Source organism: Homo sapiens, chromosome X (assembly GCF_000001405.40).
Source record: "Homo sapiens chromosome X, GRCh38.p14 Primary Assembly".
NCBI lineage: Eukaryota > Metazoa > Chordata > Mammalia > Primates > Hominidae > Homo > Homo sapiens.
The window spans coordinates 30,652,185-30,796,363 of record NC_000023.11 but is presented as its reverse complement, the minus strand read 5'-3'; the positions used below and the strand labels follow the sequence as shown (position 1 = coordinate 30,796,363).

General features: G+C 40.8%; 1 protein-coding gene and 1 long non-coding RNA gene across 16 annotated transcripts, besides 3 other annotated features; one reads left to right on the top strand and one right to left on the bottom strand.

The window, feature by feature from the left end:
- Positions 627-1,186: an enhancer, noted in NCBI's record as "H3K27ac-H3K4me1 hESC enhancer chrX:30813295-30813854 (GRCh37/hg19 assembly coordinates)". NCBI's record gives its function as "activates a minimal SCP1, AML or CMV promoter by ChIP-STARR-seq in naive H9 embryonic stem cells {active_cell/tissue: H9 hESC(naive)}" and the evidence as "EXISTENCE:reporter gene assay evidence [ECO:0000049][PMID:30033119]".
- Positions 42,327-43,050: an enhancer, noted in NCBI's record as "NANOG-H3K27ac hESC enhancer chrX:30771431-30772154 (GRCh37/hg19 assembly coordinates)". NCBI's record gives its function as "activates a minimal SCP1, AML or CMV promoter by ChIP-STARR-seq in primed H9 embryonic stem cells {active_cell/tissue: H9 hESC(primed)}" and the evidence as "EXISTENCE:reporter gene assay evidence [ECO:0000049][PMID:30033119]".
- Positions 64,902-142,941, bottom strand: GK (glycerol kinase). 15 transcript variants are annotated; one of them, NR_174369.1, is made up of 22 exons: positions 142,749-142,941; positions 130,780-130,853; positions 128,246-128,352; positions 121,898-122,062; positions 118,912-118,989; positions 105,165-105,241; positions 101,827-101,964; positions 100,213-100,322; positions 99,681-99,747; positions 98,615-98,632; positions 95,915-95,950; positions 95,459-95,526; positions 88,766-88,808; positions 88,230-88,310; positions 77,748-77,826; positions 76,849-76,945; positions 76,269-76,353; positions 75,623-75,743; positions 75,369-75,512; positions 72,183-72,263; positions 68,812-68,898; positions 64,902-67,632 (listed from the first exon to the last, which is right to left on the bottom strand). NR_174369.1 is itself a non-coding variant. In XM_011545491.3 (22 exons), the coding sequence occupies exons 1-22, from the start codon at positions 142,824-142,826 to the stop codon at positions 67,622-67,624; spliced, it is 1,764 nt and encodes a 587-aa protein (XP_011543793.1). In that variant the 5' UTR covers positions 142,827-142,941; the 3' UTR covers positions 64,902-67,621. The 15 variants fall into 15 exon arrangements, 8 of the variants coding, with proteins under 8 accessions (XP_011543793.1, XP_011543794.1, NP_001424519.1 ...); XM_011545491.3 differs by lacking the exon at positions 121,898-122,062 and adding an exon at positions 108,748-108,831; XM_011545492.2 differs by lacking the exons at positions 68,812-68,898; positions 121,898-122,062 and adding an exon at positions 108,748-108,831.
- Positions 78,265-96,300, top strand: GK-AS1 (GK antisense RNA 1). The gene has a single exon (NR_046603.1). It is a non-coding gene; the product is annotated as a GK antisense RNA 1 (long non-coding RNA).
- Positions 142,852-143,271: a silencer, noted in NCBI's record as "silent region_20725". NCBI's record gives its function as "represses an Ori minimal core promoter by ATAC-STARR-seq in GM12878 lymphoblastoid cells {active_cell/tissue: GM12878}" and the evidence as "EXISTENCE:reporter gene assay evidence [ECO:0000049][PMID:35858748]".

The window sequence follows — 144,179 nt, the reverse complement described above, 5'->3', positions numbered from 1 at the left end:
AAGGCAAGGCCAAGGCAAGGCAAGGCACAAGGCAACGCAAGCAAAAGGCAAGTGAAGGGAAGGCAAGGCACAAGTCAAGTCAAGGCACCAGGCAAAGCAAAGCACAAAGCAAGGCAAGTGAAGGCAAAAGGCAAGGCAAGGGACAAGGGACAAGGCAAGTCCAGGCAAGCTGCAAGGAAATGGCAAGGCAAAGCAAAAATCAAGGCAAGGCAAGGCAAGACCCAAGTCAAGGCAAGCCAAAGCAAGGCACGAGGCAAGGCAAGGCAAGGCAAGGCACAAGGCAAGGCAAGGCAAGGCAAGGCACAATGCAAGGCAAGGCAAGGCAAAAGGCAAAGCAAGGCAAGGCATGGCAAGACAAGGAATAAGGCAAGGCAAGGCATAAGGCAAGGCAAGTTACAAGGCAAGCCAAGGGAAGGCACAAGGCAAGGCAAGGGAAGGGAAGGCACAAGGTAAGGCACAAGGCAAGGCAATGCAAGATACAAGGCAAGGCAAGACAAGGCAAGACAAGATAAGGCACAAGGTAAGGGAGACCAAGGCACAAGCAAGGCACAAGGCAAGGCAAGACAAGCCACAAGCCAAGGGAAGGCAAGTAACAAGGCAAGGCAAATCAACGCACAAGTCAAGGCAAGGCAAGGCACAAGGCAAGGCAAAGCAAGGCAAGGCAAGGCACAAGGCATGGCAAGGAAAAGCAAGGAAAAGCAAAAAAAGGCAGAAGGCAAGGCAAGGCAAGGCAAGGCAGAAAGCAAGGCAAGACACGGCACAAGGCAAGGCATGGCACAAGGCAAGGCAAGGCACAAGGCAAGGCAAGGCACAAAGCAAAGCAAGGCAAGGCAAGGCACAAAGCAAGGCAAGGCAAGGCACAAGGCAAAGCAAGGCAAGGCACAAGGCAAAGCAAGGCAATGCAAAGTGCAGGGTAAAGCAAGGCAAGGCAAGCCAAGGCACAAGGCAACGCAAGGCACAAGGCAAGTAAAGGCATCAGGCAAGACAAGGCACAAAGCAAGGCACCAGGCAAGGCAAGGCAAGGCACAAGGCAAGCAAGGCAAGGCGCAAGGCAAGGCAAGGCAAGGCAAGGCTCAAGGCAAGGCAAGTCAAAGCAAAAGGGAAGGCAAGGCAAGGCACAAGGCAAGCCAAAGCCAGGCAAGGCAAGGACAAGGCAAGGCAAACAAAAGGCAAGCCAAGGGAACTCAAGACACAAGGCAAGTCAAGGCACCAAGCAAGGCAAGGCAACGCAAGGCACAAAGCAAGGCAAGTGAAGGCAAAAGGCAAGGCACGGAGCAAGGGAATGGCAAGGCAAAGCAAAGAGCAAGGCAAGGCAAGGCACAAGGCAAGGCACGTCAAAACAAAGCAAAGAGCAAGACACAGAAAGGCAGAGCCCAAGGCAAGGCAAGCCAAATGAGGCACAAGGTAAGGCAAGGTAAGGCACAGAAGAAGTCAAGACAAGGCACAAGGCAAGGCAAGGCAAGTCAAGGCACAAGGCAATTCAAGGCACAAGCAAGGCAAGGCAAAGCACAAAACAAGGCAAGGCACAAGGCAAGGAAACACAAGGAAAGACAAGGAATGGCAAGGCAAGGCATGGCAAGGCAAGGCAAGTTACAAGGCAAGGCAAGGCAAAAGGCAAGGCAATGCAAGGCGTAAGGCAAGGCAATGCAAGGCACAAGGCAAGGCAAACCAAGGCAAAGCAAAGGCAAGGCAAGGCAAGGCACAAGGCAAGGCAAAGCCAGGCAAAGCAAGGCCAAATCAAGGCAAGGCACAAGGCAAGGCAAGGCAAGGCACAGGCAAGGCAAGGCGCAAACAAGGCAAGGTAAGGCACAAGCCAAGGGAAGGCAAGTAACAAGGCAAGGCAAAAAAATCAACACACAGGGCAAGGCAAGGTAAGTCACAAGGCAAGGCAATGCAAGGCATAAGCCAAGGATAAGCAATACAAGGCAAGGCAATGCAAGGCATAAGCCAAGGATAAGCAATACAAGGCAAGGCACAAGACAAGACAAGGCAAGGCAGAAAGCATGGCAAGGCAAAGTAAGGCAAGGTATAAGGCAAGGCAAGGCAAGTTACAAGGCAAGGCAAAGCAAGGCAAGGCACAAGGGATGGCAAGGCAAGGCACAACACAAGGCAAATCAAGGCACAAGGCAAAGCAAGGGAAAGCACAAGGCAAGGTACAAGGCAAGGCACGACAAGTCAAGGCACAAATCAAGGCAAAGCCAGACAAGGCAAGGCCAAAGCAAGGCAAGGCACAAGGCAAAACAAGGCACAAGGCAAGGCACAAGGCAAAACAAGGCACAAGGCAAGGCACAAGGCAAAACAAGGCACAAGGCAAGGCACAGCTAGGCAAGACAAGGCCAAGGCAAGACAACGCAAGGTAAAACACAAGGCAAGGCAAGGCACAAGCAAGGCAAGACAAGGTGCAAGGCACAAGGCAGAAGGCAAGGCAAAAGGCAAGGCACAAGGCAAGGCAAAGCCAAGCAAGGCAAGGCCAAGGCCAGGCACAAGGCAAGGCAAGGCAAGCAAAAGGCAAGCAAAGGGAAGGCAAGGCACAAGGCAAGTCAAGAGACCAGGCAAGGCAAGGCAATGCAATGCACAAAGCAAAACAAGTGAAGGCAAAAGGCAAGGCAAGGCAAGGCAAGGTGCAAGGCAAGTCAAGGCAAAGCACAAGGGAATGGCAAGGCAAAGCAAAAAGCAAGCCTAGGCTAGGCTAGGCAGAAAGTAAGGCACAGCAAGGCAAGGTCCAAGTCAAGGCAAGCCAAAGCAAGGCACGAGGTGAGGCAAGGCAAGGTAAAGCATGGAACAAGGCAAGAAAAAACACAAGGCAAGGCAAGGCAAGGCAAGGCAAGGCACAAGGCAAGGCAAATCAAGACACAAGGCAAGGTAAGGCAAGGCACAAGGCAAGGCACAAGCCAAGGGAAGACAAGTAACAAGGCAAGGCAAATTGACACACAAGTCAAGGAAAGGCAAGCAAAATGCAAGGCAATGCTAGGCACAAGGCAAGGCAAAGCAATGCAAGGCAAGGCACAAGGCAAAGCAAGGCAAGGCAGAGCAAGGCAAGGCACCAGGCAAGGAGAGGCACAAAGCAAGGCAAGTGAAGGCAAAAGGCAAGGCATAAGGCAAGTCAAGGCAAGGCACAAAGGAATGGCAAGGCAAAGCAAAAAGCAAGGCAAGGCAAGTCAAGTCAAGGCAAGGCAGAAAGCAAGGCACAACAAGGCAAGGCCCTAGTCATGGCAAGCCAAAGCAAGGCAGGAGGCAAGGCAAGGTAACGCACAGAACAATGCAAGGCACAAGGCAAGAGAGGACGCAAGGCAAGGCAAGGCACAAGGCAAGGCCCTAGTCATGGCAAGCCAAAGCAAGGCAGGAGGCAAGGCAAGGTAAGGCACAGAAAAACGCAAGGCACAAGGAAAGGGAGGGCACAAGGCAAGGCACAAGGCAAGGCAAGGCATAAGCAAGGCATGGCATAAGCAAGACAAGGCAAGGCACAAGGCAAGGCAAGTACAAGGCAAAGCAAGGCAAGGCACAAGCCAAGGCAAGGCAAATCAAGGCACAAGGCAAGGCAAGGCAAGGGAAGGCACAAGGCAAGGCAAGGCAAGCAAAAGGCAAGCGATGGGAAGGCAAGGCACAAGGCAAGTCAAGGCACCAGGCAAGGCAAGGCACAAAGCTAGGCAAGTCAAGGCAATAGGCAAGGCAAGGCCCTAGTCAAGGCAAGGCAAAGCAAGGCAAGCGGCAAGGCAAGGTAAGGCACAGAACAACACAAGGCACAAGGCACAAGGCAAGGCAAGTCAAGGCACAAGGCAAGGCAAGTCAAGGCACAAGGCAAGGCAAGTCAAGGCACAAGGCAAGGCAAGGCAAGGCAAGGCGCAAGGGAAGGCAAGCCAAGGCACAAGGCAAGGCATGGAAAGTCAAGCCATGGCAAGGCAAGGCACAACGCAAGGCAATTTATAAGGCAAGGCACGGCACAAGCCAAGACAAGACAGGGCACAAGCCAAGGCAAATCGAGGCACAAGGCAAGGCAAGGGAAGGCACAAGGCAAGGCAATGCAAGGCAAGGCAAACCAAGGCACAAGCAAGTCACAAGGGAGGCAAAGCAAGGCAAGGCACAAGGCAAGGCAAGGCACAAGCCAAGGGAAGGCAAGGCAAATCAACGCACAAGTCAACGCAAGGCAAGGAGAAAGGCAATGCAAGGCACAAGGCAAGGCACAAGACAAGGCAAGGCACACGCAAGGCAACACAAGGCACAAGCAAGGCAACACAAGGCACAAGGCAAGGCGAAAGGTAAGGCAATGCAAAGCGCAAGGCAAGGTAAGGCAAGGCAAGCCAAGGCGCAAGGCAAGGTGCAAGGTAAGGCAAGGCAAGCCAAGGCACAAGGCAAGGTGCAAGGCAAGGCAAGGCAAAGCAAGACCAGGCAAGGCCAAGGAAAGGCAAGGCACAAGGCAAGGCAAGCAAAAGGCAAGCAAAGGGAAGGCAAGGCACAAGGCAAGTCAAGGCACCGGGCAATGCAAGACAAAGCAAGGAACAAAGCAAGGCAAGTAAAGGCAAAAGGCAAGGCAAGGCACAGGAGAATGGCAAGGCAAAGCAAAATGCAAGGCAAGGCAAGTCAAGGCAAGTCAGAAAGCAAGGCACAGCCAGGCAAGTCCCAAGACAAGGCAAGCCAAAGCAAGGCACAAGGCAAGGTAAGATAAGGCACAGAACAAGGCAAGGAACAAAGCAAGGCAAGGGACAAGGCAAGGCAAGGCACAAGGCAAGACAAGGCATGGCAAGGCAAGGCAATTTACAAGGCAAGGCTGTTTACAAGGCTAGGCAAGGCAGGGCAAGGCACAAGCCAAGCCAAGGCAAGGCACAAAGCAAGGCAAGGGAAGGCATAGGGCAAGCCACAAGGCCAGGCAGTGCAAGGCGCAAGGCAAGGGAAGACAAGGCAAGGCACAAGGCAAGGCAAACCAAGGCACAAGGCAAGGCACAAGGCACAAAGCAAGGCAAGGCACAAGGCAAGAAACAAGCCAAAGGAAGGCAAGTAATAAGACAAAGCAAATCAATGCACAAGTCAAGGCAAGGCAAGGCACAATGCAAGTCAATGCAAGGCACAAGGCAAGGGAAAGCAATGCAAGGCAAGCCACAAGGCAAGGCAAGGCACAAGGCGAGGTAAGGCAAGGCACAAGGCAAGGGAAAGCAATGCAAGGCAAGGCACAAGCAAGGCAAGGCACAAGGCAAGGCAAGGCACAAGGCAAGGCAAGGCACAAGGCAAGGTAAGGCAAGGCACAAGGCAAGGCAAGGGACAAAGCAAGACAAGGCAATGCAAACACAAGGCAAGCCAAGGCACAAGGCAAGGCAAGACAAGGCACAAATCAAGGCAAGGCAAGGAACAAGGCAAGGAAAATCAAGGCACAAGGAAAGGCACAAGGCAAGGCAAGGCAAGGCACAAGGCAAGGCAAGGCAAGGCACAGGGCAAGGCAAGGCACAAAGCAAGGCAAGGCACAAGGCAAAGCGAAGGGAAGGCAAGGCACAAGGCAAGTGAAGGGAAGGCAAGGCACAAGGCAAGCAAAGGGAAGGCAAGGCACAAGGCAAGTCAAGGCACCAGGCAAAGCAAGGCAAGGCAAGGCACAAAGCAAGGGAAGTGAAGGCAAAAGGCAAGGCAAGGCAAGGTGCAAGGCAAGTCAAGGCAAGGCACAAGGGAATAGTGAGGCAAAGCAAAAAGTAAAGCAAGGCAAGGCAAGGCAAGGCACAAGGCAAGGCAAGTCAAAGCAAAGCAGAAAGCAAGGCACAACAAGGCAAGGCCCTAGTCAAGGCAAACCAAACAAGGCACAACGCAAGGCAAAGCAAGGCACAAGGCAAGGCAAGGCACAAGCAAGGCAAGGCAAGGCACAAGGCAAGGAAAGACAAGGCATGGCAAGGCAACGCACAAGGGAAGGCAAGTTACAAGGCAAGGCAATTTACAAGGAAAGGCAATTTATAAGGCAAGGCAATTTACAAGGCAAGGGAAGGCAATTTAGGAGGCGAGGAGAGGCAAGGCAAGGCAAGGCAATTTGCAAGGCAAGGCACTAGCCAAGGCAAGGCAAGGCAAATCAAGGCACAAGGCAACACAATGCAAGGCACAAGGCAAGGCAAATCAAGGCACAAGCAAGGCACAAGCCAAGGGAAGGCAAGTAACAAGGCAAGGCAAATCAATGCACAAGTCAAGTCAAGGCAAGCCAATGCAATGCAAGGCAAGGCACAAGACAAGGCAAGGCAAAGAAATGCAAGGCAGAAGGCAAGGCAAGGCACAAGGCAAGGCAAGGCAGAAGGCAAGGCATGGCACAAAGGCAAGGCAAGGCACAAGGCAAGGCACAAGGTAAGGCAAAGCAATGTAAAATGCAAGGCAAGGAAAGCCAAGGCACAAGGCAAGGCAAGGGAAAGCAAGACAAGGCATCGCAAAGCAAGGTATAAGGCAAGTTGCAAGTGAAGGCAAGGCACAAAGCAAGGCAAGGCAAGTCACAAGTCAAGGCAAGGCATCGCAAGGCAAGGTATAAGGCAAGTTACAAGCGAAGGCAAGGCACACGGCAAGGCAAGGCGAGTCACAAGTCAAGGCAAGGCAAGGGAAAGCGAGGCAAAGGAAGGCCAAGGCATGGCACAAGGCAAGGCAAGGCAAGCAAAAGGCAAGCAAAGAGAAAGCAAGGCACAAGGCAAGTCAAGGGACCAGCAAGGCAAGGCAAGGCACAAAGCATGGCAAATGAAGGCAAAAGGCAAGGCAAGGTGCAAAGCAAGTCAAGGCAAGGCACAAGGGAATGGCAAGGCAAAGCAAAAAGCAAGGCAAGGCAAGGCAGAAAGTGAGGCACAGCAAGGCAAGGCCCAAGTCAAGGCAAGCCAAAGCAAGGCATAAGGCAAGGCAAGGTAAGGCACAGAACAAGGCAAGGAACAAGGCAAGGCAAGGCATAAGGCAAGTTAAGGCACAAGCAAGCCAAGGCAACGTAAGGCACAAGGCAAGGTAAGGAAAGGTAAGAAAAGGCAAGGCAAGACATGGTATGGCAAGGCAAGGCATAAGGCAAGGCAAGTTACAAGGCAAGACACAAGCCAAGACAAAGCAAGGCACAAGACAAGGCAAGGGAAGGCACAAGCAAGGCACAATGCAAGGCAAAGCAATGCAAGGCACAAGGCAAGGCACAACCCAAGGGATGTCAAGTAACAAGGCAAGGCAAATCAACACACAAGTCAAGGCAAGGGAAGGCACAAGGCAAGGCAACGCAAGTCACAAGGCAAAGCAAGGCACAAAGCATGACAAGGCAAAGCAAGGCAAGGCACAAGGCATGGCAAGGCAAGGCAAGGCAAGGCAAGGCACAAGGCACAAAGCAAGGCAAGGCACAAGACAAGGCTAGGCACAGAGCAAGGCAAGGCAAGGCACAAGGCAAGACAATGTAAAGCACAAGTCAAGGCGAGACAAGGCAAGGCAAAGCAAGGCAAGGCAAAGCACAAAGCAAGGCAAAACACAAGGCAAGGCGCAAGGCAAGGCAAGGCACGAGGCATGGCAAGGCACGAGGCATGGCAAGGCACGAGGCATGGGCAAAGCAAGGCAAGGCACAAGGCAAGGCAAGGCATAAGGCAAGGCACCAAGCAACACAAGCCAAGGCACAAGGCAAAACAAGGCAAGGCAAGGCAAGGCACAAGGCGTGGCAAGGCAAAGTAAGGCAAGGCCAGGCACAAGGCAAAAATAAGGCAAGGCGCAAGACAAGGCACAAAGTAAGGCAAGGCGCAAGGCACAAGGCAAGGCAGCACAAGGCAAGGCACAAGTCAAGGCAAGGCAAGGCAAAAGGCAAGGCAAGGCACAATGCAAGGCATGGCAAGGCAAGGGAAGGAAAGGCTTGTCAAGGCTAGGTGAGGCACAAGGCAAGGCCCAGCAAGGCATAAGGCAAGGCATGGTGTAGTAAAAATATGATACTGTAATCTCATGGGACCACCATTGTATATGCATTCCATCATTGATCAAAATGTCATTATGCAATACATGAGTAATTAAAATAATGCCACAATTAAATATGCTGTGGTATCTTGAACTGGATCCTAGAACAGAAAAAGAACTTTAGTGGAAAAACTGGTGTAATCCAAACAAAGTCTCTAATCTCATAAATATACCAATAGTCATGGCTTAGTTTTGAGAAATTGTCATGGTATATATAAAGATATTACTATTAAGGGAAGTTGAGTGAAAGATATATGGGAACTCTCTGTAAACTTTTGTGTAAATCTAGAATTTTTCCAAAATAAAAAGTTAAAAAAACGGTAAGCCCCACTAGCCTTTGCTGGAGAAGTTCATTGATGTTTACCATTTACATGACTTTATTAGGCAGAATTGGACTCACTAACCAGTTCACATCTAAAAACATTACTCTATGACATTTATATTAATACATTTTGAATAACTGTGCTCACAGGAGTTAAGGAGAGGTGAGGGTGGGAGGAAAATTGGTATGGTTATAAAAGGGCAACATGAAGGATCCTTGACGTGATGGAAATGTTCTAAAGCTTGACTGTAGCAATATGATACAATTATCATATTGATATGGACAGGAGACAGGGAAACACTAGATAGAAGAGGGTGGTTCCCTAGCAAAGGCCCCACCCTCAAGCCTGGATATCCGAGGCCCTAAGTGAGAACAGGCATTCCTGTTTTTGTCCCAAAATGTTGCCTTTTTGCCTGTCATGCCTCCTATGCTGTACCCATATAAACCCCAAACCCCAGGCTCCAGAAGAGACCAGGAGATGAGACAAGCAGATGAACGGTGGAATGACATGGCAGAGAAAGAAGAAGAGGAGGAACATTTGAACACTGAGAGGAGTTTGGCTGGGGGTGGTCAGAGACGATTTCGGCCACTGGATGGCCCAACTGCAGGGGAAGATCATCTTCTCACTCCATCCCCCCATTTCAGCTCCCATCCATCCCACTGAGAGCCACCTCCACCACTCAATAAAACCTCACATTCATCCTTCAATACTGTGTGTGACCCGATTCTTCTGGGATGCTGGGCAAGAGCTCGGGGTACAGGAAGCTGTCACACTGGCCCTCTGCCCTTGAGAAAAGGCAGACGGTCCATCGAGCTGGTTAACACTTAAAAGCTGTCTGCAGATGGCAAGGCTAAGAGAGCATTGTAACACTGGGCTTGCAGGCACCTACCCCTAGACACAACCACGGGGCTGGAGCCCAAAGCGCTCACCCTGTCCTCTGCACCTGCCCGTCTGCATGCTCTCCTCTCCTGCAAGGGGTTTGAGGAGCAGCGACAGCTACCAAACAGGCGAGCCACACCCCTGTTGCATGTCCTGCAAGGGGGATCAGGGAACTCTCCTGTTTCATCATTGTACTATAATTTTGCAAGATGGTTTCATTGGGAAGAAACAAGGTAAAGGCTATACAGGATCTATCATTCCTTACAACTATAATTGTCTCAAAAAATTTAGTTAAAAAGAGTAAAGATAAAAAGCTTAAAAAACGGGAAAAATAGTTGCTGGGCTCAAAGGAAATATTGATAACGCAAGAGATGTAAGATTTGATATCTCTGAATCATTAATATTGATTGTATTGGCCAAACTGAACTTGTGAAGAGAAGAAATTCTCAAGTATTTTTCAGAATAATCAGGAAGACTTTCAGTTTATAGTTTATACTAGGTCATGGAACCAAAAGATTCATCATCCAAATGCTACACAAAAACATAGTAGGAAAATTGTCCTACCTCCCCTGTTCCTCCTCTGTCTAGGTCTCCCCACTGACACCCTCATGATCAGCTTTGGAAGGAACACTAGATTTCAAAGGCACTGAAATAAAGTAATGTGAATCATCTGTGAATCAGATCTACAGTCTTTGATGAATAGATTGATGCATGCCTGTTCTTGGGATTACTACTGTTTTATGTAAGTGATTCACTCTTACAATGGCACCACTTTTCTCACTCCCAGGATCCCATGCTTTCCATTATCTTCTGTAACTGTTTCTCCACCAGCTCCTTTTTCCTCAAGTATGCTCAAAATTTTCCTGTCCTTAAATCCCTCGATCTCTTCACAAATAGCTTATTTTTTCCAAAGGAAAAAAAACTGTAACTTCATATTGGAGAAACCCAGCAAACATCAACTTTAACAAGTAATCAAAGTTAACATCACCAGTAATGTGACCAACTAACAGCCCCTGGCTCCTGATAGGACGCCCTGAGTCGGAAACAACATCACTTGCAATATTCTTATCAAAAATGCACAACTGAATTGAATCATATTAGAAAAACCCAAAATCAATGGACTTTCTATAAACAATGGCCAAAAATGTTAGTGTTATGAAAGACAAAGAAACGCAGAACTCTTCTGTCTTAGAGACATGGCAACTAAACGTAATGTGTGAAATTCTGAATTTGCTTCTACACCAGGAAGATTTCCTAAAAAAAAATTATGAAAATAAAATCTGAATATGGACGGACCATGAGTTAGATAATAGTATATCAAATAATTTTTGTGATCTTGAAAATTGTACTGTCTTGGCTGGGCATGGTGGCTCACACCTGTAGTCCCACACTTTGGGAGGCTGAGGTGGGCAGACCGCTTGAGCCCGGGCAACATGGCGAAACTCCATCTCTACAAAAAATGCAAAAAATGAGTCGGGCATGGTGGCATGCACCTATAGTCCCAGCTACTCGGAAGGCTGAGGTGGGAGAATCACTTGATCCCAGGAGGTGGAGGCTGCAGTGAGCTGTGATCACACCACCTGTACTTTAGTCCCATGACAGAGAGAGACCCTGTCTCAAAAAAAGAAAAGAAAATTCTACTGTCTTACATAAGAGAATGTCTGATTCTTAGCAAATATATACTTTAAGCATTTAAGGGTAAAGTCTTTAATGCTAGGTCATGGATGTCTTTAATGAACTTTCAAATTTTTAGAAAAACATGTACACATACGTGTGTGTGTGTGTGTGTGTGTGTGTATAAAACAAATGAAGCAAAAATGATCTTGGAAGTTTGAAATTGTATCTATACAAAAATTCTTCCCCCAAAAAAATCCTCCGGCATTTGCATTCAAAGTTGTAGAATGAGCATACATATTTATCTTCTCCCCATCAAGATCTCATTAAAATAATAAAAAAATTAAAAAGGTGCAAACCCATAACTTTGAATAGAACAGAATGGGGGCCAGTGAGGGACAAGAGATCATGTCAAATTAGGCAGCAAGAGTGGACTGATGAATGCAGATAGGAGGATTCTGGAACCTAGAACATGCATGAAAGAACTTACAGCTGAGGAGGCAGCCAATGTTACTGCAAGGTCCTGAAGAGGTCTTAGGTTCAGAGTCTGTAGGTCCTATGGAGAACAAGAGAGAGAAGTGAGATGGAAAACCACCAAATCCCTGCATTCTGTTTCAAACTCCAGCTCAAAAAACTGCTTGTGAAACCATGTGTTTAATCATTCAGCAAAACAAAAACAACAAATCAGGCTATTTCTCTAAAGAAATGGAACAAACTGAGAATATTGGCAGCTTTCTGCCAACTCACTCTGCCGGATGGTAAGCCCTGTGCCCCAGTCAGCCTTTTAAAATAACCAATAATCAAGATCACCAGACATTGAGTAAAGCCTGCAACTTAAAAGCAATTAAGAGAAACACTCAATTAACTCAAGAGAAAATAAAAATAACTCAGGGATCAGAGGTGAACTTAAGAAATCTAGGCCAGGTGTTGTGGCTCACACTTGTAATCCCAGCACTTTGGGAAGCCGAGAAGGGAGGTTTGCTTGAGCCCAGGGGTTTGAAACCAGCCTGGGCAACATGGTGAGACCCCATTTCTAAAAAAATTTAAAAATTAGCTGGGAGGGGTAGAGTGCCTGTGGTTCCAGCTACTTGGGAGGCTGAGGTGGGAGGATCACTTGAGCTCAGGAGGTCGAGGCTGCAGTGAGTCATGATCACTCCATTGCACTCTAGCCTGGGCAATAGATTGAGACCCTGTCTCAAAAGAATAAAAAACGAAAAAAAATCTAATTATTTCTTTTAAAAAATGAGGAGAAATTGCATTTAGTAAGCTAGAACATGACACCATAACAAAAATAATTGGATTATAGAAAAAAGCTCTTAGAATTTAAAAATATAACTACTAAAACAGTAAACATCTATAGAAACTTGGAAGTTGAGGAAATCTCCCAAACGTATAGCAAAACACAAGGACACGAAAAATAGGAGAAAAATGAAGAGCTATAGAGGTTCAACCCAAGAAGTTAAATCTCCAAACACTGAATTCTGGAAAGAAAATAGAGAAAAACAGAAACTTACTAAAGAGGCGACACAAGAAAATTCCTAGAGATTAAGGAACATACTAGGGTATACTATGTGATATTAAAGATAAATAGCAAAGAATACACATACCTCACAGTGAACTTAAGAAAGAAAGGACCCTAAAAGCTTCCAGTAAGAATAGACATGTTATCTAAAAAGGAATAGGCTAGGTGCAGTGGCTCATGCCTATAATCCCAGCACTTTGGGAGGCCAAGGAGGGCAGATCACTTGAGGTCAGGAGTTCTAGACCAGCCTGGCCAACATGGTGAAACCCCATGTCTACTAAAAATATAAAATTAGCCAGGCATGGTGGCGCATGCCTGTAATCCCAGCTACCTGGGAGGCTGAGGCAGGAGAATCGCTTGAACCTGGGAGGCGGAGGTTGCAGTGAGCCAGGATCGCCACCACTGCGCTCAGGACTGGGTGACAAGAGTGAAACTCCATCTCAAGAAAATAAATAGGAATAACAACCTGCCAGGTATTGGAATTCTCAACATTAATAGTGTATTTTCATCCTATGTATTAAGTAAAAGTGATTTTCAAACTGAAATTGTAACCACCCAATGTGTTCACCTTGCCCACTGCCTAGACATAGCCAATTTATTAAGACCAGTGAATTGCAATGGCGAAAGAGTTATTCATGCAGAGCCAGATGTGCAGGAGATGGGAGTTTTATTATTACTCAAATCAGTCTCCTGGAGCATTCGCGGACCAGTTTTTAAGGATAATTTGGCGGGTATGTGCTCAGGAAGTCGGGAGTGTTGATTGGTCGGGTTGGAGATGAAATAATAGAGGACTGAAGTGAGTTCTTCTTGCTGACTTCTGTTCCTGGATGGGATTGCAGGACTGGTTGAGCCAGATTATCAGTCTGGGTGCTGCATCAGAATACAAGGTCTGCAAAATATCTCAAGCACTGATCTTAGATTTTGCAACAGTAATGTTATTCCCAGGAGCAATTTGGGGAGGTTCAGACTCTTTGCAGCCCAGGAAAGAAGGGTTTTTTTCAGGATAGGGCTATTATCAATTTGGTTTCAGAGTTTAAAATATAAGCTAAATTTCTTCCCAGGTTAGAAACAAGATGGGGTCGGTTAGGTCTGATCTCTTTCACTGCCATAATTTCCTCAGTTAAGATTTTTGTGGGCCGGGCGCGGTGGCTCACACCTGTAATCCCAGCACTTTGGGAGGCCAAGGCAGGCAGATCACGAAGTCAGGAGATCGAGACCATGAGGAAACCCTGTCTCTACTAAAAATACAAAAAATTAGCTGGGCACAGTGGCGGGCGCCTGTAGTCCCAGCTACTTGGGAAGCTGAGGCAGGAGAATGGCGTGAACCCGGAAGGTGGAGCTTACAGTGAGCCGGATCACGCCACTGCACTCCAGCCTGGGTGACAGAGTGAGACTCCATCTCAAAAAAAACAAAACAAAACAAAACAAAACAAAAAAAACAGATTTTTGCAAAGGCGGTTTCAAAATTATGTAGGACATTTAAGGACATCTCAGTCAAGTATGAGGACAGAATAAAAGAGTTTTTAGACAAAGCAAGTACTCAGCAGTTTACCTTTTCTATATTCTTTTGGATAAATTTCTGGAAGATAGGCTATGGCAAAATGAGGGGGTAACCAAGGGTAAGGAGGACGAGGAAGAGGAGAAATGGTCACTTTAGGAAATAGATGGTACATTTTAGGAGAGCAATGAAAAGCAGTCTCTGAATGACAGCTGTACAGAGGCAATCAGTTCAGATTGCAACAGGTGGACAGAAAGCTCCAGAAGGGAAGTGTTCTATCTTCTTTGATACTCCAGGAAATAACACATTAATACTCAATTTGGTACTAAGCCAAGTCATAGCAATAGGAATACTACTGACGTTTAGCTTTTAGAATCAACCTGAAGACAAAGCCAGAATGACTAAATTGTGGTTAGAGTATAAATGCTATAAATCTAGTCAATGTGAAAGTACACATGACAGAAGCAGGGAGTTGGGAATGGTGACCACAGAAATAGAGAATACTTGTGTTGATGTCCCAACCTCATAACATTGAGACAAAGGACCCCAGCCATATTTGAGATAAGAAATTGAACTTTAAGTACATTATTCAAAGTTTCAAAGGCAACCAAAAATAGAACAGGGTAATGATGATATTGGGAGGAAAAGAGGAGATAGGCATAGGTGTGAATGAGTCAAATCCTCTATGAAAGCAGAAAGCCAGTCATTGATGGACATCACTGATGGACATTTGGGTTGATTCATGGCCACATGGTGGGGAACAACACACACTGGGGCCTGCAGGGGATGGGGAGTTGGGGAAGGAAGAGCATCAGAAAGAATAGCTATTGGGTACTGGGCTTAATACCTAGGTGATGGGTTGATCTGTGCAGCAAACAACCATGGCACATGTTTACCTATGTAACAAACCTGTACATCATGCACATGTACCCCAGAACTTGATGGGGAAAAAAAAGAAAGCAGAAAGCCACTAGGTATTGTAGGGCAAAGGAAAACTTCCCCTTCGCCCTCTGAAAGTTTGTTGAAAAATCAACTGACAAAAGGCAGATTAATAGGAGAAAAGGTATACAAAATTTTATTTTAATGTGTATATTATAGAAGAATCCCAGGAGAATAATTACCCAATAACCTAATGAGGTCCAGAAGCTTATATATCCTTTCTCATGGGGGAGAGGCATCATGGGGAAGGCAGACAATTCTTTTGAGGGGCAGCAAATGATTGTACAGAGAATGAATGGACCTAGCAGATAAAAATTAACTTGTAAATGATTCTCTTTAGAAACTGAATGAGCCCAAGAGACAGGCATTATCTTGTGAAAAAGTTCTCCCAGGTGCAGTTGTCTTTTTTCCTGAGATAATGAGATGTCAGGGAGAAGATGGAAGGTAATTGTTTCTTTTAAGAAGAAACTTTGTTGGTCATTTAAATTTCCAGATGGTGTACCCCTGCCCTCGAGGGGGAGGACCAATAGTGGTATCCAGATTCTGAGGCAGCTTCTAAGGCCTCTGAACATGTCAACGTGCCAGTCCTTGGAGTATCACTTTCTGAGCCCCAGCTGTATTATCTAAAGTTGATAAAGCAAGAATTTGTATGAGCATATTTAGAGATACAACATTTGGCAGGGAAACAATGATCAATGTTGTTAAAGAAAAAACTATTCATGACAATTGTGAAAGACAGTAAGGCAGTCTTTATTCAGGACCACAGTGATAGAGGAGAGAGATCTGGCTCAACTCCAAATACAAGGAAAAATTGGAATGTATAGCCAAGGAGCAGGGTGGGGTGAGTTGATGGAAATTTACTAAGAGAAAACATCAAGGATAAGGAGCACTCTGGCTAAACCTACTTGATAGGATTATTGCTGAAGCCAGGCCAAGGTGATAAGGTATCCAGGGTGGGGAATGAGAAATTTGGTCAGATATCAATGGTGGGGGATTTTCACTAAACTGACCCAATAAGATTCTTGCTAAAACTGGAATAAGCAGAAATGAATATAGAAGCCCAAAAATCGGGCCTGGCTGAGATGAGTTTAGAGGAACCTGACTACACTTAGGTTAAGGGAGAGAGTCTTTGTCAGTATTTACCTCTATGTAGAAGATGGTTACTTTTTAATAGCAGTCCTTCTGTGTCATCTAAACCATGTGCACAAATGAGTTTAATTTGTTAAAAATGTACTTTGAAAGTCCCCAAACACTAATTCTACTTTGTTATCTCCCAAATCTATTTCGCAGACACATTTATTATTTTATCCTAGCTTTATACTCTCTCTACTGCTGCTGATTCCTCTGCTATAGATTGGACTCTGCCAAATTGCCTGCTGAAAGTGGTTTTTAACTTGAGAATGTCATGGTTTCAGGCTTTATCTCACTTGACTTTGTGATATTAACTGCTTCTTGTTGTTCTCTCTCACCTTGGGCTTTAAGATCTCAGGACCTTTTAGGTTTCCTCTACCCTTGATGACTTTCCAGCCTCCTCCTTGGATACCTCCTCCCCTGCTCACCATATTCATGTTGTTGACATGGCATTTCATTCTTGAAACCTTTTTTTTCACCTCGTGTCCTTTCCTTAGTCACCCAACCACTGCCCTCAGATACTGATGCAGGAGTTTTCTCGGCCCTTTCCCTGGACTCGGGGGTGCCCCCTCTACTTGGCCCACTGCGCTCGACCGCTTGTGGGAGGGAGCATATGAGCGAGTGTGGGATCCAGCCAGCTGCCCCGGGTGCCAACACAGGAACAAGTTCCATGTGGGGCCTGTGGCCAGACCAGGCACAAGCGAGCCAGTATGGGATGCAGCCGGCTACTCTGGGCGCCGACACAGAAGCAAGCTCAATGCAGGGTCCTCAGCCACATAAGGCGTATTGCCTGGAGGGGAACATGGCGGTGCCCAGTTGAGGGTGCCCGTGACCCTGAGGCCCCAGATGAGCTGTTACAGTGCTCCTGTAATTCCACCATCCACCGATGGTGGTGTGTTAGCAGCTCAGTTAGCCCCTTGCCTCATCACATGGGGCTGCTTCCCTCTGCCAGCGAGGGCAAAGGGCCAGTGTGACAGCCTTTCTGCATACCCACACTTGGTGGGTCCCAAGCTCTTGTCTGATGTCCAAGTAGAACGAGGTCACATGGACAGTTGAAGGATGGTGAAGGTGGAGAATTTTACTGAGCGATGAAAACGACTCTCAGCAGAGAGGGGAGCTGGAGAGGGAATGGGAAGAGCAGGTCATCTTCTCCAAAGTCAGGCTGTCTCCTCCTCTACCAACTGAGTCTGGGGTCTTTATAGGCACAGGATGGGGAGTGTGTGCCAACTGGTTTGTGACTATGCAAAAAAGGTTAAAGCAAAGACACTACTCAAACATGGGCACAACAGTGTAGAAAACCAATTAGGAAAGGGTAGGTAGATGTAAAATAGGTGAAGGGTGTGGATCAATCAGAAGAAAGCATGACAAACAGGAAGACAAGTTTGCAATCCAGTCCGAAGATTTAACTTGTAGCTTGGCTTTCAGGCTTTAAACTGTCTTCGGCTTAGAGGTGGGGTTTCACCAGGTACCTACCCCTATCTGCTTAGGCATTTGGCTGCCTCCTGTTGCTATCAATATCACTAGAATGATAATGACTCCTATCTTCATTTATGTCTATTCTTGAACTTCCAAATTTTAGGTACATTTTGAACTTCCTACTTAGACTGCTCCACCTAAAAATTCGACAGATAATTCAAACACAGCACATTAAAAGACAAAAAATACCGGAACTTATGGGATATAGCTAAAGCATGGCTTAGAGGGAAATTTATAGCTATAAATGCCTATAACATAAAAATATCTCAAATCAACCTAATCTTCCATCTTAAGACACTACAAAAATAGTGAACTAAATGCAAAGCAAACAGAAGAAATAAGACTAGAGCACAATTAAAATAGAGAATAGAAAAATAGAAAAAGTCAATGAAAGATTGGTTGAGAAGATCAGCAAAATTGAAAACCTTTAGCTAGACTGAACAGAAAATAAAAGAAGAAACAAATTACTCAACTCAGGAATGAAAGGACATCACTACTGATATTACAGAAATAACAGTGACTTTAAGAAAATATTAGGAACAACTATATGCCAACACATTAGATAACTTAGATAAAACGGAAAAATTTCTAGAGAAACACAAACTCCTGAAACTGACTCAAAGAAATAGAAAATCTTAATAAACCTGAGACAGGTGATTAAATTAATAATTTAGAAACTTCCTACAAAGAGTAAATTCTCCCTTCCTCCACTTTATTGTTCTATTCAGGCCCTTGATGGGCTGGATGATGTCCACCCACATGGGTGAGGATGGATCTTCTTTATCCAATCTACCAATTCAAATGCTTATCTCTTCCAGAGACTCCCTCACAGACACATCAAAAAATTATGTTTCACTAACTATCCAGGCATCCCTTACCCAATCAAGCTGACACACACAATTAACCATCATAATATCCTTTACAGATATTTATGCAAAAGCCATCAACAAAACACTAGCAAATTAAATCCAGACATATGTAAGAGTGATTATATACCATGACCAAGTAGGTTTTGTTCTAAGAATACAACACTGACTTAACATCTAGGGAAAAAAAAGCAATGTAATTGTATTAGTCCATTCTTGCACTGCTATAAATAAATACCTGAGACTGGGTAATTTATCAAGAAGAAAGGTTTAATTGGCTCATGGTTCCACAGGCTGTTCAGAAAGCATAATGCCAGCATCTGCTGCTGGGGAGGCCACAGGGAGTTTTTATTCATCTTACATGGCAGGAGCAAGACCAAGAGAGAGATGGGGGAAGTGGTATACACTTTTAAACAACCAGATGTCATGATAAATCACTCACTCACTCACTCTCACAAGAATACCACTGAGGGGATGGTGCTAAACCATTCATGGGAAACCACACCCATGATCCAATCACCAGGCCCCACCTCCAACAATGAGGCTGCAACTGAACATGAGATTTGCAAGAGGACACAAATCCAAACCATATCAGTAATATACCATATTAATAAAGAACAAAAATCACATGATCTCAATAATAATAAGTAACAGGTAACATCATACTTAATTGGTGAAAGACTGGATACATCACGAACAAGATAAGGATGTTCACTCTCACCATTTCCATTCAATGTTGTACTGAGGTTCTAGCCCATGGTAGTTAGGCTAGAAAAAGAAATAAAACACATCCAAATTGGAAAGGAGGAAGTAAAACTATATTTGCAGATGACATAATCTTGTATATAGAAAATCCTAAGAAATCCACTAAAAATTATTAGAATAAATAAGTTCAGCAAAGTTGCAGGATACAAGATCAATACACAAAATCAACTGCATTTCTATACACTAGCAATGAACAGTCTGAAAATTAAAATAAGAAAATTCCATTTATAACAGCACCAAAGGGATTAAAACTCTTAGGAATAAAATTAACAAAAGCAACATAAGATTTGTACACTGAAAACTAAAAAATGTGGTTGAAAGAAATTGGAGAAGATCTAAATATGTAGAAAGTCATCCATGGGGATAGATCAGAAGATTTAACATTGTTAAAATGATAATATTCCCCAAACTGATGTACAGATTTGATGCAGTACTTATCAGAATGCTAGTTGATTTCTTTGAATAAATTGACAAGCTGATTCTCCATTTCATAAGGAAACACAAGGAGCCAGATGCCAACACAGTCTTCAAAAATAAAGTTAGAGGAGTCACACTTTCCAATTTCAAAACTTACTTCAAAGCTACAGTAGTCAAAACAGCATGATACTGGCATGAGGATGGACATGTATATCAATGGAAAAGAATTGAGACTCCAGAAATTAATTCTTATGTTTATGGTTAATTGATTTTCAACAAGGTTGTCAAGATAATTCAATGGGGGGACGAATGGTGTTTCAATAAATGGTGGTGGGACCACTGAATATTCACATGAAAAAGAAGTAGGACCAAATTGTAGGAGTTCCAACTATAAAATTCTTAGAAGAAAACACGTAAGTCTTCATGACTTTAGATTAGACCACAGTTTCTAGACATGGCATTAAAAACATAAGTAATAAAATATAGGTAAATTGGATTACATAAAAATTTAAAACTTTTGTTCAAATGATACCATTAAGAAAGTGAAGGCCAGGCGCAGTGGCTCACGCCTGTATTCCCAGCACTCTGGAGCCGAAGCGGACTAATCATCTGAGGTCAGGAGTTCGAGACAAGCCTGGCCAACATGGTGAAACCCCATCTCTACTAAAAATACAAAAATTAGCTGGGCGTGGTGGCACAATCCCAGCTACTCGGGAGGCTGAGGCAGGAGAATCGCTTGAACCTGGGAGGCAGAGGCGGCAGTGAGCCAAGATCACGCCACTGCACTCTGGCCTAGGCAACAAGAGTGAAACTCCGTCTCAAAAAAAAAAAGAGGCCAGGCACGGTGACTCATGCCTGTAATCCCAGCAATTTGGGAGGCCGAGGCAGGAGGATCACGAGGTCAAGAAATTGAGACCATCCTGGCCAACATGGTGAAACCCCATCTCTACTAAAAATACAAAAATTAGCCAGGTGTGGTGATGCGTGCCTGTAATCCCAGCTACTCGGGAGGCTGAGGCAGGAGAATTGCTTGAACCTGGGAGGCAGAGGTTGCAATGAGCCGAGATCACGCCACTGCACTCCAGCCTGGTGACAGAGCGAGACTCCGTCTCAAAAATAAAACAAAACAAAACAAAAAAAAGAAAGTGAAAAGACAGCCCACAGAATGGGAGAAAATATTTACAAGGCATATATCAGATATCAGATAAGCTACTGGTATCCAGAATATAAAAAGTACCTTCACAACTCAATAAAAAGGCAAATAATCCAATTTAAAAATAGGGAAAGGAGATGAATAGACATTTCTATAAAGAAGATACACACATGGCTAACAAACACATTAAAAGAGGCTCAACATTATTACACATTAGGGAAATCCCAATCAAAACCACAATGAAATACCATTTCACACCCACTAGAATGGCTAAATCGGAAAGATAATACGTGTTGGTGAGAATGTGAAAAAATTAGAAATCTCTCTTTTTTGGGGGGGGGGGGGGTGGGGACAGGGTCTCATTCTGTTGCCTGGGTTGGAGTGCAGTGGCTCTATCTCAGCTCACTGCAACCTCTGCCTCCTGGGCTCAAGCAATCCTCCTACCTCAGCCTCCCAAGTAGCTGGGGCCTCAGGTGCGCACCACCACGCTCAGCTAATTTTTGTATTTTTTGTAGACACGGGGTTTCACCATGTTGCCCAGGCTCATCTTGAACTCCTGGGCTCCAGAGATCCACCTGCCTCAGCCTCCCAAAGTGGTGGGATTACGGCTGTGATCCACTGTGCCCAGTAATCTTACACGTTTTTGATGGGAATATAAAATGGTCAGGTACTTTAGAAAACAGTTTGGCTTTTCCTCAAAATGTAAATTGTAAACTTTCTCATACTATAAACAGAGTTACAGTAAGTCCCAGAAATTCCACTCCACCCAAGAAAAATGAAAACATATGTTCACAGAAAAGCTCATATATGAATGTTCATAGCAGCATTATTCATAATAGCCAAAAAGTAGAAGCCACCCAATGTTAGTCAACTGATAAATGGCTAAACAAATGTGACATAGCTCTACAATGGAATATTATTCAGTCATAAAAAGGAATAAAGTTCTAGCTGGGCATGGTGGCTCACGCCTGTAATCCCCGCACTTTGGGAGGCTGAGGCGGGCGGATCACCTGAGGTTGGGAGTTTGAGACCAGCCTGACCAACATGGAGAAACCCTGCCTCTACTAAAAATACAAAATTAGCCAGGCATGGTGGTGCATGTCTGTAATCCCAGCTACTCGGGAGGCTGAGGCAGGAGAATTGCTTCAATCCAGGAGGCAGAGGTTGTGGTGAGCTGAGATTGCGCCACTGCACTCCAGCTTGGGCAACAAGAGCAAAACTCTGTCTCAAAAAAAAAAAAAAAAAAAGGAATAAAGTTCTGATATGTACCATAACACAGATGAACCTTTAAAACACTATGCTAACTGAAAGAGACCAGACACAAAGGCCACATATTGCATGATTCCATTTATATGAAAATTTTATAACAGGTAAATTTATAGAAACAGAAAAAAGATTAGTGGTTGACTGTGGTTGGAGCGGGTATGAAAAGTGACTACTGATGAGTAAGGGGTTTCTTTTTGGGGTGAAGAAAATGTTCTAAACTTAGATAGTGGTAGCAATTGTACAACTGTGAATATGCTAAAACCACTGAAATGTATACTTTAGGTAAATTTATGGTATGTGAATTCTACCTCAAGAAACAAATTCAAGAAAAACGTATGCCTTCCCCACCCTCCTGAATCTTTACTTTTTCTGCAAATACTATGGTGACTTATCCTCCTGAATCCCACGGCTTCATTTAATGGGTCTACCATGTACCCACTCTCCCTTACTAAAAGTCAATGCCATATGGAGTAAAAGAATCAGCCAGTCGAGACTCATCCAAATTCATATTCAAAAAATCATGAAATATAATGAATGGCTTTAGTTTTAAGGTATTAAGTATGGGATAACTTGCTATGAAGCAACAGATAACTAGAAGAGTAGACTCATAGTATCTGTGAATCACCAGCAAAGCTTATGGTAGGTCAGTGTTTGTGCAATAAGAATAAATAAATGGGCCGGGCGTGGTGGCTCATGCCTGTAATCCCAGTACTTTGGGAGGCCGATGTGGGCGGATCACCTGAGGTAAGGAGTTCGAGACCAGCCTGGCCAGCATGGCAAAACCCCATCTCTACAAAAAATAGAAAAATTAGCCAGGCATGATGGTGCGTACCTATAATCCCAGCTATTCAGGAGGCTGAGGCACGAGAATCACTTGAACCCGGGAGGCAGAGATTGCAGTGAGCCGAGATTGCGCCACTGCACTCTAGTCTGGGCAACAGAGTAAGACTCCATATCAAAAAGAAAAAAAAGAAAAGAAAAGAAGAAAAAACAAATAAATGACCACAGAATGTAGGAAGAGATTTCAAATTGCATCCTAGGGTGAGTCTGCTTCCGACAAATTTTTCAAACTGTAATGGTAGCCTCAAACTTTTCAAGCTTTTGTTCTGATCTACAATGGGGTAAAGAGGAGGGGGCTATAGGTAAAACAGGGTGTAATTGGATGAGCCATAGTGACAGTTAAATACAAAGCTTTTGTTTAGAAACTGTACCTCAATAAAATCAAACAGGGCATTAGATTGAATGTCTTAGATAGAAGAAAAGAACTACTCTCTGAATTAAAATAAACAAAGCTTATGGTAGGTCAGTGTTTGTACGATAAGAATAAATAAATGATCACAGAATGAAGAGGTTTCAAATTGCATCCTAGGGTAAGTCTATGAACTACACAAATCCATCCATGTGAACTACATACATTTCTCAAAATATACTTCTTACTCTTGGATGGAAACAAGCCAGGAAAGATACAAATTTCATCCCATCTTATGTATCATGGGGCAAGTTCCTTAGGATGTCTGTGCATTATTATCCCCATCTGTAAAGAGGAGACAATAAATATACCTATATCATAGGGTTATATGAGGGTTAAATACTTTCATTAGAACACAGCCTGGCGTGCTGCACCCATTAACTCATCATTTACATTAGGTATATCTCCTAATGCTATCCCTCCCCCCTCCCCCCACCCCACAACAGGCCCTGGTGTGTGATGTTCCCCTTCCTGTGTCCATGTGTTCTCACTGTTCAGTTCCCACCTGCACGTTGTGCACATGTACCCTAAAACTTAAAGTATTAAAAAAAAAAAGAACACAGCCTGGCATGCAATAAATATTCAAAAGCCAGTAGCTATTACTGCCATTATTACTGGTGCAAAAATTGTTTTGTTTTCTTGTTTTTGCTTTTTTCAATATGGTGTATTTCTCATTTTAAATCTGCTAACTTCTGGCTGATGGTCAGATTACGCTCAGCATTTTTAGTGCTTAAAGGAGCTGATGGAGCTGAAAACCAAGGCTCGAGAAGTACGTGAAGAATGCAGAAGCCTCAGGAGCCGATGCGATCAACTGGAAGAAAGGGTATCAGCAATGGAAGATGAAATGAATGAAATGAAGCGAGAAGGGAAGTTTAGAGAAAAAAGAATAAAAAGAAATGAGCAAAGCCTCCAAGAAATATGGGACTATGTGAAAAGACCAAAGCTACGTCTCATTGGTGTACCTGAAAGTGATGGGGAGAATGGAACCAAGTTGGAAAACACTCTGCAGGATATTATCCAGGAGAACTTCCCCAATCTAGCAAGGCAGGCCAACGTTCAGATTCAGGAAATACAGAGAACGCCACAAAGATACTCCTCAAAAAGAGCAACTCCAAGACACATAATTGTCAGATTCACCAAAGTTGAAATGAAGGAAAAAATGTTAAGGGCAGCCAGAGAGAAAGGTCGGGTTACCCTCAAAGGGAAGCCCATCAGACTAACAGCGGATCTCTCGGCAGAAACCCTACAAGCCAGAAGAGAGTGGGGGCCAATATTCAACATTCTTAAAGAAAAGAATTTGCAACCCAGAATTTCATATCCAGCCAAACTAAGCTTCATAAGCAAAGGGGAAATAAAATACTTTACAGACAAGCAAATGCTGAGAGATTTTGTCACCACCAGGCCTGCCCTAAAAGAGCTCCTGAAGGAAGCGCTAAATATGGAAAGGAACAACCGGTACCAGCCACTGCAAAATCATGCCAAAATGTAAAGACCATCGAGACTAGGAAGAAACTGCATCAACTAACGAGCAAAATAACCAGCTAACATCATAATGACAGGATCAAATTCACACATAACAATTTTAACTTTAAACGTAAATGGACTAAATGCTCCAATTAAAAGACACAGACTGGCAAATTGGATAAAGAGTCAAGACCCATCAGTGTGCTGTATTCAGGAAACCCATCTCACGTGCACAGACACACATAGGCTCAAAATAAAAGGATGGAGGAAGATCTACCAAGCAAATGGAAAACAAAAGAAGGCAGGGGTTGCAATCCTAGTCTCTGATAAAACAGACTTTAAACCAAGAAAGATCAAAAGAGACAAAGAAGGCCATTACATAATGGTAAAGGGATCAATTCAACAAGAAGAGCTAACTATCCTAAATATATATGCACCCAATACAGGAGCACCCAGATTCATAAAGCAAGTCCTGAGTGACCTACAAAGAGACTTAGACTCCCACACATTAATAATGGGAGACTTTAACACCCCACTGTCAACATTAGACAGATCAACGAGACAGAAAGTCAACAAGGATACCCAGGAATTGAACTCAGCTCTGCACCAAGCGGACCTAATAGACATCTACAGAACTCTCCACCCCAAATCAACAGAATATACATTCTTTTCAGCACCACACCACACCTATTCCAAAACTGCCACATACTTGGAAGTAAAGCTCTCCTCAGCAAATGTAAAAGAACAGAAATTATAACAAACTATCTCTCAGACCACAGTGCAATCAAACTAGAACTCAGGATTAAGAATCTCACTCAAAACTGCTCAACTACATGGAAACTGAACAACCTGCTCCTGAATGACTACTGGGTACATAACGAAATGAAGGCAGAAATAAAGATGTTCTTTGAAACCAATGAGAACAAAGACACAACATACCAGAATCTCTGGGACACATTCAAAGCAGTGTGTGGAGGGAAATTTATAGCACTAAATGCCCACAAGAGAAAGCAGGAAAGATCCAAAATTGACACCCTAACATCACAATTAAAAGAACTAGAAAAGCAAGAGCAAACACATTCAAAAGCTAGCAGAAGGCAAGAAATAACTAAAATCAGAGCAGAACTGAAGGAAATAGAGACACAAAAAACCCTTCAAAAAATTAATGAATCCAGGAGCTGGTTTTTTGAAAGGATCAACAAAATTGATAGACCGCTAGCAAGACTAATAAAGAAAAAAAGAGAGAGGAATCAAATAGACACAACAAAAAATGATAAAGGGGATATCACCACCGATCCCACAGAAATACAAACTACCATCAGAGAATACTACAAACACCTCTATGCAAATAAACTAGAAAATCTAGAAGAAATGGATAAATTCCTCGACACATACACTCTCCCAAGACTAAACCAGGAAGAAGTTGAATCTCTGAATAGACCAATAACAGGATCCGAAATTGTGGCAATAATCAATAGCTTACCAACCAAAAAGAGTCCAGGACCAGATGGATTCACAGCCGAATTCTACCAGAGGTACAAGCAGGAACTGGTACCATTCCTTCTGAAACTATTCCAATCAATAGAAAAAGAGGGAATCCTCCCTAACTCATTTTATGAGGCCAGCATCATCCTAATACCAAAGCCTGGCAGAGACACAACAAAAAAAGAGAATTTTAGACCAATATCCCTGATGAACATCTATGCAAAAATCCTCAATAAAATACTGGCAAACCGAATCCAGCAGCACATCAAAAAGCTTATCCACCATGATCAAGTGGGCTTCATCCCTGGGATGCAAGGCTGGTTCAACATATGCAAATCAATAAACGTAATCCAGCATATAAACAGAACCAACAACAAAAACCACATGATTATCTCAATAGATGCAGAAAAGGCCTTTGACAAAATTCAACAACCCTTCATGCTAAAAACTCTCAATAAATTAGATACTGATGGGATGTATCTCAAAATAATAAGAGCTATCTATGACAAACACACAGCCAATATCATACTGCATGGGCAAAAACTGGAAGCATTCCCTTTAAAAACTGGCACAAGACAGGGATGCCCTCTCTCACCACTCCTATTCAACATAGTGTTGGAAGTTCTGGCCAGGGCAATCAGGCAGGAGAAGGAAATAAAGGGTATTCAATTAGGAAAAGAGGAAGTCAAATTGTCCCTGTTTGCAGATGACATGATTGTATATCTAGAAAACCCCATTGTCTCAGCCCCAAATCTCCTTAAGCTGATAGGCAAATTCAGCAAAGTCTCAGGATACAAAATCAATGTGCAAAAATCACAAGCATTCTTACACACCAATAACAGACAAACAGAGAGCCAAATCATGAGTGAACTCCCATTCTCAATTGCTTCAAAGAGAATAAAATATCTAGGAATCCAACTTACAAGGGATGTGAAGGACCTCTTCAAGGAGAACTACAAACCACTGCTCAACGAAATAAAAGAGGACATAAACAAATGGAAGAACATTCCATGCTCATGGGTAGGAAGAATCAATATTGTGAAAATGGCCATACTGCCCAAGGAAATTTATAGATTCAATGCCATCCCCATAAAGCTACCAATGACTTTCTTCACAGAATTGGAAAAAAGCCACTTTAAAGTTCATATGGAACCAAAAAAGAGCCCACATTGCCAAGTCAATCCTAAGCCAAAAGAACAAAGCTGGCGGCATCACACTACCTGACTTCAAACTATACTACAAGGCTACAGTAACCAAAACAGCATGGTACTGGTACCAAAACAGAGATATAGACCAATGGAACAGAACAGAGCCCTCAGAAATAATGCCACATATCTACAACTATCTGATCTTTGACAAACCTGACAAAAACAAGAAATGGGGAAAGGATTCCCTATTTAATAAATGGTGCTGGGAAAACTGGCTAGCCATATGTAGAAAGCTGAAACTGGATCCCTTCCTTATACCTTATACAAAAATTAACTCAAGATGGATTAAAGACTTAAATGTTAGACCTAAAACCATAAAAACCCTAGAAGAAAACCTAGGCAATACCATTCAGGACATAGGCATGGGCAAGAACTTCATGATGAAAACAACAAAAGCAATGGCAACAAAAGCCAAAATTGACAGATGGGATCTAATGAAACTAAAGAGCTTCTGCACAGCAAAAGAAACTACCATCAGAGTGAACAGGCAACCTACAGAATGGGAGAAGATTTTTGCAATCTACTCATCTGACAAAGGGCTAATATCCAGAATCTACAAAGAACTCAAACAAATTTACAAGAAAAAAACAAACAACCCCATCAATGAGTGGGCGAAGGAGATGTCAAATGTCAAAAGAAGACATTTATGCAGCCAAAAGGCACATGAAAAAATGCTCATCATCACTGGCCATCACAGAAATGCAAATCAAAACCACAACGAGATACCATCTCACACCAGTTAGAATGGCAATCATTCAAAAGTCAGGAAACAACAGGTGCTGGAGAGGATGTGGAGAAATAGGAACACTTTTACACTGTTGGTGGGTCTGTAAACTAGTTCAACCATTGTGGAAGTCAGTGTGGTGATTCCTCAGGGATCTAGAACTAGAAATACCATTTGACTCAGCCATTCCATTACTGGGTATATACCCAAAGGATTATAAATCATGCTGCTATAAAGACACATGCACACGTATGTTTATTGCAGCACTATTCACAATAGCAAAGACTTGGAATCAACCCAAATGTCCAACAATGATAGACTGGATTAAGAAAATTTGGCACATATACACCTTGGAATACTATGCAGCCATAAAAAAGGATGAGTTCATGTCCTTTGTAGGGACATGGATGAAGCTGGAAACCATCATTCTCAGCAAACTATCACAAGGACAAAAAACCAAACACCGCATGTTCTCACTCATAGGTGGGAATTGAACAATGAGAACACATGAACACAGGAAGGGGAACATCACACACCGGGGCCTGTTGTGGGACTCGGGGCGGGGAGGGATAGCATTAGGAGATATACCTAATGTTAAATGACGAGTTAATGGGTGCAGCACACGAACATGGCACATGTATACATATGTAACAAACCTGCACGTTGTGCACATGTACCCTAAAACTTAAAGTATAATAAAAAAAGAATGTAGATCAGAAAATATTACTCATAGCTCATATAATTATCTAAGGCAGAGATTAATAAACTATAGCCTGTGGGATAAATCCAGCCCATGGCCTGTTCTTGTAAATAAAGTTTTATTGGAACACAGCCATGCCCATTTGTTTACATATTGTCTATAGCTTCTTTCTTGCTACAATGGTAGAGTTGAATAGTTGCAACATAGCTGAGTAGTTGTGATGGAAGGCATATAGCCTGCAAAGTCTAAAATACATACTCTCTGGTCCTTTACAAAAACAGTTTGTCAGCCCCTTAACTAAGGGGGTGGGAAAGAAGAAAGCTTATATAACATAAAGATGGGTTACTAAATTTGACTCACTGGTTTTTTGCTTCCTGCAAGTTCAGCAGACAGTAAGTTGACATCAGTAATATAAGACCTTGATTACTTGTGCCACTGTTGCCTTGAAAACATTAAAAGAATGTTTTCACTGGCTGGGTGTGGTGGCTCATGCCTGTAATCCCGGCACTTTGGGAGGCCAAGGCAAGTGGATCACTTGAGCTCAGGAGTTTGAGACCAGCCTGGCCAACATGGTGAAACCTGGTCTCTACCAAAAATACAAAAATTAGCCGGGTGTGGTGGCGGCACGCCTGTAACCCCAGCTACTCAGTGGCTGAGGCAGGAGAATCACTTGAACCCAGGAGGTAGAGGCTGCAGTGAGCCAAGATCGTGCCACTGCACTCTAGCTGGGCAAGAGAGAGAGAGATCCTGTCTCAAAATGTTTTAACTAACAGTGAGGTATTTTGAGGTTCAGAGAGAATTAACTCACCCTATTCAAGAAGATAAAAATTTGGCCTGGTTGGCTTAGATGAAATTTTTGGATAACTTCTCTAGAATACAAATTGATATGCACAGTTTTACTGAAAAAAAAAAAAAAAAACTTAATTTGTTTCATAAGAATATATCAGCGTATATATATGAGGCAAGGCAAATACAGCTGACCCAAATCTGCTTCCTTGCCTCTCCTGAGACCCTTGGTTAGTCCCTGTTACCCTGGTGACTGAACATCCATACCTGAGTGTTTTTGAGTACTTTCCAGTGCCTCACATGCAGCAGGCTTCACGCTCAACTTAACTCTTCCTCCAGACTTGTCCCAGGTTTGTTCGTTTGTTTGTGATGCCACTAGCCACCCTCCCCACCCAACTAGAGGTCATACACACTTGGGTTCAAGTTGTGACTTTGCCGCCCCTTTAAGTTTGGCGTATTTTTCAAACTGTCTCAAGCTTCAGTTTTCTCTTTTGCGCAATGTGGAGAACAACAATTATCTCATTAAGGATTGGTGTAAAAATTAAAGGAGACACTGAGTATAAAGTGCTCGGCAGACAGTAGGTATAAAAAATTTCTTCTGGGCCGGGCGTGGTGGCTCATATCTATAATCCCAGCACTTTGGGAGGCTGAGGTGCGTGGATTGTTTGAGTCCAGGAGTTCGAGACCAGGTTGGGCAACATGGCAAGACCCTGGCTCTACTAAAAATACAAAAAAAAAAAAAAAAGTAGCCGGGTGTGGTGGTGCACACCTGTGGTCCCAGCTACTCATGAGGCTGAGGTGGGAGGATCGCTTGAGCCCAGCAGGTGGAGGTTGCAGTGGGTCAAGATCACCCCACTGCACTCTAGCCTAGGTGACAGAGTGAGACCTTGTCTCAAAAAAGAAAAAAAAAAAACTTTCTTCTGGCCAGGCCCAGTGGTTCACACCTGTAGTTCCAGCACTTTGGGAGGCCGCAGCTGGAGGAAAGCTTGAGGTCAGGAGCTGGAGACCAGCCTGGGCAACATAAAGACCCCATCTCTACGAAAAGTTTAAAAATAATAATAATTAGCAGGGCATAGTGGTATATACCTGTAATCCCAGCTACTAAAGGAGAAAGGCTCACTTGAATCCTGGAAGTTGAGGCTACAGTGAGCCACTATCATATCACTATACTCTAGCCTGGGCAACAGAGTGAGACCCTGTCTCGAAAATAAAGATTTCTTCTAAACTTTTTTTTTTTTTTTTTGAGATATGAGACAGGGTCTTGCTCTGTCCTCCCAGGCTCAAGTGATCCTCCCACCTCAGCCTCCCAAGTAGCCAAGATACTACAGGCATGCATCACCATGCCCAGTTAACTTTTTAAAATGTTTGTAAAGACAGGATTTCCCTATGCTGCCCAGGCTGGTTCCTGAACCCAAGCAATCTCCCCGCTTCAGCCTCTCAAAGTGCTGGGATTACAGGCATGAGCCACTGCGTTCAACCTATACACTTTTCGAAATGTTAATCACTCATGTTCTTTTCTTGGATTTTGCACTCCACATCTACTTAGTCAATAACTGCCATGATTTAACTTCTGCAGCAGGCTTTGATTCCAGCGCATCCCTTCCATCAACATGGCCATTCCCTTGTTTCTTCCCTGAATGGCTGCAATTATTCCCCATCTCTTCTTCCTTCCTCTAACTGCTTGCTTTCTGAGCCATCTTACTACAGTTTTGCTCAGAAACCTGCATCTGCTGTGTTTTGTTAAATCTATTAAAATCCCACTCAGTTTGTTGTGTTTGTTGATCAAGGCTTTTCAATCTTGGGCTGCAGGGCCCTGCTACCTCTCTTAAGCCCATCTTCTACTTCCCTCTGGGCCTTTATACTTGCTGTTTTCTCTGCCTGGACCTAAGGTGTTTCCAAAGGTAATTTTGACTCTACATAATTTCGCCTCATAAGTTGACTTCCCTTTTTGCCAATTATATCTAGTGGAATATAAGTTACACATGTGTATGACATGGCCCCTTTATGTCCAGTTATTTGGGTCATTATCCCTTTCATCTGTTCGAAAGCTGGCAGGAATGGGTAGTCAGTGGCATACAACAGGAAAGATCAGAGTTTCCAACAGAGAAAGATCAAATTCAGGTTTGGTCACTGTGTAACATAACTTTTCTGCATAATAGACTCTAAAACTTAGTGGCTTAAAACAATAAGCATTTATCATTTCTCACAATTCTGTGGGTCTGCTGGGCAGTTCTGGTCCCAGCTAGCTCATTTGACTCCTGAAATCATTTGGAGCCTCTGTTGAGACTGGATATTTAGTATGGCCTTAGGTGTGTGGCAGTGGTGAGGCTAGTATGTCTCATGTGCCTCAGCTGTGAGGGCTTATTTCTGTTCCACATGGTGTCTTATCTTCCAATAGGCTAGCCCTGGCTTCTTCACATGGTCGACTCAGGGTTACAAAGAACAGTAAGAAGCCCAGACGTGGTGCCTAATGCCTGTAATCCCAACACTTTGGGAGGCCAAGGCGGGCAGATCACTTAAGGTCAGGAGTTTGAGACCAGCCTGGTCAACATGGAGAAACCCCGTCTCTAGTAAAAATACAAAAATTAGCCGGGCGTGGTGGCAGGCACCTGTAATCCCACCTACTCAGGAGGCTGAGGCAGGAGAATCGCTTGAATCCAGGAGGCGGAGGTTGCACTGAGCTGAGATCGTGCCACTGTACTCCAGCCTGGGCGACAGAGCGAGACTCCATCTCAAAAACAAACAAAAAACAAACAACAGCAAGAGGACAAGCTCCAATGTTCGAGACCTTTTCAAGCCTCTGCTCATGTCCTATTTGCTAATTTCTCATTGGACACAGCAAACCACATAAGATTTGCTTTTTAAAGGGTCATTACTAACCAATCTAGCCCAGCCACTCACTATGTAACATTGAGCAAGTCATTTGCCTCTCTGATACTTTATCTGTAAAATACAGAAACCATTTATATCACAAAGTTCCTTATAAAGATGAGTAATTTTAAAGTCTTTACATGTGTTTATGATAATTCCTTATCTCTTGCAATGCTTAGCATTGTGCCTTACACTTCAAACCTTTATTATGTGTGGTTTTTGTTTGTTTTGTCTTTGAGACAGGGTCTCTTTCTGTTGCCCAGGCTGGAGTGCAGTGGCTCAATCACAGCTCACTACAGCCTTGACCTCCTTGGGTTCAGGTGATTCTTCCACCTCAGCCTCCCAAGTAGCTGGGGCTACAGGCACATGCCACCATGCCCGGCTAATTTTGTATGTTTTGTAGACACAGGGTTTTGCCATGTTGCCCAAGCTGGTCTCGAACTCCTGGGCTTAGTGATCCACCCGCCTCGGCCTCCCAAAGTGCTAGGATTACAGGTGTGAATCACTACACCTGGCTGTTTTTTTTTTAAAACTAGGAGCTATGGAGGATACAAGGATAAATGATGGCAGTAAATATCTTCTGCTTTTATAGATTAAATGATTGCCTTGAGAAATGGAATAACTTTAAATGACCTTTGCCATAAATGCTTTCTATTTTAGTGTCTTTTTTCCTTCTGATTTTGCAATTTATGTTCACAGTAGAAAAATAAGTTCAAAGAGGAAAGGAAAATTAACTAAAGTTTCATTGCTAAGAGATAACTACTGTTAACATTGCAGCAAATTCCTCTTCAATCTTTTTTTTTCTATGGATTTCAATCTTGTTAATAGCTTCCAAGCAAAGTTAAGACTTCTGAAAAGGAGAAATAGATTTAACTATTCCCCACTTTGAAAACTTACTAAAAACATATGCTAGAATAAAAACCAACTGACAGGCCATTTGACAACAGAGTACCAGGAATGGTGATGGAGGGAGTCGCTAGGAGATACAGCACTTACTTGCTTGTTTGGCAGCAAATAAGAAGTCACAGCCATAAAACTCACAATTACCGACAAGTAATAAATAGTTCCCATTTACTTTTTTTAAGAATCCATATAATAAACATTTCCTTTACTTGACTCATTACATTACTTGCCTTTTGACAAGAGTACTTCCTCTATGCAAGAATGAGCAGCAGATGCCCCAGGGCCTCCACCTTTTTGAAGAGGTTTTGGGTTTTGAACAGACTATATTTTATTCTTCCAGCAGATTCTAATTTTTCATGTGCTCCTTATTCAGCTCGTGGCTGCCCTGATCAATTTCCAAATGACTTTCTAGTAGGAATTTTAGCAAGTATATTGGTTTTTCCATGGGGTCTTTCTCACCAAAATTGTTACAGATATACATGAGACACATAAATGTAGTTTGTCTCCATTTACCAGATTTCTACTTCATTACTGAGACTATACACATGGTAAAAAAAAATTAATAATAATATGGACAAATAGAAAGAACATTACCCTAGTTACAGATCTGCTATTAATCTAACGGGATGACTTCAGAGGCATCGAGTTTCTAACTCATTGGAAGAGGAGGAGGAAAAAAAGGATGAGAGACGGAAGTAGTAAGTGAATTCTAACTTCCCTATGTGATAGTTTAGGCCATCTTTCTATAATGTCAATGTCTATGTAAATCTTCTTGGAATGAATTTTGGAAGGTAACCCAGTGAGCTAAGACTACTGTTTCAGTATCAGTCACGACGGAATGGGTTCTTGGCTGCTTATTTCTATTAAATCAAACGTAATTGCATGGTTCAGATTGTCTATATCCTCAATGATTTTATTTTTTAGGTTTGGGGTACATGTGCAGATTTGTTATTTAGATAGACTCGTGTCACAGGGGTTTGGTGTACTGCCTATTTCATCACCCAGGTATTAAGTCTAGTACCTATTAGTTATTTTTTCTGCTGCTCTCCCTCCTCCCAGCCTCCACCCTCAGGCCCTCAGTGTCAGTTTTTCCCCTCTATGTGTCCATGTGTTCTCATAATTTAGCCCCATTTAAAGGTGAGAACATGTGGTATTTGGTTTTCTGTTCCTGCGTTAGTTTGCTAAAGATAACAGCCTCCAGCTCCATCTATGTTCCTGCAAAGGACATGATCTCATTCCTTTCTATGGCTGCATAGTATTCCATGGTGTTTATGTACCACATTTTCTTTATCCAGTCTACCATTCACAGGCATTTAGATTCCATGTCTTTGCTATTGTGAATAGTGCTGCAGTGAACATATGTGTGCATGTGTCTTTATGACAGATTTCTATTCTGTGTAATGGGATTGCAGGGTCAAATGATAGTTCTGTTTTTTAGGGCTTTGAGGAATCACCACACTGCTTTCCACAATGGTTGAACTAATTTACACTCCCACTGATACGGTTTGGATTTGTATCCCTGCCCAAATCTCATGTTGAGTTGTAATCGCCACGTGTTGGAGGAGTGGCATGCTGGGAGGTGATTAGATCATGGGGTGGACGTCCCCCTTACTGTTCATGTGATCGAGTTCTTACAAGATCTGGTTGTTTAAAAGTATGTCACACTTCCCATTCACTCACTCTCTCCTTCTCCACCATGTGAAGATGTGCCTGCTTCCCCTTCGCTTTCTGCCATGATTGTAAATTTCCGTAGGCCTCCCCAGCCATGCTTTCTGTACAGCCCGTGGAACTGTGAGTCAATTAAACCTCTCTTCTTCATAAATTACCTAGTCTCAGGTAGGTCCTTATTGCAATGCAAGAACAGGCTAATACACTCACCAGCAGCATATAAACAATCCTTTTTCTCTGCAACCTCACAAGTATCTGTTATTTTTTTACTTTTCCCCCACCCCCTGAGAAGGAGTCTTGCTCAGTCCCCCAGGCTGGAGTGCAGTGGCACAATCTCAGCTCACTGCAACCTCCACCTCCCGGGTTCAAGTGATTCTCCTGCCTCAGCCTCTGGAGTAGCTGGGATTACAGGCACACACCACCATGCCCAGCTAATTTTTGTATTTTTAGTAGAGACGGGGTTTCACCATGTTGGCCAGGCTGGTCTCGAACTCCTGACCTCATGATCCACCTGCCTTGGCCTCCTAAAGTGCTGGGATTATAGGCGTGAGCCACCGCACCCAGCCTTGACTTTTTAATAATAGCCACTCTGATAGGCATGAGATGGTATCTCATTGTAGTTTTAATTTGCATTTCTCTAATGATCAGTGATATTGAGCTTTCTTTCATATGCTTGTTGGCCACATGTATGTCTTCTTCTGAAAAGTGTCTGTTCATGTCCTTTGCCCACTTTATAATGGGGTTTTTCTCTTGTAAATTTGTTTAAGTTCCTTATAAATGCTGGATGTTAGACCTTTGTCAGATGCATAGTTCGCAAATATTTTCTCTCATTCTATAGGCTGTTTGTTTACTCTGCTGTGTCTTTTGCTGTGCAGAAGCTCTTTGCTTTAATTAGATACCATTTGTGAGTTTTTGCTTTTGTTGCAATTGCTCTTGACGTCTTCATCATGAAATCTTTGCCAGTTCCTGTGTCCAGATGGTAGTTCCTAGGTTGTCTTCCAGGGTTTTTATAGTTTGGGTTTTAAGTCTTTAATCCATCTTGAGTTGGTTTTTGTATATGGTATAAGGAGGGGGTCCAGTTTCAATCTTTCGCAGTTATCCCAGCACCATTTATTAAACAGGGAGTCCTTTCCCCATTGCTTGTTTTTGTCAGCTTTGTCAGTGATCAGATGGTTGTAGATGTATGGCCTTATCTGACTTCTCTATTCTGTTCCATTGCTCAATGTGTCTGTTTTTGTACCAGTACCATTCAGTTTTGGTTACTATAGCCCTGTAATATAGTCTGAAGTTGGGTAGTGTGATGCCTCCAGCTTTGTTCTTTTTGCGTAGGGTTGCCTTGGCTATTTGGGTTCTTTTTTGGTTCCATATAAATTTTAAAATAGGGTTTTTATCTAGTTCTGTGAAGAATGCCATTGGTAGTTTGAAAATAGCAATGAATCTATAAATTGCTTTGGGCAGTATAGCCATATTAATGATATTGATTCTTCTTATCTATGGGCATGGAATGATTTTCCATTTGTTTGTGTCATCTTTGATTTCATTGAACAGTGTTTTATAGTTCTCCTTATAGAGATCTTTCACCTCCCCGGTTAGCTGTATTCCTAGGTATTCTATTTGTGGCAGTTGTGAACAGGATTGCATACTTGATTTGGCTTTCAGCTTGACTGCTGTTGGTGTACAGGAATGCTAGTGATTTTTGTACATTGACTTTGTATCCCGAGACTTTGCTGAAGTTGCTTATCAGCTTAAAGAGCTTTCAGGCTGAGACTATGGGGTTTTCTAGATATAGAATCACGTCTGCAAACAGAGATACTTGACTTTCTCTTTACCGATTTGGATGCCATTTTTTTTTTTTTTTTTTTTTGAGACTGAGTCTCACTCTGTTGCCCAGGCTGGAGTACAGTGGCACAATCTCAGCTCACTGCAACATCCACCTCCCAGGTTCAAGCAATTCTCCTGCCTCAGCCTCCCAAGTAGCTGGGACTACAGGCGCATGCCACCACACCCGGCTAATTTTTTGTATTTTTAGTAGAGATGGAGTTTCACCATGTTAGCCAGGTTGGTCTCGAGCTCCTGACCTCGTGATCCACCCGCCTCGACCTCCCAAAGTGCTGGGATTACAAGCGTGAGCCGCCACGCCGGCCACCCTTTACCTTTTTCTCTTGTCTCAGTCATTGGCCAGGACTGCCAATACTATGTTGAACGGGAATGGTGCGAGAGGGCATCCTTTTCTTATGCCAGTTTTCAAGGGGAATGTTTCAAACTTTTGCCCATTCAGTGTCATAGCTGGGCTCTTATTATTTTGAGGTGTGTTCCTTCAATACCTAGTTTACTGAGAGTTTTTAACATGAAAGGGTGTTGAATTTTAACAAAAGCCTTTTCTGCATCTATTAAGATAATCATGTGATTTTTGTGTTTAGTTTTATGTGAAGAATCACATCTATTGACTTGTGTATGTTGAACCAACCTTGCGTCCCAGAGATAAAGCCCACTTGATCGTGAATAAGCTTTTTGATGTACTCCTGGATTCAGTTTGCTAATATTTTGTTGAAGACTTTTCCATTGATGTTCATAAAGGATACTGGCCTGAGGTTTTCTTTTTTTCTTGTGTCACTTCCAGATCTTAGTATCATGATGATGCTGGCCTCACAGAATTAGTTAGGGAGGAGTCCCTCCTCCTCAATTTTTAGGAGTAATTTCAGTAGGAATGGTACCAGCTCTTCTTTGTACATCTGGTAGAATCCAGCTGTGAATCTATCTGGTCCTAGGCCTTTTTTGGTTGGTAAGTTATTACTGATTCAATTTAGGAGCTTATTATTGGTCTGTTCAGGGATTCCATTTCTTCCTGGTTCAGTCTTGGGGGGATGTATATGTCCAGGAATTTATCCATTTCTTCCAGGTTTCCTAGTTTGTATGCATAAAGGTGTTCATAATATTCTCTGATGGTTATTTGTGTTTCTGTGGAGTCAGTGGTAATTACCTCCTCCCCCCACCGCTTATTTTTGAGACAGAGTATTGCTCTGTCACCCAGGCTAGAGTGCAGTGGCATGATCTTGGCTCACTGCAGCCTCTGCCTCCCAGGTTCAAGTGATTCTCGTGCCTCAGCCACCCAAGTAGCTGGGACTACTGGAATGCGCCGCCATGCCCCGGCTACTTTTTGTATTTTTAATAGAGACGGGGTTTCACAATGTTGCCCAGGCTGGTCTCAAACTCCTGGCCTCAAGTGATCCATCTGCCTTGGCCTCTCAAAATGCTGGGATTACAGGCATGAGCAGCCATACCTAGCCCTTGGTTAGTATTTTTCTTCAAGAATGTTGAATATAGGCCAGGCCCACACCTGTGATCCCAATACTTTGGGAGGCCGAGATAGGCAGATCACTGAAGTCCAGGAGTTCGAGACCAGCCTGGACAACATGGCGAGACCCGTCTCTACTAAAAATACAAAAATTAGCTGGGCATGGTAGCATACACCTGTAGTCCCACCTACTCAGGAGGCTGAGGTGGGAAGATCACCTGAGCCCAGGAGTTTGAGACTGCAGTGAGTTGAGATTGTGCCACTGAACTGCAGCCTGGGCAACAGAAGTGAGACACTGTCTCAAAAAAAAAGTTTTGAATATTGGCCCCCAATCTCTCTGGCTTGTAGGGTTTCTGAGAGGTCTGCTGTTAGTCTGATGGGTGACTTGGCTTTTCTTTCTAGCTGCCTTGAACATTTTTTCTTTTATTATGACCTTGGAGAATCTGATAATTATGTGTCTTGGGGATGATCTTGTGAAGTATCTTACTGGAGCTCTCTGTATTTCCTGAATTTGAATGCTGGTCTCTCTAGCTGGACTGGGAAGTCATCATGGATGATATCCTGAAATATGTTTTCCAAGGTGCTTACACTCTCCCCCTCTCTTTCAGAGACACAAACGCGTGGTACATTTGGTCTCTTTTTATAATCCCATATTTTCAGAGGTTTTGTTTGTTCCTTGTCATTCTCTTCTCTATTCTTGACTGTCTTATTTCAGAAAGCCAGTCTTTAAGCTCTGAGATTCTTTCCTTCACTTGGTCTATTCTGCTGTTAATACTTGCAATTGTGTTGGCCGGGCGTGGTGGCTCATGCTTGTAATCCCAGCACTTTGGGACGGCCAGACAGGTGGATTACTTGAGGCCAGGAGTTCAAGAACAACCTGGTCAACATGGTGAAACCCCATCTCTAACACAAAAGTTAGCTGGGCGTGGTGGTGCATACCTGTAATCACAGCTACTCAGGAGGCTGAGGCACAAGAATCGCTTGAGCCTGGGAGGCAGAGGTTGCAATTAGCCAAGATCACCCCGCTGCACTCCAGCCTGGATGACAGAGCAAGACCGTCTCAAGAAGAAGAAAAAAAAAATACTTGCAATTGCATTATAAAATTTTTGTGTTTTTCAGCTCTATTAGGTTATGTACTTTTATGTTCTGGCCATGTTCTCTGTCAGCTCCTGTACTGTTTTACTGTGATTCTTGGACTGGGTTCCCATGTACTCCTGCATCTCAATGATCTTTGTTCTTATCCATATTTTGAATTCTATTTCTGTCATTTCAGCCATCTCAGTCTGGTTAAGAACCCTTGCTGGAGAGGTGGTATAGCTCTTGATAACCCTGACGGTTTGATTGTGGTATAAGGTGAATTCAGTCAACTGGCTTCATTTCTAGAAGATTTTAGGGGCCATAGGTTCAGCTCCCAACTCCTAGACTGCATGCTCTAACTCTGGGGTACTGGTTTTGGGCCCCAACTTTGTTCTCTGGCACCTCGAAGTTAGGAACCCACTGTTCTGGGTTGTGGGGCTGAGGTACTCCCAGACCACTGTCACAACACTCTGATGGATGGTGCCAACCAAAGCGTTTCATAGGGTGGTGGCAGTGGGATCCATTCCCGTTCATACATGCCAGCAGCAGCGGAGCTGTGTGCACACTTGTTAGCTGCAGCAGGGTGCTAGCAGGTGCCAGACTACCAGCCTCTGTGTGGGCATTTGCAGCTGCAGTGGAACTAACATGGCTCCAGCGGGTGGAAGAACCCCCGCTGGCAACCATGTGCACAGGTTGAGATAGTGGTGGTGTTAGCATGGTGTTGGGGTACTGGCACGTGCAGGACTATGTGCTTTCTCTGTGCATGTTCACACAGGCAGAGGTAGCCGCTCAAGGTTGGGGAGGGTCCACTGTTCTCTGTGCCTAGTTTCAAGCGGGTGGCAGTGTCAGTGCAGGGGTTGGGTGCTGGCGGGGGACGGCACTGGTGGGCTCTGTGCCCATCAAGGCTCCCACTGCAATGGTGATACAGTAGGAGGAAAGGATTGGAGTGCACTCACTCCATCAGCAGTGGCAGGGCAGGGTGCATGTGCACACACATGCTGGTGGGGCAGGGAAGGCAAGATCTGCCCCTGCACACAGGAACTGCACTGGCAAAGCAATGTGGGGTTGGCTGGGCTGGTGCATGGCCCTGACGCCCTCCCTACTGGTCAAGCATAGTCTGCCAGTGCAGGAGCTATGATGTGGGCCCCCAGTGCACATGAGGCCTGCACCAAGTGGTACTCAGGTAGGACCAGCCCCATCTGATAAGCAAGACCATCCTACAGAGTTGAGATCTGACAGTTCTCCTAGGGCTAAAGTCTCCTACAGAATCAAGTTGAGCCTAGGAGGATGGACTTCACTGGCCATGCTCCACTACAGATGCTCCCCTGCCAAACCCTCTGGGCTCCACACCAGCTGAAGTGCTGCCCCTACTACTTCTCTAAGCAGATTTCCCGGCCAACTCAAGTTTCCGTGGTGGTCGAGTGGCCTCCTCCTGCCGGGATTCCAGAGGCCCAGGGCGAGATCAGGTTTCTCCTTGCCTGTTCAACTCACCCATTTCTCCAGAGTCGTTGGGGGCCAGGTATGAATCCCAGTGTGCAGTAGCTCCAGCTTCCTCCCACTTCAGCCCAGCTTCTGTATCTTCCCTCCTTCCAGTCTCAGTGCTTTCTCTCTGAAGATCAGCTAGGAGTATACCAGTTGTCCTGGTCCCTTGGTGGCAGCTGTTCTACCTGGCTGTGTTTAGCCAGCCATCTTCTTATTTTCTTGATACAGTAAACTGTGCAAGTAGGTTAGTACCTCCCACTGTAATTATGGGTTTGTCTATCCTCATATTTCTGTCAATTTTTGCTCTATATATTGGGGGTCTGTTATTAAGTACATAAGAGTTTGTTATAACTTCTTAGAAAACTGGAACTTACAATGGCCATTTAAAAAGGAGTCTTTGGTAAGGCTTTGCATTGTATTCTGCTGTGTTTAGATAGCTTGGCTCACAACTGGATTATAGGCTTTAATCGGAGAATATTTGCTATCTATCTTAACAAAATGATCTTTAGGAGGCTGCTCCTACCTCACTTCATCCATGTGCTTCTGGAACTGCTAACTGTAGTCTCTTCATCCCATTGTCACACTAAGTCTGAGGGGTGGGCACATGGCTCCGGTTGGGCCAAAGTTCTTCCCCAGACCTTTCTGGATTGCAGTTGGAAAGGAAGTCTTCCTTCTTCATTGGCCAGAACACAGTAGAGATGGGCACCCAGAGTTTTCAGGTCAGATACCATTTTCTGGGGAGGATTCTCTCCGATTCCGTCTGCTGTGAGAAAGATCACTGATGCCTCTGTGGCCATGAATCTAGCTCTAAAGCTGATAGGTTACATGAGAAACTTCTGCTCCACATTTCTCCCCCTTTAAGGTGGTTTGATCTATCCTTTGCAATACCCTAAATAACATGTTTTTAAGAGGATTTAGCTCTCCCTCTCCCTCTCTTTCCACAGTCTCCCTCTGATGCCGAGCCAAAGCTGGACTGTACTGCTGCCATCTCGGCTCACTGCAACCTCCCTGCCTGATTCTCCTGCCTCAGTCTGCCGAGTGCCTGCGATTGCAGGCGCGCGCCGCCACGCCTGTTTTTCGTATTTTTTTAGTGGAAACAGGGTTTCGCTGTGTTGGCTGGGCTGGTCTCCAGCTCCTAACCGCGAGTGATCCGCCAGCCTCGGCCTCCCGAGGTGCCGGGATTGCAGACGGAGTCTCGTTCACTCAGTGCTCAATGGTGCCCAGGCTGGGGTGCAGTGGTGTGATCTCGGCTCGCTACAACCTCCACCTCCCAGCCGCCTGCCTTGGCCTCCCAAAGTGCCGAGATTGCAGCCTCTGCCCAGCCACCACCCCGTCTGGGAAGTGAGGAGCGTCTCTGCCTGGCCGCCCATCGTCTCGGATGTGAGGAGCCCCTCTGCCTGGCTGCCCAGTCTGGAAAGTGAGGAGCGTCTCTGCCCGGCCGCCATCCTGTCTAGGAAGTGAGGAGCATCTCTGCCTGGCCGCCCATCGTCTGGGATGTGAGGAGCCCCTCTGCCCGGCTGCCCAGTCTGGAAAGTGAGGAGCGTCTCTGCCCGGCCGCCATCCCATCTAGGAAGTGAGGAGCGTCTCTGCCCGGCTGCGACCCCGTCTGGGAGGTGAGGAGCGTCTCTGCCCGGCCGCCCCGTCTGAGAAGTGAGGAGCCCCTCCACCCAGCAGCTGCCCCGTCCGGGAGGGAGGTGGGGGGGGGTCAGCCCCCTGCCCAGCCAGCCGCCCCGTCCGGGAGGTGAGGGGCGCCTCTGCCCGGCCGCCCCTACTGGGAAGTGAGGAGCCCCTCTGCCCGGCCACCACCCCGTCTGGGAGGTGTACTCAACAGCTCATTGAGAACGGGCCATGATGACAATGGCAGTTTTGTGGAATAGAAAGGGGGGAAAGGTGGGGAAAAGATTGAGAAATCGGATGGTTGCCATGTCTGTGTAGAAAGAGGTAGACATGGGAGACTTTTCATTTTGTTCTGTACTAAGAAAAATTCTTCTGCCTTGGGATCCTGTTGATCTATGACCTTACCCCCAACCCTGTGCTCTCTGAAACATGTGCTGTGTCCACTCAGGGTTAAATGGATTAAGGGCGGTGCAAGATGTGCTTTGTTAAACAGATGCTTGAAGGCAGCAGGCTCGTTAAGAGTCATCACCACTCCCTAATCTCAAGTACCCAGGGACACAAACACTGCGGAAGGCCGCAGGGTCCTCTGCCTAGGAAAACCAGAGACCTTTGTTCACTTGTTTATCTGCTGACCTTCCCTCCACTATTGTCCTATGACCCTGCCAAATCCCCCTCTGCAAGAAATACCCAAGAATGATCAATAAAAAATAAATAAAAATTAAAAAAAAAAAGAGGATTTAAATGTTCTCACCAGAAAACAGGATAAATATTTGTGAAGTACTTTAAATAGTGCTCTGGAATTTTGACCACAGAAGGTAGTATATTAGCCAATAGCTATCCTCATCATTATAATTTTCTAAAATGTTATTTGGAAAGAAAGTAGTGCTTTCCTGTTTGTAAGCATAAATATGCTTACAAGAATATTTTAAATATATGAATATACATAATTAGTACTTTTACAATATGCTGGGCAATGACTTAAACATATTTAGCCAAGAAGACAATTTTTGAACTAGGAGGGGAGGGACAGGTTACCAGAGGCTGGGGGCTGGCGGAATGGGGAGATGAGGTCAAAGGGTAAAAAGCCTCAATCAGGTAGGAGAAATAAGTTTGATTTTTTTTGAGAGCTACTGCACAGTGTGGTGATTATAGCTAACAACTGAGTACTGAACATTTCACTGACACTAAGAGTAAATCTCAAATGTTCTCATCACAAAAAACGTCAAAAATTTGAGGTGATGGGTAGGTTAGCTTGACTTAATTATTCCACATTGTATTTTTTTTTAAATCATACCATCAGTTTGTACTCTATAAATATATACAACTATAATTTGCCAATATATAAAAGAAGGAATGTACCTCAACATAACAAAGACCATATATGAGAAGTCCATAGCTAGCATACTGAATGTGGAAAAGTTGAAAGCTTTTTCTGTAAAATAAATAAATAAATCAGGAACAAGACAATGATGCCCATTCTTGTCACTTCTGTTCTACTTTTCTTGACTGGAAGTCCTAGTCAAGAAATAAAAGGCATTCAAATTGGAAAGGAAGTTAAATTGTCCCTGTTTGAAGACAACATCATTTTATATATAGAAAACCCCAAAGACTCTAAAGAATGGTTAGAACCAATAAATGAGTTTGGTAAAGTTGCAGAGTACTTATTTTTAAAAACTCAATAACAGGCTGGGCATGGTGGCTCATGCCTGTAATCCCAGCACTTTGGGGGGCAGAGGCGGGCAGATCATGAGGTCAAGAGTTCGAGACCAGCCTGACCAACATGGTGAAACCCCGTCTCTACTAAAAATACAAAAATTAGCCAGGTGTGGTGGCGTGTGCCTGTAATCCCAGCTACTCAGGAAGCTGAGGCAAGAGAATCACTTGAACCTGGGAGGGGAGGCTGCAGTGAGCTGAGATTGTGCCACTGCACTCCAGCCTGGGCGACAGAGCAAGACGTCGTCTCAAAAAAAAAAAAAAGAAAAAGAAAAAAAAGAAAAAGAAAAACTCAACAACAAAGAAAAATCAGCAGTGATTCTCTATACACTAACAATGAACTATCTGTAAAAGAAATCAAGAAGACAATCCCACTTACAATAGCATTAAAAAATAGTTGGGAATATATTAAACCAAAGGTCAAAGGTCTGTACAGAGAGAACTATAAAACATTGAAAGAGGCCAGGCATGGTGGCTCATGCCTGTAATCCCACCACTTTTGGAGGCTGACGTGGGAGGATCACTTGAAGCCAGAAGTTTGAGACCAGCCTGGGAAACATAGTAAGACCTGTTTCTAAAAAAAAAAAATTAAATAAAAACCACTAGCCAGGTGTGATGGTGCGTGCCTGTAGTCACACCTGCTTAAATGCTTAAACCCAGGAGTTGGTGGCTTCAGTGAGTCATGATTGTGTCACTACCTTCCAGCCTGGGAAACAGAGCAAGACTCTGCCTCAAAAAGAAAAAAAATTGAAGACACAAATAAATAGAATATTTTTCAGATTGGAAAAATAGTTAAGATGTCTGTACTACCCAAAACAATCTATAGATTCAATGCAATTTGCGTTGAATTAGATAGAAGGAGTTGAGCTTTTAATTTGTATTCCTATCAAAATTCCAATGTCTTTTTCACAAAAATAGAAATTATAAAATTCATAGGGAACCATGAAGACCCCAAACAGCCAAAGCAACCCTGAGCAAAAAGAACAATGCTGGAGGTATCACACTACCTGATTTCAAAATCTACTACACAAAGCTATTGTAACCAAAACATTATAGCACTGGCATAAACAGACACATAGATCAATGGAACAGAATAGAAACACCCAGCAGTAAACCCAGAATATATGGTCAACTAACTTTTGATAAGGGCACAAAGATGACACCATGGGGAAACAATAGTCTTTTCATTAAGTAACACAAGGAAAACTGGATATCCACGTGTAAAAGAATGAAACTGGACCCTTATGCCATACACGCATGAAAAAACCCACCCAACCCAAAATGTATTAAAAACCCAAACATAAAACCTGAAACCATAAAACTCAACACACAGGAAAAGAGTTTGACATGGGTCATAGCAATGATTTTTTTGGTTATGACATCAAAAGCACAGGCAACAAAAAAACTAAAGAAGTGGGATCACATCAAACAAAAAAGGCTTCTGAACAGCAAAGGAAACAGTTAACAAAATGAGAAGGCAATTTATAGGTTGGGAGAAAATATTTGCAAGCTACATATAATAAGGGGTTATCAACCAAAATATATAAAGAGCTCACCTAACTCAATAGCAAAAAAAAAAAAAAAAAAAAGATAAACTGGTTTAAAAATGGGCAAAGGACCTCAGTAAACATTTGTCCAAGAGGACATAAAAATAGCCAGTATGCTAATTATCAGGGAAATGTAAACCAAAATTATGAGATCATCTCACATCTGTTAGGATGGATTTTATCAAAAAAAAAACACAAGAAATTACAAATGTTAACAAGGGTACAGAGAAAAGGGAACACTAATACACTGTTGATGGGAAGGTAGATTAGTGCAGCCACTGTGGAAAACAATAGGGAGGTTTCTAAATAAATTAAAAGTAGAACTGGCCAAGGCACGGTGGCTCACACTTGTAATGACAGCACTTTCGAAGGCTGAGGTGAGAGGATCTCTTGTGGCCAGGAATTCGAGACCAGCCTGGGCAACACAGGGAGACTCCATCTCTCTCTCTCTTTTTTTTTTTTTTTTTTTTTTTGAGACAGAGTTTTCACTCTTGTCACCCAGGCTTAAGTACAATCTCTGCTCACTGCAACCTCTGCCTCCCGGGTTCAATCGATTCTCCTGTCTCAGCCTCCTGAGTACTTGGGATTACAGGGGCCTGCCACCACGCCCAGCGAATTTTTTTTTTTTTTTTTTTTTTTGTATTTTTAGTAGAGACAGGGTTTCAACATGTTGGCCAGGCTGGTCTTTAACTCCTTACCTCAAGTGATCTTCCCACCTTGACCTCCCAAAGTGCTGGGATTACAGGCGTGAGCCACTGCACCCGGCGGGAGACTCCATCTCTAAAAAAAGTTAAAAAGTTAGCCAGGCATGGTGGGGCGCACCTGCGGTCCCAGCTACTCTTGTGAGGCTGAGGACCACTTGAGCCCAGAAGGTCAAGGCCACAGTGAGCCGTGATTGTGCCACTGCCCTACAATGTGGGCGACAGAGCAAGACCCTGTCTCAAAACAAACAAACAAAAAAAGAAGTAACATATAACCCAGGAATCCCACTTCTGCACTCCTGGGTATATATCAAAAGGAATTGAAACCAATATGGCGAAGGGACAGCTGCAATCTCATGTTCATTGCAGCACTATTCACAACAGCCAAATATGAAAACAAATGTCTGTTGATAGATGAATGGATAATGAAATTGTGATATAAAGGAGTATTTTGGTACAATATGGTTCAGCCTTTAAAAAGAAGGAAATCCTACCATTTGTGACAACATGGATGAACCTGGAGAACATTATGATAAATGAAATAAACCAGACATAGAAAAAAAAATATATATATATACTGCATGATCTTATTTATGTGTGGAATTAAAAAAAAAAAATTCAATACATAGAAACAGAGGGTAGGCCGGGCGCGGGGTGGCTCACGCCTGTAATCCCAGCACTTTGGGAGGCCAAGGCGGGAGAATCACTTGAGGCCAGGATTCAAGACCAGCCTGGCCAACATGGTGAAACCCCGTCTCTACTAAAACTACAAAAAATTGGCCGGGCGTGGTGACCGGCGCCTGTAATCCCAGCTACTCTGGAGGCTGAGGCAGGGGAATCGCTTGAGGCAGGGGAATCGCTTGAACCAGGGAGGCAGAGGTTGTGGTGAGCCGAGATCGCGCCACTGCGCTCCAGCAAGGCTCTGTCTCAAAAAAAAAAAAAAAGAAAGAAAGAAAGAAACGGAGGGTAAAATGGCGGCAGCGGGGAGCATGGGGAAAAAAAGTGGGAGGAAGCACTTCAAAGGGTAAAAAAAAAAAAAAAAAAAAAAACAGTGGATTTGAACTCCTGTTTTGGTCAACATTTGACTTTTTAATTGCTTACCAGATATGAGCCTTTAAAATATCTTCATCTTTTATTTTGTGCTGACATCCATATACTTAGTTCTGGTTGTTCCTGAGGCCCAAGTACATCCAATCTTTCTTCTACTTAGCTCAGTCTCAGAACACACAGGGTCGTGCAACAAATTTTCTTTGTTTTAAGCTTTTAAAAAAAAAAAGCAGCTAAGTAGGTAGCTTTTACTGCGTCACTCCCTCCTTTACGACAGTGGCGTAAAACCAGCATTTATTATCTCCTGATAATGTGGGTCAGCTAGAGGACTCTGCGCTGGGCTGCCTTAGTTGATCTCACCTGCGCTAACTCATGCATTTGTGGTCAGCTGGCAGCTGGGTTGTCCAGAGGATGACCTCACTTATGGGCCGACAGGTGGTTGTCTATTGGCTGGGGTGCTGTGGAGGTGGGGGAGCCACGTTATTTCTTGTTTTCAGTAGGCCAGTTCGCCTTCTCCCCGCGGCAATTGCAGGATTCTGTTTGCTGCTAGAGAGGGCAAGCCTCAATGTGCAAGCACTTTTCAAGCTTCTGATTGCATCACATTTTTTAGTGTCCCATTGGCCAAAGCCAGCCACATGGTCAATCCAGGTGCAAAGGTTGGAGAAATAGACTACACCTTGGGAAGGGAGGAAAAGAATTTTGATAGTTTGCAATCTACTATAGCTAGTTCAATTTGGATTTCTGTCACTTGATCAACTACTGATAGAAGCTATTTAAAAATGGTTGAAGTGGGCCAGGCGCGGTGGCACAGGCCTGTAATCCCAGCACTTTGGAAGGCCGAGGTGGGCGGATCACCAGGTCAGGAGTTCGAGACCAACCTGGCCAATATGGTGAAACCCCGTCTCTACCAAAAATACAAAAATTAGCCGCGCGTGGTGGCCAGTGCCTGTAGTCCCAGCTACACGGGAGGCTGAGGCAGGAGAATTGCTTGAACCTGGGAGGCAGAGGTTGCAGTGAGCCGAGATCACACTACTGCACTCCAGCCTTGGTGAAAGAGCGAAACTCCGTCTCAAAAAAAAAAAAAAAAAAAAAAAAAAAAAAAAAAAACCAACCTGTTAAGGTGTTAGTGTGGAGTGATGTTTACAATCATATATCATTGCCACAGCAATCACTTACAACTAATCAGGCAAATTTTACGAGACATCTATTTCAAGTCTTTAAACCAACAGTAACTTCAAAGCAATCCCCTACTGGCATCCTACTGGCATTTCAGCTGGGTAATCCCATTTTTAAGGACTTTGGATAGGATATTTAATTAATGATCTCGGAGACACACATTGTATATATTTCTTCTTTGTCCTGAAACTACATCCTTTGCAAATCCAGTTGGTAATACTCCAAAGTGCTTTTCTGCTAGTAGGCTGAGGGACAGTTCTATAAATTCTCAGCTGTGGAAAAGACAATAACAGTTCCCTGTTGCAATAGCAAGCGGTTCTGATTACTTTGTCACACTTCATGTGAGTTTTACCAGAAATGCTGTAGGCTTAAACTGAAAACTCCTCCCAAAGTGGTACAAGTGGCTCCACATATATTTAATCTCCCAGCTCAATAAAACATTCCTATTTCCTGAAGCATTGATGCAGCCATCTGGAGCCCAAAATGACCAGACAAATGGGCAACATTGGTTACTATTGCTTCTCCTCAAGGAACATTAACTAAAATGTCCTTTTAAAGTAAAACATCTGGACCTATTTATCACTATTTAACAATGTGAAGGGGGTTGCTTCCTAAACAGAGTATTGCACTAAGATGCTAAGTATGCATCAAAAAAAACAAAATTCAAGGAGAGAATGACTACAAACATTTATCTTTCCCTAAGACTTAGAACTCTGTCAATGTCGTGTATGGCAAAAAGAAAAGAAAAATCCCCAAAAGTCTTTGAGTTTTCAAAATAAGGTTAAAACTTGCCACTAGATTAGATTCTACAGAAACATATGTAATTTAATGGACACTGAGCCATTCTCTGCCCCAAACACATGCACGCGTGGACGTGCGCACGCGCACACACACACACACACATACACACCCCTTACCAAATTCCTGAATGAATCTTGACTTTTCTTCTGAGAGAGACCTCCTTGGCTAGTCCCTGGTTCCTAAGAGATGATGGTTCTTGAAGGCTTTTAAGTAATGGAATGACATATCAGATTCATGTGTAGAAAACTCTGCTACAGTGGCAACATTGGGGCAGTTAGTTTTTGCTGAGTAGCAAAATGAACCCCAAACATAAAGCCTTAAAAAAAACAATCATTTTGTTGCTCATGATTCTGTGGGCAAAGCAAATCACATGGTCAAGCCCTGATTCAGTGCACTTGTGCACGTGGAAACCAATCAAAGGCATGGATACAGAGAGGTCTGACAAAATTGGGGCCCATCATTGCAGCAATCTATAGCAGAGGGTTTCATTGTATCACCTGTGGGTTACTTCAAACTTTGTGGGCAGATTTTCTGCAGCTTGGGTGACTTTTTAAACATCTGTGTACATTTGAGAGCTGATGAGGCTTTAAACAAGGTTAATAAGGGGGGCAATTAGGGGGACAGGCTAATATGTATGTTCTATTTTGATTTTTATTTATGTTTAGGAAAAGTTGACTATAGTTTGTGCTCATTTCTCTACTGGGAAGATGTTAGTGTCGTACAAACCTAGAAAATTCATCCTGTAGACTGTATAGAAATGTTAGGTAATTATGATCCCAAGGTATTGTCCTATAGAAACTCACCACTGTTTCCAGCTCTACATCCAGAGAGGTACCCATTTAAATTTACTTTTTGTTTGCAGATTAGTTTCGTATCTACACAAAGGAGGCCACTTAATTCAGGATTATTTCAAGTATAAAGGAAACAAATTCTTGTTCTCTTGCTGTCCATATTCCTATTTATCCCTTCAAAATTTCCTAGTTAGTTGTTCATTCTGAAAATACTTATTTGGCTTACTATGTGCAAGAAGCAATGCTACATGTCATGTAAGATATGGTTTCTTATTTTCCAGCCCCTCCTCATTCCAGGCTTATTCATTCATTCCGTATTCATTCAGCAAATATCTATTGAGTATGTTTTGTATGCCAAGTACTACAATTGCAACTCGCATATCAAACCATCCATTCCATCAACAAATACATACTGAGTGTCAGTTATGTGTCAGGCACTAGGCTTGACAGGTACAATGCCTGATATTAGAACTCTACGGGTGAGCAAAATTCAGCATTCTTTGCTTTCTAGAGTTTATACTGTAGTTGGGAATACAGACATCAATCTTATGATTATACAAACGTAAGTATATCCAATCAAAAAAAATGAGATAAAAGTACAAATAAAGGAGAAGAATATAACCTGGACCTGGGGGCCAGAAAAGGCTTCCCTGAGTAAGTGATGCCTGAGATGAGATGAGAAGGTGGGAAGGAGAGTGGGGAGCAAGAGGTGCAGAATCCAAGGCAAAAGCAACAGCACACAAAAAGGCTCTGTGGCAGGAGGAGCCACCACCCTTCAGCAGAACTGAAGGAAGGGCTGGAGGCTGGAGATGGGGAGCAGCATATCCTGGGAAGGGCTGTAGGTCCCAGGAAATAGAGCGGTTTTTATCCTAAGATAAATGAGAGTGAATGAAGGATCTTAAGTTGGGGGAGACGGCATGGTCAGATTTGCTTTTAAAATGATTGTTCTGACTGTTGCATGGAGAACAGATCTTCAAAGTGGGGCCAGGGTGGCTGCAGGGAGATGGGTTAAGAGGAATCCCTGGTTACTACTCCAGCTGAGAGCCTGGACTAGGATGGTGCCAGTGGACATGGAGAGAAGGAGTTCAGATGTATAGGAGATAAGAACAACAGACTTTGGTGATGGGTAGATGCAGGCTGAGGAAGGTGTCAAAGTTGACTCACATATCTCCCCAGATTTCAATCACATTTTGCAATCACCAGATTTCAATCACAGATTTCAATCCCCAGATTTCAATATTATCTTTATTAAGGTTTCTACCAACTTCTTAAAGGTAAAAACAAGCTGCACTTTCTTTTGGATAAGAATTGCAAAGGCATTCACATGAGGTCACTCACACAGTGTATCAGGTAGCTTTTACTGTATAATCACCCCCCAAGATGTAATGGTTTAAAACAACAATAATCTATTTGCTCACAATTCTGAGGCTTGCCAGTTTGGGCTGTGCTCAGATGGGTAGTCTGCTCCACACGATCTGCTCATCTTCCAGTAGGCTAGCCTGCTGATATGGTTTGGCTGTGTCCCCACCCAAATCTCACCTAGAATTGTAATAATTCCCACATGTCAAGGGTGGGGCCAGGTGAAGATAATTGAATCATGAGGCCAGTTTCCCCCATGCTGTTCTCATGGTAGTGAGTAAGTCTCATGAGATCTGATAGTTTTACAAAGGGCAGTTTCCTTACACATGCTCTCTTCTGCCTGCTGCCATGTAAGACATGCCTTTGCTTCTCCTTTGCCTTCCACCATGATTGTGAGGCCCCCCCACCCAGCCATGTGGAAATGTGAATCCATTAAACCTCTTACCTTTATAAATTACCCTGTTTTGGATATGTCTCTATTAGCAGCATGAGAACAGACTAATACACCTGCTCTCTTTTACATGATGGTATCAGAGCTCCAAAGACTAGTTAGCCCCAGAGTGCTGTCAGTTTCCCTGCTTTCATTTGCATCTCATTTACTGTTGTTCCATTGGGCAAAAGTCACATAGTGAAGCCCACAATCATTGTACAAGTGGACTACTTAAGGACACGGATATAGAAAGCTGTGACCAAATTTGAGATAATTACTGAAACAATCTGCCACATATGTTTTTATTGTTTTAACAGTGAATGACTTCAAAACTTGTAGGAGGATTTTCTACAATCCCAGTGATTTATTGACATTTATGTAGTCAATACATTAGCATATGCCCAACAATGATTTGACCTAGTGTTCTTGACCTGGTGTCTAGCTATGTTAACATTATTTGTGTTCTCAGTAGTCAAGACCAAAGCATAGAATTGACTGATGCTCAGTCATTCCATGGCTTTGATGCATTGATTCCCTAGCAGGTTCTCCAGCCACTGCAGTATCACTTCTTGTGGCTTTTGTGATTCTAATGAGAAAAAACTTTGAATTGTATTTTGGTCTGTCCAATGTCTTCTACTTGATTCAAAGTATTTCATGGACCACTATACATTTGCTTATGTAAGCTTTTCATTTTTAAAAAATGTCCTTTCTTTAGAACATTTAGAACAGATATAATTATTGTATCAGTCAGCTATTGGTAAGTAATGACAAAATGCAACGTTTCTATGGTATACAGCAATAAACATTGATTTTGCTTACGTGTCTGTGGGTCAGCTGGGGGGTCTGATGGTTTAAGCTGGATTTTCATTAGCTCCATGTGTCTCTCATCATCCTTGATTCAGAGGGTTAGGCAAGGCACTTCTCGTGATGATGCAGGGGCACCAGAAGACACACTCAACTGCACAGGCATTTTTGAAGCCTCTGCTTGTGGCACATCTGTTAACATTCCACTGGCCCAACATGTAGCCAAGTTTGAAGTTAAGATGTGGTGAAATAGAGTCCTTCCACAGAAGTAGAGGAGAGGGATGGAGTATTTTTGCACAATAATTTATCATATTGACTTTGACAGTGAGCTAATAAGGGTTTTTTCAATAATGACTTGTCTTTTCAATCTACTGGCCACACTGAGTTCCTGGGTTGGTTGGTTTGCTTGTTTTCTTTTTCTTTTTTCGATATGGGGTCTCACTCTGTTGCCCAGGCTGGAGTGCAATGGCATGATCACATCTCACTGAAGCCTCAACCTTCTGGGCTCAAGTGATCCTCCAGCCTCAGCCTCCCAAGTAGCTGGGACCACAGGTGTACACCACCATGCCCAGCTAATTTTTTAATTTTTTGTAGAGATGAGGTCTCACTATATTACGTAGGCTGGTTTTGAACTCCTGGGCTCAAGCAATCCTCTTGCCTTGGCTTCCCAAAGTGCTAGCATCCACCATGCCTGGCCATTTGTTTTTTAATTTGCTTCTTTCTCCCTCTCTCCTCTTTCTCCTATCTTCCCCTGTTCCCCCTCCTCTCCCTCCCCCACCTCACATTTAAAATGTGGTTTTAAAAAGTTTTAAGGCGCAGAAGATGATTTATTTGACCTTTTATTTCCAATTTTTTCCCTAAATGATGGTTAAATTTATCTGAGATGCCTTCTCCTTTATTTTATTTATAAAACATATACAAACCTTTTAATTTATCTATTATTTCTACATGTGTATATTGCCAGGACAGGTGGCTAAAAAGTTTGTTCATTAAACTGAGTTATCAAATGTATCACTCACTGTGCCCCCTTTACCCCAAGTATATAAAGAGATTATTTTCTTGTCTGGTTTTTAATTATTATTCACAGAGGAAGGATCACCTTCCATCCTTATCTTTAAATAAAAGTTGTAGACGTTTATCAAACATCCAGCACTTTCAAAGACTGCTCAGTGAAACTTGGGCCTGGCCACTTCTGCCCAGTGTGGGACCTCTTTAACTGGCAATCTCCACTCCAGAACTCCCAGTTGGGCTGGCAGAGATTTTTTTCCCCTTCTTTTCTTTCTTTGCTCAATGCTGGGTAATTTGTCCCGATCTGCTTTCCAGTTTGCTAATTAATGGCCGGGAGCGGTGGCTCATGCCTGTAATCCCAGCACTTTGGGAGGCCGAGGCTGGTGGATCACTTGAAGTCGGAAGTCAGGAGTTCACGACCGGCCTGGCCAACATGGTGAAACCCCATCTCTACTAAAAATACAAAAATTTGTTGGGCTTGGTGGTGTGCGCCCACAGGCCCACCTACTCGGGAGGCTGAGGCATGAGAATCACTTGAACCCAGGAGTTGGAGGCTGCAGTGAGCGGAGATTGCACCACTGCACTCCAGCCTGGGCGACAGAGTGAGACTCCACCTTAAAAAAACAAAACAAAAACTGTTTACTAATTAAACTGGGAGATTAATAAGATGTGTCCAATCTGTTCAATATATTGTGAAAGGAAAATAAATTTCAGTACCCCCAAATCGCTAAACCAAGGGAAAACTCAAGCTGGGAACTGCGTCAGGCAAACCTGCCTCCCATTTTATTTCTAAATAACATAGCTACAAAGATGAAAAAAAAAAAAAAAAAAGCTACAGACCTCCCTCACAATTCACCCACAAGGAAATTCCTTGTAGACAAAGGACAGATGGGATCCCTCTGAGGCTCCTGAGATCCCCTTCCTCTGCCCTATTATTTCACTAAGCCAGACTAAGGCATTAGTGACCGTTCCTCTACCCTCCCCTCACATGTAAATTGTCCATTCAATGAAAGGCTAATCAGAAACTCAAAAGAATGCAACTGTTTGTCTCTTAGCTACTTATGACCAGGAAGCCCTCCCCCTGGCCTGAGTTGTCCCGCCTTTCCAGACCAAATCAATGTACATCTTACATATATTGATTGATGTCTCATGTCTCTGTAAAATGTATAAAACCAAGCTGTGCTCCAACCACTTTGGGCACATGTTGTCACGGCCTCCCGAGGCTGTATCACGGGCACTTCCTTAACTTTGACAAAATAAACTTTCTAAATTGGTTGTGACCTGTCTCAGATATTTAGGGTTCACAATATCCACTGCGTTCTTAAGTTTGGTTATTGAGTTTTCCATCTCTAGAAGTTCGGTTCATTTCTTTTTCAAACCTGCCATGTCAATTTTCTAGCTTTCTGTCTTGTGAATGTTTTCAAGTTTGCCATTTATTTCTGGAAACTTGTCCGATAATATCTGAAATTGTTAAAATCTCCTTCTGCTGTTGTATCAGCTGGTTCACATTCATGATGCCTTGCTTTCTAGTACTGAAGCAGCATCATTGTCTAGGGTAAATACCCGGGGTTCGTCATCTTGCGCCAAGAAGATTAAGGACACAGACACATGTGGGTAGGTTAAGGAGCAGAAAGTCTAATAGGCAGAAGAAAGGAGAGAGGAGAGCAGCTCTCTCTTGCGAGAGAGAGGCGTCTGAAAGTGAAAAGCCGGCCTGCAGTGGACTGCAGCAGATTTTATAGGCAGGCTTGAGTAGGCAGTGTCTGATTTACATAGGGCCCACAGATTGGTTGGACCAGGTGTGACATTTACATTGTGCGTGGGGAAAGCCAGTCGCCCCACCTCATCTTATTATGCAAATGGGCTTGCCACTTGGCCGGCACCATCTTGTCTGCTCCTTACATGGCTGGCAAAAAGAAGGGAAGGTGGAGCTGCCATCTTGATCATGCCTTTTCCTATTGTCACAACTACCGGCATTCACCCGTGCAAAATTCAGGCTTGCTTGTCTCTATCTGCAGCTCGATTTTACAGGCTGCTCTTTGTTAGAAAATAAAATGATTTGGGGGCTGCTTTTCATTAAAAGGAATACCTTACTGAGGACTCCCATTACCATACCCTCACTATCCACCTAAGTACTTTCTTCTTAACTCCTATATCAGTACTGTCTCTGACCCCATGCCTTTCATTGCCTTTGGACAATTATTTTTGGTGGCCTCCAAAGGCCTAGGTTAAAGAGACTTTGTGATTTGATTCAGTCAGCCACTTGGGAGCACTTCCAATCCAGATTGCAACAACCAAGTTCAGGGCTTGATGGACCCTGTTCATTGGGGCTATGGGTCCCTGGGGTACAAACTTGCATAAGGGCAGGTATGTGGCAACAACTTCTGAGGGATACGTTTCCCTTTATTTTTTTCTTCTCTAGCTCTGCTCATAGCCAAGGCAACCATCTCTGTAGTCCCCAGGGACAGGGGAGTTAGGGAATAGATCCAGTCCTTATACTGGAGTTGTAGTCTTTTTGGATCCTTCTGTAATGCTGGAGAAACTTCTATAAGAGTCCCTATATTTTGAATGCATCTTGGTCCTGGACTTCTGGATCTGGATCTCAAGTGTGAAGCCTGTTCATCTTTGGTGCTCAGAAGCTTATCTCTCTGATTACAGGCTATCACCCCAAAATTAAAACTTGCCCTAGGAGTTCACTACTATCTTTTCAGCTCTTCAATACAATTCTATTTTTTTGAGATGGAGTCTCGCTTTGTCACCCAGGCTGGAGTGCAGTGGTGCAATCTTGGCTCACTGCAACCTCCGCCCCCTGGGTTCAAGCAATTATCTTGCCTCAGCCTCCCAAGTAGCTGGGATTACAGGCATGTGCCACCAAGCCTGGCTAATTTTTGTATTTTTAGTCGAGATGGGGTTTTGCCATGTTGGCCAGACTGGTCTCGAACTCCTGACCTCCAGTGATCCGCCTGCCTCGGCCTCCCAAAGTGTTGAGATGACAGGCGTTAGCCACCACACCAGGCCACTTCAATACTTTCAAGATATTATTTTGACATTTTCAATGGAAGGTTGATCTGAATAACCTACTGTGAGAGATAAATATAGCCACAAACTATCTGCAGCTCTTCCTATCAAGAGGTCTCAGCCAGGCGCAGTGGCTCACGCCTGTAATCCTAGCACTTTGGGAGGCCGAGGTGGGTGGATCACCTGAGGTCAGGAGTTCGAGACTAGCCTGGCCAACATGGTGAAATCCCATCTCTACTAAAAATACAAAAATTAGCCGGGCGTAGTGGCTACATGCCTGTAATCCCAGCTACCTGGGAAGCTGAGGCAGGATAATTGCTGAAACCTGGGAGGCAGAGGCTGCAGTGAGCCGAGATCATGCCACTGCACTCCAGCCTGGGTGACAGAGCAAGACTCCATCTCAAAAAAAAAAAAAAAAAAAAAAAAAAAAGTTGGGGGGGTCTGTTTTCCCTTCCCTTGAATCTAGGCAGTCTTATGATTTGCTTTGACCAATATAGAAAGCCGTGGAAGTAGGCTTGCTGTGGTGGCTCATGCCTGTAGTCCCAGCACTTTGGGAGGCTGAGGCAGGCAGATTGCTTGAGTCCAGGAGTTCAGGACCAACCTGAGCAACATGGCAAAACCCCATCTCTACAAAAAATACAAAAGTTAGCCGAACATGGAGGCACATGCCTGTGACCCCAGCTACTCGGGAGGCTGAGATGGGAGGATTGCCTGAGCCCAGGAGGTAGAGGCTGCAATGTGCCACTGCTGTGATCATGCCACTGCATCTATCCTGGGTGACAGAGTGAGACCCTGTCTCAAAAAAAAAAAAAGCAGCGGAAGTGACATTGCGGGACTTTCCAAGCCAAGGCCTCACGAGGCCTTACAACTTCCACTCTTGCCCTCTTGGAATCCAGCCACCATGGGAAGATGTCTGAGCTATCCTGCTGGATAATCAATGTGGAAAACTGAGGGGTTCTGGCTGATAGCCCCAGCTGACTCCCAGATGTATGAGTGAGGTCAACCAAGGCCATCCAGCCTCCAACCAATGTGCCATTTGACTTGGATTACTTGTCCAGGAATAATCTAAGCAAGACCAACAGAACTGCCCTCAGTAGAACAGATCAAATCGATGCTCTACAGAATAGTGACCAATAAAATGGTTGTTGTTTCAAGCCACTAAGTTGTGAGGTGGTCTCTTACATAGCAATAGATAACTGATACACCCAGCTCACTATTTATTAAAAACCACAAATACCGGCTGGGTGTGGTGGCTCACGCCTGTAATCCCAGCAGTTTGGGAGGCTGAGGCGGGCAGATCACGAGGTCAGGAAATTGATACCATCCTGGCTAACACGGTGAAACCCTGTCTCTACTAAAAATACAAAAAAAGTAGCCAGGCATGGTGGCGGGTGCCTGTAGTCCCAGCTACTCGGGAGGCTGAGGCAGGAGAATGGCATGAACCCGGGAGGCGGAGCTTGCAGTGAGCCGAGATTGCACCACTGCACTCCAGCCTGGGCAGCAGAGCGAGACTCCGTCTCAAAAAAAAAAAAAAAAAAAACCCCACAAATACCTTAAACTGAAATTTTAATGCCTAAAACATTACTATAATTCTTGTTATTTGTTATTTTGAGGAGAAGATATTTATGAAAAATGTGTTAACAATGTAAATATATTTTGCTGTAGTCATCAAATATTTGATGGCAGAATTGTATTTTTTTTCCTTTTGACTTCAGAAAAATCTTTAAGCATACACAGTTAAAATGGCCAAGTCCACTTGGGTATACCAAAGTCAACTGATTACTGAAGCAGGGTAAAAAAACTGAATTTTCCTTTCTCCAATCCCTTCACCCAAGGGGCTACAATTAGCTCTGCTAAAGCAACATTTAGAAACAAAATTCATTATTTCTTAACCTAGAAACCTGAGAGGAGAAGAAGGAATAGCATAACCCTAAGGCCATTCACTTTATTTCAAGTTAACATCCTACTGAAACATTTTGGATAAAACCCTTTTTGATGATTTTCTATAAGAGAGTTAGCTCCAAAAATAGTTTTGTGAGCAAGACAATTTATTTGCCTACTTTCCTTGCCTGTACTTTCATTGTTGTGTAATTATAGCATCTATAAATCTACAACTAAATTTTTCACTAATAGTACAATGCAAAGCAAAATGCCTTTACTTCTTTTAGATTTGGATTACTCAGTTCCAAAATAGTTTGTTTTTTTAGAGTAACATATTAAATTTTTTAAAATTTCTTATTTTAAATAAAACAATTCCATTTGAAATAAACCTTATCCAAAAGATGCCCACGGGATTATGGTGTTAAAATTGTTGGTTTAGGCCGGGGATGGTGGATCACGCCTGTAATCCCAACACTTTGGTAGGCCAAGGTGGGTGGGTCTCTTGAGCCCAGGAGTTTGAGACCAGCTTGGGAAACATGGCAAAACCCTGTCTCTACAAAAAATACAAAAATTAGCTGGGTGCAGGTGCAAGTATGAGTCCCAGGTACTCGTACTCGGGAGCTAGGAGGATCACCTGAGCCCAGGAAGGTAGAGGCTGCAGTGAGCCATGATCACGCCACTGCTCTCCAGCCTGGGTGACAGAATAAGACCCTGTCAAAAAAAAAAAAAAAAATTACTGGCTTATAGATTATATGATTAAATAAATTTAATCCTGTATGTAGCTTATTATTGTTGATAGGAATCTATTGTGGGTTTTTTTAGAAGTATATACTTTGTGTCTTAAAACTGTATGTGGAATGTCGGCTAGGACCACCGGCATGTACCACCATGCCTGGCCAATTTTTCTTTTTAAAATTATTTTTGTGTAGAGATGAGGTCTCACTGTGTTGTCCAGGCTGGTCTCAAACTCCTGGCCTCAAGTGATCCTCCCACCTTGGCCTCCAAAGTGCTGAGTTTACAAGTGTGAGCCACTGTGCCTGGCAGTTTTATTATACTTGGATGCTATGGCACTTACAACGTATGATCAAAATGCTGATGGATTGTAGTAATAAAGAATACTTTCTTAATAACTTTGTAAATCTCAACATGTAAAAAGCTAATGACAATGATAATAGAGTTAAAGATTTGCCTGGTATTGACATGATAATGATGCTATCAACATAAGGGACAATTTAACACGATTTTGTCTTGATTTGGTCATGTTTATAGATTGTTATATAAAAAGATTTTTTTTCTGTATACCTTTCTAGAATCATTCGGTGAAAGGCAAAAGCAAAAAAATAAGAGTAAAAAAAATTTGGTTCATATTGAGAAAATAATGGAGGAAGAATTTTGCCTTGGAATTGGTTGATTCTAGTATGTCATTCCAAGACTCAAGTATAAACAGAAGTTTTTTTTTTAAAAAAACGCTTTTTTAATAGAATAGGCTATAACTAAGAATATATTTATGATTGAATAAATTTAGCAGAGTATATGTGTAATTAGCAGAGATATTTGAAGTATTAAGTGTTAAATTATAGAGAAATGTCTATAAACCTGACTTTTATGATGAGCTAAAAGTCTAAGGAAAATCAAAGATGCAAGAGCGTAAACAGATTGTTGGATTCAGTTAAGCCTCTGGTTTTTACGATCTTATCATGAAAGCATTCTGTACATCTCCCACAGTCACTACAATGCTTTCACTTTACTATGATTACCAAAAACCAGTACAGTAGCAACTTCTGCTGATAGGAAGAAATGTCTAAGACAGAGAAGCCCGACTGTGGAAAGTAGCGTCACCTAGCGGCCGAATTTGTTTCTTACAGGAGACCAGCTTTTCAAAAGATAACTGGGTCACTAGAGCCTATTCTATTTACATGGCCTTTAGCAAGCTGATAAAAGAGTTTAGGCTGAGTGTGGTGGCTCACACCTGTAGTCCCAGCATTTTGGGAGGCCGAGGTGGGAGGATCTCTTGAGCCCAGGAGTACAAGGCCAGCCTTGGCAATATCGTGAGCCCTCCCCGATCTCCACAAAATTTTTTTTAAAAATTAGCTGGGTGTGGTGGCACGTGCCTGTGGTCCCAGCTACTGAGGAGGCTAATCCTGGAGGATGGCTTGAGTCTGGGAGGTCGAGACTGCAGTGAACCGTGATTGTGCCACTACACTCTAGGCTGGGCAACAGAGCAACACCCCATCTCAAGAAAATAAATAAAACTTAAAATAGTTTAGACTACAAGTGATGGAGTTGGAAAACAAGGGAATTTTTTTTTTCCCTAAGCTTCTGATTCTCTGGTTGAAAAATAGGGGAATCTTGTATGGTACAATTCCTTAATAAATGTTGATTGGATATCTGAGACATTTCAGCAGAAATGGTTCAGCATCTCTCCACATTAAAATCACTTAAAATTGGCATTATGGTGTCTAAAATACAACCTAATAATAATAATAATAAAAAAACACAACCATTGAAGTCCTGTCCACTATGATCTAAATGTAAGACACCTATGTTAACACTTGTAGCTTCACCAGTTCTTCGAGCTGGGCACAGAAATCCTTGGCTTGAGCTACATAGGTGCTTGGCTCAAGCCAAGAATCTGGGGCTGGATAATGGTGTGAATATTTTCTTTCCTTAGTTTTGAAGGGCAATCTTCTTTTGGGAAGGCTCAGGTGGCTAGCAGGGAGTGCAATTCAATTAGCCAAACACAGTTGTTGGAGCTAATTAGGAGTCAATAATAAACAGCTGCAGGCTTCAGCATATACAAAGCCCTGTGTACGACAGGCACGGCCCTGCCCACGCCTGCCATCCATGGGTGTCTCTCTCTGAGAGGGAGAGAAGGGGAACATGGTGTCTCTGATGAACACCTGTATATATGGGAGACCTGACAAAAAATCTCCTTCCAATAATTTTTATTATTCCAGTCTTAATCCATAGAAGATAATAGCTCTGGTTTTGTTTATTCTAAATGAGCCTGCTTAATAGAAAACATTAAGAATCTCTCTTATACTCATTTCTGATTATCCTGAACAAAAATATGTACTCTGGCCGGACACAGTAGCTCATACCTGTAATCCCAGCATTTTGGGAGGCTGGGGCGGATGGATCACGAAGTCAGGAGGTCGAGACAAGCCTGGCCAAGATAGTGAAACCCCGTCTCTACTAAAACTACAAAAATACCAGGCATGGCTGCGTGCACCTGTAGTCCCAGCTACTCCGGAGGCTGAGGCAGGAGAATCGTTTGAACCCGGGAGGTGGAGTGCAGTGAGCTGAGATCGCGACACTGCACTCCAGCCTGGGCGACAGAGTGAGACTACGTCTCAAAAGGAAAAAAAATGTACTGTCTCTCTGTGTGTGTGTGTCTGTGTTGGGGGTGAGTGTATATCCTTGCAGGATACACATCTATTTAACATATAGAGTTAGAGAATTAACTGAACCTGTGGGATGGAGACATAGAAAACATTGAAAAGTCACGGAAGAATCCTAATAACTTAGTTTTATTCATTAGTTATGTCTCTTCCTTTAAAATCGATTAGATAATGCAACTAACTAGCAGTAACGTCTCCCTGAGTGTGGGCAAGGAGAATTAAAGTATCAAACCATAATGGGGGAAAAACCCAGCATAGGTGAAATTAGAGAATTGTTCCATTTTAGAGTCAAGTTTTCCTTCAATAGCAGGTTTTAATCACCTCATCACCCTACCGTTTTAACCACGTTTTTGTGGTATTTTAAACACATATTATAAAGGAAACAAATGTCATTCCATTTTATTATTTAGTACTTTCTTTGGACTGTAATGAATTAGAACCCGGAATACAATAAAACAGGTCTTCTGCGTAACTTAAAATCTAATTTGATGATCACAATTATTTTCCCTTGGACATTACAGTTAAATGTAGAGTCAAGACTTTTCTGTCTAGAAACTTTCTAGCCTTAACACATAATTACAAATATGGTGGTCTTACAGCTATGCAGTTATCTATTAAAATTCATGGAAGGTACTATATAGAAAACACATGGGCATTTCTTTTTTGAGTCTTCTAAATTCTGTTCATAACAAGTGAATGGCTAAGGAAGGATGTAATTTCTTTTTTGTTTGTGTGTTTTGTTGTTGTTGTTGTTGTTAGAGATGGAGTCTCACCCTGTCACCCAGGCTGGAGTGCAGTGGCGCCATCTTGGCTCACCACAACCTCCACCTCCCGGGTTCAAGCGATTCTCCTGCCTCAGCCTCCCAAGTAGCTGGGATTACAGGCGTGTGCCACCATGCCCAGCCAATTTTTGTATTTTTAGTAGAGATGGGGTTTCACCATGTTGGCCAGGCTGGTTTCAAACTCCTGATCTCAAGTGATCCGCCCACCTTAGCCTCCCAAAGTGCTGGGGTTACAGGCGTGAGCCACTGCGCCTGGCCAGGATGTAATTTCTAATACACACATTATTTCTTCTGTATATTGATGCTTTGTAGGAGGTGCTTGAAATAATTCTGCCAGAAGATCAATAAAATTTCAACCCTTTTAATTGGGAAGGCTGTCAGTACTAACAAAACTACACTGATAGACAGACAGTGACTAACGAATTCAGATACACACAATCAGGAGCAACACACCTTATATTTTTATTATGAAATATATGGAGCATACAGAAATGTAGAGGATAGAATAAAGACATGTGTACCCACCGCTAAGCAGTGCCAAATCTTAAGGTATTGCTACATTTGTTTTAACTCTTAATTTTTTTAGAAACACAACTTTCCAGGTTTCAGCAAAGTCCCTTTCCCTGACCCCATCCTCCTCTTTCAGAGGTAACCACCACTAAACTTGGTATTTATCATCTCTATGCCTATTTTATACTTTCAGTTCACTTGTGTCTACATACATGACAGCCCTGACTAGTTTGCATGTTGAAATTTTTATATAGTTTATGAACACTCAAGTTCTATGAAATATTCCCTTAAAGTCTGGGGAAAAATCAAAATAACCACAGGGATCATTTTAGGACTATGGGTGACTTTCTTCTTTCTAATCTCTTTCTTTTTCCCATTTTTATAAGAGGAGTAATATTCTCATTTCCAAGCAGTTTTATCAAAGAAATGAAGTGGACAGACTGGGCACGGCAGCTCACGCCTGTCATCTCAGCACTTTGGAAGGACAAGGGGGGGGGACGGGAGGCGGATCACAAGGTCAGGAGTTCAAGACCCACCTGGCCAACATGGTGAGACCCCCGTCTCTACTAAAAATACAAAAATTAGCTGGGTGTGGTGGCGTACACCTGTAGTCTCAGCTACTCGGGAGGCTGAGGCAGGAGAATTGCTTGAACCTGGGAGGTGGAGGTTGCAGTGAGCCCAGATCACGCTACTGCACTCCAGCCTGGGCAAGAATGGGACTCCATTTCAAAAAAAAAAAAAAAAAAAAATATATATATATATATATATATATATATACACACACACACATATACACACATACACACACACATATACATACACACACACACACACATATGTATAGTGAAATTTTTTCCCACCCCTTTCTCCCAAATGCCTAATTATCAACCCTTTCTGTCCCAGTGGATAAGCACTATTAACAGCTTTTCTGTCCTTCCAGCATAGGCAAACATTCTAGTTTCTGTCTCTCTCTCTAATAGAAGGGTAGCACACTTACATGCTACTCCGCACCTTGCTTTTTCACTTATCCCAAATACCATATCTTTCTAGACAGTGTCCTCATTCTTTTCTAAAGCTACACATTTTCATTGTATGGCTGTACCAGAATTTATTTAACAAGTTTCTCTTTGTTGGATATTGTGGTGATTACTTAAATGATTTCATATTTATGAAATCCACTTGTAAACTAGTCATACAATAATAAGAAACCTATGAGATAGATATTATCAAGTTCAATAATAAGGAATAAAAGAAACTAAATTTTAATACTAAACAGGAAAATTGAAAGAGGCTGAAGCTGCTTTTTAAAATAAAATATTGTCATCCTCTCAACTGTTATGCTGTCAGGTAGAACTAGTTATTTGAAATAGAATGAAAACTGGCAATTAAAGGTATTGGCCTAGTTGAGAAACTTGTTTTTAACCTAACTTCTCCTTCTCAGAATATTTATCTTTATGGTCCTCAAATTTAATTTAATGGGTCATTTTCATTAAATTTGATGACAGGGAAATCTCAGGAAATACCTGTGAGAGTTTTTTTTGTCTACGATATTTGGCACAGGTTATATTTAATTATAAGGCCAGAATTAAGATATGTACCTATAAAGTATACACAAAGTAGAAATCAGATTGATTTACAAATTCACTCAGTTTTCTACTAATTTGTTTATTGTGTGAACTTATTATTAAAGTTGTTAGGTTGCAAAAGCAAAGGATCAAGGAAACTTCATTATTTAAATATTACTAGATAAAACAAGCTATTAAAGAGTTATAGTTAAAAAAATTTTTGTACTTCTATCTACTATGTTGTAAACACTACAGATTAAATACTACCTACTCCACTGTCAATGCCATTAGCTTCTGTGCTATCACAGCTTTCATTTGTTGGTTTCTCCAAAAACTTTCTTTCTTCACTCCCACATGATACCAGATACCCAAAAGATATCCCAAAGAATTGGGCTTTGGGCACTTCAAAAGAAACATACTAAAAATTCTAAGATATCATTACAGAAGCAGAGATGCATTACTTATTTTACTGATTAGTTGGAGAACAAAGGATTGAGGTGTTGCCTATCAGGTTGAGAGAAAAATGGTGGTCAAAGTTAGCCATGCAAGGCCCTGTTGATAATGGCTGCTGACCTTACCAACATTATTTTTTGCAAATGCTGAGATGGGACAGTGTAGTTTCTTCTAATAGAATGATTAAAGTGTTCATCATTACAGAAATTACTTCTTTGGCTGTTGGTTAACTCTTCAGAGTGTGCCCTATCAAGCGCTAACAGCCAAGTTTCACATGTCCTGAAACATCTTTTTTTTTTTTTAGTAGAGATAGGGTTTCTCCATGTCGGTTAGGCTAGTCCCGAACTCCTGACCTCAGGTGATCTGCCCACCTCGGCCTCCCAAAGTGCTGGGATTACAGGCGTCAGCCACCGTGCCCGGCCTCTGAAACATCTTTCTTAATTTAACTTTCAACTAAGTTCTAGTCTGTAAATGAGAAATGCAAGTAAGAACAAGGGGTCAATTTATTTTAAGTAAATTTGTCATTAAATATCAATGTGTACAATTTCAAACATTTATAAATCTTCCAATTTATAGAAAAATTAATGTAATCTTAAAATTATTTGAACAGTGGCTTTCACAATTATTTACAATGAACTCAACCTACTTTTGTAGAAACATTTATGTTTAAAAGTACCCCTGCCACAAAGTGATCATTTCACAGTACCTTTCTATAATATTTATGTCACTTAAGTGGTGGCTGCATCAATAAAACCTAGCAGATTCAATAAATTAGAAACAGCACAATCAGAACAGTCAATAAAGCTACCATTGATTCCAAACAAAACAGAACCTTTTATAGTAAGATATAAATGTTTTCCCATTCAGCACTCATTGAAAAAAATAATTAGGAGGCAATCTTTTCTTCACTGTTTACTACAAAACAAAGTAATTTTAAGATATTTTTAAAAATTGATGTTAAGAAGCAGGATTAGGTAACTTCTTATAATATGTGACATTAAATATTTTGAGAAATTCTTGGTTTCATTGGAAGGTATTTGTAATGATAAACCTTCTTTCAGTTATAATGAGATACTAAGCAGAGGTAATTCTGTCATCCCAGATAGCAATTTCTTATTAACAATTGATAACATTTGAACTGAAAGAGATTCTTGGCTTTATTTCTATATTTTTTTCTACTTAGGTATTTAACTTTTTTGACATCCTCTTATCCCCTCAATAGGATCCAAAATATGTCTAAAATTAATTCAAAAGAAAAATAACTATTTGAATTATTGCTTGTGTTTGAAAACAATATTTACTGTAGTATTCCACAGTTTCTTCTTTTTTTAAGCTAAGACAATTAAATAAAAATGTAAGGGATAAGAAATATAGTTGAAGTCACAATAAAGTATATTTTCTTTTATTGACATAAAACATAAATTTTAAATGTTGGCTTGTTAAGAAAAAAATTCTCCTGGTAAATATTATGCATAACCGTTGCCCAAAAATGTATACAGCTGTTTTCCAACATATTTATATACACAGTGGTTCACTTAAGACCAGCCCTGTTAGAACCTTCTGAATATAATGTGCTCTTAATTTATAAATGGGCTACCCTCAGTGTATAAAATATATAGGCATGTATGTTATACATACAAAGTAAAAAATATAAAAAGGAAAGATGGAAGAAAAAAGAAAGTATCTTTTCCTATAAGATCCAGACAGAAAGTCATTATAATTAGTGGGACCATGGAAAACATCTGAAGGATTTCAGTTTTGGCAAATAACTTTTCAGAAAAATATCCAAGCTGTGAGAACACTAAATGTCTATTTTAATAATTTAGTAGAGGTTTCTATTCAAACATTCAGTGAAGATGTTGCTGTCTTCAACTATGTAGAAAAGAAGACTTTTAGGGTGTCTGTTAAAAGCAAAGAGCTGCTGATTTTTAACAGGTTAGTAATAACCTTTTAATCAAGTATATGTCATGCAGAGACTCAAATCCTGGTCCAAAAGTGTTTGAGTATGTTCGATGGAAGATTCCAATGGTAAGGATCCGAATTCTTCCTACATCTTAGAGGGAATGGAGCAGGATGTTATGGCAATGGAGGGGGTCAGCCCCAAAGGTAGCTGGCCCAACCTTAACTGTGGATGTTTAAAAAAAAAAAAAACCACCAAATATTTCTATAGCATTCTTTTTGCTGCATTTTCTTTATTTTAAGCCACAGGTCTACTTGGAGGGTCATGCAGCAAGTGGCTTATAAATAAAATCAAAGTCTATGAATAGTGTCATTGCATTAAGAGACAGAATTGCTGGGTTCTTTCATTATGTAAAAAGCTCACATCTTGGGAATCCATGAGTTGGTAGGTTTTATGGAATACCTGAAATGGGGAACAAAAACCATATATGTCAATAATACATGCATACAATTCAGGAGTTAAAGCAATGCAGATGATTCAATCATTTATTAAGCTAGAAAGTCCATATGATTTCTAAATCATGCCTCACAATTAAAATGCAACAAACAGGGCCAATTCCAAAATTAACAAATATTGCCACTGTTGCTAATCGTTTACCAAGGCAAACAATTTCCAGCCCTCTCAAATTGCAGTGTATGTCACCGAAGAGATAACCTACATATAGTGACCACATGCATTTTAGAAGTCTAAGACTCTAGACACATAGCCCATCTTTTAGCTTAGAGAGATGCAACCTGTCTCAATTTTCATAGAAACAAGGCCTTTTCATGAAACCCTAATCATGAATTTTTTTTTTAAGTTTCACTTTCATGGGAACATACAGAATAAGAAGCATCATTTCCATTTAAGCCAGTAATTTTAAGAAAAATTGAGCTATCACCAGGAGCAGCTTCCACAAATGGCTATTATAAATTAATAAGATTATGCAATATATTCCATAACATGCTGAGCCATTTTACTTTTATTAAAAAAAGATTATTCAGTATAAATTAATGTGGAAAAATAATTCTGTTTTCATTTCAACCCCTTCATTTAAGGAATCATTTTTAAAACTTCAGTTCATAAAAGATATTCTTTTAACTAAAATAAGAGTAACTATAAATCTTCCCTGGTTTTAGGGTTTTACAGGAACTCTGTGGACATGCTCTGGCTGAAACTTGCCAGAATTGAAAAGTTAAGACTTGCTTAGCAAATTTTCAGGATTATGAAAAATAATTTATATACATTTGAAAGACAATTTAATTAATGTCAAAAGTATACTTTAACTTTCAGCAGTCAGTCTGAAAGTCCTTTCATTTAAATATTAGTATTTTCACTTTTGCTTATTGCTGCAGCTGACAGCAGAATGTAGTCCCTCTTAAAGAAGTCATCACATTAAAAATTTAAAAAGGGTAAGCAGAGTCACAGTTCTTACTTCTAACTGCCCCCAAAGATTAATTGGTCTAACTAATTAGACCTTTTATTGATTTTCCAGCTTCCTAGACACAGAAAGAATGAAAAACACTGAAAAATTTCTGCTAAGTTATACACGAAAACATTAAAGCTAACTAATAGAGTTGTCTAATTTAAAGAGTAACTAACCTGAGATGTACCTTGCTCCGATTAACATTACCATGCTACTCACTATAAAAAAGCCCAAGGGCAGACTACAGAAGATACTAGGGTCACCTGTGGTCATCCAAGCAGAAGAGAATTCCAGTCAAGCAAACCAAAAGAGAGACACATAATTACAATATTTGTGTTAAGAATCACAAGATAGCAAAACAAAATAAGCTATAAAAATAGTATATTCATAAAAGCTAGCAAAGAGTTATTACTTCAAATCAAAAATATAATCAATATTGAAGGTTTATGACAGTTAACAAACAATACAGATAGCATGCCACACAGCCAAGAACATAATACATATAGACTAACATTAGCCTTCCACTGGCAAAGCCAGAGTGAGCCTATGGATAACTTTTTGGGAGGCTGTTAATTTTAGCTTTCTTGATTCTTCCCCCAAATATATTAAATGATCTATTTAATTCCACCTAAGTTCAAATTATAGTTCTCTTTTGGCCATGAGAGAAGAGTTATATTAGTGTCCTAAGATGAATTTAAAACCCTATGTTTGCTAAAATATTAGTTCAGTTTTATTTTTTTAATAGAATTTGGTGCGTAACAAAATGCACCTGACAATACATTTTAAACACATATGAAAAGTATGTTAAAAATTGTTTACAAAGCATTCAAATATAGTCACAAACAAGAAAATAATTATGATTGCTTCAAAATTGGCAAATTGCTTTGAAACTTAAGCAAGCCTGATATTCTTCCCATAGGTTAAGATACAGGTAGCAATTCTAATATCCTCTCAAGTTTATCAAAATAGGATTCTATCTATATTGCTATTATCATATAACTTATATAGTTATATAGCTTAGATTGCTTAAAGGAATACAACTAGCATTTTATTACTATTCCAAGCTTATTATACAGCTTAGAGACCCCCAAAATATTAAATATTAGAGTGTTTTTCATAAATCTATTCAAAAAACATTTTCAGGCCGGGTGCAGTGGCTCACGCCTGTAATCCCAGCACTTTGGGAGGCTGAGGTGGGCGGATCACCTGAGGTTGGGAGTTCGAGACCAGCCTGACCAACACGGAGAAACCCCATCTCTACTAAAAATACAAAATTAGCCGGGCATGGTGGCGCATGCCTGTAATCCCAGCTACTCGGGAGGCTGAGGCAGGAGAATTGCTTGAACCCGGGAGGTGGAGGTTGCGGTGAGCAGAGATCGTGCCATTGCACTCCAGCCTGGGCAACAAGAGCGAAACTCCATCTCAAAAAAAAAAAAAAAAAATCAAACTGGCTTAAATCCACTGCAGCCTAACTGAAACAAAAACAAAGTTCTTTAAAATATAAAACTCTCAAAAGATCAAATTACTTTTATCATTAATGCTGATAGCAGAAATTGGAGCAATGATATCTTTTTTTGTTTGTTTTATCAACTTTTTCTTAGTATTTTAAATTCATTGATAGTAAAGTACACAAACAAGGGAAAAATGATCAGTTGATTTTGTGGGAATTTTGCAGTTAAAATTACATCCTCAACCGCTAGTGAGGAGAACTGTGTATCTGTGTGTAAGGCATGGGGTTGGAGGGAGGGAGACAGGAGGATTAAAATGCCATTTTAAGGCCAGGCGCGGTGGCTCATGTCTGTAATCCCAGCACTTTGGGAGGCTGAGGCGGGTGGATCATGAGGTCAGGAGTTCAAGACCAGCCTGGCCAAGATGGTGAAACCCCCGTCTCTACTAAAAATACAAAAAAATTAGCCGGGCACGGTGGCAGGCACCTGTAATCCCAGCTACTCAGGAGGCTGAGGCAGGAGAATCGCTTGAACTCGGAGGGCAGAGGTTGCAGTGAGCACAGATCCCACCACTGCACTCCAGCCTGGGCAACAGAGTGAGACTCCATCTCAAAAAACAAAAAACAAAACAAAATGTCATTTTAAACATGCCATTTAAAGTGCCATTTTAAAACATCCAGCTAGTTAAAGAAATAATGTAACTCAATTTCCTATAAGCAATAATTAAGGGCAACTAGAAAAGAAGTCAAGGCTTACGTCTGTTATATCTCACACAGCAACTAGCACTGTGCTAGAAAAGTACTTATGATTGAGAAGTTTAGTTGTAAAGGGTCTCTCAAAATTACAGTCTTAGCAAGAAAAACGTTGCCACCATCTTGGAAAATGAAGCTGAGTCTCACAACAAAAGATATTAAGCTTATTTAGGAGAAAAACAAAAGCTTCAAATAGGAACATCCGGGACTGAAAATACAGACCACAGTTATCTGTGGCAGTAGATAGTTCTGGAAGCTTCTCCTAAAAAACAGATACATTAACTTTGGGGTTGGAAGGCAGGTATTATTTCATTTGTCAACTCTTCCCCATTAAAGTATATGCTCAAGCCAGGTGCAGTGGCTCACACCTGTAATCCTGGCACTTTGGGAAGCCAAGGCGGGCGGATCACTTGAGGTCAGGAGTTCCAGACCAGCCTGGCCAACATGGTGAAACCCCGTCTCTCCTAAAAATACAAAAAAATTAGCTGGGCATGGTGGTGGGCGCCTGTAATCCCAGCTACTTGGGAGGCTGAGGCACGAAAATCATTTAAACCCAGGAGGCGGAGGTTGCAGTGGGCCAAGATTGTGCCACTGCACTCTAGCCTGGGTGACGGAGCGAGACTCTGTCTCAAAAAAAAAAAAAAGTATATGCTTCAATAAATTATCTGCCATTGTTCCATTCATTATGCTCCACATCTTGCATTTAGCAAAAAATAATAATACTATGCATCTTAAGGCTGTTTAAATCTAAATGGTTTACTTAAGCTCTTGACCTTCCTAAGTGACTGAAAGGTAGAATAGTCCACTATTTTTTCTGCTAAGAGCACTTCCCAATCTATTTATAAGAGTTCGAATTTACTATGTTTGGTATATTTCTTTCTCTGATTCCAAAGGAATTCCCATTATGTACTTGGAATCAGCCTAGGAAGTAGCAGAATATATTCTGAAATTAATACAGCTTTCAGTTGGTTCAGGTCATAAAGACAGCCCCCCAAAAAGGTAAAGTAAGAGGAGAGGGGAAAAAAATGAAGACTCTAGTTGATTTTTTTTTTTCATTAAGAAGAAACTAGAAATAATTTTACTCTTGGAAGACTAAGTTGTCAATTGAAGTACCAAGAATAAACTAATAAGGAAAGATATGGCAGGATAAAGTTAAAGTATGTATATCAACCTGATAATTTACATTTTGTGTTTAGAACTTTAAAGTGTTTTCAAAATGTCAGAATCTCTGGACATATGATAATGCTTTTCTTCAGAGCAGCCTGGCTATGTGTAAATGCCTAGATACTTAAATAACTATTTAATATACTAAGAAAATGTGACAATAATAAACAAAAACATTTTTACCACTTTCTGGAGATTGAGTTGTAACCCAACCCATTGACTTCATCACAGCTTTCTTCCATGTAGAATAACGAATTTCACTTTCTAGAATTAGAAGGTAGAAAAAACACATAACGAAAGGTAGTTTGCTGAGATGTTCTTAGTACCATACTTATGATCACTCAACATTCTTGACAAATTATTGCACACATTAAACTGCAGTAGGGCTTTAGCAGGACTCAGATTTGAAAGCACATGGTTGCTGATGACTGCCAGTGACTGGAAGACATGCTTGCTTGGAAGTTGGAGTGAAACAGGACACAGGGAGGCTGGGTGTAGTGGCTCATGCCTGTAATCCCAGCATTTTGGGAGGGTGAGGAGGGAGGATGGCTTGACCTCAGGAGTTTGAGACCAGCTTGAGCAATGTGGTAAAACCCTGCCTGTAGTACCAGCTACCTGGGAGGCTGAAGCAGGAGGATCATTTGAGCCTGGGAGGTGGAGGTTGCAGTGAGCCAAGATCACACCACTGCACTCTAGCCTGGGTGACAGAGCAAGACTCGGTCCCAAAAACAAACAAACAAACAAACAAACAAAAACAGGATAGGGGAAATTCAGCAGGGTAAAGGGAGATTGGCAGACAGACTGCCTGCTATGCAGACTGGGCCACTCACAAACAAGTGGTAATGAATTAGAAAGGGGAATCCCATTTGATCTGTTTTCTCTTCTTTTTGGGGGGAAAGGGTACGAGGAAAAGGGTATGCTGTAATGTGGGAAGACTAGAAGGAGACATTTTTATTTCTTTTTTTTTTTTGAGACTGAGTCTCGCTCTGTCGCCCAGGCTGGAGTGCAGTGGTGCCATCTCGGCTCACTGCAAGCTCTGCCTCCCGGGTTCACGCCATTCTCCTGCCTCAGCCTCCCCGGTAGCTGGGACTACAGGCGCCCACCACCACGCCCAGCTAATTTTTTGTATTTCTAGTAGAGATGGGGTTTCACCGTGCTAGCCAGGATGGTCTTGATCTCCTGACCTCGTGATCCGCCCGCCTCGGCTTCCCAAAGTGCTGGGATTACAGGCGTGAGCCACCACGCCCCGCAGGAGACGTTTTTATTTCAGTCACAGGATTTAACAAATACTGATTTCTCATAAGATTTGAATTGCATTCCTCTGAGACAGCCCCATGCCCCCCAACCCCAGCATCTTAAAGCAAGATTTTTTAAAGGTGGAAATCCACAATAGAAAGTCTAAACAAAAATGAGCTTGATGTTGTACACTTCTAAGGGTGCTGAACCCCATGTGGGGCTACCTTTCTCTCAAGCCTCCCAGACTTTCCATAGCACCTGAGGCCTGCAACACCCAGGAGAGAAGGCTCAAGAATCACTCACTTCAGAAAGCTTTCCAGTGCCCCATTTCTATCCCCCCCTCTCTCTTCACACACACCCCAGGATGTCAGCTACCAAATTTTTATGGTTTTGTCTTCTGCTCCCAATATACTCTAATCTTCTGAAGGGCAAAAGAAGATAAGAAGATAAGGCCTTATTCATCTCTATATCCCCACATCAGTACAGTCTCTGGCCTGTGGTTGGCTATAAACAACTGTTTGCTGGCAAAATGTACTATCTATGCCTAGGTGCCCATTCGTTTATGGGGAGGAGTGAGGGCTGGTGAGAGGGAGGACAATAGGGCATGACTGATCAACCCCAGGCTAAGGCCTTCAACACCAGCAAAGATGGCTCCCCTAAGAATGGAGATGGCTCTCTTGGCACAGAACTTCCTTGCTTTAAGAGTGAGATTGGCATTTAGAGGCCATATACCCGCTCTGGACATTATTTGCATATTATAAAGTTGATTTTTTTTGAAAAGTAGAAAAATTTTTTGAACTTCATATTTTATCCAGTATTGCAAAAGTTAAAAATGACAGAATATCAGATGGTGAAATACATTTCTAAATCAAGGTACATGGTATAATCTGACTATAAAATTACTAGTATTATAATTCATTTTCTTATATGTTAAAAGAATGAATAAAATTGAGAAACACTGGTATATTCTCCCAGAAAACCAAACAAAAATGCATTTGAAAGCTTATTCCCAATACCTCAAAATCCACTTTGATGCTTTTTTTTTCCTTTTGTTTTTTTAGAGACAGGGGTCTCATTATGTTGCCTAGGCTGGACTCGAACTCCTGGGCCCAAGCCAAGAGATCCTCCTGGGTAGCTGGGGCTATAGGCACAAATTACCATTCCCAGCTGATGCTATTTTATGCATAGGTTTCTAAAAAGTTATAAAACCAATTCTAATATATAAAACCTTATTTTTCTACATTTATTTAAATTTAAGAACCGCATCACTACATTTTAGTAAAAGTGCTGATCACAGCTTGTGGCTTAGCTTAGTTAGCACAGTGAATCAGATATCTAATGTTCACTTACTTAAATTGTTGCTGCCTTCATCAGGTTAGTCCTGCTGTGCTTAAAAGTTACCAGAGTGTCTCTTAACCCAGCTAATTATGTCCTAAAACTGGGCCACTGGCACCAAAGATGATCTGGTGTAGACATTAGGGATGAGTGGCTGATATATCTTCCTTCTCACTTTAAAAAAGGCTATGGCCGGGCGCGGTGGCTCACGCCTGTAATCCCAGCACTTTGGGAAGCCAAGGCGGGCGGATCACGAAGTCAGGAGATCGAGACCATCCTGGCTAACGCGGTGAAATGCTGTCTCTACTAAAAATACAAAAAAAAAAAAAAAAAAATTAGGCGGGCGTAGTGGTGGGCACCTGTTGTCCCAGCTACTCGGGAGGCTGAGGCGGGAGAATGGCATGAACCCGGGAGGCGGAGCTTGCAGTGAGCCGAGATTGTGCCACTGCACTCCAGCCTGGGCAACAAAGTGAGACTCCGTCTCAAAAAAAAAAAAAGGCTATTCTAACTAGCTATACCTGACAGTGTGGCAGTATTATTATCCTACACTAAAGGACCATAAACAGTAAAAGCAAATGATTTTTAAAAAGTGATTTTAGAAGTTCTTTTGATAAGCAACGATTTCTCTCATTCACATTTATTCAGTAAAGCCCAATATGCTTGGCAGCCGAATCTGCAATGATAACATTTACTATTTTACTTGGTTCCTTAACTTTTAACTAAACAGAAAAACAAAACTCCCGTGCACTAAGGTCGTTTTCACAGTATATCACTGAACATTTCATTCTTTAAATGTACCCTCCGCATTAATCTGAGGTTCAAACCGCTCCATCGTGACGGCAGACAAATCCTCGGGTTCGAGACTCCATACGCCGACTCCTTCTGCAGCCCCTGCCGCCATAGCCGCACCCAGTGCAGTGGTTTCGGGCATTGAGGGCTTCACTGAGGAGAGAGAGTTCCATCAATATCTTTGTGGTTACATATGCCCAAAGAACTAGTTATTCCACAAGAAACATTACTCTGGGAGTTTAAAGGAATGAAGACTTACTAACCTACTGGTATATACAGAATGTCTGCTTGTAGCTGCATAAGAATTTTGTTGCTGGTCATTCCTCCATCTACCTGCAAATGACTGAGTGGAATTCCACAGTCTCGATTCATGGCATCCAAAATCTTAAATAAACCAGTGCAATTAATGTTATAAATCTATTTCATAGTAACATCTCTGAAAATGGCAATCCTCCACTCAGAAACTCTCAAGAGCTTCCAAGAGCCTATGGAATAAATTGAGACTTCTTATTCTGGTCTTCTAAGCCCTCTTTGATCTGGTCACAGCCAACCTTTTCTCTCACTACACCTCTGCATTCACCTTGATATTCAGCTAAGCTATACAACTCTATTTTGCACCCTGTTTTTCTGCCTTGATGCCTATGTTTGTGCTGTTTCCTTTGCCTAATGTGTGCCACTCAGCCTCCCCACAACCATAAAATTCCCAGTGCCTGACAGGGAACAGGAACTTAGAAGGTAATGACAGCTGGAAAAAGGGGGAAAACCCTGCTTATATTTAGATTAGTATTTAGGCAGCCTTAATATTTGATTAACTACATTTTCAGTACTGAATAAATCTCGGGTGTTAACATATAACTTAAGAGTGATAAAAGTGAACTAAGTACAAGAAAACAGGCCCATATTTGTTACCTCTCGAGTTTGGAAACAAACAGCTTCTAATGCAGCAAAAGCAATATGGCATTTATTGGTGAACTGAGTGAGTCCACAGATTATCCTAAAAATACGCACAAAGATTTTCAGATTAGAATGATATAAACCAATCAATTTGAAATATCTCAAATATGAAAAGGTCAAATTTGGTAGACAGAAATGTCCAGGAAGAGAAAATTGGACATAATCATTAAGTAACTCAGAAAGTCCTTATATTTCACAATTCTGCATTCATGTATGAAAAAATTCATGACACATTTGAAAAGATGATGGCATCATAAAACTGAATCAGTATTCATTATGATGATGTCCCTTCACTATACAACTTACAGACATCATGAAGATAAAAGATAACATGAATACGGATATGGCAGGGGTTATTGTCAGCTGATTCATAACTTCTTGGAGCTTAAAGTTTCTGAAATTATATTCTCCAAAAAGAAAAGGTTTTCTCAACACATTATAATTATTTGAAAATAGATAAGAAACTAATAAGTTATTAACGACTTTGGTAAATAAATCAAGATCCCCAAAAGCACTCCATATTTTCAATACTTACCCTCTTGCGCTGGGCTCCCAATAAGGTGCATATAACCCCGAAAATGCTGGGACGAAGTAGCAGCCATAAGAAGTACCTACTTCTTTAGCAAGTTTTTCTAACATTAAAAACAAAACAAAACAAAAATCACACAAATATTGTGTATTATTATATAAGCATACCTATTTTAAAAATTAGAAAAATTAGGACAGGGGTTTTGGTTTCCAATTCATTGGTAGAGCAAAATGTTGCTAACTACAGTAGTATGCTAGGATCAACAGAAATGAGTTTCTCTCACATTAAATACCCCCCACTAAAATGTAGCCTAGCTCAAGAAATCAAGGAACCAGATTCATTTATTTAAGGTATTTTAGCTCATTTCCACTATTTTTAAGGTTGCTGACTAGGAGATGAAAAAGTGGCCTCTAGTGTGTCCCTAATCAGAAATGTATTTCTGATTGTCTCACCTTCAGGCAAAGTTAAGCAAGTGGATGAAAGAGTGAGTAGGTAAGTTCAAACTAATTATCTATAGACTGAAAACAGCCGTATTAATACTTAAATTATAGGTACCAGAGTTTTAATGCTCACTCTAATCTAAGAGTTAAAGCTCTTTCTCATCAGATAAATTTAACTCAACTTCTCTATCTGCAGGTTCTGGCAATCTCCAGTGTTCAATTTTACACTTGGGTAATTTTTATGCCCTACATTGCCAGTTTATTAACAACCACCACTAATTATGTCAATTCCTTGTTTTATAAATCTTCACAAGATAGTCTTTTGCATAAGTCAAACTCATAATAGGGATCCATATAATTTATGGATCACATTTGGGGCAAAGCATAAGTATTTACTTTGCAGAGATAAAATACTGAAATGTGTCATTTTTCAGATTTTCTAACCTTTTGTTAGAACACACTCACCAATTTCTTCTGAGGTCTTTATAATTCCAAGATTGTCTCTTAGCCAGCGAATAACAGCACCAGCTATAGCTACAGAACCCTAAAGAAAAAAAGGAATTCAAGACAGAATATATTTTATCACTATCCAAGGTTTTTATTGAGCATATTCTGTGTATGACACAATCAGATGGACAGAATTCAGTTTCCATTTTGAGACTCCGACAAATATGTAAACTAGGTCTTCTAATACAAACATAGTTTTATCTAAGTCACTAATAAAAGTTTTTCACGGGATGAGGAAAAGAAGTGAGCTTTCCAGCACACCCTTGGATTTGTCCCCATAGGTGGACATTGATCTTTGATCAGTTTGCTTCTTGAACAATTTTCTGTCTGTTGCTAAGCTACTGAGGTATGTTATCACTTAGAAATATATTGCCATATTGTTCATAAAATTATTGGGAGAGGCCACATTAAAAGTTTTTTCAAGTCTGTTTCCCATATCTAACAGTATAGTAAATCAAGAAAACAAAAAGCAAAGAAGCTAGCTAGTAAGTAATTTTTCTTTAAAACAAAATCACCTAGAGCTGTGGCAATAACAATAAAAACATATTTCAGAGTTGGATAAACTGGCTTTGAGTCCCAGTTCTAGTACTTAATTGCTGTGTAATCTTAGTAACTAATCTAAGTAACTTAGTAAGTTAATCTTAGCAAGTTCATCTAAGTAACTTGCCTAAGTTACTTAGGCTTTCTGAGCCTCCATTTCTTCACCTATAAAATGATGACTATGACAACACTTACCTAAACAAATTACTGTGAGGCTCAATATGAGAATATATGTGAAGGTTCTTACTAAATGTAAATATTGACTTCATTAATTTCTTTAATGTTAAAAAAGTATCAGCCAAATATCACTGACTGATGAATAGATAAAACGCAGTATGTCTACACAATGGAGTATTATTGGACTATGAAAAGGAATGATGTCTTAATACATGCTACAACATGGATGAGCATTGAAAACATTATGCAAAGTGAAAGAAGCCAGGCACAGAAGACGATATATTGTACGATCCCATTCATATGAAATGTCCAGAACAGACAAATCCATAGAGACAGAAAGTAGATTAGTGGTTGCCTGGGCTGGGGGATAGGGGGTGGTTATGGGGTTTCTTTTTGGGGTGGTGACAATGTTCTAAAGTTAGATTGTGGTGATGGTTGTAAAAATCTGTAAATATAGTATTACTATAAACCATTGAACTGTATATTTGAAAAGGGTAAATTGTGTGGAATATGAACTATATCTCAATAAAGCTATTATAAAAAGATCCTGAAGGCAAAAAAAAAAAGAAGTATCAGCACGAACCATTAGGAATACCAAGAAATTTTTTTTAGCTCTGATAGTTCATTCATATAGATTATTAATGTAAATTACTTCCACAGAGTCACTCCAAACCAAACGTCAGGTAATATTAAATGTAGGGACCTGTCCTCAGTTCTATTAACTGAATTACAAATGGTCATGCCTTCTTGTTGTCAGTTGTCAAAATGTAAGTAAACTAGAGAATGAATATGCTGGTATATTCCATCATTCATAGCTTCTATGAGAAGTTACTATGTTACTGCAAAGCTACAGAATGCCACAATTGTTCTGTTTATACATTTTTATATATGTAGACATACATACAGTACTCTGTATCATTACATATATAAAATGGCTTTTTAACCACAGGAAGTATTTGAGGAACAGATCTGGCATAGCTGTGCAAATATGACAAGGCTTTAAAAATGGGACAAAAACAATTCAAGAAATACCTTACAAGGGACTCTAACACAGCTCATTCCCTGCCTAAAATAAGTTGTTGTATTAAGTTTGACACATTTACATATTTAGGTACTTAGTGGGATCATTCAAGAGAACTAAGTAAAATTTTGGTTTAAAGAGATTTAAGATTCAAATTTCCTTTGGAAACAGACAATTCAGAGATAGCAGCTGCCAAATACTAGTAAATATGTAAGAGTTTCTAGACCAGTGCTGTCCAACAGAAATATAAAGTGAGTCACATATGTAATTTATATTTTTGCCACATTAAAAAGGTAAAAGGAAGGTAAAATTAATATTTTATTTAACCCAATGTATTAAAAAAAATTTCAACATGAAATCAATATTAAATTATTGAGATTTTTTTTTGTACTATCTTTGAAATCTGGTATATACTTTACACTTACAGCACATCTCAATTCAGACTAGCCACATTTCCAGTGCTCAATAGCTGCATGTGGCCATGGCTGCCATGGGCAGTATAATTCTAGACCTAATTGAAAAAGAAAAACAAAAACAGGTGTCCCTCCTCCTTATACTCTCAAAGACACTGTCCTTAAATAGCATCTAACCAAGAAATGCATACATAATTGTTTTAGGCAAGTACAGTTAAACTGCGAATTTTTAGAAGCCACTGTGCTAGGAGTCTAGTAAAGTGATTTTGTGGCACAGCTGGTGGGACTTTATACTCTAGGAAACCACGTGCTGATATACCTCATTTCCATTGAAAAAGATAGGATGTTACATGCTTACACCATATTTTTAAGAGAAAGCAATATGATTTTAGCAAAAGGAAAATCAAGGTTTTGATTAGAGGTAATTAGTTGAGAATCAGAGTATTATTTAGATTAAAACAAAAGAAAAAAAATACATAGTCACTGTTAAGGCTCCAGGAGATAACTGTTTTAAATTCTGTCATCAGGAATACACAGAAGTGTTTTGTTGTGATTGAAAAACTAGATTCAATATAACACAATAAAAGGTAGATAAAAACACTTATCTGAAAAAAGTAAATAATTTTGCTGTCAGGATATAATACATGGTATGATTTAGCTTTTAAAGAAATAAAAATGAGAGACATCTCTAATTCACAAAAGACATGTGGTCTTCTGAATTCAGAGGCAGGAAATAAAATGGAAGATGGTAATAATGTTTCAAAGCTGGACAGGAAAAGAGTATAGCAGCCAAAACCTAAAATGATAAAAGAAGGTGACTGTCTACTTGTTATCAGTTAAGTTACCATAAATTACACCCTAAGTATAAAGATCCAATACTTTAGTATATCATCTACAAATTTGAATCAGCCCTTGTTCTAGGTTATGATTCCCTGGAAAAGATGCATGCAAGCTTAATAGTTGTACACTAAGGGAGATGCAATGAAAGTGAGAGGGTGTAAAGAATAATAAATTAAATTATAACAGGGCAAGAGGAATAAATTATTTTAAAACTAGACATGTAGCCTGGAAAGTGAAAGGCTAATAAACAGGCTATAGGAAGATTGAATTAAAAATAATCAAGTAGATCTGATGTAATGTCATAGCAGGCAAATACATTTTTCTTCAAAAGCTCCTTGACATGAATGCCACTGCCACAAACAGTATAAAAATAAAGCAGGATATTTCAGGATGCAGTAGAATTGTAGCTTACAAGGCAATTAGGGTGAAAATTGGTGAGTATGGAGAAAAATCAGGTAAAGTAAAGATTACCCTAAATTGCTTACAATCATTCATCAGGCATAGCAAACACAGTTTTGTGTATACTACAGTGCTATGTATCTGTACGTATATGATTTATAATGTAGTTAATTTGTATATATTAGATTACAAATGCAGTGTCTAACTCTATAGCATTTTTAATTGCATAGAGAAAGGGAAGAGTTGAATTGGAGCAACATTATTTTTGAAATGTAACAGATTTCATTAATACTTCAGTAACAAGTTGGGGAACTAAAATTAAAAGCATTTATTGCTCAGAAAGTATACTTTTCAAGAAAGAACATTATAAAAGTTCATAAACAATGTTTATATGCTTGTGGCAGATAGACTTTTAATTAAGGTGGCTCCCATGATCCCTGCCTCCTGATGTGCATACCCTTGCATAATCCTCGCCTCTTGAGCGTGGTGATATCTGTGACTTTCTTCTACCCAACAGTACATGTCAAAAGTGATGGGATATGTGTGGTGATGTGTACGTGCTTCCATTACATGATTTACTGTGCCTGTCTTGCTGGAGATATTCCCTCCCTTCCTGACTTTAAGGAAGCAGAGAACCACTGGGGGTCCCTCAGATAGCAGGGAACTGCAGGTAGCCCTAGGAGCTGAGGGTGGCCTCCATCTGACAGGTAGCAAGAAACTGAAGTCCTCAGTTCCACAACCACAAGGAACTGAATTTTGCCAATAACCTGAATGAACCTGGAAGCAGATTAAACCTCAGATGACAGCAGAGCCTCAGTCAACATCTTGACTGCAGCCCTGTGAGACTCTGAGCAGGGTACCCAGCTAAGCTGTGCCTGGATTCTGAACCCATGGGAACTGAGAAACAATAAATGTGTTGTTTTAAGCCACTTAAGTTTGTGGTAATCTTGTTACACAGCAATAGATAATCTATTACATAGGTTTATACCTAAAATAGGGATTTAGCTCAAGAAGGATGAAAAACTCTAAAAAGGAAATCTTAACGCTATAATCGTTAAACCATAACAAAGAAAAGATAGGGGAAGAGATATTTAAAGAAACCAGGGAGGCAATATAGGGAACCCTCTTTGAAGCTCATATTTAAAAAGAAAAAAATGGCCTAACATAGGATTCGGTATTTGAACAATATTTAATGGGTATGTATTATCTGCCAGCCTGCTGGGACAGAGTGGTAAACAAGATAGACAAGTACCCTGGCCTCAGGAAATCTATATTCTAGTGACAAAACACGGAACATGGAAGTCTCAAGTCATAAGTAAGCTCAGGTTCATACTCATATTAAAAGTTCCCAAAAGGATTTTTGTTTTGTGAAACAGTATTTGGAAAAAGAAGAGGAACAAGGATGCCAGAGGGAAGGCAGAACCACTCAATGGCTCTATTTTGCTCCAGTCTCTTCCACTACTGAGAAATATTTTCCAACTAGAAAGGGTGGGACAAATTTAACCAGTTTAATATGAGTTTAATGTCACAGAACAACTTAAGGATCATGAACACCTATTTCTTTTTACAAATAATGAAAATGAGAATTTAGAGGTATTAAAATGTCAGGCCTTACTATCACCTGCCAGGGGCTTCAGGGAGAGAAAAAGAGTTCTCTTGGTGATGAAAAAGAAGATGCAGATGCTTACATGAGCAGAAATAATGAGTTTGTACTTCAAAAATCCCCTTTGTTCTAACCACAGAGGATAACAGACACGATATAAAAGAGAAAACTGAAACAACATGCTGACTCAAATACAGAATAACATCTATGTGGACAGACACGGAAACACATAACCAAACAGGACTGAAGCCACAAGCATGATGGCTTCTGATTTATTTTTCTATATGTGTCAGGGAGTAGGAGTGGTGGCTGGGAACTGGTTCCTCCAGAAGAAAGGGGTCCAAAATGTTTTGCGCAAGACAGGGAATAGAATCAGGCTCAATGCTTGAAGCCAGGAGCTAGGTGGCGCTCTCTTACTTGTGTAGGGATGCTAGAAAAACAAGCAACTGTGTATTTGCTGACTGAGGCTATATGGCTTAATGGAAGACAAGGCTGGAAGTGACAATTCTAAACTATACGAAGAAATCTTGTATTAAGAAATCCAACAAGGCCGGGCGCGGTGGCTCACGCCTGTAATTCCAGCACTTTGGGAGGCCGAGGCGGGCGGATCACCAGGTCAGGAGATCGAGACCATCCTGGCTAACACGGTGAAACTTCGTTATTTCCAGTCTTTACTAAAAATACAAAAAATTAGCCGGGCATGGTGGTGGGCATCTGTAGTCCCAGCTACTCGGGAGGCTGAGGCAGGAGAATGGCGTGAACCTGGGAGACAGAGCTTGCAGTGAGCCGAGATCAGGCCACTGAATTCCAGCCTGGGCGACAGAGCGAGACTCCATCTCAAAAAAAAAAAAAAAAAAAAAAAAAGAAAAGAAAAAAGAAATCCAACAAACTTAATAGCTGGACTAGAGTTCATTCCGGCCTAACACAGATTTTAAAATACATATGTTTTAAGTATTCGGAGATAAATTAGGAAATGACTTCCATTTTAAAAACAAACAAACATGAAACTAAGAATAAAAAAAAAAGAGAACTGAAACAAAATCAGGTGGATGTGAAAAATAACCAAATAAAAACTATAGAAATGAAAATATTAAATAAGATGAAAAATGTACTAGATGGGGTAAACTCTAGACTAGATAGAGAGGATGAGTAAACTAGCATTCCCCCATATTGCTGGTAGGAGTGTAACTTGACACATCTACTGTGAAAAATGGTTTGCACTATCTACTCAAAGTGAAGATACACATAATCTATGGCCTAGAAATTCTACTCCTACAGAAAGGTGAATACATTTACATCAGGAGGCATATACAAAAATGTTCATAGCAGCATTTTTCATAATAGCCAAATACTGAAAACAACTCGAATGTCATCAACAGCTGAATAAATACTAAACTTCAATAATTTCATATAGCAATAAGAAGCAATGAAAAAAACAGCTATGTATAATACTGTGGATGAATCTCACAAACATAATGTTGAGTGAAAGAAGCCAGATCAAAAAATACAAAAAAATACATACTAAGTGACTCAGATATGCATGCACATGCTCTCTCTCTCTTTTCTTTTATATTTTTAATATATCAAATATTAAACACATGCAAAACTAAACTCTGGTGTTCAGGGCTGCACATTTAAGTGTTAGAACTACAAAGAAAAGTAAGGAAGTGATTATGATAAAAGTCAGGCTGATGTTTATCTCAGGGAGAGGGAGGAAGTTGTGATCGTGGGGCAAATAGAGGTTCTTGGGATTGGCGGCGTTCTATGAACAAGTTACATGAGCCTTTATAATAATTTTTCAAGTTGTACATTGATATTTAATGCATTTTTCTCTATGTGTCTTATATTTCACAATACAAAAAAGGCTTTTATGATTTGTCTTGTTTGTTTTAAAGAGAGGATTTGGAAATGGAAGGTAGATACTGAGAAACTCACCAGGGACGCAGCACAGAGAAACAAAGAGATTAAAAAAATATAAAAGGGCAGTTAAGAGACATGGATGATGGGTTGAAAGGTTCCAATATTCATCCAATAGCAATTCCAGAAGAGGATGGAGGTAATGGTAGAGGAGCAATATTTGAAGAGATAATTGCTGAGAACTTTCCAGATCTGAAGACAGACTTGGATCCAAGTACCTAACAGGATAAATAAAAATAAATCCAAACACAGGCATATCATAGTAAAACTACAGAACATCAATGATAAAGAGATAATGTTAGAAACTCCCAGACAATAAACCAGATTATCTACAAATGAACCACATATTGACAGCAGAGGTCTCATCAACATCGAAAATGGCCAGAAGGGATGTGGGAAAAACAATTGTTAATATAGGCTTTTATACTCATCCTCAGAGTGAGGGCAAAACAAAGACAAACCTAAAAAGAATAGGCTTACTATCCCACACTAAAACTAAAAGAACTATAGAAGGATGCCCCTCAGCAAAAAAAAAAAGAAGAAGAAAAAAAGGAAAAAAGTAGGTGGGAATAAAAAAGGTGTGAGACCAAAGAAATGATACTGGACACAAACTAAGAAAAATAAGTCAATAAATATGATTTACTGTGGACTGCAAAGAAAACAACAGTAATTATTACATGTTGAACAAAATGGGGGAAATGAAAGCTTTAAACAAAATAACACAATTGGTGATGGAGGCGGTAGAATAAAATATTAGAGTTCCTTATCATGGTCGGGAGATTAAAAATACCAAAAAATGACATACACTCTTAGAAAAATATATGGTTAAACAATATCTTAAAAATCTGAGGGTATACGCAAAAGAAAAAAAATCACCAAAATAAAAACATAGAAATGTATCTTATTGTTCCCAAATCAGCAGAGGAAGAATGGAAAAAGACTAAAAGACTGAAGATGGGTAGCTATAGTTTTAGGTTTTAAAGAGCATAAAGACTAAAATTTTCCTATCTCCAACTTCTAAGCCTAACAACAATTGATCAAATGAAAGACAATATTATTAAATATATACTTTGTAAGCATTTACAAAAAAAGGAATTAGTATGACCAAGTGAAATTAGCATGTGTTTACTGATAAAAAGTTTTACCAGTCTAGCATTATTCCCCACCCTTGTTTTTTGGTTTGGTTTAATTTAATTTTTTTTAAATGTTTGTTAATTGTAAAAAAAAATTAAGAAAACAAAGAAAAAAATTCTAACTACACCGTTAACATATTAGTATGCGTATGTGTGTTGTTGTTGTTGCTGAGACCGCTAGGTTAGCAGATGAAGGAAGGGACATAAGCTAGATGCAGTGACAACAACACTGGACTTGGGAGACTGGAGCCCAGAACTTTCAGACTTACAAGGAAGGAAATGGTACAGCAGGGTGGCCTAGGCATCAAGGCTTTGATGTCCAAGCATCTGGATCTGCTACTTACTGTTGTCAAAAGTTACTTGGCCAAGGGACTCCAATTTCACTTTTCTAATCTCGGTTTCCTCACGTGTAAAACAAGGGGATAGGAGGGTATATTGTCATATGATCTAGCGTCTCTCTGAGCTTTTACAATTCTAAGCATCTAAAAGCATTACATAAATTGAAACAAAATCATAAAGCATATACTTGTTAAATCTCTAGATGAGACAAAACTGAAAGAGTAACAGTAAAGAGTGAAAACGAATTCAGACTATATAGGAATAGGCTAAAATCACTATTATGAAATTAAACAGGAAGAAACAAAGACCTGAATTTAGATTTAACAAAAAAACTACACAAATACAGAACAGAGCAGACTTGGTTTGACAATGATTCATTTGAAAACGAGCTAGGTTTTTTAGCATATGCTCCCAGGGCCAATAATATGAAGTCTAAATTAATATTAATTATTTTAATTAATAAATATTAATTTAATAAATATTAGTCTAAATTAATGAACTCTCAGGCTAGAGGAGCAAAAGTAGTGCTTATGGTAGGAGAGGCACAAATCATCCTATTGATTGAGTACAGGTCAGATTAGATGTAGAATGTTATATTCCATTCTGGACGACATGAATTGCAATGCACCCAATGAAGGGAGCTCAGAACTATAAAGCATCCAGAAACCATGTGAGATCAAGGCATTGGGTCAGTTTACCCTGGAGGAGGAAGACCCAGAGAAACTGACCGCAGCCTCTAATGTTGGAACACTTTTGACAACCAATGCAGGTCCAATGCTAGAGGTGTTATTAAGAAGCAACTTTGGGTGCTGTCTTCAGATAGAAGTTGGATGGCTACTGGTAAAGGAGACAGGAGAAGGTTTTTCACATTGGGAGGGGAGTTAAGACCGAGTGACCCCTGTCCCTGAGGCCTGTCCCAGGTCTAAGGCACCTGTATTCTAAAGCACTGATTGTTTCCCATGCAAGAAGAAAAAAAGCAGAATCATATTCTTATTATATTATAGGTAACACTTATCAAGTGCATATTCTATGTGCCTAGTGTTGTGCTATGCACTCTCCACAGAGGGAAAGTAGAGAGGGAGAGGGCTTGTAGGATTTTAAGTTCTGAGAAGTGTTAAGATACATTTAATATACAGACTAAGTTTTCACAAATGCTTCCATCCATAGAAAAGGAGCTGGGGAGAAATATTATAGTGTTTATGGGGTGGGGAAGGGAGAAAAATAGAAATAAACTAATATTCCTCATGTGCTAGGCATAATGACTAATAAAATGTTTTAACTCTAACTAGAAGTCTTTAACTTGTGACCAAATTATTATCAGGCACTCCAAAAAATGAGCCTCAATGAGTCTGCAGATCAAGTGTATACTTGTGCATTATAAGGTAGCCATTTCAAAATTAATTATATAGAAATGCTTATAAGAAATGTATCTAATTTTACAAAAAGAATATTATTTCTTTGACTTTATAAATAAATATTTCTAACACTAACTTACCATATCCTATAGGCTTAGGCTGGCATATTCCTACTATAACATACAAAAATGTTTGAAACAAATGTTTCCAGTGATAAGTGGCATAAATCTCCTCACTTTCTTTTCTATATCAAAATGTTACACAAAATTTATTTTTATGAGGAGACAAGTGAAGAGAGTTGTTCTGCCTATTTGTGCCCAGGGTTCTCTTTGGAACACTGGAGCATTTTATTTATAAAATCAAAGAATTTTCAAGATGAAAGAAATGTTAGAGAGCACGTTAATCCGATTAAACTTTAGAGATAAAAAAAAAAAAAACCTTACATTGTAGAGCTCTCAAGTAATATGCCTAAGGTGACATGATTAATTGGCATAAGAACTGAGGAACCAATCTAATCAAGGTCTCCTGTGAGTCCTGACACCCAGATCAGTTTCAGGTTCCTTCAACTCAATCAAATGCCAAGAAAGCAGAACTTTTTGAGTCCTCTGTATTAAGATTTACCAGAAAAGTGTTAGAAAACACTGTAATTTTTATTAGCTTTGAATGTTTGTCATATTATCCATATTGATTAAAAAGAACTTACTTCCAAAGCATAATATACTGGTTTGTCTCTGCCAAGTTTGTAAGCCACTGTGGTGAGAAGGCCATGATCAGAAAATACACACTGTAAGAAAGAAAAAAAAAAGATTTCAGTAGTGGAAAATGAAAAGATAACATGAGAACTTTTTTTTAAAGTTAAAATAACATAGGTACAAAATAATGCAATCAATAAACCAATTTTTAAAATAAATCCTTACAGTCAAAACGATCAGAATTAAGAACACATTTAAGCTGTATAAAAAGTTTATTCCTTGTTTCAAATTAGATTTGCATTAAGAATTTGATGAGGTCTCAGTCTAGATTTCCCACCAGCACAATTAAAAACACACATATAAAATTCAAAGAGTCTAAAATGGTTCTTATTAGAACGATTCAAATTTTGTATTGAGCTCTAAATTAAACCCTGATAAAGATTAAGTAAAAGCTAAAGACTAAAAGTTGTTTAATAGTAAATTATGTTCAAGCATTATTTAGATGAACTTAGACTTTTAAATCAATTTTTTAATTTAAAAAACCAACCTTATGGCCTGTATTACATAGTAAGAAACATCCTGTTCCATACCTATGGTTGAAGGGAGAATGAATAGTAAGACAATTTTATTGAAAGCAAATAATGAAACATTAATAACACAAATGATCAAAACTGACATATAATTTAGTCCAAAAAAGTCATTATAGTTTTATAAAAGTTCCTAAAGTTAACAAAAATCATATATCTTCCTGGAATAATGTTTTAGAAATCAGCCTAGAAGAAAATGTACTTAGTGCAATCTTTTTTTTTTTTTTTTTGAGATGGAGTCTTGCTCTGTCACCAGGCTGGAGTGCAGTGGCGCGATCTTGGCTCATTGCAACCTCCGCCTCCCGAGTTCAAGCGATTCTCCTGCCTCAGCCTCCCAAGTAGCTGGGACTACAGGCATGTGCCACCACGCCCAGCTAATTTTTTCTATTTTTAGTAGAGACGGGGTTTCACCGTGTTAGTCAGGATGGCCTTGATCTCCTGACTTCGTGATCCACCCACCTCAGCCTCCCAAAGTGCTGGGATTACAGACGTTTAAGCCACTGTGCCTGGCCATTGCAATCTTAATAGAAAAATGCAGATATAGTATTTAGTGTTTAGTCAGTCCTAGGCCAGGGCTGTGTTTATAAAATACCACTGAATTACAACAAATTCTAAGTTCTGTCATAGTTATGTTACTACTAATCCATGTGGAGTGAAGCATCATGACTGACAGCCAGCTTAGCTCTATCATTAATACAGTCATAAAATGAGAAACACCACTACCTTCTGGCAGGGTGGGGAGGCTGGATACAGAGTGTGGGAGGGTGTAGTTGGAAAGCTAGGACAAGAGTGGCATGGAACGGAAGGCAATTTAAGGTCTACCTTTGATAATCAGAGCCAGAATGTAACATGGCTGATACAGAAGAACTGAATTTATTTTGTGGCAGCCTTATCAATATAAACTTTGGATTCTGCAGCAAGTCTGGCCCTTGGACATTAATAGGTAGTTTTGACATGTGCCAGGCAGATAAGTGGCCCAAAGTGATACCAGTAAGGGTCACAGAGGAACAGTTAAGCTTGGGGTAACAAGGTTGCTACAGTCACCCTTGCTTGGCTCTGCCCAAGCTGGGCATTCCTTCCCCGTGGGCCTTGCTGCTGTGCCCTGCACCACCAGGGTTCTAACTGTGCTGGTGACATTCCAGCAACTGAAAGATGGGACAGTGCTCAGTCCAGGAGCTGGCAGAAGGATCCCAGAAGAAGCTACCACCAGTCAGCACTAACTCAACAGATCCCATCAGCTGCATTTTGATTGTGCAACAAACACAAAACCAAGGGAAATTGTTTTCCGACATTTTTCCAGGTACCATTGTTACCATAAGGATTAGCCTAGGATAGTCTATCTCTTCTCACCCAAATATATTCTTGGCCTGCTTGATGAGCAGGTGACAAATTCAAGGAGCATGGGACTAATATCTAATTTTGTAAAGATACTTGTCAAATAACACTAGGTACAGGTAATACATTTACAAACTAAAACACAAAATCACTATACCGTTTTATTGCCGCACACTGAAAAAGCTACATGTTTCAAGTTAATCTACTGTGATAAATATTCATAAAAATGGAAGTTAATTATCTATTTCATGCTTTTTAAAGGAGAAATCTGTACCAATTTAGCATCCATATAAACACTATACTGAACAGTAGCGTACGCGTCTTAGTGCAAAACTGATGAGAAGACTGAAGGTACTTAATAAAAGTGAATTCTTAAGTGAGTATACTTAATAAGCAATTAATGAGTATTAGCAAATATGAAGAGACTTCTTTGCTATACTTAGGCCACAGCTTTTAAAGCAGTACACAGGCAAGTATTTTCCTCTTAAATTTTATTGTTCTTTCTTCCCAGTCATCAAGCACATATGGAGCTTTCAGCATTTACATGATCTACCTCGCCTTCCTCATTGTACATTGTACTCACAGAACACTGTACTGTGTTCAAACATAGCAGAAAGATGTCTCACTTTTCTAACTTCTACAAAGGTAAACGTTGCTTGCTCTCCTTCATGACTATCAGATCAGGACTGAGCAGCCCAGAGAGGTGTGACGAAGATGGCGCATAGGGGCAGGGGGGTTGACCCCAGAGGAAGCTGTGAGGGAGGTAAAAAACTCTGTCACACCCAGTCAGCACTACTGGACAAATGAGACAGCTATCTCATGTGCTCTTTCAGAAAAATAAAATTTAATGTTCAAATAATTTTTACATTCTAGAAAAATTGGAAAATACAGCTAAGCTGAAAGAAAAATTAGAATCATCCATAATTTCTTCCCCCACTCTGAAACAGAGATGGGCTTTTCATTGAATTCTGAGCTGACTGTCATTTTCTCCCTGCTGAGGTTGGGAGAAATTAACTAAATTTTCAATCCCAATCTCTCTAACCTCTTACTTGGTCTTGTCCATCACTTATCCCCCATTTATTTTACAACTTTCATCTGTTCTCCGCTCAGACTCCAAAGAAACATTCTCTGGTCTTACCATAACTTACAAACAAAATCAAACAAAATTCCCAAAATGTTACATAATCCTGTTAACCTCACAAACTATGTCCTTCTCTCACCATTCCTGGATGGTTGTATTTTTGCAAAGCACATGTCTTCGATTTCCTACCTGCTTACATCTCTTTTGACCATTTGCAACCAGGCTTCTATCTTGAGCATTCTAGTACAACTTCACTCTTGAAAGTCACAAAACGGCTGGGCGCGGTGGCTCACGCCTGTAATCCCAGCACTTTGGGAGGCTGAGGTGGGCAGATCATGAGGTCAAGAGATCGAGACCATCCTGGCCAACATGGTGAAACCCCGTCTCTACTAAAAATACAAAAATTAGCTGGGTGTGGTGGCGGGCGCCTGTAGTCCCAGCTACTCGGGGGGCTGAGGCAGGAGAACTGCTTGAACCTGGGAGGCAGAGGTTGCAGTGAGTTGAGATCATGCCACTGCACTCCAGCCTGGTGACAGAGCGAGACTCCATCTCAAAAAAAAAAAAAGTCACCAAACGAAGACCTAATTTCTATGTATAATGGTCCATTCTTGGTACTCAGCCTCCATGACCTCTTAGTAATGTTTTGCGCTACTGACCATGCCTCCCTCATAAATATGTCTACCCTGGATTTCCACACTAATGAATAATTTCAGGCTAGGTGCAGTGGCTCATGCCTATAATCCCAGTAGTTTGGGAGGCTGAGGCAGGAGGATTGCTTGAGCCCAGGAAGTTGACACAGCCTGGGCAATATAGTAAGACCCTATCTCTACAAAAAATTTAAAAATTAGCTGAGTGTGGTGGCATGCACCTGTAGTATCAGCTACTCAGGAGGCTGAGAGGGGAGGATCACTTGAGCCCAGGAGGTCAAGGTTGCAGTATGCTGGGATCTCACTACTGCACTCCAGCCTAAGTGACAGAGCAAGACCCTATCTCATATATATATATATATATATAAAATGAATAACTGCATTGTTTTTCTGACTTCTCCATCCCCGTGCCTGCTACTTCTACTTGTGTAAATATCTCCTCTACTTGTATATTTTTTCTTGGTAATTTCATCTACTTCTGTTGCTTCAAAATCCCCTCTATCTAGGGAAATTCTAAAATTTCCATCTTTTTTTTTTTTGAGGCAGTCTCTCTGTCACCCAGGTTGGAGTGCAGTGATGCAATCTCGGCTCACTGCAGCCTCCACCTCCCAGGTTCAAGCAATTTTCATGCCTCAGCCTTCTGAGTAGCTGGGATTACAAGCACTCACCACCACACCCAGCTAATTTTTGTGTTTGTAGTAGAGACAGGGTTCTGCCATGATGGCCAGACTGGTCTCAAACTCCTGACTTCAAGTGATCCACCTGCCTTGGCCTCCCAAAGTGCTGGCATTACAGGTATGAGCCACTGTGCCTGGCCAAAAATTTCTATTTTTATACTGAACTTATTCCACATTTCCAAATGTGTGCAACATACAGCCTGCCAGCACCACAAACACGCTCTGAACAGAAATTCTTCCACTCAGACCCTTTCCTTACTTTGGCTAAGCCTAACCACAGGGTCCAGGTACCTAGATGACATACCTACTTCCCCTCCCTTTCTCCTCTGCAGTGCCATGCACATTCACTCATGGCCTCCCTCTCTGTCTCCATCCTTCTGAGCCCATGTGCTCATTACCGGGACACTATGGTGGCTTCCTCCATGGCATCTTGGCCTCTAGTCTTTCCTCACTTTCACCCAAGACTGCTACTGACAACTCCAGTCATCTCTGAACACCAGCTTATAAACCTTCAAAAGTTTCCTATTGCCTATCAAGAAAAGCTCCTTAGCCTGAAATATAGGGCTTCACAACATGATCCTAGCTTTATATTTTTTGTCACTTCCCTACTCTAATGTTCTCTACATTCTCTAAACAAAGTCTTCTATTTCCCCATACGTATCTTTGTTCAATGTTCCCTGTACCCTCCAATACTGCTCATTTTTCAAAGCATCTCATTACTAAGATAATCTTTTGTGACTTTTCTATCCTCCCATTGAAACCCAACAGCTTTGCTTCAAAGTTTCTCATGGCACTTGATTCCAGCTGCCTGGAACCCAGATTCCAAGAATGTTTCCAGACTCAGGCTGACTCAGATGCTCTTGGTCATGTAACCTCAGATTACCATGACCTGCAAAGAATTCCCACATCCCTCCTCCTCAAAAAACTCTCACACAAATAATGTCACACTCTTGCATGAGAGCCACTGACCCTGCTAGACTACAAGAACGTTTAATCTAGAAATGTTACACATTCCATTATTCACAAAGGAAGAACTTAACCACTGAAGTTAAAATCGATGAGATAATTAGGAAATCCTCAAGAAAATAGCAATTAAATGTAGCCTCTTGCCAGTTATATGGAAATCTTTTCCATACAGGAGGTAGTACAGTACACAGGTTAAGAACCCTGGCTAAGGAATGACATGGATCTGGGTGCAAATATTGCATCTCCCACTTACTAGTTGTGTGCTGTTGCATAAATTTTTTTCTTTAATTCTCAGTTTCTTGATCTATAAAATGGGAATAATAGGATCTATATGTGGATTAAATGATATCATGTGTTTAAAGCACATGAAACATTATAGGTAACACAATAGCCATTGGCTAAGCTTGTGTTATAATTGTTAGTATTAATTCAGCTTTTGAGGCATATTTAATTTTGTTCATGAATACGTATAATTGGCAGGTAGATTTTTTAATATTTAAAAGATTACCTTGGCCAGGAGTGGTGGCTCACGCCTGTAATCCCAGCACTTTGGGAGGCCAAGGCGGGCAGATCACCTGAGGTCAGGAGTTTGAGACCAGCCTGACCAACATGGAGAAACTCCGTCTCTACTAAAAATACAAAATTAGCTGGGCGTGGTGGCGCATGCCTATAATCCCAGCTACTCGGGAGGCTAAGGCAGGAGAATAGCTTGAACTTGGGAGGCGGAGGTTGCAGTGAGCCGAGATCGCGCCATTGCACTCCAGCCTGGGCAAGAAGAACGAAACTCCATCTCAAAAAAAAAAAATAAATAAAAATAAAAAGTAAAAATAAATAAATAAATAAAAAGATTACCTTCAAATAAATATAGTGATTGGTGGGAACAGAAAGAAAGAGTGCCAGATTCAGACTCAGAAGGCATGGCCTTGAGATCTGGTTCTGCTTTTGTGTCAAGGCTATGACCTTAGGCAAGCTCCTTGAGTATCCATTTTCTTATCCTAAAGTGGGAGTCATCTTCTTATTACTCTTAGATATGGGGCTTGTTCCAGATTCTGCATGTGTGAGTAGTAAGAAGATGAGATTGAGAGAAAAATATACCAAATCTCTACTTCTATCATTCTTTCTGCTTCTTGTCAAAGGAGAAACTTCAGATAATGGAGAGAAAGCACAATGCCAGGAAAGGCGAAACTTCAGATAATGGAGAGAAAGCACAATGCCAGGAAAATAACCTTGAAAATCCCACAAAAATATAACTTTACAGTTAGTGAGAAAGACTTAATATGCCAAAAACTATATATTACAGCTCTTCCTCACTTCTTCCCACCCCTCTCACCACCCCACCAATCTCCCCAAAAAGGCAAGAATACTTTGAACCAAAATTTAGTTTTTAGGATATAAAAGGTAATGAATTTTACAAATTAAGGTTTTGTTTATTTGTTTGTTTTTGAGACAGAGCTTCACTCTTGTTGCCCAGGCTGGCATACAATGGCGTGATCTCGGCTCACCGCAACCTCCACCTCCCGGGTTCAAGCGATTCTCCTGCCTCAGCTTCCCGAGTAGCTGGGATTACAGGCATGCACCAACACGCCCGGCTAATTTTGTACTTTTAGTAGAGATGGGGTTTCTCCATGTTGGTCAGGCTGGTCTCTAACTCCCGGCCTCAGGTGATCCACCTGTCTCGGCCACTCAAAGTGCTGGGATTACAGGCGTGAGCCACCGCGCCCAGCCTACAAATTTAGGTCTTTATAAGCTTCATCAGTGTGCATATATATGGCATTTTGTATTTTATTTAAAGATATAAAAAAATGGTAAAAAGTGTATATATGCATATTGGAGCTATTAAGCTATTGATTTTCATCCTGGATGAACTTCAAAAGCTTTTCCTTATTCAAAGCACCAAGTAGAAAAAACAAAACAGCATTGGTTTTTAAGTCTGTTTCTTAAACTCACGTATTTTTGGCTTGTCCAATCTGGAAGCACATTTGTCCCACCAATGCAGCAGACTGGTCCCCTAAACACTGAAAGTATAAATGACAATAAAGAACACTGACTAATACAATAGTATTAACTTTCTTTTTAGAAGAGCCATAGGATTTTTCATTTTTTATTTATCAAAGAATGAACTGTCTATTTCCTTGCATTTTCTCCATTTGGCCATTTTCCCCATTTGTTAATACCATTTGTTAATATGTAAGATAATAGGTATGGGAAGGGAGAGTTAAAATTAATTTATTCAAAAGATTCTCAATGGCCCACAGTATGACATGTAAGAACAAGAATTAGCCAATTTTGCAACTTTTACTTGTTTTCCCTAGTTTAAAAAGAGGCACACTGATGAACTAAGAGGAGGAAAGCCATAACATGGGGAAGGGTGGGGATGGGGAGACACTTGGTGATGAAACTTACCCCAGATATTGGCACACCTTCCAAGGCCCCAGCTTTCTAATAAAATTTAAAAAAAGGATTATGAATAGTCACAAAATTTTGGCTCTACTAACATAGCTGCAACAAGAGTGAACACAAGTAGCAATGTGCCAGAGGATGTGGGCAGACAAGACAAAGAAAGCATTTCAACTAAATGAATGATAAAGAGACAGATACTACAAGTATTCCTAGAATGACAGGAAGAGATGTGGCACTGGAGAATGAACATAAAACGTTAGACTGGGAGCCAGTAAATGAGGGCTCTACTCTTGGTTAGTTAGTTAGTATTAATCTACTAGCAGGCTGTTGAAACCTCTCAATACATCACATTATTTCTCTACAAAATGGAGATTGGGCTACGTGATTGCTCAAGTTCATTAGTACTTTGCTATTATTGCCATTATTAAGAAATGACTAATATATTCTTCCAATAGCTATCAAACCAGTATGAAACACATTTATTTTGCAAGGCCATATTTTAGCAACTTTTCTTTCTACTCAAGCTGCTCTAAACACAAGAGTGTTCAGGTATTGTATATTATTTGTTCATAGCAAACATCTTTCTTCAAATTTAGATAAGCAACAGTTAATTTATGTCATAAATACTGGTTTTTATTTTGATCATGATGGCCAGCATTCTAGGAAGAAAAATGAGATTTAAGTGGCTGATTGTAGACTTGACAACCTTAATTTTAAAAAAAGACACATTAACTCAAGGCAATATTTAATGATATTAAGGAATTAGGAGAACTAAGAAATAGGATCCCCAGCCGGGCACTGTGCCTCCTGCCTGTAATCCCAGCACTTTGGGAGGCCGAGGTGGGAGGATCACCTGAGGTCAGGACTTGAAGACCAGCCTGGCCAACATGGTGAAACCCCATCTCCACAAAAATACCAAAATTAGCCGGGCATGATGGCGGGTACCTGTAATCCCAGCTACTCAGGAGGCTGAGGTGGAAGAATCACTTGAACTCAGGAGGCGGGGTTGCAGTGAGCCAAGATCATGCCATTGCACTCCAGCCTGGGTGACAGAGTGAGCCTCCGTCTCAAAAAAAAAAAAAAAGTGTGTGTGTATATATATATATAAAACGTATGTGTGTATATATATATATAACATGTTATATATATACATGTTATGTATAACATGTTGTATATATACATGTTATACATAACATGTATATATAACATGTTATACATAACATGTATATATAACATGTATATATATAACATATATATAAAACATATATATATATATAAAATCCCTGAAGTAGGGGTGATGTACTAGGATGAGCACCAAACTAAAGCTTTGGACCTGACTCCTTGGTCTGCCATGTATGAGCAAGTCTCCCAGGCTCTGGGAGCTTTAGATATCCCGTCTGTTAAAGTGAGGGCAAGAATAGAATTCACCTCACATAGCTATGATAATGAAGAAATAATAGCATAAATGTAGAAACCCTTTACAAAATAGAAAATGTCCTCTAGATAGCTGGTATCATTTTATTTCTTTCTTGTTTTCTGGTTAATTCAAAACCTGCTATTTTCTTTTCTTTTTTTTTTTTTTTTTTGAGATGGAGTTTCACTCTTGTTGCCCAGGCTGGCATGCAATGGCACCATCTCGGCTCACCACAACCTCCGCCTCCTGGGTTCAAGTGATTCTCCTGCCTCAGCCTCCCGAGTAGCTGGGAATACAGGCATGTGCCAGCACACCCGGCTAATTTTTTTTTTTTTTTGAGACGGAGTCTCCCTCTCGCCCAGGCTGGAGTGCAGTGGCGCGATCTCGGCTCACTGCAAGCTCCGCCTCCCAGGTTCACGCCATTCTCCTGCCTCGGCCTCCCAAGTAGCTGGGATTACAGGCACCCGCTACCATGCCCGGCTAATTTTTTTGTATTTTTAGTAGAGACGGGGTTTCACCATGTTAGCCAGGATGGTCTCGATCTCCTGACCTCGTGATCCGCCCGCCTCGGCCTCCCAAAGTGCTGGGATTACAGGCGTGAGCCACCGTGCCCAGCAAAACCTGCTATTTTCATTTACTGTATATATTCTTTGAAAATCTGAACCTGGATATTAAGTAAAGGGTAAATTTCATAAAAGGCTTAAAGTGAATCTATAGGAAACCTAGAGGCTATATATCTTGATATATTTAAGTATTACAAGAAGTCTTTGCTTATACTTTCAAAATTAACAAACTATCAACAGGATCTACTATGTGTGTTCAGGCATGTAAAGTGCTCTTTTTTCTTCAGAGGGAGGGACCTCTGATGCTCCTCCTGGAGCATCCTTGATGAAGCATGCAGAAAAAGTAACAGTGCATTTCCAACTAACTGGTCTGGAAAGGTGGTCAATATATCATTTAAAATAGACATTTCAAACTGTATCTATCTAATTGCCCTATTATGGTAAAGCCCAAAGCACATCACAGTTGTACTTTATGAGAATATCAGAATCTCTCATTCCAGGAAACTACCTTAGTCTTTTATTTTAGAACATTACTCTTTAAAAACAAACAAGATTAAGTTTTTGTAAAAATTAAAATCTGACTAGAGCTTATAATAATTTGGAAGGTCACGGAAATTCTAGATATATATGTTTAGTAAATGGACTTCTGCTTGTCTAAAAATAAATGGAAGTGCACTGTATCTTTTCCAAATGAATGGGTACATAATTGGCGGGCAACCTACTCACCACGCTATGAGAGATTTTCTATAGTCAGCAAGGGGGAGAGAGAAGGATAGAAGCATAATATTTTAAATACAAGAGAAAACTAGGCCAGTTCCACGTTTTTTTTTCTAACCATCCTGTGAAACTATTTCTCAAGCATCGTTTCTTTTTCCTTGACCCAAGTCAGTTTGCAGACAGCTATGAAATGATCAAAGCACTTTTACTGTAGATAAGCAGTGACTATGGCTTCCTTAAGAAATTCTATGTTGCCTTAAAAAGCTTTATTATAAATAAAACAGTTAAAAATTCTTGCTCAAGCTTTATCCAGAGCACTTAGTGTTCATCTATATTATTATTAACTTTGTAAGTGAAGTTTCTCATATCTTTCATGAAATGTCTAAGCAATACTTTTTGTAATTTATCAGACTTATTCCTGAGTCTTATCATAAATTCCAGATTTTTGTGCTCAAACACCAGTGCAAATCCTCCTAGAGGTTTTCATTCCTGATGTTTAACCACAGACTCTTAATGATGCTAGGCACACTTTTGCTGAAGCTATGTCTTTACTGGATTTCAGTGAAATCAAAAGTAAAAATGTCCATTACAGAAACTAGTTTAATTAGCAATCCCAAATCAGAAACAGACTCTTTGCTTTCAGTTTCTTTGCTAAATTTTGCTCAGGCAAAGAATCTAATATATAACATAGCTTGGCCATAAAAAAGATTCAACGGGAAAAAGAACACTACTAAATATGCAGAGTCTCTCCGCTAAATTAAAAGCAGACATCACAACCACTAAACAGTTATTTGGATTCAAAGAATAAATTGGCTCATGCCAACATCTAAAGTTAGAGTATCCCATCAATTCTTTAAAAATAATAATACTCAAAGAAAAACCAATTAAAGTTTATAAATGCAAATCCATTGTAAAAAGGACTGTAAAGTTTTTAAGTCACAAAACATAACACAGTTGACTTTTGAATTATGAATAGTAAACTTGTTTTGTAATAAAAAAACTTTAATTATTAGGTTTTTTTTTGTTTGTTTTTTGGTTTTTTGGTGTGTTTTTTGTTTGTTTGTTTGTTTTTTACCATTAGGCCATAGATCTCAGAAGAACTCCGGACATTTGGAAGAATTTCCATTGGAATTCCAAAAAATCTGAAAAACAAGAAGATTGGGTATTTAACACTGTTTTAAATAGACATCTAGAAACATTTATATGTATTTAAATGCAAAAAGCATAAATAACAATTAGAAATGGATGTTTTTGAGCATGGAGTTAGATAGCAATAAATACGTAAGCCAACAGAACATAGCTGTATTCTTAGATATTTAACATTCTAACTTTATGCAAGCCAATCAATAAAAATTAGAAAGCACACAGAAACCAAAGTACTTTTATAAAGGAACCTAAACTTCCGTGAAGAATAATTAATTTGGCCTGTTTATTATAAATGCAATAATAGTCTCTCTTTAAAAAACACATAACATAGATTTGCATATTGTAGTTGAAATATCAACAGTTAAATTTTGGTGCTCCACTGACATCTGAAAATATTAAGATTTCGGTTATAAATAGGTAGTGTATTGGGAAAACTATATTTAGAGCAAAACAGAACTTACTCGCAGAGTTGTTTATCCCATTCCAAAGAATGAATGTTGAAAAGCATAGTCCTACTTGCATTTGTTACATCTGTACAGTGGACACCTCCATTGACTCCTCCTGTCAAACTCTAGGCAGAGTAAAAAAATCAGGTTAAATTTGTACTTATTGGCAATTTAATTTACATATTGTTAAGGGTCATAATCAGCAGAGCACATAAAGCAAAAGAACGGAACATTACATTTTTTTACCTTCTTTTTTCTGTACTAAGTCTTTGAAATCTGGTGTATATTCCATGCTTACAGCAAACCTCAATTTGATCATGTTTCAAGTGCTCAATAGCCAAATGTGGCTAGTGGCCACCTTATCAGCACAATTCCAGTTACTTGATGGATAAATAAAAAATCGGTTTTGTTTTCATCCTATTATGTTGAGAAAACTCAGAGTCTTATTAAATTCGGCGAGATGAAATAAATGGAAATATCTGCCTCATAAGGATTATTAGAGAATTGTGTGTTGTTGTTATCTCTTTGGTTTTTTTTGTTGTTGCTGTTGTTGTTTAAATAACAATTCGCATTATGCTATCTACACTCACCTAAGCATATATCCTGAAAGGAGAGTTTTAAACTTTCTTTCTCAGGTGTACCCACATGCCTGAACTGAAGGCACTGCTGCTTTCCTTTACATGGAAGCAATAAGAGGTAGGAAAGGAACAAAGGTCAATAAACAGCATCCAGTGGGATATAGCCAAAATGTGCTCCCTTGAGTCTCCTGCAGCTCACAGTTTCCACATCTTGCCTTACTCTGGTTCGATGCAATTGTCAAAGGTACTCATTCAACTGTGACTGACACACGTGAAAATGGCTGGCCATGAACACAAAGCACATTCTGCCCTGGCCAAGCACATGGAGAGGTGAAGAAGGTGCCTCTTTCTGATATGGGTTCTGAAAGACCTGCTCTGTGGATCTGTCAAGTGAGAGTGGGGACAATATTTCCTTGACATTCCCTTGAATGTTAAAAAAGATCATTACATACTTACTGAAATATTTACAAATAAAATGAAATGTCTGGCATTTGTTTTAAAATTATCTGTGGGGAGAAAGAATATGTGAGTATAGTAGAAATAAGATTGGCCATAGGTTGATGATTGCTGTGTATTCAGCTTAGGCAAAAAGATTCTAAATAGAAATTTCCACTATGATTTAGTTTCATATTATGGCTTGATTATACAAGAGACAGTTATGTAATGTTGAAAGCAAAAGATAAAAGTACTCTAGGTATTTTATCCTGCTAAATAGTTATTTCGTCTAAGACATGGCTAGTGGGAAAGGAGTATATAACAGACAATAGGGAAAGGGTATCTAAATTACTCATCCTAAAGATAATAGATATTAGATACAGTTTTGGTAATTATCCTTCATTTTCACTGAAGTAAGACAAGAAAAAATAAAGAGGAAGTAGGCAAAAATGCTTCTCGAATGGAAGCTGAAAACTTCTCCTGTTGCTTTTTGAGTGGTTTTTCTTCATAATGCTGCTAATTAAAAAGTCTGACCTGCTAGTAGAAACAATAGGCAAGGCAGTCTAGAAAAAATTTCTGAAAAAATTCTCCATATATCCATTATATTTAAACATACCCAAATAAGCCATGAATCAATAGTCCCAAAAAGAGCTCGTTTTTCTTCAACGGCCTTTTGAACTTTTCTCACATTGTCAAGGAGCCAACGAAGTTTCACTGCACTGAAGTAAGTGCTAAGTGGAAGGCCTGTCTTGGACTAAAACAGTTGTGAAGTTCAGTTAGCAAATGAAAAGTGTAACAGTTTAAAACAAAACCACCAAACAAAAGAACTCAACAAATCACAAAATATTCAAAGACCCTGAAGGCAATCCCATAGTATTATGAATAAAAATACTTTTCCTGTCTCATGGCACAGGAAAGCATGTTCATGAACAAAGATTAGGGTGACATGTTTACAGTTCAAAGGGCATCCACGTAGCAAGGTAAAGAGAAAATTAAATGACACAACATCCTGTAATTAGATAGTGACAATGTAGATGTTGATTTTTGCAATAAATTAGTATTGTATGTAGAACCTAGCCCAAAACTATGCTGTTTATTTTATATTCCATAAAAATGACATTTAAACTATTAAAAACCAGAGAGTATACCAAATCATAAACTAATGATCATAACCAGAAAACTTTTAAAACAATAAGACTTAATAATATATTTTACATATATACACACACAAGTTCAAATAACATAACATGAAATTAGTAGACACTAAAGTAGAGCTCAAAGACATGCCAAATTAAAGCAACACAGGGCCAGGTGTGGTGGCTCATGCCTGTAATCCCAACACTTTGGGAGGCTGAAGCAGGTGGATCACTTGAGGTTAGGAGCTCGAAACCAACCTGGCCAACATGGTGAAACCCCGTCTCTACTAAAAATATAAAAATTAGCTGGGCATAGTAGCACACACCTGCAATCTCAGCTACTTGGGAAGCTGAGACAAGAGAATCGCTTGAACCTGGGAGGCAGAGGTTGCAGTGAGCTGAGATTGCACCACTGCACTCCAGCCTGGATGACAGAGCGAGACTCTGTCTCAAAAAAAATAAAAAATAAAAAATAAATAAAGCAACACAGAATTACTCTATCTAAAACAGCAGTTGCCTAAATTTAGCAAATATATTAAACAGAGGGAATGTGAACTGAAGAAAGATTAATGGGCAAAAATGAAACACATATGTGCTTACCAATCTTCCTTGAGAATGGGTCAAACCCAACTCATTTGTGGTTAGTATATTAAACACTAAATGTATATAAAGGCTGATTAAAGTTAACTAGTTAAGAAAATACGCCAGGCGTGGTGGCTCATGCCTGTAATCCCAGCACTTTGGGAGGCTGAGGTGGGCGGATCATGAGGTCAGGAGATGGAGACCATCCTGGCTAACATGGTGAAACCCCGTCTCTACTAAAAATACAAAAAATTAGCCAGGCATGGTGGCGGGCACCTGTAGTCCCAGCTACACAGGAGGCTGAGGCAGGAGAATGGCATGAACCCGGGAGGCGGAGCTTGCAGTGAGCCAAGATGACGCCACTGCACTCCAGCCTGGGTGACAGAGCGAGACTCCGTCTCAAAAAAAAAAAAAAAAAAAAAAAGAAAAGAAAAAGAAAATACATACACAAAAATAATGCAACTATGATTCCCCTCCCCATCTGTATTCTTATTTATCACCTAACTACAGAAAGTGATAACTTTTTCCCTCCTATCTCATATGAGTATGGTTTTGTAAGAAAACTCAAACCAAAGGATTTAATACTTTAATGCAACCTGTAAATTAAAAATCTTAACTCAAGGTTTTCTAGCTTTCTTTAAAAAAAAAAAATCAATGCACAAAAATAATGGAAGGAGGCCGGGCGCGGTGGCTCACGTCTGTAAACCCAGCATTTTGGGAGGCTGAGGCGGGCAGATCACCTGAGATCAGGAGTTTGAGGCCAGCCTGGCCACTAAAAATAGAATAAAAATTAGCCGGGCTTGGTGGTGCTTGCCTGTAATCTCAGCCACTGGGGAGGCTGAGGCAGGAGAATCATTTGAACCCAGGAGGCAGAGGTTGCAGTGAGCAGAGATTGTGCCACTGCACTCCAGCCTGGGCAACAGAGTGAGACCCTGTCTCGAAAAAAAAAATGGAAGGAGATATTTTATGGAAATATTATTTAATTTGAAGGAACAAGGGTCATCCCAAAAGATGACCTGGGAAGATCTCACAAAGTCAATAGCGAGGTAGTACATAATATCTTATTTTCATCATGGGGGTAGAAAGTGTAAAAGTTGCCTAAAATGACATCGGAGAGAAAAGCATGCATCCCTCGAAGCAGAGTGCAGCTGGAGGTGAGGATGAGGATTGGGCAGGGTGATGAAGGGAACGGAATAGAAAATGATTTATTCAGGACAAGTCTGAAGTTATTGTGGGGGGACGGAATGGTCAGATTACTGCAATTAATGGGATTTCAACAATAGTTTTAGAAGAAAATGATACAAGCATCCCACTGACAAATAAAAACGGGATAAACAACAACAAAACACAAAAAACAAAAACAGAAAAAGGGAACTTCCTTTTAGACGCTAGAAGAACTTGGCCTTGACCTTGCTAAAAAAAATTCCTCACCTATTTTAAAAATTCACTCTCCCTTCCTTTATGTGAAGAGGGATCTATACAAGGACTGAAAATTAGGCAGTTTTATTAGCCTTCTTCATATGAACAAAGTGGAAGAGGGGTTCAATAAAGGGCTAGAGTGTCTTTTACTTTCTCTCTCCCTGAATCCAGATGCTTAAAAACTCAAAAGCAGCCAGAACATTCTTTGATGGGCAGTAGAAAAAATAGGGATAGATTTGGAAAACATAGTTCAATTATAGAAAGCACCCCTCCCACCAGCACTTTGGGAGGCCGAAGTGGGCGGATCATGAGGTCAGGAGATCGAGACCATCCTGGCTAACACAGTGAAACCCCATCTCTACTAAAAATACAAAAAATTAGCCGGGCATGGTGGCACGTGCCTGTAGTCCCAGCTACTCGGGAGGCTGAGGCAGGAGAATTGCTTGAACCCAGGAGGCAGAGGCTGCGGTGAGCCGAGATCACACCATTGCACTCCAGCCTGGGCAACAAGCATAAAACTCCGTCTCAAAAAAAAAAAAAAAAAAAAAGCACCCCTTGGGAAGTGTGACTTAAGCCACTGGGACGCATTATAATCTCTTCCAGCCTGTCAATTTTGTGTTATTATTGTTCCAATCCACCACAGAGCAAGAAAGACGGGAAGGTAAAGACTTGAGTTGGCCTCAATTATCCGGGAAAAAGATTCTATAAATTGTATCAAATAACTATTGTACCATAAGATGCTTCTTTCTAGTGAAATCTGCAAACTTTTTTTAAAAAAAGAAACATTCTTATAGTATACTTCTGAAGAAATTCTTACCTTGACAAAGTTATTATTTCCTGGAATTCTTTTACTAAGACTCTCAACGGTAGACTGGGTTCTTAGATCAAGCCACACTATAGACCAAAATAAAATAATATACATGAAAAACTTCATTTAAAAAATAAGAACTTACTGAAATCACTATCAAGGATAAAAGACTGATTAGTTTCTATAAGGAATTAAAATTCTATAGCTTTTAAGAGATAGAAATTAGAAAATTAGAAATGAATGGGCATATTGTTAGATAAAAATAAATTTATGAGAGGATTTAAAGCTTTTATGCAAAATTACAGACCAAGTTAGGAGAATAATACAAACCTTAGAGTGCTTATTTTGTATTATTTTTATAGAACAAAACTACAAAAAATATTTGGAATATAGATTTTCTAAGTATACATGAGGCCAGAGAATATCTAAAAGCTAGGCAGGCTAGTTGGTAGCACAAAATGCAAAACCCAGGATCATCATACCATATATAAAGTGTGCATCTTAACAAACTAGGGAGCAATTTGTGACTAAGACAAAGTAGATAACTTGATTCTGTTATTCAGGAAACAAAAGATTCCGTCTGTTATGTATGAAATGCTTATTTACATTGAAATCTTTCCAAGTATGCTAGACCCGGAATCATTAGAATCCTTTTAAAGGCACCATTCTTTCTCTCTGCTGGAGTATAAAAAAAAAAAATCTCCATTTTAATGGATCAACATTATCTTTACTAAGTAGCTATTATCTACTTTCTAACCCCCTGGTGGAAACGATTTCTGTTTTACTTCATGTTAGTAGGCTTGAGGAAGAGGAAACACTAAATAGTACATAAAGTAATTGTGAAAGGCAGCCAATAGAATCAGCTAAGCTTTATTTGCCAGATTTAAGTTTTGTACTTAAACTTCGATAACTTTTAATCTATTTGTGGTCATTTGATATTTTTAGGACACTGACTGCTCAGATACCTCCTGAAAAGACTCAGTTTCATAGTCTATTTAAAGGACTCCAGGGAAGACTATACAAGCTTGCCCACTACCACATATTTGAATGCTAGCAATCATTGTGCAGTTTGGTTAACTCTTCTATATTACTCCATTCTCTTCACTAAAAAGCAGTTATTTCCTGTAGTAAATTTTAATCAATTCTTTCTAATTACTTATGCTGTCATTTCCCTGGAGGGCCCTGCACTTCATTTTGACAGTGGCTACTTTCCACAAGACTTAAACTGGGGACTTCAGGACAAGATACGGGTTTCTGTAGGTGGGAAAAGCAGCAAGAAAAGACTCACCACAACCAAGAAAACAGGAGGGAAAAGAGAAAGACCATGAAAATAGATGGCCTATAATAGATAACATCTGCATTTGCTGCCCAGTATCTACTCCTCCTGCATCTGTTGGGGAGAGGTATTTCGAATTCTTTTTAGGAAATCGTTCCACCCTCACCCTCAGCCATGTAGTGTACCTGAGATTTGATCTTACTCCCAGCTCCAGGAATGGGTCTGGGCCCCAGTGACTGGATCAGGAAACATGTGGTCAAAGAGATTTGTGCTCAGTCTGCAAGAGTCCCTCTTCTCAGCTGACCTTGGCAGTGTGTGGCTTGGGCCTGCTGCCCTCATGAAGTGGGAGTTGAATATGCCACATCAGGAGCCATCCCAGAAAAGGCAGGCTTGAGGGGGATGCAGGTGATACTGTCTGAGTCTGGAATCAAACAGCACCTGAACTTAGCTACCCTTGCACTGCTGCTTCCAAGAGCAAAAGAACTGCCCCCTGCTTTAAACTTCATTTAGTTGAAATAGAATTTTCTATTATTTACACTGTGATTGATACAAGCCATTAGTGACATCATCATGGAGGTGGCAAGATCTCCCATGCCCAGGGAACAAGGGCAGTCTACTTTTACACAGTGGCAGTACTGTATGACTGTGACAAATGTGGACCTTCCTTACAGGTAAGCAATCCTAGCAGGTGTTATTGGCTCACAGAAATAACTAGAAAAAGTAGAAGAATTAGAAAAGTTTTAAATCTATGATAGGTAAAATTAACAAGCACATCTCAATACTCAGTGTTTCAAAATACAGTGAGCTATGAGTTTAAAAATGAATTTAGTGAGTTTTGATTACCTACTTTAAAAATTGAAATAGGATGAATTAGAATGGAAAATATCAGAGTTCAGTGCACTGGGTAAGATAAATATTGATTTGTGAAACTTTTGTTTTAGTTATGTGGATTTGCTGGATCATTATGTAAAATGTAATTCTTACCAAGGGGCATGAACAAATACATTTGAAAGCCACTGCCCCAGGCTTTTTTGGTTAATGACTTAAAATATTCTAGACCGTGTTTTTTCATATTTTAATGGACATAACATTCACAAGGGAGCTTAAAGATGGGCTCCATCCCCATAAATTCTAGGACAGTAGTTCTGGGAATGAGGCCCAGAAATCTGACTTTTAAATAGGTGCCCCATTTTGAGAAACACTGCTAGACTTCACGGCAGTGGTTCTTTCCTATAAAGCATACCAGGACTACCTGGAAAACCTTAAAATTCAGGCCCTACCTTGCATGATTCTGGTTGCAGGTCTAGGCAAGGCCTGAGCTCTGAGCCTCTGTACTTTTGTTAAAAGTGTCTCAAGTAATTCAGTATAATACTAAAACATGAGGACCTGTTTTCTTTCTCTCTCTCTCCCTTTTTTTTTTTTTTTTTTTTTGAGACAGAGTCTCTTTCTGTCACCCAGTCTGGAGTGCAGTGATGCGATCGCGGCTCACTGCAGCCTCCGCCTCCCGGGAGAAACTCTTTTCATCTTTTCAAGAGCATATTCTTTAAAATACTAGGTGTGTTCCAATTATATGTTTAAAAAAATCTAAAGAACCCCCCCGATAATCAGATGGTTCTCCAAGTCCCAGTGGCCCTGTGATTCTATTGCTCCTTGGCAAGGACCACTTAGGCACTTTATTCCTCACTTGAAAGTTTGCAGCTGTGACTGACAATAGTGGTAAACACAGAGTTAAATCCTTACCACAAAGAATCAAAACACTGGATGTGAAATCAGGGAGACCAAAATTCAATGTTTGGCTTTGCCACCAATAAGCTATGTGATTTAGGCAACTCATTTTACCCTTCTTGGTCTGGATTCTCTAAATATAAAATAAGGAGGCTGGACTAGATGGTCTCTAAAGTCTTTCTCCTTCCATTGTTCCATGATCATAGAAACCTGTCATAATAATTACTGTGTTTTTATAGACAGACATTAAGGCAGTTAGAATACATGGAATGCATTAGTAAAACTGCCAAAGAGAAAAATATCAGTGGTTGGTACACTACCAAGCAATTCACAAATGCTCAAAATTAATTGAATTAAGAACAAAAAAATTAGAAAACTTATTAAAGAAGCTAAGATGGCAGAATTAGATTTGCAGAGAGACCAAAAGCCAAAGAGAAGACTCCCAAGCTGGAGGACTAAGCCCCTTGTGTAGGTAATCTCTGAGAACAATCAAAAGGAATGACAGATCCAGATCTGGCAGCAGAAGTCAATTTCCCCCAACATATAGGACTTGGGAGGCTGGGAAGTGAGCAATAGCCAGAGCACCAATACCTGAGGAAGTACCAGGAGCTGGAACTGAAGAGCCAGAGGGAACAACGGCAACTGGAACTGAAGGGCCAGGAGAAACTGGAGCAGCTGGAGCATTAGAAGAAATAAGGGCAATTCACGCTAGAGATGGCCAGGTTCAAGGTCTCTTGTTGACCATTTAGGAAATGGTAGATCACTTGGGCAAGTTTATCAGAATGAACACTTTTTCTACACATTGGTGTAGAAAAAGAAAAGGAAGAGGCAGGGAGCAGAAAGGGAACAAAGGAAGTCCAGTATGAATCTCTGATTCAATAATATTTCCATTTGGATGAAGACCAGGTAAATACCTGCTTCTTGTTTAGGATGACTCTTCTCTATCTGGCAACATATATGCATCCTAATTAGAAAAGTGGCTCAGGTGGTAACTGACTACTCATTCAACCACTAAATTGAAATGATGGATGATGTACTGAGGGAGCACAATCCTAGAGGATGTTAGAAAGGAATGGCAAGGAGCATGCTACAGTCTGTGTTGTGGCCATCTACATTAAGACATGAAAGGGCTGCTTTGGGAAGGCAGGTCCCCAAGAAAGCACTTTCCTGGTAAGATAGCTGGGAGTAAAGGGCACCTTCACAGAAGGGAGCAACGTGTCTAGAGGGAACAGGGGATTGCTAACTTCCAAAGTAATTAGGAAAAAAATAGAAGGAAAATTGATGCTAGGGAGTCCAGAACACTAGACAGCCCACTTCTAGAAGGTATGTCCCTCCCCTTATCTACACCAAGTAAAGCAGAAGTAAATGGTCAAGCCCATCAAATAAGTAAGTTAATAAAAATAACTTGGATGATCTGAACTTATTTGTATTAAATAAAGTCACATCCAATCTGTCTGGTAGATTTAGTTTGTTCTGGAAAAAAAAAGTTTGAAGAGTGAAGATAAATGTAGTTGCCTCAATCCCCATGGGCTAGAGTTAGTGACATAGTAACAAACAGTACAGAGGAATAAATTATTTTTTAAATATTTAGAATAATAAAACCTCATAACTTTCCAGTTTTTCGTTAGTCATGACAATAGAAGGAAAAACAAAATAAAGTAAAAAAAAACCCCACTAAAATCATCTAGCTGATTTCCATTTGACTAGAAACAGGCAAATAATAAATCTTCTCTGAGATGGTCTGTCATGAGCTGCTAGGGTGATAGGAAGTGAGGTGAAGGTGAGGCTCCAGGTTATGGAACACATCCTAAGCACAGACTGCTGACAGTTATACAAAGTGTTATTGGGTTGTTTCTCCCACAAGAGACATGATAGTAAAACAGATTTAGTTATGGCATTTTACTATTTGTCAAAAGCTAAGCTATTAATTAAGCTGGGTAAGTGGTCATTTGCAAGGTGGAAGAGACTATATTGATGGCTGCCCCTCACCTGATGACATTCTCAGAAACAGGTGGGGCCAAAAGTAAAACAGAGTTGGGAAGGAAAGATTGATTTACATATATGCCAAAAGGCGGGGGCTGAAGCCAATTTCAGCTCTTGGGTATAAAATGCCAAAATATCAATGACTGACTTGAGTGTGGGTGATCCTAGGTAGGCTCTGCATTTCCCCTAGGAACACCTATCATGTATAAACCAATCATTTCATCTGGCATTACTGGATGAAAAAGGCTATCAGCCAATTCAGAACAGTGGCCCTAGCTAACAATTACTGAAGCCTTATAGTCCGTCAGGCCCTGGCTTAAGTATCCTACATGGATTAACTCACTGATCTACACCTCAAGTCTATGAGGTCTACACTTTTCATCTCCCCAGTTTAACTGTCAAGGTAACAGGCACAGAATGGTAGGAAGTGGAAAAGCTAGGATCTGAACCCAGAACCTGAATCTAGAATTAAACCTCTAGGTAGGTATAGCCATGATGACGTCACAGTCTTAACGGGATAAAAATAATTATTAAAGATTGGAGAACTCAAAGTTGAAAACTAAGTCAGTTTCTTTTTATTTGGCCAGATTTGAATAATTCAATCACTGCAAAATAAATACAGCAGTATTTCTTTACCCAGGATTGAGGGAGATGTAAGGTTTTCAAAGAATCCTGTAATAATGGAATTTTTTTAACGGAAAATAAGTGGATCTTAATAAAGCTGAAAATTCTAGATTTTACAAAAGTGAAAAACCTTCTCCCACAAAGAACTAATTGAAAAAAAATACTTTTAGCCAGGCGCGGTGGTTCAAGCCTGCAATCCCAGCACTTTGGGAGGCCGAGGCCGGCGGATCACGAGGTCAGGAGATCGAGACCATCCTGGCTAACACGGTGAAACCCCGTCTCTTCTAAAAATACAAAAAAAATTAGCCGGGAGCGGTGGCAGGCGCCTGTAGTCCCAGCTATTCGGGAGGCTGAGGCAGGAGAATGGCGTGAACCCGGGAGGCGGAGCTTGCGGTGAGCCGAGATCGCGCCACTGCACTCTAGCCTGGGCGACAGTGCGAGACTCCGTCTCAAAAAAAAAGAAAAAAAAAAAGAAAAAAAATACTTTATTGTTTAAAGTTAAGTGTGCTTAGGCGTTTTAGGTGGTTTGTCATCTATGGTTTTCTTTTCTGCTGATTCTTTGAAACATAAGCCAGTTCCAGAAAAGATAAAAGGATTGAGCTCAAGGTTCAGATCTCAACTCATGATCACATAGGTTTAATAATTGGCCCAGTATTAACCAGTATGTTAAAAAAATGTAAAAACGATAACCAATCTTTAAAATTGCAACACTCTCCATAAAGAGTTATGTGTGCCATTGGGAACTTTAAATATAACATCTTAGAAAAAAATGTTTGCACTACCATTTAAATATAGAAAAATGTTTCAGGGACAACGAAATATTTTTTGTGGGTGGTTTTCTTTAATATCCTAAAAGTGTTAAGCCAGGGACTCTTGCCTTGCTGGATTAGTCCCTACTGTGAATGCTTTTTTTTTTTTTTTTTTTTTTTTTTTTGAGATGGAGTTTTGCTCTTGTTGCCCAGGCTGGAGTGCAATGGCGCGATCTCAGCTCACTGCAACCTCCGCCTCCCGGGTTCAAGCGATTCTCCCGCCTCAGCCTCCCTAGTAGCTGGGATTACAGGCACGCGCTACCACGCCCAGCTAATTTTTGTATTTTTAGTAGAGACGGGGTTTCTCCATGTTGGTCAGGCTGGTCTCAAACTCCCGACCTCAGGTGATCCGCCCACCTGGGCCTCCCAAAGTGTTGGGATTATAGGCGTGAGCCACCACGCCTGGCCTATGAATGGTATTTTTATATTAAATCAAGAATTGTGCTCTACAGAAAGCTACCAGAGTGAGGGTCATATTGCTCTATACTTACCATACATACCAATCAACTGCAGTGGTGAGTGAGCAAACTTGGCCAATTAGGGGGAAATACAGCTAGGCCATTCTAGTTTGGACAGAACATTTCCCTGGTAGCATCAGTAAAATGTGTGTGTAAACATACTAAACATCACTGATTCAAGCCTTCTCCCGCTTCACATTTTAACTACTTGGGTAGTTTTGTGCTTCTTGGTCAGTTTAGTCTGTGGCTTATTTACTTTTTCAATAATAGAAGACAACCAGTTATGTAGACCATTAATAAAAGCTGCTTTTGGAAGGAAAAGGCTTAGAAAAATGGGTGGGTAGAGGAAACCCCGTGGAAGGGAATATTGAAGATAATGCTAAAAGGGAAAGAGAGAAGTACCAGGAAGACTAGGGCAACTGAAGAGAGGCAAGAGAAGCCCAAGGCCTGCTTTGGTTCCAGGGCCACAAAGCTCTTGCTGATCCACCAATGAGGTCATTATTGTAAATGCCTGCATCATGGCACAGTGGCTGGAAAGCAGTGATGCAAAGTAACACTTTCCCATTTTAGATATCACATTAATGTTTACCTTATTAATCACATAATTAACAGATAAATTCTAAAAATACATAGAACTTGTAAATTAGGCCATCTCTTCCTCAATGGACCCATTTAAATTTTTTTCTGTTTATAATTGTATCTGATAGAAAAGATGTCAATAAACAAACACACCTTTATTGCAAGCAAAAACAAATAGCCCTTCTCAGTCTTTACCTTCATCAAGCCTATGCCGTGGCCACCAATGATATCCTGAAGTTCTCCTATCTTGGTTTTTCTGTTACCGTAGTGGGGGTGAGTGAATTATTGCTTATCAAGTGTCCCTGAGCCATAAACAAAGGAGGCCACATAGAAGTTTTTAAAAAGGGAAACATAATGTGCTCCTCTCATATGCTTGTTTGTAATAAATATTGCTCATCTGGCCGGGTATGGTGGCTCACACCTGTAATCCCAGCACTTTGGGAGGCCGAGATGGGAGGATCACTTGAGGCCAGGAGTTCAAGACCAGCCTACTCAACACAGCGAGACCCTATCTGTATTTAAAATATATATATTTATATACAGCTGTATATATATATGCATATATCATCTGTTGTATAATTTAGTAAGACAGAAATAAAGAGGAGAAGGACAGGCATAGAGTTACAGAGATTTACAAGAGAAATAGACAACGAAGGAAGAAAACATACAAAGAGAATGCTATGGACTGAATGTATGTGTCTCTTCCAAATTCGTATGTTAAAATCTTAACCCCTAATATGATGGTATTAGAGATGGGACCTTTGAGAGATAAATTAGGCCATGAGGGTGGAGCCCTCATTGAGATCAGTACCCTCATAAAAAGAGAGAGCTTACTTTCTTTTTATCACTGTCTGCCATATGAGGATGAGAAGACAGTCATCTGCAAACCAGGAAGAAGGTCCTCACTAGACACCAGATGGGTAAGCACCTTGATCTTGAACTTCTAGCTTCCAGAAATGTGAGAAATAAATTTCTAATCTATAAGCCACCCAGTCTATGATATTTTTGTTAAAGCAGCCTGAACCGAGACAGAGAAAAAAGTATAAAACCTGCAGACTGTGATATAAACAAAGCAAAAGAAGTTCAAAGACAAATATACGTGAAAATCTCATTGTTTCCATCCATCCTACCTTGTGTTGCTTTAGAATAAAACTGCTAAAGATTTAATATTATGTTGATATTTTCAACTGAAGACCTACATGGAGATATGACACTTTAGAGTTTTCCTGGATGAAATAAAACTGAAGGCAGAATCTATCCTTGTCATTTCTTAGTGGCTCTCCTCCTTTCCTATTTCCCTTTCTCCTTCTAGCTTCCAAACTTCTATCCTTAGTTTCTGTAGCAGAAAGTCAAGTACAAGGTCTTCCTGGTTTGTCACTATATGCCAAGGGTTATCACAAAACCTAGAACACAGAAAGGCACCTATTCTTTCATTGAATTAATTTTATATTAATTACTATAGTGAGTTCATCCATAATAAATTGAGATTATCACATCTATGTTATCAATTTTCAAGTCTACATTTGGAACCATCTAATTTCTCATTGCCCAGAATTAGCTTCTATTACAAGTTCAACACTCACTTTGTCGAAAACAAGGCCATTTTTTCTCTCAGGTTGGTACCCCCTAAATATTATTTAATTTCTTTCTGTTCTCTCAGGCTGAAAATCTCACAGGCCTGCTTTATTTTCTCCCTCCTCCTTATGCCCTATCCAATGTATAAACAATAAAATTTTTGTTGTTTATAAATTATCCAATCTAGGGTATTTTGTTATAGTAACCAGAATGGACTAAGAGAATGGGTTAGCTGCCTAGTGTATCAAGTCTACACTACTCTGCATAGCTTTTGGTGACCTCTATATCCTCACCAACTCCTAGTATATTTCACTTTCATTTCTTAATAATTTTTTCACTGGATATAGAACTGTATGTGGAAGTTACTTTCTTTGAGTACTTTAAAGGTTTCATTCCATCGCATTCTGACTTCCTTTGTTTCCACTGATAACTTAGCTGAAAGTCTTAGGGTCACTCTTTTGAAGGTTATATATCTTTTTTCCTCAGCTACTTCAAAACTTTATATCTTCATATCCCAGCATAAGTATGGTCTTCTGTATATTTATCTTGCCTAGGGATTATAGTGCTTATTGAATCTACAGCTTGCTATCTTTCATCAGTTTTGAAAAACTTTCTCCCATTATCTGTCTAATGTTATTTCTGCCTCGTTTTTTCTCATTCCTTTCCTTCTGGAAGTCCAATTACAAATATATTAAACTTCTTCACCTTTTCCCATATTTCTCTTAGATTCTTTTGTGCCTTTTCTAAACTTTTGTTTCTCTGTGCTTCAGTCTAAATATTTTACTCTCTCTCCCAGTTCTGATTTATCTTCCAGCTCACAAATTCATCTTCAGCTATGTCTCCTCTGATGGTAAAACCCCATCAATTGAGTTCTTAATACAGTTTTAGAATGTCCATTTAAACTGGACTTCCAATTCTTTGCCAAGATTATCAATCTCAATCTTGTCAATTAATTCCTTGAACATATTAATTATGGCTATTTTAAACTCTAAAAACTCTAATATCTGAATTTCTTGAGTCTGTTTCTAATGTCACTTGTTTCTGTTGCTTTTCAGTCACGTTTTGTTTTGTATGCATGGTTTTTTTAAATAGAAAACTAGATAATGCGTATGAAAAATTCTAGAGATTATTTGAGGCTCTAGATGATGTTGTCTTCCTCCAGAAAGGATTTACTCTTATTTCTGAAAGGAAGTTAGGCCACTAGCATTAGCAATCTCAGATCATCTTAATCCAATTAGTGTTAAAGATCATTTGAATCTGGGCTTCAATTCCTGTGAGGGTTGGTTTATTTTCAGTTTACCTCACTTCCAGGATTTGACCTTTCACAGTCCCAGTCCAAAGTCTGGGATTTTACCAACACTCATCCCCACCCTTGGCAGCCCTTGACTTCACCTTTTGCCTCCTTATCTTTATGGACCTGCAGAAGTGTGGCTTAGCCTGTCAGATACTCCTTTCAGAACCTACCGATATCTCCAGGAGATAAGCAATGCCAAATGCTAGGCTTATGTCTCTGGGCTTTCCTTCTGTCCTCACTGCCTTGGTAGCCTTCCAGTTCTTCAGAATTTTATTTCATTTTCATCCAGCTTTTCTGGTTGTTCTCCGCATACTGGTGTGTTTGAAACAACCCATTCCACCATCATGGGATGGCTAAACTCTCCTTTATCATCTGTTTTGCCTCAAGCTGCCCCGTGTTTTAAGTCTACACTACACTGCATGGCTTTCAGCCCCCTCTATATCCTCACCAACCCCTGTCTACCCAAATTAGAACACAAGCTTTAAGGTTGGAGAGTGTTCATGTTTAAACTGTGGCTTTACTCTACTTATAGCTACATGCCATTGGACAAGTTATAGAGCTTTTCCACAATTAATTTATAAAATAGGGGTAGTAAAATCTGTTTCACAGGGTCAGTGAGATTAAATAATATGGGTAAAATACTTAGCACAATCCCAAAGTAATAGCAGTTAGCACTTACTGAGTATTATTATCGCTGCTAGTTCTACTAAAAATAAAAAAAAATGAGTCAACCTATGCATGAAACTCATCCATTTCTTTACTCTGGCAAAATATGTGTACACATTTTCACCTTCATAGCTTGTTCACATTATTCCTCAATTTTCTCTTTTCCTAACGCAATCCAATATACGCTTCAAGGCCCAAGTGAAGTTCAACCTCCACTGTGAAAAGTATGCTAAAATTTCAAAATCCATACTGATATGTACTTGCTCTAAGTCCTTTTCAACCTATCAACACATGATTTATCAACTATTCCCTAATTTTGTTTTATGGATTGTTCCCTAATCTAGTTTTCTCTTTCCAAAACTAGATTATAAAGTGCTTAAAAAAACAGCCAATATAATTTGTATCCTTTATAGTACCCAAGATAACATCAAACATGTAAGAGGTTCTCAAAACATGTATGTGGCTCAGGATAGAAGAAAAGAGTTCCTCATATCCTATGAACATTTGAATTAATACTGCAAAGCACGTAGAATGGGGGAGGGGTGCAGAGGGACACAGGCAGAAGAGAAGGAAATAAGTAAATAAGAACATCACAGAAAGATTTTCTAGTAAAACATTTACTTAAATCTTTACTGTAAGCATAACTTCAGCTTACCTAGTTGCATTATTTGAAAAATAACAATCCAAAGTCCAAAGTTCCATTTTTACAATTCAATGTTTAGAATATAACTGGAACTAGCCGGGCGTGCCAAGGTGGGCAGATCACCTGAGGTCGGGAGTTTGAGACCAGTCCGGCCAACATGGTGAAACCCTGTCTCTACTGAAAATACAAAAATTAGCCGGGCATAATGGTGCACACCTATAATCCCAGCTACTTGGGAGGCCGAGGCACGAAAATCACTTGAACCTGGGAGATAGAGCGAGCCGAGATTGCACCACTGCACTCCTGCCTGAGTGAAAGAGAAGACTCTGTCTCAAAAAAAGAAAAAAAAAAAAAAAGCTCAGAATTTAACTGGAACTTTCTGGTTTGCCTGAGTAGGCTCTTCCTTTCATTAAGAAAACAAAAGAAAGTAAAACCTTAACTAGTTCAGGAAGTTAGCTAACATTGATCTATCAAAGGATACTCTCCTAAATACTAGTCATTAAATAGTCTGTCTTATATTCAAAATGAATTACTCATGAGAATGAGAACAAAATAAACATTTAAAACATGTACTTCTGGCTGGGTGTGGTGGCTCACACCTGTAATCCCAGCACTTTGGGAGGCTGAGATGGGTGGATCACTTGAGGTCAGGAGTTCAAGACCAGCCTGGCCAACGTGGTGAAACCCCATCTCTACTAAAAATACAAAAAAAAAAAAAAAAAAATAGCTGGGCATGGTGGTGGGCGCCTGTGATCCCATCTACTGGGGAGGCTGAGGCAGGAGAATCGCTTGAACCCAGGAGGTGGAGGTTGCAGTGAGCCGAGATTGTGTCATTGCACCCCAGCCTGGGCAACAGCAAGACTGTCTCAAAAAAAAAAAAACAGAGGAAAGAAAAAAAAAAAAAACACCACAGAAAAAGATGTACTAAAAGGATCTTTAGTTGTAATTCTTTCAAATTTTTTGAGAATTTAATTTTTTATCATAAATACAGAAAACATACTAAATACTTTCTTATAATACAATAACATTAAATACTTTAACTTTTAATAAAGATTATTCCCCCAAAATTATCCCCTCTCTGATAATTTCTGATTCCATTCCCCATCCCACAACTTAGTATTTAATTGATAAAAAATTGTGCTTTGCTTTCTGACACAATGAAGTCTTTTAGTGATTGTAATTTAGAACAAAATTTTCCTTTTAGGAAGTGGTAGTATCATTCGGTGTTCAACAACTGTCATGCTAATAATGATGCTAAAATATACTCAGGATCATTTACACCTAATAAGTTGTGATACCTAAAAGTGGTATATTTGAGATTTGGGGTTTTTTAAATCCCTGCTCAAATAGCCACATTTGTAGAAGAAGCAGCTAAAATTCGAATATTCTATTTTTATAACCTTAGAAGAATAATTCAAATTCCTAGATGGAAAGACAAACACACAAGTACTTTATAGAAAAATGACTGTGAACACACGTAATTTTAATTTTTTGAGGGTAAGGAGGTAAGATCTCTTTTAGATGTCACAAACAGCAGGGGTTATAAAACAATTTGGCAAACATTCACTCATTTGTAAGACAATCTGCAAGAGGAGAGAGCATGGGAGAGTTAATTCACTATGTGAATATGTATGATCCAAAAATGGTAAATATACAACAGTTAATTTCTTAGCAGACTCTTCTGCCCATCCCATCAAGATTATAGGTACCATGACTGCATGTGTTTTTTTTTTTCTTTCTTTTTTTTTTTTTGAGATGGAGTCTCACTCTCTTGCCCAGGCTGGAGTGCAATGGCAAGGTCTTGGCTCACTGCAACCTCTGCCTCCCAGGTTCAATCAATTCTCCTGCTTCAGCCTCCCGAGTAGCTGGGACTATAGGTGTGTGCCACCACACCTGGCTAATTTTTGTATTTTTAGTAGAGATGGGGTTTCACCATGTTGACCAGGCTGGTCTTGAACTCCTGACCTCGTGATCCACCCACCTCAGTCTCCCGAAGTGCTGGGATTACAGGCGTGAGCCACCATGCCTGGCGACTGCATGCTTTTTTAGCAAGATATTTTAATATGACCACATTTGCAATGTGAAGAAAGGCCCTACATTTGACATCCATGCATGACAGCTTACCCACAGCATTGTAGAGAGGCTCTCCAGTTATCTTGTCCCAGACTACAGTGGTTTCCCTCTGGTTGCTGACACCAATAGCTTTAAAGAGAAAGTTAAACAGAAGGAAGTCAAAAATTTAACAAGTAGGAAACTACTTCAGGAAAACAGCTCTCATCTTACTAGAGACACAACTAAACATAGCAAATCAAAAAAATACTTGAAACATTTGTAGTGATATTAGTTTATTTTCTTTGAGTGGCTCCAGAAAAAGTCAATACCCAATGCCAAGTGTTTCTTTTCATTTCTACATACTCCTTCCAGCTTTACTACTAGCACACAATGATGGACCCAGATCAATACCCAAATAAAAGGCACACTGGTTGCTTTAAGGAATGCAATAACTTCACAAATTTATAATACCCAATTTATTATTCTGAGCAGACCAATAATCAACTCATTCATTTGTTTACCAATTGCTACAAGAAATTTTCCTCCCTATGTGTGTGCATTTGTGTGTGTGTGTGTGTGTGCACATGTACATGCCTACATTTTAAGAAAATAGCTATGGACAAAATCCTTCATGCTGAGCATCCTTATATTATGGTTTGTTAGAAATTCAGTTTTATTCCTGTATTTTTAATATGTCACAATACATAAGAATTTGAATCAGGCATAAATATAATATATAATGGCATTTACATTATATTGACCTACATAAAACAAGTACTATATTTAGTGTAAAAAAACACTAACCCACACTATCTTATTCAATTCAGCTTGGTTGAGCTAAATTGGAGGTTTTCAGACTTGATTGTACTTTAGAATCAACTGAGGAGCTCTTAAAAAATACCAATGACCAAGCCCTGGTCAAAACATTCCAATGTAACTGACCTGGGATGGGATGTGAGCATTGGTATGGGTTCCTAAAACTTCCCCAGGTGATTCTAATGTGCATCCTGGATAGAACACACTTGGCCAAAGGATCCAGCTCTTCCAGAATTTAAGATTAGGACAGACCTTAAAGGCTGTATAAGCAAAAATACTTCTCAAGCTCAAATCTTCTCTAGAATCTCCTGTCATATGACCATCCAGATAGCACTTCTAGTGACAAGATATTCACTACATCTCTCAAGGCAGAGCAATCTCCATTGGACAACTTTGGTGCTTTTTTTCTTTTTGTAAATCCACCAGACTGGAAAATGTAGCAAGACCTCACCTCTACAAAAAAATAAAATAATTAGCCAGATGCAGCAGTACACAACTGTAGTCCTAGCCACTCGGGGCTGAGGCAGGAGGATGGCTTGAGCCCAGGGGTTCAAGACCACCCTCGGCAATGTAGCAAAACCCAGTCTCTATAAAAAAATTTTTAAAAATTAGCCAGATGGCCTGGCGTGGTGGCTTGCACCTGTAATCCCAGCACTCCGGGAGGCCGAGGCAGGTGGATCATCTGAGGTCAGGAGCTCAAGATCAGCCTGGCCAACATGGCAAAACCCTGTCTCTACTAAAAATACAAAAAATTAGCCAGGCATGGTGGCATGTGCCTGTAATCCCAGCTACTCAGGAGGCTGAGGCAGGAGAATCCCTTGAACCCAGGAGGCGGAGGTTGCAGTGAGCCGAGATTGCGCCATTGCCCTCCAGCCTAGGCGACAGAGGGAGACTGTATCTCAAAAAAAAAAATTAGCCAGGTGTGGTGGTGTGTTCCTTTAGTCCCAGCTACTCAGGAGGATTCCTTAAGCCCAGGAGTTCAAGACCAGCCTGGGCAACATAGTTGGACCTTGTTTCTAAAAAAAAATTTTAAAAATTAGGGGGGTATGGTGGTGCACGCCTGTAGTCCCAGCTACCCAGGAGGATTGCTTGAGCCCAGGAGTTTGGGGTTGCAGTGAGCTCTGATGGTGCCACTGCACTCCAGACTGGGCAACATAGTTAGATCCTGTCTCAAAAAAAAAAAAAAAAAGAAGAATAAAAATCATTTTCTGTGGCCGGGTGCGGTGGCTCACGTCTGTAATCCCAGCACTTTGGGAGGCCGAGGTGGGTGGATCCTGAGGTCAGGAGATCAAGACCATCCTGGCTAACACGGTGAAACCCCATCTCTACTAAAAATACAAAAAAAATTAGCCGGGTGTGGTGGTGGGCGCCTGTAGTCCCAGCTACTCGGGAGGCTGAGGCAGGAGAATGGCATGAACCTGGGAGGCGGAGCTTGCAGTGAGCCGAAATCGGGCCACTGCACTCCTGCCTGGGTGACAGAGCAAGACTCTGTCTCAAAAAAAAAAAAAAATCATTTTTTGTGTAGCTTCCACCTCCCGATCTTAGTCATATTCTTTGGAGATATATAGAATAAGGGTAATCCTTCTACATGCCAGTCTTTCAAAACTTGAAGCAGCTCTTTTGTACCTCAAGTCTTCTCTTCTGCTGTGTAGCCTAAACAATCCAATTTCCTTCAACTGACCCCACCTAAACATGGCATGGTTTAAAGTCCCTTTATCACCACGCCTAGGAACATGCAAGTGTATGTCCATATCACTCAAACTGTACGTCCAGAATAAAACACAATACTCTAGGAATGTTCTGACCAGCACAGAGCTGAGGGGGAACATCAGCTCCCTTGTTCTAATACTATTTATCCAATGCAGATTGACTTACTTTATTCAACATCTTTTCTAAAACTACCTATTGGGTGGTATGCTCACTAACTGGGTGACGGGTCTGTACCCCAAACCTCAACATCATGCAATATACCTACATAACAAACCTGCACATGTACCCTCTGTATCTAAAAGTTTATATATATATATATTTTTTAAAAAATATTTTCTAGAGATACAAAGATGATTGAGATTCTACTCCAAAGAAATTTAGAGGCATAGGGTATAAGGAAGAGATTCTGGGTAAGACAAAAATGTTTATAAAAGTAAATAAAGAAGAGAAAGGAGAATGAGGGGATGGATGGGGCTGGGAATCAATGGGGACTTGGTTCTGACTGATGTAGTGACAGGAGAGGATGGATTACCAGCACAAGTGGAGGGAGGAGCTCCAAGTGGGGCAGAAGGCTATTGCTGCCCTTGTGATGAAGGAAAGTTGGCAGGAGATCCAGATATTAAGCACAGCAACAGGAAGGTGAGGATTTAAGGCCGCAGACCCTCAACTTTCTCCATGAAGCAGGAGGTAGGGTTATCTGCCAAAACAGGGCAAGAGTTTGGGGCACCATTCAGTAGAGCTCAGGCTCTGAGGCCAGATAGCTGGGATTCAAATTCCAATTCCTGTGCTTCCTAGCAGTGTGACTCTGGGTCTCAGTTTTGTGTCTTGTAAAATGGAGAGAATAATAGTTCCAACTTTACAGGGTTACAGTGAGGAGTCAATGTATATTAAAACACATGCCTGGTACACAGTAAGCACTCAATAAATGTTACCTACTGCTGCTGCCATGGTCATTATTATTGAGAAGAGAGTAGAGTAACAGTTTCAGAGAATGGGACTGAGCTAAGGAGGGCAAATAAAGGAATTCTGCAGCAGCTCTATGGGTACATATTGTGAATGTAATTTTTTTGTGCGTGTGACAACTTTACAACATGGGATCACAATGAACTTATAGTCAACTAAAATCTCCTATTCCTCCTCACTATGTTAATTTTACCATCAATAAGCTGGCTACTTTCTTACTCACAATCCTTGAGTCACTATTCTATGCCTCTCATGCTACCTATCTTTACCAGGTCATTTTAACTTTTCTTCAGAATCTAATTTAGAGCTATTTCAATCTGATTCTTCAGTCACGGGTTCCTCCCTGGGCATTCCTTTTTTCTCTTCTATCTTAATTGGATTCCTTCATGCCAAGTAAAATTGCTTTGCTTGCAGGCAAAGTCCAGTGAAACAGCTTCCCAGGATTCTCTGCCAGCCACAAACATGTCTTTACTACCTATTTCTCCCCAGGGCACACAAGTCTTATGTGTGAACTTATCTCTGAACTTTTTCAATGTTCCAGTGTCTTGTCATTCCTACCCTAAAATCCTCTATGTTTTTTAAAGAAAACGTTGCCAACTGCTAATCTCAGCACATGTGCCATTCCTAATGGTTCCTAATTTTAATTCCTTCTTTCTTGGAATAACACATTCAGGTTTTATAATTCTCCACTCCTCCTCATGTGCACTGTTTAAGATAATATGAAAGTCACATGCATAAAACATGTATTTCCTGGCCTCAAAGTCTTTCATTTACGGACATCATAACCATTATCATATATCGTATTGCTCTTGCATTTACCAGCTTCATACTTTACCCACATATTCTCTTTGGGGGCACTTTTCTCTACACTGAATGTCAGTAGTAAAATTAAACTAGTTAAAAGCTACACTCAAAATCCCTGGTTAATTTTTCTTAAAATTTTCCGTGAAGTTATAATCACAGTTAAGAAAATATACCTTAGAAAAAAGAGCCTTTGAAAATACTCCAGGATGTTAATAATTGTTGTCTTGGTAGAATTATGGATGAGATGCATCCTTTTTTAAAATTAAAATCATAACATATAATTATAACACATTTTTTAGGAGAAAACTAAAAACACACAGAACAAAATAATAAGAGCTTCAGAGGAAGGTTCTCTGGCTACAAAAAGGAATACCATGTGGGAAGAGAGATAAAGCTTTTTATTTTCATTTTTTTTTTGAGACAGAGTTTCGATGTTGTTGCCCAGGCTGGAGTGCAGTGGCGCGATCTCGGCTCACCGCAACCTCTGCCTCCCTGGTTCAAGTGATTCTCCTGCCTCAGCCTCCCGAGTAGCTGGGATTACAGGCATGCGCCACCATGCCCAGCTAATTTTTGTATTTTTAGTAGAGATGGGGTTTCTCCATGTTGGTCAGGCTGGTCTCGAACTCCAGACCTCAGGTGATCCGCCCGCCTCAGTCTCCCAAAGTGCTGGGATTACAGGCGTGAGCCACTGCGCCCGGCCTGATAAAACTTTTTAAAACAGGCTCTGGAAGATGTGTACTTGAGGTGGGTTAGAAAAATTGCAAATGAGATGTGGCTGCTGCTGGAAACATTTTGGAGAACGAGGTGCCTTCCTGAAACCCCTGAGAGGCCCCTGACAGTATGAGTCTAAGAGGTGGTAGAAATGTGTGTGAATATGTTGGGTAGGGCAAGGCAGTGGAGGAATGGATATGTGGGTTTCCCTTTTCTCTAACAGGGAAATAATTGTTTTAGATACAAGATAATCTAATCTCTGAGAATTTTATGCTCTCAATTTTGAAAGAGTTTATGTTGTGTTTTCGTTCTATCACATGAATGAATATGTAACTCTTTTTTTTTTTTTTTTTTTTTTTTTGAGATGGAGTTTTGCTCTTGTTGCCCAGGCTGGAGTACAATGGCATGATCTCGGCTCGGCGTGATCTTGGCTCACTGCTACCTCTGCCTCCTGGGTTCAAGCGTTTTTCCTGCTTCAGCCTCCTGAGTAGCTGGGATTACAGGCATGAGCCACCATGCTCAGCTAATGTTGTATTTTTAGTAGAGATGGGGTTTCTCCAAGTTGGTCAGGCTGGTCTCGAACTCCCAACCTCAGGGGATCCACCCGCCTCGGCCTCCCAAAGTACTGGGATTACAGGTGTGAGCCACCATGCCCAGCCGTAACTCTTTGTATTTTGGAATTGCTACTGTAACTCTTTATACTTTGTAATTCCTTGAGCCCAGTGACAGGCAAACAGAGCTGACTCTACCGCTAGAAGGAAAGAAGCAGTCTATTTAATTGCCTTGAGCTAGTGTGTGCTGCTCAGTTGGAGAGTGAATTTTAATTTTGGAGGCACTGTTCCTAGTGACTTGAAATCAACAAACCTTCTGTCAGATAAGCATAACAAAACCAATGAAATTGAAATTTGCCAAGGAAATACCAGACATGAAGAACTCTTAATGACTGTCAGGTAGGACTATAAATGATATCACTCTTCAGTTGGCAAAGTTAATTTACTTGCCACACAAGAAATAAAAACAGAAGTGGTTTGTGAGATTACCATCAGTGTGGCTCAGGAAAAAGAACTCTGGTCTAGGAGTCAGGGGAGCTGTGCTTTAATGTTAATCTACCACTAAAAAGCTACATAACCTGCAGTTAAGTCCTCTTCCCTAATTTGCAGATAGAGGGAGCTGGTCTAGTTGACTGAAGATCCTTTACAGTGTTGTTTTTTTTTTTTTTTTTTTTTTTTGAGATGGAGTTTCGCTCTTGTTGCCCAAGCTGGAGTGCAATGGCGCCATCTCGGCTCACTGCAACTTCTGCCTCCCAGGTTCAAGAGATTCTCCTGCCTCAGCCTCCTAAGTAGCTGGGATTACAGGTGTGCGCCACCACGCCCAGCTAATTTTTTGTATTTTTAGTAGAGACAGGGTTTCACCATGTTGGCCAGGCTGGTCTCGAACTCCTGACCTCAGGTGATCTGCCTGCCTCGACCTCCCAAAGTGCTGGGATTACACGCGTGAGCCACTGTGCGCCCAGCCTTTTTTGTTGGTTTTGTTTTTTTGAAACAAAGTCTTGTTCTGTTGCCCAGGCTGGAGTACAGTGGGGCAATCTCGGCTCACCACAACCTCTGCCTCCTGGGTTCAAGCGATTCTCCTGCCTCAACCTCCCAAGTAGCTGGGATTACAGGTGCCCACGACCACGCCTGGCTAATTTTTGTATTTTCAGTAGAAACAGGGTTTCACCATGTTGGCCAGGCTGGTCTCGAACTCCTGACCTCGTGATCCACCCACCTCAGCCTCCCAAAGTGCTGGGATTACAGGTGTGAGCCACTGCACCCAGCCTCCTTTACAGCTTTAACAGTTTGTGATATAGAGTTCTATGCAGGCAAGCAAAAGCTTGGTCCTTGGCAATGCCAATTGGATAAATTTTCTGGGAAAAAAAAAAATAGTACAACTGGCCTGGTATGGAGGAGCTTGTGGGATGTTCTCTTCTGTGGCCAGAGGATGGTAGTTGTACAGATGGAAGTGCTGGGTCAGTTTGGCTCAGATGTGGACTTCACACTGGCCAGACACAGAGGAGTATAGAGAAGCTGCCTGTTCAATTCTTAGACCAGGTAGTGCAAACGGAAGACAAATCACTTGGGCAGGAGTTGTGTGTCATCTTCACATAACCGTAAAAACAAGGGAGAAAGGAATAGCATCCAAGTGGGTCCAGAAAGCCAACACATCACAACCTACCTTACCTGTAAGGGAGGTAGAATGATGTCAAAGCCATGGTCAATCACCCTGGACTCTACATTCTAAACATGGCTTTAAGCTGCCTGGATTACTTACGTCTTTGGTAATTTTGACAAGAGTGTGCTACTGATTGCCTATTATTTGTTTGCACTGTTTAGACTGTGAGAAGTGCAAGAACAGCTCAAGGAAATGATCAACAACAATCACTAATGCACAACTCATCTAAAGTTCAGGACTACAACCCTAAGAGAAGTTTGAAGCCCTTCCACTTAGATGTAGGGATAAAGGGAGGATAGGATTAATATGTGCATAGTATTAAAAGTTGTTAATAAAATATCAAATTATACTTTTAAAAAATCTGCAATAACAGAAATAACTCTATTATTTTATGCATTTCCATTTATTTGTGATTATCAGATTAACATGTTTTCTGCACTTAAGCATTACCTCCATTGTATCCTTAGCACATCTGGCACATAGTAGGCACTCTATAGATTTGTAGTCTTTTTTTTTAAGTGAGTTTTAATTTATACAAATAGGGGAAAGGCTCAGGAGCGATGGTAAGTATCAAAGCCAAGATGATGGCAATCAAGCCACCACCACCAATTGATGTTCTCTCTATCTATAGTCAAACTACCTAAGGAGGAAAAAAAGAGCCCTTGAATGGTAAACTTGAAAATTTTAGGCTATAAAGTAGACAGCAAACTTCCACACTATGCTTCCACCTTTTATGCTATTATATCAATCTTGGGTGGCTGGATTTTTTTTCCCTATATGAATGATGAAAAGCCAAACATAGATATTCAATTAAAACTACTAGGACTTCGCTGGGCGCGGTGGCTCATGCCTGTAATCCCAACACTTTGGGAGGCCGAGGCGGGCGGGTCACGAGGTCAGGAGTTCGAGACCAGCCTGGCCAGCATGGTGAAACCCCGTCTCTACAAAAAATACAAAAAATTAGCCGGGCATGGTGGTGTGTGCCTGTAATCCTAGCTACCTGGGAGGCTGAGGCAGGAGAATTGCTTGAACCTGGGAGGTGGAAGTTGCAGTGAGCCGAGATCATGCCACTGCACTCCAGCCTTGGGGACAAGATCGAGACTCCATCTCAAAAAAAAAAAAAAAACTACTAGGACTTCTCAGAGAAATCCATAACAATCTAACACCCTCAAGCAATTATTTCAGGGAAATTTTAGAAGTGAAGAGTTTGGATTCCAAATACCCCTTCCCCACAACCTACTCATTCCTCTAGTCTTTCTCTCCTTAGCAAAAGGCATCCTCATCTATCCAGGAGCTCTGGCAAAAACCAAAGCATCACCTTTGACCAATCTCTTCCCTCAACCCCACTACTCTCTCTGTTACCCCAACATCCAGTCTATCAGCAAATTCTGGCCCTTTCTCTCCACCTCCACTGCTACCATTATTGGTCAAGCCACCATCCTCTCTCAGGACTTCCATAGCAGCCTCCGCACTAGTCTCCCTGTGTCCACACTTTTGCCTTTACCATCTACTCTCCACACAGCAGTCAGAAAGTTGCCTTGAAACTGCAAGTCATCCCTTGCCGCCTTGCTTAAACTTTCTCATGGCTCCCTATGATACTAAGAATAACATCCAAAATCCTAAATATGGCTGATGAAGCCCGACCCACTTCCACAATTTGATCGCCTACTGAAACCCCCTACCCAGTCTCACTGCTCAACATTTTTAGTCTTCTTTTGACACACTGGCCTTCTTTCTGACCCGGAAATGTCCCAGGCTTATTCCCACTTCAGGGCCTTTGTACGTGCTGCATCCTTTTCCTCAAACACTCTTCTAGACACTGGCATGGCTGACCCCTTTTGCCCTCTGAGAGCTCAGCAAAAGTGTCACATCCTTAGAAAGGCTTTTCCTGGCCACCTAATCTAAAGCAAGCCCTTCTAGGCAAAACCCACCATACCACTTGGTTTTTATTTTTTGGAATGGAACTTTTTAGTATTTGAAATTATATTTTTCTGCTCTTATTATCTCGCCCCCATCCAAATAAAAGCTCCATGAGGACAAGAACTTAAATCTTCCTCTTTAGTGTTGTATCCTCAAGTTCTCATAGAAATGCTTGGCACTGCATAGGCACTCAATTATAAGCTGAAAGAATAAATTAATGAATTTGATTGAGAGAGTCTTATTATGTGGGTAAAATATTCTACTAAAATACCTTTTATGTTGGAAATATCAATATTGAGCTGTCCAAGTTTCTCACATGTTTTCTCTATACACTCATAGACAGAATGTAGAATTTCCTTAGGGTCCTGTTCCACCCATCTTTGAACAAAAGAAGGCATTTGGTTAGTAAGAAAGCAACACAAATATAACTTTTTTCTATAGAAATGTTAACTTATGAGGGTGTGGCTGGTGCATACATTAAAGAAAACCAGATTAAGCAAAGCAAATTACATTCCACATTTTAAAGAAATGATTTCAAGAAAAGCCTATTTCCTTACAATTTTATTATTCTCCACATAGTAATTAATCATTTTCAAGGAGGCCACTAATGGCAGGCCACAAACAGCAAATATCTACCTATTTTAAAATTATTTTTCCAAGTCTAATAAGAAATTAGTTCCCCTTCTTTATATCCTGCAGATTTAATTAATTTTGATAAATTATCTGCATGTTTCACTAATCGCTGATTATTTCTAAGTAGATGGAAATATATTTATTATTATTGAGAATGATATATTTGGGAAGCAAAAGGAATTCTGAAAAGTCAAATAAGTATACTAGTCTTTTTTGCTACTTTTTTCCCAAAATGTTTTGTTGGAATTTAGGGAGAAATTTAAAACTCCTTTTAACTATTTCATGTAGATAAGTGATTGGTCCAAGTTCTCAGACCCAATCTCAGTATAATTTTGGTAAAGTACCAGGGCCTCAGAAGGATGAAAGGCTAATAGTAAATGAGAAGGGTGAGAAGCCTAGGAGAAATATGGTAATTTGAGGAAGTCCAAAAGTAGAAATGATACAAACTAAAATGATTCTACCATAGGATCCAGAAGTAGCAAGGGAATTCCAACTGCCTTTCTTCTCTGCCTTTCTCAGGCCTAACTAAATGCTTCCCTTTCCTGGGCTTTGAATTCTGTCTCTAACTAATTTTTTTTTAATTTTTTAATTTTTATTTTTTTTGAGATGGAGTCTCGCTCTGTCGTCCAGGCTGGAGTGCAGTGGCGCAATCTCGGCTCACTGCAAGCTCCGCCTCTCGGGTTCACGCCATTCTCCTGCCTCAGCCTCCCGAGTAGCTGGGACTATAGGCGCCCGCCACCACGCCCGGCTAATTTTTTGTATTTTTAGTAGAGACGAGGTTTCACCATGTTAGCCAGGATGGTCTCGATCTCCTGACCTCATGATCCGCCTGCCTCGGCCTCCCAAAGTGCTGGGATTACAGGCGTGAGCCACCGCGCCAAGTCGTCTCTAATTTATTTTTAAAAACCCAGTCTCCTTCTGTGTATTTATAATTTTCATCTAGCCAAGACTCAGGTATCTTCTTTACAAATTGCACTGGGTTCAGGCTTGTGGACAGTCATGCTAATGCCTCTAACATATCAATAACTTTTATTATTAAACAAAGGAACTCTAAAAAATTAGAACATTTTTTCATGTGAAGAAGACAATACAATTTAGAAACACATCAATTTTTTTCTCTCTTTCTTAAATTGAAGTAAACTTTACAGTGAAATGCACAAATCGAAAGCACACAATTTGCTGAGTTTTGACAAGTGGAAATACCCATCTAACCAACACCCCAGTCAAGATACAAAATATTTCCAGCAACCCAGAAAGTTCTTTCATGCTCCTTTCAAGTGAATCACACACCTCACAGACAACCACTTTTCTGATTCCTATCATCCTAGATTAGTTTAGACTATTATAAAATTTCAGATAAATGGAGTCATGCAGTATATACTCTTTTGTATCCAACTTTTTCATTTTCCATATTTCCAGTGACATTCCCTTGTGTTGGTGCAAGTATCTGTCCACTTTTTTAAAATTACTAAATGGCATTCCATTGTTATCCATCTTACTGATGACAGACATTTGGGTGGTTTCCAGTTTGGGGCGACTTTTAATAAAGTAGCTATAAACATTCATGTGCAAGTCTTTCGATGGGCATATGCTTTTATTCCTCTTGGGTAAATTCCTAAGAGTGAAATGCTGCAGGTGTATGGTTAGCTTTGCAATAACCTGCAACACAGTTTTTCAAAGTGGTTATATCATAAAAATCATTAAATTTTAAATAATATACTTAACATCATATTTAATCACAATTACTACTTATGAATACTATTCCCAAAAATGTGATTTTAGTATTAGATGTTAAGATATGTGAATACTTTTTTAAAAAGATACCTTTATTATAAAACAAACCTGACACTCAAATCAGCAAAGCAGCATTTTTGCAATAATAGGAACACAAAACTAAATGACTTCAAAGTTAATGTGAAATTTCTGATATTTAATACTCTTTTGCTTTATTACTTTATTATTCATTCCTTATCTTTAACTGAATTCCTAAGCCATCAATTCCTCACATGTAAGACATACCAAGTTATTGCATATTTTCTTGACTAATAACAACCTTTCAAATGTTTTCAGGAGGATGTCTGACCAAGTTTACTTTACAAATCCACAGGGCAAGTTGGGTGAGATGGACTAACAAACATAATGTGTCTTTACATATTAAATTAGGAAACATACCCTTCTCTTGGGAACTCTTGTTTTATTTCTACTTGATGATGACTAAGTAGTTCAGCTGTTTTTGAATTGAAAACCTGAAAAAGATATTGTAATATTAATGTAAAAATGCAGGCAGATATCAAGGATGTTTAAAGTTATTCAGTAACTGAAGTTCTTGTTCACTGGTAGAAAAAGTCCAATTAGATGAAATGCCATATAAGATGTTCCACTTTCTTTTCATATGGATTCATAAAAGATATAAGGCAGCATCAGAAATAACTTCTCTTTAGGTAAAAAGAAACCTATTGAAGATAAAGGTAAATTAAGAAGCAATTCCCTACTCCTTAAAAAACCAAAATGGTTCTCGGAAATTTAACACATTAATTAATAATATGGATTTATTTTACAGAATAGGAAAACCAAGAATAATAAAAGAGAGCTGATACAATACTAATAGCAATGGTGTAAGTTTCCACTCCATTTATCTTGGACGTGGAAACAGAAAGGGTCACAGATACTCAGGCACATAGACACGTACTGTGTAGATTCCTTTGAAGGGAAGTGTGGCTACGCATCTAGCTCTTATAAAAGAGAAATAGAAGACCAGACACGGTGGCTTACATCTTTAATCCCAGCACTTTGGGAGGCCAAGGCAGGCAGATCACTTAAGGTCAGGAGTTTGAGACCAGACTGGCCAACATGGTGAAACCCCATCTCTACTAAAAACACAAAAAATTAGCCAGGCGTGGTGGTGGGAGCCTGTAATCCCAGCTACTCAGGAGGCTGAGACAGGAGAATCCCTTGAACCCACCCAGGAGATGGAGATTGCAGTGAGCTGAGATTGAGCTCCACCCTGAGCGACAAGAGGAAAACTCCGTCTCAAAAAAAAAAAAAAAAAAAAAAGGCAATAGAGTCCTTGTTAGTAAAGGGATAAGTATATACTTGGCCCCATCCAGCTGAGTACTCTCTGTGACATGCTTGTCATAAATTGCTGACCCTTGATATAAAACATTAAAACCAATGGATGAAAACTAACAAAGAAGTGTAATACGATCCTCTACAATTTTAGCACTACTAAAAACAACACTTTTTAAAATATAGCAAGTTTTGCCGGGCGTGGTGGCTCATGCCTATAACCCCAGCACTTTGGGAGGCCGAGGCAGGCGGATCACGAGGTCAGGAGTTTGAGACCAGCCTAGCCAACATGGTGAAACCCCGTCTCTACTAAAAATACAAAAATTAGCTAGGTGTGGTGGCGCATGCCTGTAATCCCAGCTACTCAGAAGGCTGAGGCAGGAGAACTGCTTGAACCGGAACCCAGGAGGCGGAGGTTGCGGTGAGCCGAGATCACGCTATTGCACTCCAGCCTGGGCAACAAGAGTGAAACTGTCTCAAAAAAAAAAAAATCTATATATATATATAAGATATATATATATCTATATATCTATATAAAATATATATCTATAAAATATATATAGATCTATATAAAATATATATCTATAAAATATATATAGATATATATAAAATATATATCTATAAAATATATATAGATATATATAAAATATATATCTATAAAATATATATAGATATATATAAAATATATATCTATAAAATATATATAGATATATATAAAATATATATATAATATATAGATATCTATATATATACAGAGAGAGAGAGAGCAAGTTTTTCATATATATTGTTTCCATGTTATAGTATCTATATTTGAGTACCAAAGTACTTACTCTTACAGAGTAAGATGCATATTTTGATTAAAATTAACTTCCAAAATTACTCTAATTACAGCAGCGAAGTCACTTCCAATTAGTAAAGTGTTTCCATGCCTAGGTTTCCTGTGGGAGAAAATTACCTGTTCAATGCAGACTAAGAAAATAAAAAGCGTTGAATGTTGCCTTCCTCCTTCTATATCACACACGCCCCCTTTCCTCTTTTCTGGAGGAAATAATAAACATAATGAAAGCAAGAGGGCAAATTCTGAAGTCCTTTGAGAAGATAAAATATCTTACAAGTCAAAGGTTAACTTGATACATCATACACCATGTGATAGCCCTGTGATTTACAAGGTAGCATTAGGGTATGTCTCTAGGATACCAACTCCATTAGCATTAGGGTGTGTCTCTAGGAAGCCAGTTCCATTTGCCCTGTTTTATTCACTGAAGTATCCCTAGGAACTAGAATAGTGCCAGGCACAAAGTTGGTGCTCAATAAGTATTTGTTGAATGTCCAAAAAACATGATGTATTACATGTACTTATTAGGACAAAAATTATCAGATAAAATGAGAAACACTTATGTGCAGAAAAACTTCACTACAATAGGAAATTCCAGCTGTGTTACTGTTATTCATATTACAGCTGCTCCCTGCTACTCTCAAATCCCTAAAGGACTCTAGGTTAAGAAAACAAAGTATTGGCCGGGCGCGGTGGCTGACGCCCGGCACTTTGGGAGACTGAAGCAGGTGGATCACCTGAGGTCTGGAGTTTGAGACCACCCTGGCCAACATGGCAAAACCCCGTCTCTACTAAAAATACAAAAATCTGTTGGGCGTGGTGGCGCATGCCTGTAATCCCAGCTACTCAGGAGGCTGAGGCAGGAGAATCACTTGAACCAAGGAGGTGGAGGTTGCAGTGAGCTGAGATCACGCCATTGCACTCCAGCCTGGGACACAAGAGCGAAACTACGAAAGAAAGAAAAGAAAGAAAGAAAGAAAGAAAGAGAAAGAAAGAAAGAAAGAAAGAAAGAAAGAAAGAAAGAGAGAGAGAGAGAGAGAGAGAGAAGGAAGGAAGGAAGGAAAGAAAGAGAGAGAGAGAGAGAGAGAAGGAAGGAAGGAAGGAAGGAAAGAAAGAAGGAAAGAAAGAAAGAAAGAAAGAAAGAAAAAGAGAAAGAGAGAGAGAAAGAAAGAAAGAAAGAAACAAGGTGTCCCTTTTTGCTGGCTGAATTCATAAAAACCTCAATAGCAGACCTATGGGGCTCTGAATGGAATGAGACCCCTCTTCCATCACCTCCTAGTTTTAACTAGGGCAACGTCAGGGCCCTTATGCTAAAAATGAATTCATGGATCTTTGGAAGAGACACAGAAAACAGAAGGATTTTGGTAAATTCTATTTGCTGTATTAGACCATGAAGCCATCCAATCAAACAACATTTGGATGTACCAGGATGGAGCCTAGACCTCCCTACTTCATCAAAGCTCTGAAACTTAGGAGACTGACACCACCTTAGTGTATGTAGCCTGTCCAATAGAAATATAACCCAAACCAAAAACGCAAGCCACATACTAATTTTAAATTGTGTCATTAAAAAATAAAAAGAAACATATGAAATTAATTTTAATAACACATTTAAGCCAATATATCTATAAACTATTGTTTTGACATGTGATAGATATAAAATATTAATGATTTGTTTTTACTAAGTCTTTGGTATATATTTTACACTTACAGTCTACTCAATTCAGACTAGCCATATTTAAAGTAATCAGTAGCCACATGTGGCCAGTGGCTATTGTACTGGACATGAAGTTCTAGAGTACTTTTTTCCTCATATATCTAGGTTCACATGAAGCCTTCTGGCCATTGATTTGTCTGCAGATGGCCAAATGTACAAAGAAGGCTAATGATGTTTCCACAAGACTCTATGGTAGAGGATAATTAACTCCACATTAAAACACAGTACCCAGAGGCAAGAATGCTAGTCTGATTTTTTCAAGTACATTTCAGAAATCATTGTCAATTAAAGATAGCAGTGGCTGTATCACTTGCTTTATACAATGTCTAGCCTGGTCATTTGGTTTTTTGCTGGGGTGTTTGTCTGAGACAGGGTCTGGCTCTGCCACCCAGGCTGGAGTGCAGTGGCACAATCTCAGCTCACTGCAACTTCTGCCTCACATAGGGCTGTCAGGGCTATGAAGAGGAGAAAGGACATGTAACCCAGAATTATGAGGGTCTGAGAAGGGCTCTCAGAAGTGGTAACTTCTAAACTAAGACTTCAGGTTGAACAGAAGGGAGTCCATGCGGGACAGTGGGCATAGGACTGCAGGGTGTTCAGGTGGGCGAGGGTGCACAGTACTTGTTGATGAGAAAGGATTAGAGGGAGGCAAGACTGGGACAGGAAGAGCAGTTGCAATGTGTCTGCAGTCCAGGTGAAACATACAGAGGCCTCCACTAGGAGGGCCGCTGCGATGGGATTGACAGAAGTGAAGTGCAAGTGCAGAGAGATTCTTAATTCAGGAGGTACAAGCAGGAAAAAGAGCAACACCCAGGGATGACAAGTTACAGGTCAGTGCAACTGAGTAGGCAGTGTTTACCAGACAAGGGATAGGGTAGGAGCAGTAGCTTCCGGACAGGAACGCATAGGAGATTGCAAATTTTGTTTTAGATAATGTGTGTTTGAGATGTTGCTTGGGCACAGAAGTGGAGATATCCAGTCATCAGTTGCTTCTATTTTAGGTCATAAGCTTAAAGAAAAAGATCCAGGCTGGGCACTGTGGCTCATGCCTATAATCCCAGCACTTTGGGAGGCCGAGGTGGGCGGATCACGAGGTCAAGAGATCAAGACCATCCTGACCAACCTAGTGAAACCCCGTCCCTACTAAAAACACAAAAAATTTGCCAGGCATGGTGGCACGCACCTGTAATCCCAGCTACTCAGGAGGCTGAGGCAGGAGAATCGATTGAACCCAGGAGGCGGAGGGTGCAGTGAGCCGAGATCACGCCACTGCACTCCAGCCTGGTAACAGAGCGAGACTCCGTCTCGGAAAAAAAAAAAAAAAAAGAAGAAAGAAAAAAAAAAAATCTGTTCTCAGACTTTTGTGTGGGCCAGAAAGGTAGTTGACAACGTCATGCTTGGTGTGATGTAGAGGCAAAGAGCACACACAGACCCCGGAAGCACAGAGAGCTGGGGCACATCGAGCTCCAGCCCTGCCCACATCAGCTATTTGACACTTTTTTCTGAGCCTCTATGTTTTTCATTTGTAAAAGGATAATAAAGTAATTTATGAAGAGTATTTAGCATAGAATAGGCACAGAGTATACATCCAAAAGGTGTCAACACTATCATTGTTGCTACTACTGCTACTAATTTTATAATTACTTTTATTACAATTACTACTCCCACCACCACTAATAGATGACAGAATAAGGATTAGAAATCACTCATTCTGAATAATGAATATAGGAAGCCAGTCCTATATTCATCTCTAAACCCAAATCATGTCTCAATTCCAGATTTTGTTTTGGGTGAAGGGCAATTTAAAAAGGAAGAAACAAGGAAAGTGAACATAGAATGAGAATTTAGCTCCGTGCAGACACAGTATATACCCAAAAGATGTAACCACTACTGTCACTGCTGCTACTACTGCTATGTTATTATTATTATTATTATTATTACTATTACCTATAAGTGATAGTATTACAGTTGGAAGTCACCAGGTCTATATTCAGCTCTATGCGCAAACTATGACTCAATTCCAGATTTGGAGGAGGAGAGTAATTAAAAACTGAAAAAACAAGGAAAATTGTTTTTATAAAAAAGTGTTTGGCCAGGCCCGGTGGCTCACGCCTGTAATCCCAGCACTTTGGAAGGCCGAGGTGGGTGGATCACCTGAGGTCAGGAGTTCAAGACCAGCCTGGCCAACATGGTAAAACCCCATCTCCACTAAAAATACAAAAATTAGCTGGGTGTGGTGGTGCACACCTATAATCCCAGCTACTGGGGAGGCTGAGGTGGGAGAATCACTTGAACTCAGGAGGTGGAGGTTGCAGTAAGCTGAGATCACACCACTGCACTCCAACCTGGGCAACAGAGCAAGACTCCGTCTCAAAAACAAAAAATATTTAAAAATTAGCTTCTGAAACAACACATGTATTCTCTGCCTTATAAGAATGAGACTTCTGGGGAGCTGAAATGCTCTCTTTACTAAGTAACTGTCCTGTAGGCTTGCCTCACTCATCCTATGACTAATTCATCTGTCCTATCATAAATGTGCACATTCATTTCCCTCCCCATGTGATTTCCCCACTAGTCTACTCTTTTATGACACACTAAACTTTACCATGTGATAAGACATTATTCAGAAATGTAAACTTCCTCTTGAGAACACCATGATACTACGTAAATGTGAGTGACTGAAAATAAAAATATTAGCCACAAATATGTTCCATGCCAAATTTGACTAGAAAAGGCATCTTCCAACAAGCCACAGAAGTAAAGAAAACATAGCAAATGAAATTATGTTTTTCTTAAAAATGAAATTGGCCGAGCACGGTGGCTCACGCCTGTAATCCCAGCACTTTGGGAGGCCGAGGCGGGTAGATCACCTGAGGTAGGGAGTTTGAGACCAGCCTGACCAACATGGAGAAACCCCATCTCTACTAAAAATACAAAAAATTAGCCAGATGTGGTGGCACATTCCTGTAATCCCAGCTACTCGGGGAGGCTAGGCAGGGGAATCGCTTGAACCCAGGAGGCGGAGGTTGCCGTGAGCTGAGATCACGCCATTGCACTCCAGCCTGGGCAACAAGAAGAGTGAAACTCTGTCTCAAAAAGGAAAAGAAAGAAAGAAAGAAAGAAATTGTAGTAAATGGCATATACATACATCAAATAGAGCTATAGTTTCTGATTTTGACTTTTTCCAAGATGCCTCAAGTTTTATCGGTCTATTCTAATCCAAGTGTTCCAGTCAACACACTTGAGTCCTTGCAGGTCCCTTGCTGCTAATGTTGGTTCATGTAACATGTGTCTACCACATGCCAGATGCTGTGTCAGGCTTTGGGGAAGAAAAAGGACATGGTTCTATCCCTCAAGAAGCTCAAAATTGAAAGCTCTTACCACTTAGTCTTGTGACAGACAAGACAAGAGTGGGTGGCAGCTCTCTGTTGAGAATGTGTTCCTGGTACTTGTGTAATGTGATGGGCAAGGAAACAAGCAAATGTAGTGGAGAAAGAAAGAAACAACAAAAGAACCACAACTTGGCCGGGCGTGGTGGCTCACGCCTGTAATCCCAGCACTTTGGGAGGCCAAGGCAGGCGGATCATGAGGTCAGGATTTCAAGACCAGCCTGGCCAACATGGTGAAACCCCGTCTCTACTAAAAATACAAAAAAATTAGCTGGGCATGGTGGCGCACACCTGTAATCCTAGCTACTCAGTAGGCTGAGGCAGGAGAATTGCTTGAACCTGGGAGGCGGAGGGTGCAGTGAGCTGAGATCGTGCCACTGCACTCCAGCTTGGGTAACACAGTGAGACTCCGTCTCAGAAAAAAAAAAAACAAAAAGAATCACAACTCTACTTATCACAAGAGTGGCCTCATTCCAACTGTGAGCCAAATCAGTTTTACCAAAATTTATTGTTCATTAGTCCCTGGCCCATAATGGGTGCTTAATAAATGTGTTGAATACATAAATGAAGGAAAGAGGAAATCCATCTGTAAGCCTTATGAGATCTCTAAGTATGATGGGACAGCTGGGGCCAAGGGAATGCTTCCTGCCAAAACAAGCACTGAGCTACAATTCTAGTCATTCTTTATATGTATTGTCGGTTGAAACAAAATGATGATGCAACCATTATCCACAGTGACACACCTGAGCCCTGCCTAGGACCCACTGAATTTGAGTCACAAGATGATCATAACCCACAGTACTCATTCAAAGGCAATATTTTTTATAGATTGCAAAACCAATTTATAAGTATGTTTTTCTTGGTGAAGATTCATTCGTGATGATAATCAGAACTGACACTTGATTAATAGGTGAGAAGGTGGCCTCCCCCTTCTCTCATTTCCCCTTCACAGTACTCTACACAGCTGGGGAACCCAAGGCAGTAGTCAGGAGGACTGGTTTCAGAGTATAACAGACCTGGACTTGAATCCTAGCTCCACCAGTTACTCTGTGACCTTGGGCACAATCCTCAGCCACAGTCTAATCACCTGTGTAAAGAAGCTTACTAATACGATCTACATCACAGAGTTATGAGGATTAAATGAGATAATGCTGGAAAAGTCTTCAACATAGTACCTGACACATTTCAAGCCACAACACATTACAAGTCTTTTAAAAAATCATCATAGTGGGGAAAAAATTAAGTTACCAAATTAAAGAAGGAAGTTGATTGTTTAAGCTGAAACTTTTGTCTTACAAAGAAATGGCCCCTCCTTAAAACCTGTTACACTAATTCTCTTTCCAAGAAGTTCCTACTCTGCAATCTGAGTTACCATGTGCCAACCCCAATTCACTTTCCTATCAGATAAGTTGGAAATTTTCCGCTTGTACAAAGCATATGCATGGGGTCCCAAGATTAATTCTTTGACAATTTGATGAGGAAATGAACATGTTCTATTGTATGTCTACTACTAAAATGTAAGAAGAAATTAAGTAACCAAACGTACCCAAGAATGTTTTAAGAGGTAAGAAAGAAAACCAGAATTAAAATTCAGTTAACTTGGCTGGGCACGGTGGCTGACGCCTGTAATACCAGCACTTTGGGAGGCCAACGTGGGTGGATCACGACGTCAGGAGTTCGAGACCAGCCTGACCAACATGGTGAAACCCCGTCTCTACTAAAAATGTAAAAATTAGCCGGGCGTGGTGGCGCATGCCTGTAATCCCAGCTACTCAGGAGGCTGAGGCAGAAGAATCACTTGAGCCTGGGAGGCAGAGGCTGCAGTGAGCCGAGATCATGCCACTGCACTCCAGCCTGGGCTACAGAGCGAGATTCTGTCTCAAAAAAATAAAATAAAATAAAAAATAATTCAGTTAACTTATTAAAGAGAAATAAAAATCTACTCAATAAACATGTATAAAACACTCTCTGAACAGTCTTTAAGTGCTGTTCATCTTTGTATTTCATAAAACATCTTGGTCAACATGACAAATAGCTTAAAAGGAGGACCCTGCTCCCAAGTACAGCAGGTATACGATTATAATACAAGGGGGAAGGTAATAAGAGCTATTAATAGAAGTATTTTTAAAAGTGCTGTAGGAAGGGGGGGGAATTCTGAATAACGGTTTGAGGAAGACTTACACTAAAAGGTGGCAGTTGAGCCACTATTTAGAGGTAGAGAAGCGGATATGTGGGATAGAGGTGGAGGCATTTCCCTGGGATGAAAGAGCACAGATAAAGCCTTTTCTCCTTATGGGAGAAAGCTAATATTGCTAACAGAGAAAAAAGAAGAAGAAAGCTTGCAGAGATTATTGGTCTCAGGAAAGTCAAGTTAAATATGCAAATTTAATGAATAATAGGAAATTACTTAAATATCTTTAATTTTATAAGCTTCCTTATGACAGTTCTTATCCACTGTATTCTTTCCTGAGAGGTAAGCAATTATTTTTCAGTCATAATTACAACGTGGAGTAATATGACTGGAATAACTCCCGGGAATCATCTTGTGATTGAAGCACTTATTCAGCAAATCTTTTATCTGCATTTTGCAGGGAGTGGTTTAGCAATCTCTCTCCTTATAAACAAAGGAAAAAACACCTTGCTAAACCATTCCTAAGTTTTTCACTACTTCACACAGGATCTCTACGGTTTTTTTATTTGCCTCTAGAGCATGCTTTCATAGTTGTTTCTCAAGGAGAGGACAATTTTACTGATCAACTTTTATAAAATCATTCTCTAAGCAGGATAAGAATCTTCTGAATTTGCATCTTAGCTTACATGCAATGAGACGAGGCCTCACAGAACCCAGTAAACAGGAGCCAATTTTTGAAGGCTCATGTTGTTCATGTTACAGACTGAACAATTAATTGTGGTAATATGAAGTTGATCAAGTTCTTCTTCATTGATGTAGAAAGATGTCTTTTAGGCAACAAAACCTGAGGGACCAAGAACAACCTGTAGTGAATAAAGAAGATTGCTGGGCTACATGGACAGCAATAATGAACAGTCAAAAAGAAGGCATGGACAGTTCAAGCTGACTCCTAAAGGAAGCCTACAAAGTTATGAAATATTTTACCCATTTTCATATTGAGCAAAGGCTGTATAAACTTGAGAACATCTGCCATGCTTGGTTTGGCCCCCACAGTGCTTTATAAACTAATTGCCAACATTTAAGAATTGAAAGATTTCATTGAAAACTCTAGACTACCTGCTTTTAATCTGACGATCTGGCAGCACTGGGCTTGTGTTCCTGCTTGGCAGCTACTAGCTGTCCCCTTGACCTGGATATCTCTCTAGTCTGCCTTCCCCCTTCTACCTGCCTGGTCCCTGCAGGCATTTGTGTGGGCAATTCTTGAATATGGCTTTAAACATCAACCCACAGTTAGTTGGCACATGTCTTAATGGTCTTTCTTAAGTTGGGAAGATGATGATCGTGTATATTATGTATTAATCAAATCCAGTTAAGCAAACTTTCTTATGATTCAGGATTACTCTATAAACATTTCTATGAATATAAGACAAAGTGAAACCTGCCCTGGGTGATCAAAAGATAAACAGTGCAAGAGACAGTGGAACTATGCTTGGCAGCTCAAACCAGGGTAAGTCATTAAATAAGATTCAAACCAAAATTAGACTGAAAGCTTCTCACTTTAGACAAAAAAAGATATGTCAGGATCAAAGCACAAATGCAGTTTTTAGTCAAGTGCCAGCTCTGACAGAACTTTGAAAAAATATATACATTGTATGTATAATGCCTATGTATAAATATACACATATGTGTATATATGTACAGATATATACATACTAAATAACACAGGAAAACATGATTTGCGGTAAAGTGAAGAGCTAAATAATCATTAAATATTTACATCAACTTGCCAAGTTAGTCAAATATCCATTGAAAGCATGGGCTTTTATCAGCAGGCATTCATTTCAATTACTTTTATTTATTTTTTATTTATTTTTATTTTTTTGAGACAGAGTCTCGCTCTGTTGGCTAGGCTGGATTGCCCAGGCTGGAGTGCAGTGGTGTGATCTCTGCTCACTGCAACCTCCGCCTCCCGGGTCCAAGTGATTCTCCTGCCTCAGCCTCCCGGGTAAGTAGGATTACAGGCGCCCGCCACCACGCCCAGCTAATTTTTGTTATGCCAGGTTGGCCAGGCTGGTCTCGAACTCCTGACCTTAGGTAATCCACCCGCCTCAGCCTCCCAAACTGTTGGGATTACACGTGTAAGCCACCGCGCCCGGCCTCAATTACTTTTAAATTATCTTACTGAACTCTGTGCTAGGTCACTTTAAGAGCAAGTTTACTAATTGCACAAAAATTAATCAGCAGTCACTTAAATAGCAATCTTTTGTGGTAAAACTGTGCTGTCACACATGGTAAATAAAAAGAGAAACAGAATTTCCGTGTCGCATTATGCTGTGAAGCACAGTAAGGACAATCATTTGTTTGTAATGGGCAAAGTCTCAGAACTGAAATTTGCGAGTCTTCGGAATTAAATAAAGATTATGGCAAAACCAGTGTAGTGTGACTGTTTCCTAATTTGTTCTGCCACCCTCCCCAGTATTCAACCCTCTGCAATTTTTATGGGAGAGGATGACAACGCATCATCACTCCAATACTTTATTCGTTCTACTGCTGGAAAGGACGCTGTGTTAGCTACCACAGCCGTGACACAGCTTTCCCCCCATCCAAGGACGTCCTGTGTCTCGCAGGCCAAATGTTCCTGGGGAAGACCGCGGTAGCCGTCAATGTGGCCACCTGTCCCCTACTGCAAGCGGGCCGCTCTGCGCGGATGCTCGGAGAGTCCCTGCTCCCTTTGGGGGAAGAGTCACCCCATTAGTAGGTGACCCAGCTCCGCCACCAAAACTGCGACTGTTCAACTCGGCCATGGGGGTCATGAGAGGCCGAGGTCCCCCAGGCCTGGCTGGGGCATCCCCAGTGTGGCAGGTCCCGTTCCGGCCTCCCTCCTTGCCCAGCGGCCGGGGCACCGGGCCGGAGAGATGCGGGATGGGGACACAACAGCCACCCCCTCCGTCCCCCGACTCCCGCCCCGGCTCAGCGCCTCTTCACATGTCACCCCGGGCTCACCAAAAAGCGCGTCGAACTGGTGCCCTGGTCCACCGCCCCCACCAATGGCCCCAAAACTGCCTTCTTTGAGGCTGCCATGAAACCAGCTTCAGGTCGGCCGGCGATTGCGGCCGGTTTCCTGGGTGACGGCGGCGGGAGGGGGAGGGGCAGGTGACGAGTCCAGAGATCGAGGCCGCGCGCGTCCGCTGAACGCTCGGACCGCGCTCGAGGCGGCCCCTTTACCCGCGCGCAGCCTTCTCACCCCGCCCCTCCGGCCCAGGCCCCGCCCCCCACCGCGTACCCCCAAGGCTCCAGGGGCGTGTCAGGGGGGGTGGGGGTGGGCGCTGTCACCTGGGCTGGCCAATCAGCAAACGCAAAAGAGCCGAACGCTCGGACAGGCAGAGGGCGATGAGACGTCACGGGGGCGGGGCCTGGGCGCGGTGGAGGCGGCGGCCCGCGCAGTAGGTCACGTGGGGGCCCGGCGAGCGGACAGCAGAGCCATCCAGCTGCATGGCATGGGGCGGAGACGAGTACTGCCCTTTGGCAGGCAGCGCTCCTGGCCGGCGAAAAGAGCGCACTTCCACTAGTGTCCTGGGGCTCGCCTCCATAGGGGTCTCAAAGTGTGTAGAACTGCTTGTTCCCTCCAGTGGGCTGTGCAGAGTCGTGCAGCGACGTGAGTCGCTGTGTGGACCTACCCGGCCCGGCCTTCCCGCGTTTCCCACGCCCCGCCCACCTCCCTGCATCTGGCCCCTGGTAATCGTAATCATTCCTTTGGCTGGGATTGACCCCATATAGGGTCACCTCAAGGAGCAACGCGAATCCTTCACCGTTGCAAGCTTTTCAGGGACAAGAAACGCGGAAGTTCTTTCGGTTTAGCATTTAAGGAAAGCACCCAAAATCAACCTCCCCAAGTTCCTCTATCGACCATTCAGGCAGAAGGCGCCCGGCACCACTCCGTCCTGACGCGCCCTTGCTCCTCGTTTGGCCTCACTCTGCGGTCCCCTCCCCCACACGCCATTTCCTCTCCCTCCATTAACTGCTTTGGATGGCAGGGGACAGAAAAGGGACTCTCCCTTGACCTTGAATTTACCTTGCCCGGATCCTTCTGGATCCTGTGTTCTAAGGGCTTTCAAACTTGGAACCAAGACCCACACTGTGAAACAGTTTACAAAACAAACCCAGGCTCCAGTGTGTGTGGGCGGGGAGCACATTTGTAGTTACAATTGTTACACATGTAAATACATGTTATATACATCTAATATACATTTATGTATGTATAGAAAAACTTTCCAAAACAATATTTGTCCTTCCACAGTATGCATTCTGTATTTTTATTCTATGGCATATCATTTTTTTTTAATGCTGATTGAAAATCACTAAATTGCTTTTGTAACCCACCATGCTCTCTATCAATTTTAAAAGCACTCCGCTATACCCACTGTCATTTCTTTC

Bases quoted from the DNA above. Each gene is read 5' to 3' on its own strand.
- GK (XM_011545491.3), bottom strand. From the start codon at position 142,826: ATGGCAGCCTCAAAGAAGGCAGTTTTGGGGCCATTGGTGGGGGCGGTG. The intron at 118,990-128,245 runs GTATTTTAGTAG...TTCTCTTTAAAG, and splicing joins TGATATTTCCAACATAAAAG to CTATTGGTGTCAGCAACCAG. The intron at 72,264-75,368 runs GTACATTTAAAG...TTCTAATTCTAG, and splicing joins ACCTCAGATTAATGCGGAGG to AAAGTGAAATTCGTTATTCT.